At 41.1% G+C, this 144,179-nt stretch overlaps 3 protein-coding genes across 3 annotated transcripts in view; all 3 read left to right on the forward strand.

The window, feature by feature from the left end:
• Positions 1-9,471: 9,471 nt before the first annotated feature.
• cpped1 (calcineurin-like phosphoesterase domain containing 1) lies at positions 9,472-81,241 on the forward strand. Its single transcript, XM_034707681.1, has 6 exons — positions 9,472-9,737; positions 23,283-23,501; positions 48,729-48,901; positions 50,869-50,994; positions 51,174-51,306; positions 76,924-81,241. Exons 1-6 carry the CDS (start codon positions 9,674-9,676, stop codon positions 77,148-77,150), a joined length of 942 nt encoding a protein of 313 aa, XP_034563572.1. The 5' UTR covers positions 9,472-9,673; the 3' UTR covers positions 77,151-81,241.
• Positions 81,242-121,979: 40,738 nt separating this feature from the next.
• ercc4 (excision repair cross-complementation group 4) lies at positions 121,980-130,861 on the forward strand. Its single transcript, XM_034708548.1, has 10 exons — positions 121,980-122,317; positions 123,034-123,214; positions 125,140-125,335; positions 125,459-125,666; positions 126,354-126,534; positions 126,680-126,811; positions 126,981-127,085; positions 128,800-129,466; positions 129,661-129,773; positions 130,077-130,861. The coding sequence occupies exons 1-10, from the start codon at positions 122,141-122,143 to the stop codon at positions 130,814-130,816; spliced, it is 2,700 nt and encodes an 899-aa protein (XP_034564439.1). The 5' UTR covers positions 121,980-122,140; the 3' UTR covers positions 130,817-130,861.
• Positions 130,862-132,202: 1,341 nt separating this feature from the next.
• mrtfba (myocardin related transcription factor Ba) overlaps positions 132,203-144,179 on the forward strand; it is a 35,402-nt gene continuing 23,425 nt past the window's right edge. The window contains 2 exon segments of the mRNA XM_034708637.1: positions 132,203-132,370; positions 141,218-141,305. The gene's annotated coding sequence lies outside the window, so the exon portion shown is untranslated.

Below are 144,179 nucleotides of genomic sequence, written 5' to 3' on the forward strand. Positions count from 1 at the left end.
TGCTCGTCAGTATGCTCTTTTCTACTTTTTTATTGATACTGTGAAGTTGTCATCTCAGTGCTGGACTCTGCTTCTCCTGCCATTGTGGGTTAATTGTAAACATTACTCTGTGTTTTTTTCTGCATCCTTTTTACATCATGTTTTGCCTCTTGAGACACCCTTTCCTGTTTAACATGGAACATTTCAAGGGCAAGCCATCCTGAATTTCCCAGACATGTTTAGGAGTGCATGTGTGAAAAGGCTTAAAGAGTGAGAGTATGTAAAGGTTACATAACTTTTTCCATGATGGATAGATTTATTTATTTATTTAATACAGATAATATTGCAAATACAAAACTACTGTCTCGCAGAGCTTCAAATAAATGCTGCCATCATTCTGGCTGCTGCCACATATCTTGAATTATTTCTTCTCCTTCCTCCATTCTCCATCCTCCCTCTATCCCTCCCTTCTTTGTCTCGCGCTTTGAAGCTGAAAGTAAAGCGACACGGGATTTTCTGCCTTTTAAGGATTCAAACAGAGTCTCCGGGTTTGGAGATGACATGAAAGTCTGCCTCGTGGCCCACCTGGGGATCGGTGGGCCGGCTGGTTTCTGGTTCACAAAGCAACCAAGGCGTTCATTTTTTAACATGCAGGAGGCTGCTGGGGTCCCCGCCACTCGATGTGCACGGGGGCCTGAAACATAACAAACACCAACATCAGGCTTTTTGTGCTACTAATTAATACTGTTTCTAACCTGTGTGGTGCGTGTGATAATGATTGTGAAGCATGTTTTGGGAATAGAATTGGACCTTTTCTTCTATTCTTCTTGTAACAGAAATTGAATGAAATGCATTCTGGGAGATTGAATTAATGCTTGTGGTCATTTGTAATTTCTCTGCAAACAAAAAAAAACCTGTGATTGACAGTCACAAAGAAATCTTCTCCTCCTATGAGACTGCCAGATGAGATTCACTGATGCCAGCAATTGAGCAATCTTGCCATAAGCTATAATCAATATGTGGTTCACACTAAAAATAGATTTTCCACTACAATCTTGCTCTTAAAGTCAACAAATTCCAGCTTGTCCCATTTTGCATCGGTCCCATTCACGCAAGCACTCATCTTTACATTGCAGTCACTGCTCCCCTCACTTTTCTTCGCTCGCCTCCTCGACTATCCTTGGCATTTGTTGCGTGAGAAATCACCCATTTCAGTCTATTATCTTGACAGAAAACAAGAATAACACTTCCATATTGAGCGATTCTATATCTACTTTCTCTCCTCGCCCTCTCTTCTCCGTTCCTCTGTGATGAATCGTCTCCCTCGCCAGCAGAGGGACCTGTAATCAGGTGGCTGTTGGCGAAGATCCCGCCAGATCACAGAGGTTAATAACATTCCACATCATCACCCACAAGCCAGAGGGATTATAAGGTTCAGAGGAGCAGGTTACACACTGCAAATAATAAATGCTATTTCACAATGACCACTCAGGTGATAGGCCGCCTTGCCATCTCATCTCTCCTACAATGAGGAAGGGGGAAAAAAAGAACTCAAGCGGACACCATCACCTGCTGAAAGTGTCAATTATCTCTTTCCACGTTGTAATGGAAGCACTTCTTTGAGACTGAGACTCCTCCCTCTCTCCTCATTCCCCTCCCATCTGAAAGCAAACCATTTTAATGAACGTAACCTTTCTGTCCCCCTTTCCATGAGATGTGCTCTCAACATGATGTTGATGGTGTCTGTGGGCGTCGTGCTTCATGCTGAGTAGGGTTATGTCACCTTGTCGTTAGCCAGGGGAGTTGTAGGATTACATACTTATCTCATTCTCTCAAATAGAAGTAGTTACTCAATACCCCACCACCACTTTCCTTACATGTACACTTCCTGCCTTCCTCTCTGTTGTATCCCAAAACTTCCTGCCAGCTCACTGGTGATGGTTCAAACTCAACTGTGAACCCTGTGCACTCATTCCAAATATAATCTGGAGCTTGCAATGCAAAAATTGGAGATTTGTTGATGCTATTGATCGTTCTTTTCTCGCTGCAAGCCAAAAAGCAAGCTGCCAGTTTGAACAAAATTCTCAATGCCACTTCATTTGCATTGGAAAATTGCAAAAATAATTTCATCCCTCTAGCAAAATTGTCCACTTTTCCTTACACTAGGACTTAAAAATCAAACGGCAGTTTAAATAACTTTGTAAAAACTGTTTCTTTCCCATCTTTTGTCTACACCAAAAAGGGTGAAATGCAGTCATAGATGGCAAGGCGGAGAGTTTCAGATGATTTCAACTGCAGTCAGATGGAATTTAACAGAGTGCCATTTATGCACAGCTTCATAGTAAAACATGAGATGAGAGAAGACAGACGTTTCGTCGGACTAAACGTGTCTTTTATTGTGATAGTCATCTCTGATGTGCTTTTTGCTTTGGCTCGTCTTTGAGGGAACCTAAATCTGTGTACTGCCTGTTTCCATGTGTTCATGGAAACAGTCCATGTGTGGACTTAAAGCTCTGGTCTGTACATATTTGAGTGTGTGAGTGTGTGTGTGTGTGTGTGTGTGTGTGTGTGTGTGTGTGTGTGTGTGTGTGTGTGTGTGTGTGTGTGTGTGTGTGTGTGCCTTCATCTGTTTGATCTTCGGTGTTAAAACACAAAGAAGCCCGCTACTGTAGCAGCCCACGGGACGCTACAGAAATAGATGGCATTCATACTCTCTGTATTCTATCACCACCACCCTTCAAACCCCCTGAATACCCCCTCCTCTTACACCAACACACTACCATGGTTTTCTCACCGACTCACACACACTCCCACTACCCTTTTTTTCCCCTCCTCTCTCTCATTATACCATGTGGGCATGAACCAAAATAAAATGGTGAATAACTGTTGGATTTGAAAAGCTGCAGCTAAAAGGCAGGCAGATCTTCTCCTTCCAGCACGTTATGAAATGGATAGATCTGGCTGGTGTGAGAGAGAGAGAGAAAAAAAACAACAACGCTGTCATTTGAAACAAAACTGGCTTTGTGTGCTTCTACTGAACCTTTGAGGATTTTTAAACTATTAACCACATAGGAGTTGGGCTTGAAAAAGAATCCAGCTGAGACTAGCGATTTTCCCATCATTACATCACTCCAAACGACTCCAAAAGGGCCCTCTGACACCAACATTGACATGATCAAGCCCTGCAAACAAGCACGTTTTGCTGACACAAGCCACACCCACACTGCCAAGTGCTTCTCAAAGTTACACACACAGTTCACAACTGCCAGTAATGAGCTGTCCAAAAAGATTTTTAAAAAACTCACGGAGGTTTGTGGCCCGGGAAACAAAGTGCTGCGAATGCATCCCAAGGGCCTCCTCCCCCCGGAACTGCTCACCTGGACACCCGCCCTGCAGCACACTAGCTACAGCCCTGTCAGACAAAACGAAACAGAAGAGGAGAGAAGAGAAACAAGGCGGTGAAGGATTAGAGGTGCAGACAAGAGGAACTGTGCATAACATGGTTAATTTAATTATTCAGTCGGGTTGCACTGTACGGCATCCTTCCATGAAACTGCAAGGTGCAGCTAAGTGGAAGAAAATATGATTCCCTTCAGAATGGGAAATGTTTGTTTTCAGTGTTCTACTGTTTTTGCTGTCATCAATGCACGAACACTTTATTTTGTTACACGAGGAACGTGTATGAAAGCATTTTCAGTGAGCTCCTCTCACACTTGCACAATGGAGCACAATGCACGGCGCGCATTGCCGCCTGTAGTGTAGGAACCCGCCTCCGCCTACAAAGAGAAGAGCACGTTGTGTTATGATATACCTCAATGGAAAGGTGGACTGGAGTGCAGAGAGCGTGCATGCACTTTTTTTTTATGTTAGAGTTTCGATGACATAATTTGATCTGGTTGCCAAGAAACAGCAGCCAGCGTGCGAATTATAATATGCGAAAGGCTTTTCATGCAAGTTATAAGTCATAATGGTGAGCTGCAGCTCGTTTATATCATACATTTCTGATTTGTGCAGAGGCAGATGAAGGAAAGAGCCACACATTGCGCGCTCCAGATCACTGTGTGCGTAGGCTACTACTGCAAGTCTCTTTGTAAACAAGCGCACTGAGAGGAGCAGGGAGGCAGATAAAGAGAGAGCGTGAGAGAGAGAAAGAGAGAGAGAGACGAGCTGGAGGAAGAGGAGAGAGAGACCTACCTGGACATGTTTTCTCTCTGGGGCCGGTGCGCCTTTTCCAGTCCCAGTTTGGTGAAAATCCCCACGAGAGCCATAATGGCCACTACTCCACAAATGATATAAACAATTAAGTTCGTCTTGTCTTTGGTGCTGTCGTGCATCTTGTTAATCTTTTTGTAGGGAGTCTGCCCGGTCTTCATCCACACTGGAGTGTCATAATTTTTGCAGGTGCTCTGGTCCAGCCGCGAGTGTTTGTAGGAGCAGCAGAAGCGGAAGCCACAGGTGCCGCAGCAGTAGAGATAATTCCCCGTTTTGCAGATGAACGGCGGGTCCCACTGGCCCATCACGTCGTAGTAACCCCGACACCTGTCTTCAGTGTGCGGGGTCTCCTCCGATACGCTCTCCTCCTCTCTGGAACCGTTGGAGGTGGCGATCATCACAAAGCCTCCGAGCAGCCCTGGCTCCCCGTCAGCCTTGCAGACAAGAGCCATAAGTTTGAGCAACAAGAAGCCGAGAAGAAAGTATTTTCCTCTCATGGTGCTTTCTCCTCCGTTTAACTTCACGCAGACACGAAAAGACTTGGAGAGAGGAGAAAAGGCGCGCGGTCATGGTATACTGAAAAGTCCACGAATACGCATCTGAATTGCGCCGCGCCTTCATCCGCGCAAATGGACATTTTAATTAACATGTCATCATCCAAAAAAAAGAAAAATCCTACCCAGAAAAATGCCTTTGTTCATTTCCCCAGTGTCACTAACTGTTTCTCTGGTGCGCACACGTCTCGTCAGAAAGGCATTTGACGGCTCAGATTTCGCGTTTTCAGGAGTGCATCACTTATCCATCGGTGCGCTCTTACGCACAGGAGTAGGCAGAGACACATGCCGCACAGAGGATGAGAGCGCAGTGAGCGAATAGAAGAGTCGAGGGTGGGAGAGCCTAGTGCGCAAAAGGAGAGGAGGAGGAGGAAAACATGGGGAGGGAGAGAGACTGCGAGGGCTGATGAGAGCCAAAGAGAGAGAGACGGAGAGAGAGAGAACAGAGGAGTCTTTATTGTGAAATATTACGATAAAGCCCCAGAATATACGCACACCACTGTTCTATTATGCCGTCGAGGAAAGGCGTGGGAGCCTTTTCACCCTCTTTTTTTCCACTTCATGTATTTTCACTCGTAGGTTGCCATTGTTTAGGAATACTGAAATCACAAGGAGCTTAATGTGCTGCAATAGTAAGGGGCTGGTGGAGCTTCTAAGGCAGAGGATGGATTTTAAAACCTAAAATGGACTTTTGGCACAAGGACCGCCATCGCTGCTGACTTACTACAAAACAGCGTGTAAAAGCACCCTTTTTATGGTTCAATTGTAGCCTAACAAAAATAAAAAACATAATCCTCAAAGCATCTGACACAGTGTTCAACACAGATTATTTTCAGCTGAAAGATTAAAAAGCCGACTCAAATTGTACCAACATAGGGAGTGTATCCCTTGTTTTAACATTTCAAAATCATACCAACAAAATTGACCTTTAATTTAAAAAATATGTCTTTGTCTCCAATTCTTAAAAGGCTGCTGTTTTGGACAACAGGTGCCTCGGAGGAAAGTACAGAAATGTTCTTCGAGAACCCTCAGAGTTTTTTAAGGGTCTGGATGCATTGAAAGCATGCAAAAACCTTGTTTTAAAGAGTGTTTAAGATAAAGAAAAAAACATTCATGCAAACGTATATGGTGTCTCTCCAGTCATGAAGACAACAGAGAGAATGGATGGCTCTTGATGGATTTTGGATAACTGTGCAACAAAGTATCCAGCCTGTGTCTAAATTTATCTCTTTATGAGAACAAAGACATAAAAATCAAAATTATTTAGTTTGGTTTATAAAACTTTTTCCTTCAGAGCTGTGTGCATTTTAAGGAGAGCAGCACACTTTGCAAAACAGTAATTATCGCAGCGTATTCATCTGTTAGCATTGTAAAGTTTGTGATTAATGGCAGCACAATCCATTTAATGACTAATTTCCAGATTTTTTATGTTAACATCTGGCCATTGTTACAACTGATTGGCTTCCTGGTAGAAATCACCAAAGAGAATTAAGATCAGTCAGCTTTACATAATTTCCATAGTTTTAAAACACTGACATTACAAAGTTTTTACAGCGGAGATTATAATAATAGCACCTAAAATTTATATAGCACCTTTCATGCAGTTACAGCCTAAATCACTAACAAAGCAAGATTGTGCAAAATCATTACAACTAAAAAGGGAATTACAAACTATTGAAGATATTTAAATATTAAAAAGTAACAAGAAACAATCAAAACAAACAAATTCAGATGATAAAGACAAATAAGTTCATATTCAAAGCTACTGTGAGGAACTTTTGTTTGTGTTGATTTTGGTGCCCCCTGTGGTCAAAGTGATACCTCTTATGTCTTTGCTTATCTTGTCCTATACATGTGTAAGTCATCTTTTCTGACAAAGAATCATGTCCTGCTTTCTAGGAACAGTCATATACCACTCATGAATATTTGCTGTAATAAAAGTACAAAACTGTGTTTTTCTGCACTGCACAGTTAATTGCAATCTCTGATACCGATCTCTATAAATTGGTGAAGTGGCTCTCCCTTCATACCCGGCAGCTTCAGCACTGGCTTCATTTCGTATACAAGTCGATCCTAGGCAAGACACCTCCCTACCTGTCCTCTCTTCTTCACGTTACCCAAGCCTCATATCGCACTAGGTCCAGTAACTACATCAAGTTCATCATCCCCGGTACTTCTACTGTTTTCGGCCGTAATTCCTTTCGTTTTGCAGCAGCTTACGACTGGAACAACTTACAAAACATCCTCAAACTCTTAACTTTGACTCCACTAACAACCTTCAAGCTAAAACTTCAACAGATTTTAATTGACTGTTGCTCCTGCTGATCACTTCATTTACCAACATGCATACTTTTATACACACATACATTTTTACAACTTGTGCACATTGCTTGTTACTTGTCCACTTTTGTTCTATTTATGTTTATATGTCTGTGTGTGTATGTGTTCCTGTTTGCACCTCTTTGTCAGGTAATGTTTGTAAATGAGAACTGCTTCTCAAACACTTTTACCTGGTAAAATAAAGGTCTAATAAAATACCTATTCCAGCAGCTGTTACATGTATTAGAAATATACAATAGAAATGAGCAACCCTTACAATTTGCTAGTGGTCATGTTTGCTTTTGCAGGTCATAAAGTGGAACCACTGTTTATTTCAGTCTATTTTATAGCCACTTAAAAACACCTCACAGGAGCTTTAAACAGCAGGAATAAATTAAAAGCCAAGTTAAAAAAGATATGTCATTGATTTCCTTTTAAAAAATCCAAGAGAGTCTGCTGTTTTCAGATCAGGGAGGCTGTCTTATTCAAACTATATATTCCAGTGTTCAAAGAAGGAAAACTAAACCAAGAGCTGCGGGAAAATTATTCAGATTTTTCGGTTGAATCTCCTGTGAGGAACGATTGTGACGATTTTGCCGCCCCATGTGGAAAAAGTGGTCTCTGTTGATCATAATGTCAAGTGCATGTGTAAGAATAAAATTTAAAAAAACTAATTCGGCTTTCTTTCAACAGTCAAACGTCTCACTCATTGAGAATTGTTTCTGTGGAAAATGTCAAAATAGAGCTGTTTCAGCAGTATGCAGTTAATCACTGTTTGACACATACCCCCAGGCAGCAGTTTCTGACATAAAAAAATAACAATATAGAAACAGTCAGTATTTATTCTGATGGTCTTCTCTGCTTTGCAGATCATAAAGAGGCATCATTATTAGTTTCAGCCTGTTTCATAACCAGCTAAAATTTTAAGCTTTAAGTTTTATTCTTTGTTCTCTAGTACCAGCAGAATTCTTGGTTAACAAATCTAATGAACAGAATTAAAATTAACTCTGTGAAGGGTGGCCTTAGGAGCATTTCTTATTGGGGATATTAGTCTTGCTTATTACAGTGCATTCCACCTTAGGCCTGGATTTTCATGTAATGTGTTTGAATATAATAAAGTTGTGAATAGCAGCAAGTTGCAAGTAAAAAGTAATTGAACGTTATAATGAAAATGGAATCTGTGATGGAGTCAAAGCTTCTGTGAGAAACTTTACATCTGTGTCAATTTTGGCTTCCCCTGTGGACAAAGCTGTATCTTAACCTCTTTGCTGATGTTGTCCTGTACATATAAGTTGTGTTTTTTATTTAACAATGCTGTGATGGAGTTTGTGTGGTAAACAGATCAGAGATTTACAACAATATGAATCATTCTTTATTTCAAAAACCTCAAACGTGGGCTTAAAATATAGCCGTGGTGCTTAGGTAGAGAATCATCATCCTTCTCAGTAATAGCCATCATAACCACGACTAAATGGACGGACTGATCTGAATAATGTTTGATCTGCATTTGCTCTACGCTCAACCAAGGTATGGCTACACCATTTAGACCAGGGGTTCTCAAACTTTTTGGCTTGTGTACCCCCCTTTAAAAAACAATTTCAGCCAAGTACCCCCTTGTATGGCCGAGAAAAATGTTCAGAATATGGGAAAACAACATGAATAAATGTATGCATGTGGTTTTACAGTGTCATAATAACATTGAATTGAAAGATGACACAAATTCTATGCTTTTGTTGTGCAAAATTTTTCCGAAATAATCAAAGATTGAGGCAACTAGTACTTTTGATGGCCCAAGGAGCACACCGATTTATTTCTGTCAAAAAAGAAGCCTTTCAACCACCTGTCCATTGTTATCCTCCCGGCCGCACTTAACCCTAACCAACAGACGGTGGCCGTTTGGTCAAAACGGTTTTGCAAATAATATATTTTATGAATGAATATGCTCAATTTGGAAATAGTGCCCTATTTGATGTTGCATTGAAATAAAAATGAAATGCTGTAGATAAAGTTGTTTTTAAATCAGATTTTTTGGGGATTTGTTACGATGCAACCTTTTTAAAATTTTATTAGCTTTGTCACGTATCCCTTGCAGTACTCCCACGTACCAAATCAAGTACATGAACAGTTTATGGACTTTGGGATCTGATTTCAGAAAAGAAAATTCTTCGTCTGACTTCAAAGCAAAAGTAGTGAGAAACCAGAGCATTGATAGAAATGTAGTGCAAAAATTATGATATTTTTCTTTCAAATGTAGTGGAGTAAAAGTAATAAGTACCTCAAACAAATAATACTCAGGTAAAGTACAGATACTCAAAAAATGTACTTAAGTACAGTACTCAAGTAAATTTACTTTGTTACTGCCCACCCCTGGTGACGCCCCTGGATGTGAATGGGCAGGCTGCATGCTCTAACCACACTGGGATCTGCTGCAGAGACAGTCCCACACGTTCACAGACAGGCGGTGTAATCGACTGTCGATAGAGACAAGCGTCAGAGACAGCTGGGGACACCCACCCAACAGCTCCGCAACAAACCCGCCCTGAGGCTCGCTGACAGGCTTTCGAGTCACGAAACAGTTTGCTCTGGAAACTCTCTAACCATTGGAGCTTATGGCTGAGAGTGAGGACATCTTTCTCAGGGCTAAACACCGGACATTCAGCGGACTGACTGAAGGTAGTTGATTCAGAGCTGCCTGTTAGCTCGCTCACTGGCTAACATGTTTGCTAACTCTGCCTCTAACTCGTTACACAAGTCTCTGCTGTGGAGAGGTTCATGTGTTGACACAGTTAACCTCTGACAGGTTGTGTGCAGCCTTGTTTTGGTAACTAGGTCGCTGCTGTCATCAGGGCATGGTTAGCTAGCTTGCTTGTGTTTGAAGTGATTGACATTATGTCCTGTTTGGTTAGCTTTAATAAGTTTATACAGTGCAGCAAAACAACTCTGAGGTAGTTCATGTAGAGGGGCTGTAGTCCACTACGGATTGGGGACAGTAAATCTATAGTTACATAACTAGAAGTTGGCTTTTTATTTAAACTTTGTAGAGTAAATTGGTTGACTACAATACAACCTCGGGAAGGAGGGGCGTATAAAGAGGAACTATAGGTCACATTTCTGCATTTTTAAGAGGCTTTATTGTAAAACGTGATGTGTGGTCACTGTGGCAGACGTTATTTAAATACCAGGAAATTAACCACATTTTATTGTGCATGAAAGTGTGTATTAAATCTTTTAAATCTCTTCATAAAACCCATTTTTATAGACTTGCTTTTATGTGACTTTATCTTTCTAACCGCTTTTACTTCTATTTTAATATTAATTTTAACTTTTATCCAACTGATTAATTGTTTTACATTGTATTTGATTATTTATTTTTTGAATTTATTATTTTAATGTTCCTAATTTATCCTGAACACTTTTTCTAATTTTCCAATGTGATGGCGTCCTCTTACTCTGTTAACCTTTTATTGTCCTTTTTTTCCTTCCCAACATAGTTTTTATTGATTTTCAACAACTTTAGACATACATTTATAAACATTCACAGACATATCTTCACATATATGTGCATAAATACAATATCGGACACACACACAAAAAATCCCAGGTGCATTAGAAAGGAATTATTATTCTTTTAAAGTTTTTATTTACTTATCCATTTTTTTTTATTTATTCGATTTTTTTATTTTGTTTAATTTATTTAATTTATTTATCCTTGAAAAATCTCTCAACAACGATTTACTGGTCTAAAGTTCCTCCTCCCTGTCGTTTGAAATCTTTGCTATGTTATTTGAACCATGCTTTGTTTGTCAAAGCACTTTGTAAACATTTGTTTTTAAAGGTGCTCTATAAATAAAGTTATTGTTATTAACATTATTATTATTACAGCCCCAGAGTCATGATATTCAAGGGTACACACTTAGTAATCACAGGCGTGCTCAGTAATGTGTACATCGGTTTCTACTCATCATGTCTGTTCAGCCTCACTGTAGGAGAGCAGCTTCTATTTGGGGAACTCAGGGGGAAGAAATTGAAATATTCAGTATTATATTATTTGCAGCCAGCCCCACTGTGCTTTAATCTCAGAAGATGATTAATTTTGTTCAGAGCGAACAATGTGCCACCTCAGAAATGTGTGTGAGGAGTGTTTGAAGTTAGTTTGGACCAGAGGAGCCACACAAGGCTGCTGCCTCTTATCTCCTGTCAGGGGAGCTGTGCAACCCTCGGCAAGTCCTTGTATTTTTTTTTCCAATGTCTTTTTATTGTTTGTCAGAGAAATGGTTCACACATCTTGCTTCAGAGAGTCTTTCTACTATAAAGTATCATCATTGTAACAAAAGGCTTGCAGGATTTATGAGAGCAGCTTTTTCAATCTTTACTCATTGTGTTGGTTATTAACTCAGGAGTGTAGGACTGACATGCATGGGAATGTATGCACATATACATGTACTGTATATGCATGCACACTCATGCCTGTATGATTTGAAAGCACTCCTTTGGAAAGAAGAGTGGCTCCACACGGCTTAGTAGAAGTTGTAACTGCTTGTTGAGGTGTGTATTTCTGGTAGGCAAGAAAGGCTTCAGTATGTAGTATGCAGTATGTGAACAAGAGCAAAATCTGCAGAGTGCCAAAACTACCTGGATGTCGTAATAATTTGGGAAAATTTCTCAGTATGCATCAGACAAGTCTCCCTCACGTACGGTTTCCCACAATGGACAGTGCTAACCGTACGCATATTTTTTCTTCTTCTTTGATGGTGGGTACTTTGTTTTTAGGTGATGTGAAATGTATTAAATTCAATATAAACCACTTCTTAAAGGTAGGGTTGGTAGTCACAGAAAACTAGCATTTCCTCAGGACTCCGTATAACCCCTCCCCTTCCCCCCTCGGAGCTCCTCCAGAACGACGCCCCCACTCACATGCACGAGCGCCGCTGATTCACGACCATATGATGGTGACTGATTCAAAACCTGACCTCAGCACATCGTTTGTGTTTTGCGCTATGTCAACTCATGTCTCACTCAGCGGTGAGAAAACACTAGGGATGCAATGATATCAAAATCTCACGGTACGATATCGTCACGGTATTAAGGCCACGCTACGGAATTATTGGGAAATTGTCAAAAAAATAAGATGACTTTGAAAAACTTTCATAGTGTGGAAAATTAAGTGCCAGGAATGATAAGAATAAACACACTTACTGTAATTGAACACAAACATAATTCTCAAATGTTCTAATCACATTTATTACTACAAACAGGTATTTTCAAGTGCAAAGAACAGTGCAGGCACATTCAGTGTTTCAAGTAACAGGCAAATAAAAAAACCCTTTACGTTGAGTGTCTTTAAACTGGAATTGACTGACTGCACTGCGCAGGGGATCATGGGAGATGATGTTTGCTTCTCAGACCGGCCCACTCAATAGCGCCAGAAAAAAAACTACACTAGCAGGGGTACTCCGAGTCCCTGTTTGATACCGTTACATGCCACAGCATTATTCTGAGAATTTTAAAACCGCAATATTTACAATAGCGTTACAACCCTAGAAAACACCAAAACATTATCCTAGTGAAAGTTAAAAACACAAACAAACATGAAATGTACGCACAGGAGGCGGGCAGAATGGCAGGACGGGATTTGATTGGTTTCATAATTTGGCTCCTGATGGCAGGGATTGGTTAGTTTTACCAGGTTTACTCCGGCTGTAGATAGCGGCTTTTTTTCCGCTCTTTTTTAGGAACACATTATGTATTGAGTGTCATCGGGACATAAAGATCATTTTGACCAGTATAACAAAAAGTGTATCTAAATCTGACTACCAACCAACCCCAGCTTTAACCCTTTAAATCATAAGTTATGCTAAAGAAGCAGTTTGGCTATCCGCTTGGCCATTGTTGACTTCCACTTTCCTAAACTGGAAATCCAGCGACGCCTGACCCAGCATACTGCAGAACAGATCCAACAGAACAGTCATACTACATACTACCTTCAGACGCAGTATGTAGTGTGCAGTACATACCGTGGTAGCAGTCGGTTTCAAAAACAGCCTAAGATTTAGTGAGCAAAGATGCATGTACACTGATTGACCATTCAATCGGGAACACCTGTTGAACTGCTCATTAACACAAATATCTAATCAGCCAATTACATGGCAGCAACTCAATGCATTCAGAGCACATAAACATGGTGGAGACCTTTGGCTGGGTATTCCAAATGTAATCACTCCATCACTGAAACAGAGCTTTGAGATGATTAGATGATGATTGATTGAAGAAATCATGATCATTAAAGTAGAATGTCTTTCCTCCCATGCTTTCATAAATGTCAGTTACACTGATGGGATCATTGTTAAGCTTAACTGCTTTAGTTCCCAGGAGCAACAAGCCTCTCTTAGTGGTTCTTTTTCGTTTCTCAGGAGGAATGAATTATCGTGACTTCTTCTGGGAGTGCGATAACATGGATAGCACGCTAATCACAGAGGATCACGAAGAGCTAGTCGCCCTGGTTCAGTGTAAGGGAGGAGTTTTCAAAAGCAATAGCAAGGCTGGAATAAAGATATTAGGGATGCTTTTTTTGGAGCTGATAGCAACAAATAATAACCTGCTTCAAATGGAAAATTACTCATCTTTTATTCGATGTTTTTATTTTACAATGTGTAGTTTATGTACACCTGAGGGTAAGAAAGAATAAGATTTTGTGAGCAAAGATGCATGTACACTGACTGGCCACTTAATTGGGAAGACCTGTTTAATTGCTCGTTAACACTAATATCTAATCAGCCAATCACATGGCAGCAACTGTAATGCATCTAGAGCACGTTTACATGGTCAAGACCTTTGACTGCATATAGAATGGACGTCATTGAATTTCTGCCGATGGTGAGCTTTGAAACAAAAAGACCACCTCCACAGGCGCTGACATCTTACACTAGTGCAACCAAGGCACGGGCAGAAGCGACATGGCTGGTAGCTTTGCAGAAATTAAGATACAAACCAAAACATGCATTAAACATTGAGGATCCCTCAGGTGGGCACAGTCACCAACAGAACAGAGTCTGTGTAGATTTGAAGCAGACACTCGGGGCTATGGAAACTTCAGTGACGCTTGTCTCAGAGTTTGTAACTTTTTCTCCGTCATCGTTCCATCGTTTTGTAAAGTCATTGATTTTGTCGTGGACTTCTTTAGCTTACTACAACACTCACTGTTCATTTAATGAGAATTTTAGCTTTGGCTGCTGCTACAAGTTTTCAGGTAACTTAAAAGATTAATTTTGGTAAAACTTGATGACTTTTTACTGCCCTCGGAATACTGGCAGCCAGGGTGCGATTAGTGAAAAAAACAGAGGGGGGGATATCTCCAAAAAATGTCATGAATTTTGGTAAGCTTGCAAACATAAATAACGAATATTCCTTTTTCTGAAACAACCTCTCTCCAACACATTAAAATGTAGCCATTATGTATTTTAATTAGTTGATGTATTCACTTAAGTAATCAGTTATCACAAAATTACAATAGATGTCAGAACATAAATTATATTCATATGATATTAATAATTTTATTAATCTTAGAATAATGAACTTAAAGTATCTAACATTAGTTATAACATTTAGAATTCAATTAACAACTTTAGAACATACAACCCTAAACCACTCTAACAAGTGCCATGCCAGTGTAAGATGAGATTTCTCACCAAATAGTCCTTAATTAATTCTAATTTTATTTGTATCATTGAGTTCTTTGGTGAAGTTCAAAATACGTATATTTCATATATTGCACTGCCTCTTTAAGGTTGCTCAGGGTGACATGGTTTTGAGTTGAAGTGAAGGTTTTCACGAGTTTGATGTGCTGTTGTCCTACGTTGATGAAGGGTCATTAAAGGCATCACGACACACAGCAGAAGTTGTCACGTGGTCTTTCTTCCCCACAGCCCTGAAGTGTGATTTAATTAAGTTTCTAGTTAACGCTGTTGAAGTTTAACAGTTCTGAAGAGATACTTAAACAAGTTATGGCGTTACACTAATTTTAATCAATGCGCGTTTCTCTCTCCATCGATCAGAGGCTCGACGCAACCTCCTACCACCAAGCTTTGGCAGTAGGGAGAGGAGGGCGGAGGCATAAGTGAACATAAAGCTGCATCTTCCGCCTGTGGAATCTCCAGAGATGCTGGCAGCTGGATGTCGTTATCCCTCGCATTATCTGTTCTTGACTTTTTAGGATCAATTTTTGCTGAAAAAAAATAGGAAATGCTTTGTTGCCGTTTCATGTCAGTAGACATCTCGTATTACGTTGCTAGTAAACTTAAAACGTAGCCTAAACTATATTGTTTATATCTATATTTGTTCAATTGTCAGGAGGCGGGTCAGTTGGCACCATCTGCTGGCGGTAGGAAATGCATTTAATATTACCAGAGGGGGGAATGAGACGTATCGCCCCCGGAGATAAAAACTGTACAACCAGAGGGGGGATGTAAAAATCAGAGGGGGGAGAAATCCCCCCCATCCCCCCCAGCAATTCGCCCTGACTTTAACCCAAGTAATAATCTAATGGAACAATTTCCACTTGTATTGGATTAATTTTTGACCAGGAGGAGTCTTTCTGTGTGGAGTTTGCATGTTCTCCCTGTGCATGCGTGGGTTCTCTCCAGGTACTCCGGCGTCCTCCCAGAGTCCAAAAACATGCACTCCAGGTTAATTAGTTATACTAAATTGCCCTTAGGTGTGAGTGTGTGTGTGAATGGTTGTCTGTCTTTCCATGTTTTCCCTGTGATTGGTTGGCAACCTGTCCAGGGTGTAACCTGCCTTGCGCCCAAAGTCAGCTGGGATATGCTCCAGCCCCCCGTGACTCAAAACGGGATACGCGGTCAAGATAATGGATGGGTGGTCTACAAACACAATTGCACACCAACAAGGCTAATATATCAAAATAAGTAAATGAGTGTTACTGTATCAGTGAAATATCAAGATGAATGGAACACCCGCATCAACACATTATATAAGAAGGTTCAAGGTTCAAGGTTCAAGGGCCTGAATTCAAACCCTGATATTTTAACTGTCACAAATATGAGCAGTTTAGTGTCCTGAGGAAGAAGCAGGATCGCTTTAAGAAAACTGCTGTGAATCCAAGCAACGCTGTCTGCTGTTTGACCTCTGGAGCCAGATTTAGTTTTTGACAATTAGATTTTTGCATTTAGTCAGCAAAGACTTGTTGATAATCAGTTACTAAAGATTGTATCTATTAATATTCCTTAAGATTATTATTTATTACCAGGGCTGCAGGTTGCAAGGAACCACTCTGTAAGTGAGTTTTAAATGGCCTAATTATTTTATTTTTGAAACACAAAGAGTTGACTTGTATTGGATGTAAAGAGTTACTAGCCCTTTGAGAAGAACACAGACCCATAAGCTGATGTGAGTTGGACCTTGACATTTAGCTGCCATACAACATAAATCCTTGACTTCAATGATGCATTTAAACACATTTTATTGCAACACATTCACAACAACTACAACAACTTAATGCTGGCAAAAGCCAAATTTTATTTTGCAGTGAGCCACAGCTGTTGATGCTTGGGCTTATTGTCTTTGTTTTTCGTTCTATTTATTTTTCTTGAAAGGTTTACAGAACCAAGAGATGAACCTGTTCATCTTGGTTTCCTCTGTATTGACCTTCTCTCTGGCTCCTGCCTGCTGCTCCTGCGCATGCAGCTCCAGCTGCGTCAGGTCTCTGCCTGGTTCTGTCGTTTCCCTCTTGATGGGGATGTTGAGGCTGTATGGGGTTTCGTCTCCTGGCTTTGTGTCAGGCGCAAAACTCACAGATGGCTTGAGATAGTTCATGATCTCTGAAGATATGAGACTGCAGGCTGACAAAGCAGCCTGAGCGTCCTCCATGAGGTCATCTCTCTTCAGGCGGGTGTTCGGCAAAACATCTCTCAGTCTGGCTTTGATTGGCCGATGCAGTTTCTGGCTAATTTTGACCTCTTCTTTCGGGGCTTTGAGGCGGTTGAGGTGTTTAAGAAAGATTAGGTTCTTCCCGTACTTCTTAGCCTCCTTTTGGAGCAACATGTGGATGTGCTCCACCATCTCATCATCAAAGTCCTGTCTCCTCTGGCTCCTCGGTGTGCAGAAGTTTGGGGGTTTAAAGAGCTTCAACAGGACTTGTTTGATAGTGGATTGCCCCACCACAGCTCTGTTAGTCTGCAGATTTTGTTCTGCAGTTTGGTCATCAGTCATAAGCTGGGGAACAGACAGTTGCTGTCGCCGGTTTGAGTCTCTGCATTCTGCATACTGGAGTCCGTGATCTCAAGGATCTCCTCATCAGATGGGAACGCTCTCTGGAAGATCTTCATGCGTCTTATCCAGGGTCCATACTGCTCCAACATTTCATCCCTGATGTTCTCAGGAAGAAACTGGGAGAACAGCAGGCCGTCTTCATCAAAGGGTATCTGTGGGGGAATCCACACATCTTCAGACTGGTCCTTGTAGATCTGAAGGACAGACTCAATGATTTGGTCCAGGATGAATCTCAGGAGTGCTGGGTCTTTGTTCACCACTAGCTTCCTTATCCGGTACATTGTCCCAAACCTCTCCATGACACTGCAGACGAGAAGCGCGACAGCTTTCCAAGCCTCACAGGAAGGAGGAGGGAGGTCTTCGTCCACAGAGACACCAGGGTCTTTCCTCAGGGTCTCCAGAGTTGTTGCACTCAAGTGGAGACAGTGTGTCAGCAGTTGTTGTTGGTCTAGATGAGCGCTAGTGTAGCTTTCCAGAGGGTGCAGCTTCAGTAGCAGCTGGACCAGCAGATCCTCAACCAGGTCAGTGCTGACAGTGACCACAGAAGGGACAGAAAGGCTGGAAATGTCTTCCACAGGGGAAACCTTGAAGCCGGTTTGAGCCTCAGCTCTCTGCATATTGGAGTTCATGATCTCAGCAAAGTGGATACCAGTGAAAATTTGCAAGAAGCAAAAGTTAAAACACAATCGAAAACAATGAGCAGACACGATCAAACAGTGACTTGCTTGTAGAGAGGGTTTGTGTAAAATTAAACATTTGAGACAATTTTCTCCTGAAACAGAATGTTTGTACTGTGATAACACAAAATTACATGATTATAGAATGTGATGATGTTACAGTTTTCCCTGGTGGAATTGAACCCAGGACCCTTGCATTGAATTCAGGCAGCAGCCCTGTCCACTTTGCCTCTGTTTGTCTCTTTAGGTCTTTTCATGTATATCTTAATGGCACTCCCAAAGCAAAGCTTATCTCCTTTGTGATGAAAACATTACCTGTATACCACACAATAGGTCTCCGTCCAAGATTTGAACCCTAAACTATATCACTGAAAGCACGCAGGTCCTACCACCTCACCACAGGCCTGCCTGGCAGTGCATATCTAACTGAGATTTAGGTGTTTTCATTTAAACATTTTTAAAAGCACATGTTAGACAGTTGGTCCAGGATGTGAACCAAGAATTATCTTGTTGAAGATTGTCAGTTCTAACCACCACATAATTGACATGCCTGTAATGATCAGAGTTCTTTCGCCAAACTAATCAGAATGACTACCATCCTGTAACTGTTCCTAAAGTCATCAGATTACATGTTATCAGAGTACTCCCACAAAAGCATTCAGATTACATCTAATCAGAGTACTTTTCCCATTTTATGATAAAAACTTGAGTAACTTGTAGGAAAGGTGGGGCAGTATCCTCTCTCTACCCTATGGAAATATATACTAGGGGTGCAACAATACGTGTATCTGTATCGAACCGTTCGATACAGTGGTCCCGGTTCGGTACGCCCTATGAACTGAACAATACGCAATTTTATATTAATTTTATCAACTTCTGACGAGGCGCTCTGTGCTGAAAGTTCAGCGGATCTGCGCTGACTCCTCCGGGCTGCATTGTCGAGCGGAGGTCCAATGAACTGTGCGCTCCTCCCACATTCATTCAGTCTTGTCATGTTTGTTTTAACTGTGCTTCATATAGAAATCTATATTTCACCATACGACGGTCTGCTGGGTTCATATGTTCACGTATGTTCAGAGGGGGGGAAATCCCCGCCATCCCCCCCGGCAATTCACACCCTGCTGGCAGCACGTTTTGCTAGTTACAAGCGCGTTATCCTCCTCTGAAACAGTAAAAACATCCACACTGGTGAAACCGTTTTTACTCTTTTGTCAGCTTTGTTTCTTCTTCTTTGGATGTAATAGGAGATTGCATGCTGCTATCTACTTTGTCAGAGTGTGTGCACTTGCAAATAAGTAGATAAAAGCAGCGTTTGGTTTTTTTAGCGGTTGACGCATTTGTTGAATTTTATATAATCTAGGGATGCACCGAAAAGTCGTCCGCTGAAAATTGCCCAAAGTGCATTTTCAATTTCGTCCGTTACACTTTTATCAACACGGCTGAAACAGAATGTTGTTATGACGCATGTTATGTCTGGATAAGGGCCAACATGTCTGCATCCGTTCTTCCTTTAATTACAGCACTACTGCGTCTTCTAAGCAAAGTGGTTGAGACTGACCACGGAGTGAAAACAATGAAAAGTACACTCTTAGAGTCTGTCAGCACATGTTTCACTGAGATCTATTCGGATCCTCTGCACTTCATCGTAACTGTACTTGATCCGCGTTATAAAGATCATTACTTGGATGTGGGAATAAAGCAGCGTGCACGAGAAATGATCCTGGTCATGATGGAGAACCCGCTTGGAGACGGAGAAGCGCACAGCGCAGGAAGGAGAACTGAGCGCAGAAAGAAGGACTCGTCTCTCTGAACCAGATGAGGGGCATGCAACCTCGTTATCTAAAATGTTCAATGAGATCATGATTTTAGTGAGGTTAGTACACAGTCATAGCCATAAATGCAATGGTAGGGGAGACCGGGGACAGTTGTAACATTTTTGACATTTCTGTCTATAACTTTGAGCTCTTTTAACCCAATGTGTTCAAACTGCTATACAAACTAGCTTCAAGTGTCTGCTAATGAATGGCCTAGAAAATGCCTGTGCAACAAAAACAGAAAATGCATGGCCTACTCCTACTGAATTTTCATTTCGGTGCATCCCTAAAATAATTGTAAAAATGTCGATTGTTGGACCGTTCTAGGTTGTGCAATCTGAACCGAAATGCAGCCATATCCTCTTAAATTTAATTGAAGTCATGCTCATAGCTGGATGGAGATCAGATACAGTTGCAAGCTTTGGGACAGACCCCCATCACTCCTATAGAACTTAAAGGTGACATATCATGCAAAATGGACTTTTTAATGGTTCTCTACCTGAAATATGTTTCCCTGGCATGTCTACAAACCCCCCAAGAATGAAAAAAATCCATTCTGCCCCTGTTCTGATTTCTCCACCTTTCTGTAAATGTGTGCTGAAACGAGCCGTTTCAGACTTCCGTGTTTTTGTTACGTAACAACAATATCCGGTCTGTCACGGAGTCAGAGCTCGGAGCTTGTTCAGCCCATAGACTGTATAAAATAATACTGAATCCCCCCTCCGTTTTTCATTACCTGCACACATGTGTGGTAACAAGGAGCTTAGGAGGGAGGCATGCTAGTTGTAGGCTGTCTTAATAAACACAAAGGTCGGTTTTACTCTCCACGTATCCATGGATAAGTGCTAGCGCTAGTTAGCATAGCCACATAGCTACATGTTCGTAGCTGGGTACCAAGACACACGTCTACATACTGATAAATAAAACAACAAGAAACACTAAATCTGTGACCAATGGTTCAGAAAGGTCCTGCTACAGGCGCCTCTCCGTCAGGATCAGATTCTGGATCAGATTCAGAGGGTTGAAGTAACGCGGGTCTGTGAGCAGCCGTGTATATTCAGCCAACATGTAAACATTAGATCAACATGCTGGACAGCCGAGGCACATCCACTTCCTGAGGGGGCGTGGTCAGAGAGAAAACAGAGTGTTCTGAGGAGGACTGAAGAAGAGGGTTTTTCAGGCATGCCAAAATCTGATTTCAAAGTGTTTTTTTGAGCATAAACTTTAAAGACATGTTTTGGGGACCTCTTAGACCAATATATATTGATGAAAAAAGCGTGATATGTCACCTTTAATGTTACCATGGTTTCATGTCAAACAAATGACAAGTAGTTTACAAAAATAACTGTTTGGCAGATTCACAAAACTAATCCCACAGTGAGAAAAACTACCCATCTCCCTTTGTGGCATTGCTTTTTGTAAACATCTTGTTTTTTTTTATTTCATGTTTACATTCTGCTAATTCTTCGTGAGTCCTTGTAAATATAAGACCCTTCATGATCAAGTAAACATGTGGGTCATTTTCAAGACTAGAAACAACTGTGTGATATCTGCATATTTTAAAAAAAACCTTTTAGGAGCAGTTTACACCTGTGTGGGTTATAACACAGAACTGTACTTAATATCGTGTTTGCACGACGGACAATGAAAGGCGTTACACCTGCTCAGTAAGCTCTTATCGATACAGACCTGAAAAGGAGTGGGTAGAGGGTGATTGAAAGCTGTTGGTTACACCTGCTCTTTGCATTTGTCCATTCACAGACAATAAGGGGACTACATTTATTTTCCTTTCCTTCCTGCTTTGCCCTTCATGTCAAACCTTGTCGACAGAGAAGCTGAGTGTCATCTTCTGTCCTCTGCCTTGTTAATGAATATTGGAGAATGATTAGATTGCAGGGCCGTTGTGTTATGTAACATCCGGATTACGCACAACACTTGTGCTTGTTCATTCATGCTCCAACATGGTGAGTATTGGTTACAGGAGCAGGCATCTACAGCTCAAACAAAGGCTGCACATTACATATCCAGGATGGTTATTTCCTGATCCTTTCTGCTGATCAATTGTTCATTCCAAGAACATTTACAAGTCTTCTCAGCAGGCCTTATGCTACCTGAATGACTCAAGCTGTATTGACATGTAATCCCTAAAGCTTTTATGTTTTTGTGCACTGCTGTGTGCAAGCATCTTGTGTGACCTAAACATAATGTAATGAAAAGGTTAAGATGCTGCCCAAATGTGACAGTAATACCCGGGAGATAAAGCAAAAGGTCAGCTGCTAATAAAAACTCTGTTCTTAAAACAAGTGCATGAAAAAGATTAAAATGAAGCTAAATGACCTGGTTATTACCAACAGAGGGAGAATGTATAGTGAGTGAGTTGTTATTATCGAGCATTGGAACCCTGGTGCGAAGTGGTCTTACCCTGTCAGGGTTCCTCTTGAAGAGGTTTCACCAAAGTTATCTATTGATTTAAATTGTATTATATTTCTTCTGTTGAAAATAGTCTGTAATACTTTGAGCTGTGTCCGTACCAAGCGGCAAACTCTCGCCACGAGATTTGAAGCCAATGTGGAAGTGTCAAAAACTGCAGTGTCTCGATTGTCCGCTTGAGGCTGGCTCCTGAAGTTCCCGGAAACCACATACACACCAATTCAAAAATGCAGACTTTTACAGCAGAAATAAACATGTTTACAGCCTGGTACATAAAATAAGTGTAGTCTGGATAGCTCATTTCTTGATTGACACAAACTGTACTGGGGATGGATTTTTCCATAACGTGACAATTTCAAAGATATTAAGATTACGTGTTTTCCATTATGAGAGGCACAGCTGACTTGATTGACAGGCGGGAACACTGTAGCTGTTGGCTGGGAGGCTCAAAATCCACCTCTTTACCTCAAACTAAGTTTGGTTGAGTTCAGCATATCCAATATGGTTCCCGCCGATGATTGGCTTCAAAACAGCGCTTCGGAAACAGATGGGTGACGTCACGGATACTACATCCATTATTTATACAGTCTATGGTCCATACATACACTTAACTCTGTAGCCTCCCTGAAATGAGCTAGCTGTTATAAGTCGCATTAAACTGAACATTTCCATTGATGGTGAAGTAAAAGAAGGTGAATGCAAGGCATGAATCAAGCCAAAAAACAACAATTATTGTTTTTTCCAGGTATGAAATTTTCACAACAATTATTGGTTTTTCCGGGTATGAAAATTTCACAACAATTATGCACACGCAATGTGTATGTGTACGTATATGTGGGCCAACAACAGGTTTCAACATGTGGAAGTATTTTGAAGTGACGGAAACAGACATAAAAAAGCAGTTTATAATGCTTGTAAAGCACAGATGATGAGAGGAGGAAAAAAATAACACTCCTTCATCGCCACAGGCATCACAACAACTTAGTCCATTCTCTTCTCCTCTAATTTTCCAGATGCAGAGAAAAAGTGGACGGGACCATTTTGCTTCATCCAGGCCGCAGACCCACAGCTTGGCCTGATGAAGGCATGGAGGGATGGGGACTGCGACGGCGGAGGGGATGTATGGGCCGAGGAGGTTGAACTCACCAAGCAGGCTGTGGAGGCTGTGAACCAGCTCGTACCCAGGCCAAAGTTCATGGTGCTGTGTGGAGACCTGGTCCATGCCATGCCAGGTAAGGAAAACCTTGTGAAAAACTCTTCAATATGAAGAGCTACACAAGATTATCCGTTTATTTTTTTTAAGGTAGTTGCTCCAGATATCTGTTAGCAGAAGCAGGTTGGTTCTGAGGTTGCGTTGAGATGAAAAGGTGTTTAAAGTTCATTCCTTTTTAAAAATAAAACATTGAAATATACCTAACTTCTCTGAGCGACAGAAACATGCTGAGTGCTGAGCGTTGTAAAGGAACTGCAACAGCACATGCCTTCTACTGAAAACACAGCAGTAAGAGAGGTTACTAACTTACATTCCTGCATTCTGTCAACAAAAACAAGATATTGGCACCAACCAGGGAAGCTGCCAGTCACCCACCACCTGTTTGAAGATATAATGTGAACTCACAGATGCCTGATTCGTGAGCTTTAACGCTTCTCAGACTATTCTCATCAGGCTAAAGGGACTCAGCAGTGGCCCAATGAGTGTCATCTCATAGCATCTGGTACACCATGCAGACTCATACGGTGCTGCACTTAATTAAAGTGTTTGAAATGGACCCCAAATTAATGATAACCGCAAACTATGTAGAACCACATGCTGGGATTTTTGCACTTTTAACCGTTTCATCACTCAGCTTGTGTTTCTTTTTTGTACCTAGTTTGTATGCAACACTGCACAGCTGCATGATCACAGATTTTTTCAGCCAAAAGTGGAGAGCTGGTTTTACATCAAAGAGATCAAAGGGAGGTTGTGGGTAAAGTAGGAAGTGATTAACAAACCACCATCCGAGCACTGTAACATATTTTAATGTTTGATCAGATTGTAAGTCATCAAGCAAAGTCTAAACTTTTTAATCCTCAGTAGAAAAAGAAACCTGCTACTCACCTTTGGTGTTTGGGGATAATGAAGTCTCTCTTCTTTGTTTATGAGACTTCTTATTGCTTTACTGAGATGTTGATCATTTTACTCAGCAGTTCAATTTGTGTCCAAAGGAACTTAATATTTGAAACTGACAATTTGGATTTAGTAGGGGTGTAATGATTCATCCACTACATCGATGTATCAATTTATATTCTTATGATCCGACTACATCGATCTGTGCTCGGCAAGTTTGCCTTCCAGACGACATATGTTGATCTAACATCATTTTAAAAGGTAATAAATCGATTTATCGATAGTAGGAAATAACTCATTGGATTTAAGCACGGCAGACTTTATATGGATGTGTTTTTTTTGCACTTTTAATGATAAAGACGTTAAACGTTACTCAATTCAGGCTGCCTGTCAGTGACGTCATCGCCACGCGCCAGCAGACAACAGAACATAGCATGGAGGATGGCGAGGAGAAGCCGGCGAGTAAGAAATTATCAAGCCACCATTGTGGTCCAGTGTGTGGAAACACTTTGGCAAAGATGTTCTAAATAAGTCGCTTGCTGTTTGTAGGATATGTAAAGGTCAAGTAAAGTACCACGGTACACAACAAATCTATCCAACCACCTACTAAGGCGCCATGGGATTTCACACAGCGCCGGCCGTCCGGGCACCTCTTGCAGCTTTCCCGCCGCAGCAGCAGTGCAAGGTAACATCAGCTCAGCCGAAGCCTCAGACCTTGCCAGCATGTTTAGTCAGAGACTAGGCCAAAACTCGGCTCGGGTGAAAAACATCATGGCAACAACAGGAATCTAGGCCTGTCCAGTATCAAGGTATTTATTTCACAGTCACACTGGTTGAAATTTTTGGCTAAAAAGTTACTGAATAGATTTCAAGTCACTGAACTGTTTCGGATCGTATTGTTCTAAATGAACCAACATCGTCCTTTAATCGTATCGGCAACCACGAATCATGATACGAATCCAATCGTTGTTAAAAAGAATCGTTACACCCTTGGATTTAGGAAAAAAATGGTTTAGGCAAAAATCGCAACATTTAGCGTTGTTGCTATTATCACTACTGTCACACTCACTATCACTCTATGTGGTTACTTTGCAACTATCTGCAACTCAGAGCTGCTCTAACCAGCTCCACTGCTGGTGCCTGGATTGCAGGACAGGATCTTGCTCCACATCTCCTTATCAGAGGCAGTTGGAGTTCGGCAGTTCCTCAGGCTGCTCTCGCATCTGTGCCCAGCATAGCCTGGTTTATGCTTCTGTGTCGACTATATCTGTAGCCTTGAGCCTAAAAAGGGGCCTATGCACAAAGCCTGACATGCACCTCCTCAAAAATATAGACACCAGTTGAAATAATGCAGACAGCAAGCCCTGTGATTGCTCCACTGGGTTGCGTCATATTTCCAGAATCCCTGTACAATTGGCTGTTGTCTCCCCTCTATATTCTTTGCAATAATTGCTTTATGATCAACTCCATCTTAACAATTATCAACATACTACGATGGGATAATAAGCTCAAACAAACAGAGAATGTAGCAGGAGCAGAAACCAGCAATATGACTAATATAAAATCCGTATTGCTGACTAGTGTTTGGGTGGAGTATTGCAGAGCAGCGCAGACACTCCAAAGCAGAAGTATGTAGTACTGATAACGGCTTCGGCCGCTACGAGGTATAGCCAATGCAAAAGTATAAACCAGACTTTTCTGTCCAAACTTTCCAAATCTCAAGACCACATAGAAAACTGCAGTTTCACCATAATGTTTACCTCTTTCCAATGCTAACAGAAAAAAACTATTTTTGCCACAGTGTCAACAGGCAGATGTGTCCACACACATTGATTTGATATGACATTTGTGATCAGGTTTTCCCTGGTGTTACGTTTACTGTTGAAAATAAATTACCTTCATTATGAGGTTTAGAACCACTGGAATCAGGCATCTAACACATCCAGGTAGTAGGCTGATCTGTTTCCCTTCTCGTCTATCTAATCATGAATGTATCCCTTTGGTCCAAACAAATTAGTCTTCAGTTTAATATACAGTTCAGCATCATATTTCATCCAATAGTAGTACACACACGACACTGGGTGGATACATCATTCCTTTGATAAATTCAACGTATTTGTAGCAGCAGTGTTTTCCACACTTAGAGCTTACCTGGGCCGACTGCCTGAGTATATTCACAGACCACCTTTTATATTGTTTACATTTGTCCACCATCCTGGATCAGTGAGACGGTCCCTCGTCACCCTCTGACCCTCACGTCTGATATCCCGCAGCACTTGACACATGCTCTGCAGGTAATGAGAGAGAGGTCCTTCAGTACATTCCCCTCTGTTAAAATGAAGTGCAACGTCGCATGTTAAATATGAACCTCATCATTCCGCTGTTTTAAAAGTTATGTGCAGCCTGTTGCTTCTGATGTCATTTTGCATTCCCTTGGCTGTGGATCATTGTGAAACCTACTGTTCCTTATTAACTAGCCTCATCCCCACGTTTAACACCTGTGGTGATAACTGATTTCTAGTGAACAATTAAAACACCAGTTGTTCTTTGGATGTCTTCTTAAGAATAACTGCTGCTGATGAGAAAAGAGAAGCAACATGAAGTGGGGTGGGACATGCTGTGTGTGTATAAAGACAGGAAAGGTGTGTGTGTGTGTGTGTGTGTGTGTGTGTGTGTGTGTGTGTGTGTGTGTGTGTGTGTGTGTGTGTGTGTGTGTGTGTTTGCAGGGAGGGGGGGCAGAGCTGAAAAACAAGTGAACAGTGTCCTTTCTTTCTGCTCTTGATTCATTAGAGGAACATTAGACTGTGTCTGTGCAAAGTGGAGTTATATCCAGAACCACTATTTTGCGTTTTCTCTTTTCTTTGTAGGAGAATTTTCAAGGTTCAGCATTGTATCCATTTAACAATGGAAGTTTCTGTTTCATTGTACACAGTGAATGTATATAGTTTAAAAAGTATCAAGACATTGACATAGAAATAAATTGAAGTATTCAGGATGATAAGCATTGAAATATGATGAATGCATAAAGTAGCTGTAAATGAATAAAAGGAAAACTGAATTATATTTTCGAACGAAACACAGTATATAATTTGTTCAATGTAACATTTTCTGTGTACGTTCTTGTTTTCTCTGCTCACTCCTTCTCAACTGTGACTTCTAGTTTTTTGTGCTGCCCAGCAGGAGATCAATTTCTGATTTGGCAGGAGAGCTGCTCTGAAAGCAGCTATTATACCTTTGTCAAATATATTTGTCACAATAGTGGAATGTGACAAGAATGCCTCCGTCTAAAAGCATTAAGATTTCATACTGTTTCTGTCAGGTATTTCTAAAAATTGACATGCAGGGTAATTTGAGTCTCATCCTGGTATATTTTTGGACCTCAAGCTAAATTGTATACTTTTGACCTTGGTGCAGCAGACAGGAGAAATGACTGTTGACCTGTAAAATCAATGCATGTTTGCATATCTGGCAATACTGAACAGCATTTGAACATAAATATATGAAAGAACCTAACTTTAAAGGAATAGGTCCTGGGTAATATTGTGAAATTAGAGTTTGAAGTTTGCTTACTATTGATATAGGGACCCAGAACAGTAACATTTGTACTGTACAGAGAAACAATCCTATATTTTGAAGGTTTTACTCTGATATTACCATGCATGGTTATTATGGAGGGCTGGTTTGTTAAACAAATAACCTCATTAAATAATAGTGAATAATATCAAACATTTTCAGCCATTTCTAGTTTAGACCTCCTGATTTCAGCTGTGACACTAAATCTTTGCATGCTCGGATGGAAAAACTACATTAAACACCCCAAATAGTTTTCACTTCCTTTCACATATAACATATAGAACAAACTGATGCAACCCTGGAAAGCCTGATATTGGCCCCATAATATCTGCTTACCCTTAAAAGTACATCTAAAAAAATTCGAAAGTTGTGAAAAAATATATTTTAATTGACTTTAATGTATTTATTTTTATTATCTGGTAAATTAATTCAACAAGGTCAACTTTTATATATTCTATATTGATTACATGTAAAGTAAGTGTAGAGTATATTTTTTGTTTTCATTTTGATTATTTCTCATGAAAATCTGAAATCCTGTATCTCAAATTATTGTTATAATTCCCCAGATCAATCATAAACAGGAATTACAACACAGCAATGTCCAACTTCTAAAAGACATACACTAAGAAAAACTCAGTTCTTAGTTGGGGCTCATTTCTCATGAATTACTGCATCAATGTGGCCTGACATGGAGGTGATCAGCCTGTGGCCCTGCTGAGGTCTTATTGAAGCTAGGGATGGGTACTAGGGATGTACATTTTAAGTATTTTCCGTGATCGATTTTTGGAAATGTTAACGATCAATTATCGATTAATTGATTAAAAAACCCATTATTATTATTACGTCAAAAACAAGGCCAAATACGTTGTTTTATAATATTTTCTACAGCAACAAAATGCATATAACTGACAGGATTGAATACGGGTATATGTTTGACACGCAGATTATCAACCAGGGTTCCCACGCGTCCTGGAAAACCTGGAAAACAGTTGACCAGTTTTCCAGTACTGGAAAACACCTGGGAAATGGGAGAAAAAGTAAAATGTCCTGGAAAATCACATATAGTCCTGGAAAATTATTCCAACATGGCTGCGTTCGACCTGACCCGATTAACAAAACACATCCCCATTCTTTGAAAGCTGAGTGCATGCTGTGCTGGGAAAGACAGCGACACTGCGCAACTTTTTTCACATCTTTTCTCCTTCACTTCATAATCATGCATTCACAGAAAACGGGGGTATATTGTCTATGTTTTATGGTACATTTGGCTCAATTACCGTACTCTAGCTCAGTTGTTCTCAAGGTGGGGTCCTGGGACCCCTGGGGGTCTGCGAACCATAGCGTGGGGGTCCGTGAAATAATTTGAATAAATTTCTTGTAAATTATCAAATTGTGCTGTGTCATTAAAAACAGCATATACACCATTATTATGATACCATTTGGTGGCTCGAAGGGATATGTGAGTCTGATTAGGGATAGGGTTAGTGTTAGGGTTGTGATTAGGGTTAGGGTTAGGGTTAGGGTTAGGATTAGGGTTAGGATTAGGGTTAGGGTTAGAGTTAGGATTAGGGTTAGGTTTAGGGTTAGGATTAGGGTTAGGGTTAGGGTTACGGTTAGGATTAGGGTTAAGGTTAGGATTAGGGTTAGGATTAGGATTAGGTTTAGGGTTAGGATTAGGGTTAGGGTTACGGTTAGGATTAGGGTTAGGATTAGGATTAGGTTTAGGTTTAGGGTTAGGGTTAGGATTAGGGTTAGGGTTAGGATTAGGGTTAGGGTTAGGATTAGGGTTAGGGTTAGGGTTAGGATTAGGATTAGGGTTACGGTTAGGATTAGGTTTAGGGTTAGGATTAGGGTTAGGATTAGGGTTAGGGTTAGGATTAGGGTTGTGATTAGGGTTTAATGTTGTGATTAGGGATAGGGTTAGTGTTAGGGGTGTGTTTAGGGTTAGGGTTGTGATTAGGGTTAGGGTTTTGATTAGGGTTAGGATTAGGGTTAGGGCTAGGGTTAGCGTTAGGATTAGAGTTAGGGTTAGGGTTAGGATTAGGGTTAGGGTTAGGGTTAGGGTTAGGATTAGGGTTAGGGTTAGGATTAGGGTTAAGGCTAGGGTTAGGGTTAGGGTTAGGGTTAGGGTTAGGATTAGGGTTAGGGTTAGGATTAGGGTTAGGGTTAGGGTTAGGGTTGTGATTAGGGTTAGGGTTAGGATTAGGGTTAGGGCTAGGGTTAGGATTAGGGTTAGGGTTAGGGTTAGGATTAGGGTTAGGGTTAGGGTTAGGATTAGGGTTAGGGTTAGTATTAGGGTTAGGGTTAGGGTTAGGATTAGAGTTAGGGTTAGGGTTAGGGTTAGGATTAGGGTTAGGGTTAGGGTTAGGGTTAGGATTAGGGTTAGGGTTAGGATTAGGGTTAGGGTTAGGGTTAGGATTAGGGTTAGGGTTAGGATTAGGGTTAGGGTTAGGATTAGGGTTAGGGTTAGGGTAAGGATTAGGGTTAGGATTAGGGTTAGGGTTAGGGTTAGGGTTAGGATTAGGGTTAGGGTTAGGATTAGGGTTAGGGTTAGGGTTAGGATTAGGGTTAGGGTTAGGATTAGGGTTAGGGTTAGGGTTAGGATTAGGGTTAGGGTTAGGGTTAGGATTAGAGTTAGGGTTAGGATTAGGGTTAGGGTTAGGATTAGGGTTAGGGTTAGGATTAGGGTTAGGGTTAGGATTAGGGTTAGGGTTAGGGTTAGGATTAGGGTTAGGGTTAGGATTAGGGTTAGGGTTAGGATTAGGGTTAGGGTTAGGATTAGGGTTAGGGTTAGGGTTGTGATTAGGGTTAGGGTTAGGATTAGGGTTAGGGCTAGTGCTAGGGTTAGGGTTAGGATTAGGATTAGGGTTAGGGTTAGGATTAGGGTTAGGGTTAGGGTTAGGATTAGGGTTAGGGTTAGGGTTAGGATTAGGGTTAGGGTTAGGATTAGGATTAGGGTTAGGGTTAGGATTAGGGTTAGGGTTAGGGTTAGGATTAGGGTTAGGGTTAGGGTTAGGATTAGGGTTAGGTTTAGAACCAGAACTAAATTTAAGCATACAGAACCAGAACCAAACTTATGCAAAGAGAACCAGAATCAAACTCAACCAGAATCAAACTCAACCAGAACCGAACCAGAACCGAACCAGAACCGAACCAGAAAGGAACCAGAACCGAACCAGAACCGAACCAGAACCGGACCAGACCTGAACCAGAACGGAACGAGAGCCCTACCAGAACTGAACCAGAACCTAACCAGAACCGAATCAGAACCGAGCCGAACCAGAACTGAACCAGAACCGAACCAGAACCGAACCAGAACCGAACCAGAACCGAACCAGATCCGAACCAGAACCGAACCAGAACCCTACCAGAACTGAACCAGAACCGGAACCGAACCGGAACCGAAACCAGAACCGAACCGAACTGAACCAGAACCGTACCAGAACTGTACCAGAACCGAACCAGAACCGAACCAGAACCGTATCAGAACTGAACCAGAACCGTACCAGAACTGTACCAGAACCGAACCAGAACCGAACCAGAACCGTATCAGAACTGAACCAGAACCGAACCTGAACCGAACTGAACCAGAAACATACCAGAACCGAACCAGACTTGAACCAGAATCGAACCAGAACCGAACCGAACCAGAACCATACCAGAACCGAACCAGAACTGAACCAGAACCGAACTCAAGAAAAGTGAACCAAAACCAGAACCAAAATCAAGCAAACAGAACTAGAATCAACTCAGGTAAACAGAAACAGAACCAACTCAAGCAAACATAACCAGAACCAGAACCAAACTCAAGCAAACAGAACCAGAACCAAACTCAAGCAAACTTTATTAGTGTCCTCAGGTTGGCATTGAGAAAAATCGGATGCCTCAGCTTGGATGGGCTGATCTGATTTCTCCTCCCAGTGAGTATTTGCCTGGTCTTCAAGAAGACTCTCTCTGAAGGAACAGATGTAGCCACGATACACAGCCTCCCCTCCATCACCTGAATCCTATATCCTCACATGTGATTGGCCGCATGGCCGCCATGCTGACCAATCAAAACAAAGTTCTGCTGTGAGCAGAGCTGGGGATGAGCTCTGTGAGAGCTAAGCAGCGAAAGGAAAAAACCGGGTGCCGGCTCTCTCTTGATGCAAGCCGGCTCTTCTAATTCACTATAAAGCATCGGCTCTCAGAGCCGCAGCTTATGATCATGACACATCACTAATGTGCTTAACCTGTGATACAATTATGAGGGGGCCATGGACAATTTTCTCACCTGTAAGGGGTCCCTGACTCCATAAAGTTTGAGAACCCCTGCTCTAGCTTGTAGGAGTGCAAACTCCCGATAGTGAAAACAAACGGAACAAAAAGAGCGACACAGCTGCACAGAAACTCCACGTTGTAGACATCGCTGATCATAATAGACATCGCCATGAAGGAAGACAGTTTAAATTTTTTAATTCTCTGAGAGATCTTCAAATACAGAGTGCGTCTTTACACCGGTGTGATTTTTTCAGAGTTTACGGTAACTCAAATAAAAAAACGTGACATTTGCTTTGTTTTATATCGACCACTTAGCAGGATGAATATCATGATTAAGCAGGTATATTTTGAGTCTGAGTTGAGTTGAGAAACATTTGTGGCCATTTTTGTCATTCAGTTCTATTTAGGTCATTAATGCACTGATCTTCTGATCATTATTATTTAATTATTTCAGTAAGGCAGCTTCCTGATTCCTTTGCAGGCTCTTTTGTTTTTTTTTTTAGCTCATTTTATATTTTTTGAGAAAAGAGAAAGCTGAGATGTTGCCCATCATTGTTACTTGGTTGCACTAATAAAGTGAAGTGCTATACATCTGTGGTTGCATTATTCTATTATCAATTTGCCATCATTTTTAAGTATGTAAGAGATGATTTCATTGATAGCCATAGACTACATGTCTTTCAATGTAGACTTTCACTGAGAGGAACATATTAGACTATTTAGGAACTAAATTAGGAACTAAATTTAGACGGTCATACCAGCTTGATCATCAATGAAAATGTCCTGGAAATGTCCTGGAAAATGATCTCTGGAAAAGAATGGGAACTCTGTCAACGATCAGGCTCATAAAAATATTCTCCGCGGACATAATCTTATAAAGTGAAGGCTGAGACTACTAACAGAAAATTACTTCAGTGTCCAGTTTTCTGCCTACTCGTTCTTATTGAGAAAAATAAACGTGTATTTGATCAGGTGTCAGCCGGGAGCGCAACCGGGTCATAATCAGTCCAGCGGCAGAAAAGCTCAGACGGCTCTGATGTTGCTGGTCTGTAAACGTAGTGTACCTGAATTTCCCACCTGTCTGTTGCCTTCGTATCCAAAGGTGGGGAATGTCCTGTTATAGTTGTGTAGTTATATATAGTTGTGAACCTTCGTGTCCGTGTTGTTGTTGGCAGCAGTTTTGTATTGATCCTCTTTTAAAAAACGCACGGGGAGACCTGACGCGCAGCCGCAGCTGCCAGCAGAGCATCTCCGCTGTGCGCAACACCTTTAACAGCTGATTCACATCCAAACATGCTTTAAACTTAAAACACCTCCCTGATAGCTGAGTGTAATATGAGACCACATGATGTTTGTTCCACGTGACGGAAAATTGATAACAAAAATGTGTGTTTCGAGTAATGTCTTAACAATCAATTAATCGATAATCGTTTAATTGTGGTCATCCCTAATGGGTACCTTTCACATTCAACGGTACCAATTTTCAGTACTTTTGTGTGTTTATGTGGTAATAAGTGTTAATTTGCTTAATAATAAAATCTCTTTTTTTTTAAATTAAACATATTTATTTCATTTAACATGAAATGAACAGAAACAGGATTATATAGGTGATTAGATATATATTAGCTGACACATGCTCGTCAAGGATGCGTTTAGGTACCGAAACATGGTACCGTTTGATTTTACGTGAATCGGTACTCAGTAGTACCGACGGAATTCGGTCGGTACCTCTAAAAGTACCGAATTCGGTACCCACCCCTAATTGAAGCCCATGTTGCTTTGATAGGTTCCTTCAGCTGATTTGTGCTTTTGGGTCAGGTGACAAATATCCCTAAGATTCTCAATGGGGTGCAGGTCAGGCATGTTGGCTGGCCAATCAAGCATATTTATGTCACAAGCAGCAAAAAACTTTTGGTGGTAGTTTTGGCGCTGTGGGCAGGTGCTAAGTCCTGCATGAAATGGAAATCACCGTCTCCATGACGCTAATAAGCAGATGGAGGTACAAAGTGCCCTGAAATCTCCTGCCAGACTCTGCGTTGACTTTGAACTTGATGAAACCCAGTGAACCAACTCCAGCAGGTGACCTGGCACCCCAAATCAACACACTGAACCTCAAACACCAAATGCAACATTTACCTTCTTCTGGAGATAGGACTTTGGACCATTGAGCAACAGTCCATATTTTTTCTCCTTAGCCCAGGTAAGACGCTTCTGACATTCCCTCTAGTTCAGGAGTGGCTTGATGTTAGGAATGCAACAGTTGTAGCCCATTTCCTGAAGACGTCAGTGTGTGGTGGCTCTTGATGTACTGACCCCAGCCTCAGTCCATTCCTCGTGAGGCTCTCTTAAGTTCTTGAATTTACTTTTCTTGACAGTCATCGCAGTTGCTTGTGCGCATTTTCTCATCCAGTCAAATCTGCTGCACCTGCCCTCATATAAGATGTATTTACTTGACATGTTGTTTTGTTGTTTTACAGTATACAGTTGTTGCACTAGCTCATCATGATTGGTCTCCTGTTGCAGATTCTCGGATACGTTGTTAGCAGAAGCCGAACAAGCTTGCTGGTATTCATCATTCTTAAAAGAGACTAGAAAATGTCTGATATATACAGTACGTGTATTGATTAATGCATTCTTAGCTGTCCTTGGAGATGGTCCTAATCTAATTAATGCACTCTGTGAAGATCATCGGCTTTGGGATAGTTCAGCTGCAGAATATTCTTCATTTAGGCTTGTTTGAACATTAGTCTTCTCTGTTTCCCATTAGAGTCTGTAAACAACATTCTCCCCTATGACAGCGGCTGATATTTATCTATGAAATAACACTGGCCTTCTGGCTGTTTCAGACCAAGTTTTGCTTCTGTGCAGATGAATATTTCAGCTATTGATTAAACAAGCCTTACTTTAAATTCCTTTTCAGTTCTGCAAATCCATAAAAGCTTGCGGCAGAGGTGATTCCGGGTGATAGAGTGTAGTAGCTAGGTAAATAAGTTAGTTTTTTGCCTTATTCATAAATATGGTCTGTACACAACAGAGCATGCAATATTTATCTATGTACCTTTGCTGTTTGCCTTAAAGCTGTCTGATTTTGCTTTGTTGAAACGCTTCAGCAGTTGAACGCTGGTCGCGCATCATTTAGTTTGTGAATAATGTTGAACGGTTGTATGTTTTCTCTCCATCGGTCTTATGCTGGGAGTTAGACATGTCTTGGAACCAGGACAGCGATGCGACTTAATTTGCCATAGTGGCAGCTGGTTTCCCCAATTCACCAGATGCTCCCACTGTCGAGCCAGACAAATAGATTTTCAGAACAGAACTGGCACTGAAAAAAAAGTTAACCACCTCCAGGAATGGCTGGCCGAGAACAAAACAAAATCATCATATTTCAGCCTATTTCTCACCTTGTTAGAAACTGGCACGTTGGCTTCCACTTGCGCTGTGTTCATTTGGGCTTCCCTCCTTCTGTCTGTACCTCTGTATTTGTAGCAACACATTTACAGTGATTAATCTTGACATGTACACGTAAACCAACCAATTCCACGTATAATTGAAATAGCTGTTAAAGCTGCAGACTGTTCTCTCACAGTAGAGGAGCGCTGAGTGGACACCTTGATTAAAGTATCAGTAATGAAATTGGCTACCATTGCTTGAGGTGTGTGTTTCTCAATGTCCAGCCACCAATTTGATAACAGGACAAGATGAACAAGCTGGCAGGAATCCACTGCTGAGTTAAATGTTCAGCAAAAAGAGCCACAAGCACCTGACAGATGCTAATTACTTTTGCATGACAATTATCTTGAGCTGCCTGCAAAATGGACAAGAAGAAGAAGTCGGAGGGCGAACCTCTCTTTGTCTCCCTCCCTGCATTTCCTTCCTCTGTTAGTGTCTGTTCTCATGTGAGGTTGAAGGAAGTGTCCCTGACCTTAATGCCGATGATATGAGACACTGAGCAGACAGAGAATATTTTGTTAAATGTAGTGCAGTACATATTCTGTGAAATGTCTTTGGCCCCACTTTTTAGAATTTCACTCAAGGCAACCTATTTATATGCAACACAGATTTGGCTTGGCTTCGTCACAGAACAACTCTTGCCCTCCTCTTTTCTTTTCTGGGTCATTATGACCACCAATTTTAGCCGAACATGAACACTCCTGGAGCTGTCTTCCCCGATCATCTTTGAGACTTGCTGCAGGCGTCCAAGTATCCCTATCATCTCCATTACTGCGCCACTTAGACCGAAACATGGCCGTCGTCCATTTTCCCACATCTCTCCCCTGCCTCGCTCTGATCAGTCCCATTTATAGGTCACAGCGCGATCTATTTCAGATGCACAGTAGGATATTAGATTGTGTTAGCATGGGGTTTAAACCGCGAGGCCTTGGGGACCTTTAAACGCCGAAGCGTCAGCCTTTGTTACTGTCAGCCCCGATAGTGCAGGTTGTGTGTGCCATCCTCATTACTCACCACGTCCGTCACTCGCCTTACAAACCAGGCTGCAGCATCGACAGGATACAGGGAAGAGATATTTTAGCCAGAGCTGCTCCCTCCATCTCTCGGCTGACATTTCCCCTTAAACTGTTTATTTACAATACAGAATGAATGGGTGGCGGCCAGGGGAAGCTGGCTGTCAACCGGCATTGTCAACACTGCTGGCTGCCGGCGACAGGAAATTGGCAACTATATTTTCTGTTCCCACGGATTCCACTCTCTCTCTCTCCCTCTCTCTACGTGTCTCTATCTCTCCTCCTCTCGGTCGCTCTCACATTCTCTATTCCAGTCTGTCTCCTTCTCTCTCATCTGTCTGTTCCCTTTAGTAAACAGCTGTGGTCTCATGCCTCATACCTTATTTTGACAACCTTCATTTGCAAGTGTGACAGTACACAAACACACTGATTTATTCCTGCCTCTGATGAATCTATTTGAAGCATCCATTTGAATTAAATCTGCAGAGGAATGAGAAGTTCTGTTTGATCTTGTAATTGTTTTGTAACAACAATAGAAATAAACAATGGGGCTGTCGCGTTCATCAGTATTGGTTTGGACTTTGATAACTGAAGGTTTACTACAGGAACAATGTCTCCATTCAGTGAACACCTAGTTGTCTTAACGTTAGAAGTAACCTGAAATTTGTAGAAGTTTTTATAGTGCTATTAAGTCATGGTATTGGATTTTTATTTTTTTTCACTGGTAATGGTCGATACCTGATAAAGCATTTTGGTTATGGTGCACCGATCGAGCGGAGATGGTGTCCAGAATTGGTTGATTTTCAGCTTGATTGGTGACCGGCCAGATTTACAAAGGTACAGGAGAAGGACTTCAGTGCGTTGAAATATTATTGTAATATTTTCCCTATAATATTATTTTCTTACCATGGGACAATTAAATCTCCAAACCTCAGTGTGTGAGCTTAAGATAAAAAAATCCGACCCGCTGTGTGATTCATAACTTTGCAGGGCATATTATACATTGATGCTTATTGATAACTAACACATATAGGAGATAGAGACTCTTCCATCTTCAAATACTGTTCATGGAGGCAGTGAGAGAGAAAGTCAAACAGGTAAGAGACTACAAGCAGAAGGTTTAATGAAACAGTCACCTAATGTGGTAATTTGTTGGGGAATACATAACTCCAGGAGTCGGGGAAAAAGCAGGGGAAGAGACTGAAGCTCCTTTCTGCCTCTCATTTGATTTTACAATGAGCTACATTAATCAGCTAAGGGTTCAAGAAGGTGTTAATGGCTCTTTAAATCTCCCTAGAAATAAAATAGCAGAAAATGCAATTATTTTAACTGATGGTTTAATCATATTTTGGGTTTTACATTACATACATAAAAACACCACTATAAATAATAGCATGAAAATACATAAGAATAAAGAAATAAAGGGGTCAACACTCAAATTTTCAATAAAAATCTATCTGAATTTCCATTAAAGAAAACATTCAAAAAGTGTTTGTTTTTGTTTGTCTTTAATATTTCTTTAAAGAAACAAAACAGGAATTGGCAGCACAAACAGTGAAAAATAATGGAAATTGGACTCAATTGGATCCAAGAAATTGAAGTTGGTGCACCTTGAACATTGGGCTGTATTCGATAATAAAGATTTTGCAACACTTTTTTTCTCTTCCTGTTACCTGGACCTAAGTTTTGGCCAATAACAAGTTCCAATTGGACACTGGTTGACTGATAAATATTGCAGAGGAAAAATCACAGACTTTTGACATTTTGCAAGCTTTGACTAACTTCACACTGTGCTTGCAAAAGACTAATGTTACTGTTTCAGATTGATGCAGTGGTAGGTATAGGCCAATTACATACATCTGCCACTGATATTTGGATGTTTAACTGGCAGATACCGTTCCTAGTACTGGTCATAACTCTACTCATCACGGCTTTGCAAAACAAAATGATAGATTGACTTCCTTATGTGTCACTTTTCTAGATTTTTCAACCACTGGCAGTACTGTATTTGTTATATTTAACATTTTGCATACACACTTTCATACTGATGGCAAAGACTGATATGTTAAGTGCCAAGCTGCACATCATTAAAAGGAATGCACTGATCTATTGGTCGATATTTGCCCCTTTGACAGATGTCTAAAGAGTGGGTCATGCAGCGATGTCAGTAGTGGATATTGATCTATCATGTTGCATCTTTATCCCATCGATTTAATGCTGGCAAGCTCGTAAACCTGACCGCTCATTTGGGGAAGAGGACTGTGTTGAGAAGAAGAAGTCATCTGTTGGACAAACTGATTTGTCGTCACGGCCAAACATGAAAGTAAATGTCAGCAGTGTGGGCGACATGCACACACGACTCACACAGCTCTGGCAACATGCAAGACATTATCCAGAGACATTTTGATGGTGTGAACAAGAGAGAGGATTAACAACATTTTAAAAACATCAAATTCAGAAGCTCAGTTGAAAACAGACAAATTAATTAAGAATTACAAGGAGTGCTGCACAAAATGTCTGCTATCTGCTAACTTTATTCTGAATATTGGTATCTTCCCTAGGGATGGGTACCTTTCACATTTGAACCGATATGGTACCGATACGGTACCGATACCCGGTACCTGGGAATCGGTACAGGTACTCAACGGTACCAATTTTCTGTACTTTTGTGTGTTTATGTGGTAATAAATCTTAATTTAAAAAAAATATCTCAAATTTGTTTAATTTAACATATTTATTTAATTTAACATGAAATGAACAGAAACAGGATTATATAGGTGATTAGATATATAAGCTGACACGTGCTTGTGGCGTCTAATTGCTCTTTCGGGAGTTTATCAATGAACACATGTGAATGCCTACAGACAAGAAAAAGTCCGTTCTCCGTCTCTTTATAATAACAGGACACACAACTTACTTGTTGGGCATTCACGCACACAGGAACGGTTATAAACGGGGCAGGTAGTCGGGGCGAGAGGGTCCATCTCAACCATAGAGTATAAAATAAACTTAATCCTCCTGCAGTTCTGCCTCGCGCTGAGTGCGCGTGCCTGTCAGCTGCAGGCTCCGTTTGGCGCGCTCTCACACAGATGCAGAGAGCAGAGTCGTCCACCCGATCAGTCTCTGACTTTATTACAGGGCGAAAGTATGGAAAATCGCCTATTCTTCAACTCCCTCACAGTCACAATGATGCGTTCAGGTACTGAAACATGGTACCGTTTGATTTTATGTGAATCGGTACTCGGTAGTACCGACGGAATTCGGTCGGTACCTATGAAAGTACAGAATTCGGTACCCATCCCTAATCTTCCCTGATTTTGACAATCCGTGCTTAGCTAACTGTACACTAATTAATTCCCATTGTCTTTGCCTTTGGAAACATCTTGGGGCTCTGTGTTATTTGGTTGCCCAAGCACACTTTGAAACATTGACTTCAGGTGGGAATCAATCCGCCAGTCTTCATTTTACCAACTCGCTCAACTCCTGAGCCACAGCTGCCCCTGGTGGAGTGCTAATTAGAAGCTCTCACACATGCAAAATAAGAAGAAAACCTACTTAATGTAAATGTGTTCATTCGCGTCCACTGTGGTCTCCAAGGTACGATCCCATTTCCTGAAACTGCTAAATCTTTCTCCTGCTGACTGCGAAGATCCCAACCAGGGTTTGTGCCGGGAAGACCTTTCCTGATACGATGCTTCTTGATCCCAATTCCCCCGTCTCCACTCCAATCTAAGCCAACCCTCAAGAGACACTTTCTCATCTCAAGGACTTCCTTCAATCTCACCTCTCTTCCTCTCCTTCTCGCTGGCTCTCCCTCCCTCACTCACTCTGTCTTTCTCTCACTTATTTTTCAAAGCTGACAAATGAAGAGGATAAAGAGCAGGGGGGGGGGGGGGGGGGCTGCAGAGGGAGGAGGAAGAGAGAAGAGCAAGATACAGAGCTGATTAGATTAGAGATACATGCTGGACTTAACACTCCTAATGAGCACTACAAAGGTTTCAAGCCGAGTCTCTGGGGCTTAGTGAGGGAAGTTATGCATGATACAGAAAAGACCTCAAGTATATGTGTTCATCTGAGTGTTTAAAAACTCACAAAGGTGAAGTAGAGGTCGCCTTGGGACATCCCTGTCCTTCGCCGTATCTTTGGAAGACTGATTAATTATGGTTAAAGGCAGATAAAATGTTGGTCTCTTTGGAACCTGGAGCAGAGAGAGGAAACACTTTTTAGGGTTTTTGTTTATGTGACATGTGGAAGCATTTTGGACCGTTCTTCTGGAGCAGCTGATTTAGAGATAGTGTGTGTGTGTATCTGATGTGATGGTCCAGTAGTGTGTGGGCAGTAACATGTCTGCCAGGAGTGCCAAAGTTTGGAAATGTCTCTATATTACTATTTCCCATCCACTTTCCCAGGCTAGCTGATATACTTTATTCATCAAGTGTGCTCTGGTTTTGCCCTGGGGTCTCTTCTGTGTTAGACGTGAGTGGAAACCTCTAAAGGGAGGTATCAAGGAGGAATTCCTAAGGTGCCTATAAACTCCATCAGAAGTTGTGCAGAGATAGGAAATCTTTCCAACTCTGAAATAAAGGGGGGCTTCATCCTGAATAATTATCTGAAGCAGACAATCTGGTAAAGATGAAGAGTTATCAAACATGAAAGGCAAAAAACGGTGATGGCAATGCCACCCGATTAGAGACTGTTGTATGAGCCCTCTTCTTTGTTCTTAATGCAGATACTTCTGTTATTTTGATGCAATCAATCAAGTGAATAAAGTATCATTATTCTCATATTTAAATGTCACTGGATTTACCGGATCCCAACCAGTTCTTTTCTAGCATAAACTGCCCCCTTTCAATCATGCACCTAAAGGCCATGATTTGCATGGCCTTTAGTTTATGCAGATGCCTTGAAAATAATAACGTTGTTTGGTGAAATATTTATTGAAGCTTGGCCAGGACAACGTCCTGCACGGGTCCAGTCTTACAAACCCGCATCTGCCTGCACCTGGAAATATAAGACCCATGAGATGTGACATGACCTGACCCAACATGTGATTAAACACAATGGCTTCACAGTCACACTCAGGAGAGCATTGCTGCACATTCATACATGTGATTGCTCACACAGTATCATTTTATATGCTCTGCTGTATGAGGCCCACAAACTGATGTGCATGCAATACTGCACGCTTAAACTCGAGGCAATGCTGCTGTGAACGCAACTCTCACAAGAAATAATTGTCAAAAATGGCTGTTGGACTGTTTTCGCTTTCAAGTATATTTCCACATGCTGATATTTTAGCCACATGGTTGCTAATGCTAATGTAACAGACAGTCCTGTGTTGGTTTATGTTTTCGGCTTTCTCAACCATGTGTCCGTTGAAAGTTATTGCGGCTGCGGATGTTATTGCTGAAATCCAGCTGGCTTTTCAAGCCATGGCCGGAGTTTCACATTGATGTCTAGTTTATTATCCTATTATGAAGGATATACAGTTCGGCATACCTAGAATGCCCACTACACTAAGTTACTTGCATTCAGCTGAAAATAGATCTCAGTGACAACTGACGTAAATGATCAAGTGAGATGATTGGCCCGAATGCTGACCAAATAAAAACACCCAGATAGGCTCAGATTCGATAGTTGAGATCTGGATTGGGACTTCCTACTAAGCAGCACATTTTTTTACTGCTGCTCTCTGCATTAGCTGACGTTAAACTAGCCATATTTGCCAAAGTTTGCCTTGAGACAGAATGTGTGGCTGATGATTCACATCTTGCTCTGTGTAACAGATTGCTTTAGTCTTCTGTAGCTCTGATTTTGGCTTTCTTGGAAGCCGATCTTCACTCCTTACCTCTTACTCAGAAGTCACCACTCAGGATAGTTGAGGCAAAAACACCAAAAAGGTGCACAACATGACCTAGAAAATAGTGGAGCCAGGGTCACAGAGACCTTATAATTCCCTCTCAATAAATTTAGCATAGCATTAGTTCAGGCAGTCCTGAAGTCAAGTAGGGGTCGGGAATTGATAAGATTTTAACAATGTCAATGCCATTGTCGATTCTGCTTATCAATCCAATTCCTTATCAATTCTCCTCACGATTCATGAGTATTTTTTGGGGGGGGGGGAAGTAATTCTACACAGTCTTCCACACCAAAAGGAACCATTTTATTATTTCCAAAATTATGTCTGCACAAGACTGAACATGAACATATTCAGCTTGAACATACTGAACAATAGGTTGACCTCATTCTCAGCCGTGTGAGTGTGGATGTGGCCCCTGGAGCCTGGAGGAAAATACTTTGAATTTGGAGAGGAAAAACGCTTTTCCTCCGGGGATCATCGCAGAGGTATTTTACCCGCTCTCGGTGCCTCATTTTCGGCTGGTTGAGTCTGGACGTGAAGCTTCGAGGCTGAGACGACAAATGCTTCAGCATATTTGAGGTATTTATTTTGCACCTAGGAGTTCTCCGTCGCCGAGTGTATGACATAATGCAACATACTGCAACGTGACGTGACATCGTGCTGGGAAATGAATCGCTAAGAAGAATCGCTAACATTTGAGGTGTACAATTCCGATGGAATTGATCAATTGGAACCGGTTCTAAGTTGGATCAGGTTTTCGATTCCCACCCCTTAAGTCAAGCTAGGTCCACAATATATCAGCTGCTGTTCATGCCAGCCCATATCAGTCATCCAATTGGCAAATAGCAAAATGGGTGTTCTGTTTCATCTGTATTAGCTTGCTTACTCTTGCTGCTTCCCCTGCAGACCGCTTTGCTGCTGTTCTCCCTGCCTTGGTTTTCATGAGAAGGGGGGGTATGCTCTCCCTACCTCTGGCTTTGGTATTCCACGTAGGCACATGGAAGGACAGGGAGCTCCAAGAGCAAAACCATACTGCCAAATATAACTTATTGCATACAAATAATAAACTCTTTTGACAAGAGTGGTCCGGACTGAACCAAAGAAGATCCTCGGACAGTCCAGCATACTGAAATGTGACCAGTTTGTGTGTGTGAAAGCTTGTACTGTTCATCTAATATAACTTAACCCCCTGCCACCACCTTGTCACAAACTGAGGTCCACTTCCACATGAGCAGAAGCTGTCAGAGCAGGTACAAATTCCAGTAAGCTTCAAATATAAAGGTCCCCATGCACCGAGATGTGTTTAAGTGCAGTAAATGTATGCGACAGTGGGGACCACACACACTCAGGCTGGTGAGCAGTCTCCACAGTCTTTAGGAGAAATTGAGAGGAGTGCTTACAGTGTTGGACAGGCTCAACGAAAACCTGCCAAAGTCTCCTGTCAGGGTTTGAGAATCACAGTGTGGCAATCTCATTAAACGAACAAGGCCCTTCAGTCTGAGCTCCAGAGAGAGCCCAGAGCCGCATTGTGTTTTTATTTCCATATATATACCACTCTGTACATATACAGTGTATTGCTTATACAAAAAGAGAAACGCTGTGGTGGTAAATGTATGCATAAAAAATCATTTGTTATGAAATGTTTGATTAGCTTTCATTCTATCCTCTGCATATAGAGCCTTGCTTATTTATGAAACAAACTTATCTGCTGCATTTTAGTCATCTGTTTTACATATTTGTAGATTATTTTTTTAGAATGCTTTTCAGGAAAGGGTGTTTATCAAACATCCTCTTCCCTCTTTGCATACTGGCTTTATTACCATGTGTAGAAAGGGTAAGCATATATCAACAACCCACAAATGTTAAACTATTGCTGCCTTAATGGTGTCATGCCCAAAAACACTCCCCATTCATCTTGAGCAAGGTATCCCAAACGCAGATTGATGGGATTCTGTATGCTTTAGAATTGGTTTGCCCTGTGTAGTGCTCACGGATGATTCATAGGCGTTTCTATCTTGGTGCATGGCTGTAGTTGGGGGGCAGACTGCTGGAGGTGTGAGGAAGCAGAAGGCGACGCAGCATCCCTGCCCCAGTGTGTTTGGCTACCAGCGCTATTTTTCCACATCCATTTATTCTGGGAAAGTAAAAAGCTTCACACTCACTCAATGACACATTCACACTTGGGTGGTGTCAAGCATTAAACATTCTTTTGTGTATTTAGCTTCTGACCAGCTCCACTGGAGCAGCCGACAAGGTCAGGCTTCTTGCTGGAGGGCACACTGATGGTGTTAAGGACATGGTAAAGCACTTCTCATTCTCTTCCACAGTAATATTTCCTTGGCTTGTTTCAACTTTGACCTTAATATATAAATTGACTTGTGAATGAATGGTCAAATGTAGAGTGAGTTGTGAACCAGCAGCTGCAGCAGTTTTGCCTCAGCATTTCAAAGGACAGCGTTTGCCCCCCACTCTGTTCCCAGGTTTCACTGGAGCAGCTGCCTTTGTTTGTGCATCATTGTGGCGGCGGTCAAGTATTGTGATCTTGCAGTAATGAGTCCACTTTGATGTGGGCTCAGCTGTCTTGATTTTTCATCAAGACTCTGCTTCAAACTGTCAGCTCCTCTGAGATCAAACTCATTTTATTTTCCAACTCCAGCACAATTCACCCAGAAGCCCCTCCCACGCATGATCTCCAGAACATTTGCAGACAATTAGGTCCTAACATTGTTCAGACTTAACCTTTCTTGAGTGATACATTTTAATCTGTTTGGTTTATGTGAAGGGGGAACACGGGCAATGAAAGGAGTGGGTGGGGTCTTTTGGGTTTCATGGTTAATATTGCTTTAGATGTGTCAACATGCACACTCACTCTCTGACACCCTGCCAATCACCTGCTGTGTTCACATTACTCTGCTTTGACATCATGTGGACGTTGTGTTTTGGAGCTGGCAGGTTAAAACCACTTCAAAGTCTGGGTCAGTGGATCCAGACGTTTTGTGATTTCACAGACAGTCCACTGGTAATTTCTGGACATCCTCTAGACAGAAGCAAATGCCTAACTGTCGCTGAGTATTGGTTAACACAGCAATCACAACTGCTAAATACAATACCAGTACTTCATTTTAGGGATGCAACCCATCACAAACCTCATGGTTCAAATCACGGCAAGCTTTTAGGGAGTTTTTGTACTAAACACAGCTCTGTAAAGCAGAGTTTGTATAATACGGCTAACTTTACAGCTGAGGGCCTTGTTACCAGGAGTTATGGAGAAGTGTTAATATAAAATAATCTGCTCTATTTTTCTAGTTTAAGGAGATACCTGTACCTTGAATTCCCAATGAAAGCTCTCATTTAGGTCACTTTAGGAAACAAGCATGCCCCGGCCTTTTAGTTGAATCCAGTCTTACTTTGGTTTAGGATTGAGGCATTTGGAGAAACTCAGATCTTTAACTAACAAGGTCTTGCTAATGTTTGGTATTAACATAAGTTTGTTGATTCTACAGTAATATTAGGACATTTTAAACTCAGAATGTGCCTTTTTTTTACGAAGACAGAAAGAAATCGCTGATTGAAACCACATTCCACTATATAAGCTGAGCTTTTAGCCGGCGGTTAATGTTGAATTATATTTAAAAGTGTATCAGAGCTTGTAAATAAGCAAACAGCTATCATGGCTCACTGCTGTCTATTTGAGAACATTTTTAACCTCTAAGCATATAAAGTAATTTCACATCTTAGCCTCTTGATGTCCTAAAATTTTCCTTCCTTTGCAGCTTTTAACTCTCTTAATATTATAAATAGAATAAAAAAAAAACACAAAAGAAACAAAATAACCAACATGTCCAATATTTCATTGGTTAAAGGGTCTGATTGTTGTTTTTGATTAAACTTTCTTTTGAAGCACACATTAACACACTGCTCACTAAGGTCACTAAGGTCAAATCCCGTATTGGTTTTCTTTATCGCAACAAATCCTCCTTCACACATTCTGCTAAACAGCTTCTGGTTAGAATGACAGTTCTCCCAATGCATGACTATGGTGACATAGCCTACAGGTCTGCGTCCAACACTCTCATTCACAAACTGGATGTCATTTACCACGCTGCTATCCATTTTGCCCCATTCACCACTCACCACTGTCACCTGCACTCTCAGCTGAACTGGCCCTCACTCCACTCTTGCAGAGAAACACACTGGTTTCTATTCATTTACAAACCCTCACTGGTAAAACCCCATTATATCTACAGTCACTAATCAAAATTCACAGCACAAACCGTAGTCTGCGCTTAAGTAACTTTATCAACCTCATCAGACCCAAAGCCCGGTCCTCCTTTGGTCGCACCTCCTTCCAGTTTTCCGCTGCAAACGACTGGAATCACCTGCAACAATCCCTAAAGCTGACCTCTCTCATTCCACTCGCCACTTTCAAAAACTTATTACACCCTATAACTCAACATCACTGCACTTGCTTTTAAGTCGCTTTTAAGTTGTTCACTCCTGTCATATTTTTTAATTGTATTGTTCTGTCTCTAGGTCTGTCTGTATGTCCTCTCTGTTTTTTGTTTTGTTTTTATTTATTGTCATGCCACCTGTGTTGCCTTTTCGCTCAGGTCATTATTGCAAATGAGAATTGGTTCTCAATTAACTTACCTGGTTAAATAAAGGTTCAATAAAAGTTTTGATTATTGCCTAGCCCTAATTTAGAACATCCGTTACAGTACAGACAAAATAGGACCACATGCAATTACCGTTTGACCAGAGTAGTTTCAACAGTTTGGCTCTGTGTCATTTTGATACACGTTTAATGAAGTATCAACAGCTGATATCCAGCTTTGTTTGTAACAAAATGTCTTGATTCTGTCTTCCAAGTTGCCCCACTATGTTTTTGAGACATTTGGTAAGTCACCATTTGTAGATTTCAGGACCCACCTGCCTGACAATGAACCCAGAGACTTGCTCAAGTGTCACCACTTGCTTACCTGTAAACAGGATTTACACACCAGTAAAGAAGGCCCATGTCACCAATTTGAGCACCTAGTCATGTCGCCAGCAGTTGCGACCTTGCAAGGCTAGCTAATCTACTTCCTGTTATATGTGAGGAAATGATAGACAGCACACAATGGTAGCTGCCCTAGAAATATAATCAGGAATGTTGTTATAAAAGTTTCATACAGGTTGTGTTTTAAGTAACACTAAAGGCCTTCATGTCTTACTTTACTGTTTGAGTGTCTAAGTGAGAAAGGTGAAAACGTTTCACCTTTTATCTGGATACATTTCAGACCATACACTCTCTCTCTCTCTCTCTCTCTCTCTCTCTCTCTCTCTCTCTCTCTCTCTCTCTCTCTCTCTCTCTCTCTTTCTCTCTCTCTCTGTCATGAACAAGATGTTCTGTTAGTAAAGGCTCTTATGTAATGAATCCAATCCAAACATCCAAAGAAACATTTGCTTCAAAAGTGGGCCAGTAAAATAATTACTCAGATGAATAAAAAGGAAAAGAAATGACACGAGGAGGGAAAGGAAGGAATAATTTAAAAGCCAGGGCTGCTAGCTTTGTTTGATATACATCCTGAATTATGAATGGATTTGAGTCTCAGCCATTCTCAGCCCTTTACCTATGCTGGGACTGAATTAATTCCACTTAAAACATTTCCCTCCTCTCTGCTCACTTCTCCTCTCAGTGAACTCCCGGCTTAGTATCCAAACACTCCTGATTTAAACACAGCAGGCAAATGAACACATTGTAAAGAGCTTGTAAAACCAACAGCCTCATGTATCTTAGACCAATGAATCTGATAAGATGAGTGGCTGGCGGGCTTCGCCATGCGGACCATGGAAGCTTCCACCAGAACACTACTTACTCATCATGTCCGTAACCATGGTGATATAAAGTCGAGCTGTACAGAGCATTGATCATTCCCTGAGCTGTCATCATTATCGTCCAAATAATCCCCCTTCCCTTGGGCGACGCTCGCCTGTAGTACCCTCCACACTCTCAAACTGACACTTTTCATCAACACTGATATAAATTTCTCCCCCTCACTTTCTTTATTCAGTCCAGGTGAGATGTTATTAACAGAACTAATAACCAAGCATAGATTCTTCTGGTCCCAGTCAGTATTTTGTTAGTACATTTGTCACATAGATACTGAGCTGACGTTCTCATGGTGACCATGACTTCCCCTTTTCCCCTCCACAGACATGCCATTCAGAGACGGTCAGGAACGAGACCTGAAGGCGGCCTTGAAGGGGACGGATCCCTCCATCCCGCTGGTGTTCGTCAGTGGGAACCATGACCTCGGAAACGCCCCCACTCCCAGGACAGTGCAGCAGTACTGCAGTGCTTGGGGAGACGACTATTTCAGCTTCTGGGTAAGCTGACACAGAAAACATTTAGTATCAGCTATATCATGGACGATTTATGATGACCGTGAGGTCAGATTCACTAAGAGCTCTTTCCTGTGAGCACACACACCTGCACTTCTTTCCTTTTTATTTCTGGTATTGGACTCTGTTTTTGTTTGTTTTGTGTTGTGTTGTGTTGTGTTGTGCCTGTACAGGATATGATATTTGTATTTGAAAGAGCACCAAGGCTGTACAGTTGGTACTACCATTAGGTACAAGGACTCCCAAAAAGGCTAATTTTGTAAAATACCAAAGCAACAGGTCCAAACTTTAACTTATCAGTGTGGGTTCAGCTCATAGACTGTACAAAACATAAACACAGTCTCTGTGACGAAACCCATTGGTGCATGAAAAGACGCTGTGTAGCCCAAAGTTGATGGTCGCAATATTGGAAATGGCATTTCTATTTAACTTCTGACTAATCTGGAAACAAACAAAGAGAGTTCAGACCTTAGCCTTGCAGCTACAACACCTGTCAGTTAAATTCGCCACGCTCCAAATTGTGCCAAATTATGCAGAACTGGTAGCTTTAATAAAATCAAAATGGATAAGGAAGTAAAAATGTATCCCCTGTGTAGTTTTACCAATAAAGAACTGAGGCATTGAGACCAAAACCATTTTTTGTGTTCCCAGCTGTTAACATGTTTGATTCAGTTGTAAAGAGGCATTTTTTGAAGCCTCTGAAACTGTAGTTCTTCTTCTAGTGTCGATTTGAGGCCATCTCCAAAAGCAAAAGAAGCCCCATTAACACCTTTGTTAAGATACTCATTTTTACCTGCATGATACAAAAAGCAGCTATGGTCTGAATAGCTCATTTCTTCATATGGACACACTGTATGAAGTTAGTGTTTTAAAACTCATCCATCTTGAATGTATTAAAGCTTAAAGTTATTCTGAGATTTTAATAATTGGGGTATGAATGAGTTGATGGACAGGTTGGTGAGTTGTAGCTGCTTGCTTTGAGGCCCGAGGTCTGCCTCAGCTCCTCCTCTTTGTGTGTTTCTAGTATGACCCAAAGTTAAGTTGAGCCAGCATTTAGATATTAGGCTTCAAAAAGCTTCTTCGGCTCAGCTCGCTTGGAACCAGAGCAGAGCAGGTACGAAAAACTGGTATCTGACACGAGGTACCGCGCCCGTAGAAACGCAACACAAACCGAGGAGAGTCGAGTCAAGTTGAGTAAAGTACAGTAGGGCTAAGACGAGCCGGTGGAAAAGGGCCATTAGACTAAGTTCATGTTTATATGGGGTCTAATGGGGTTTCCTTGGCTTTTGCAGCTAGCTATAAATGGACACTTTAAGACTTGCGGTTTTTTAACTTTCATATTGGCTTTTTTATTCAACACCAGAGGTTGCTGCTTAGTGAAGCTTCAAAACCACATTGTTATTCAGATACTTACTAGAGTTCCCATGATGCACTTTTTTTTTATCATACACACACACACTTACACACACACACTCACACGCTGAGGTTTCAGATTCAGAGTTTCCATGCTCATAGCTCCCCTCGTACTGGGACTCACACACACACACACACACACACACACACACACACACACACACACACACACACACAGACACACACACACACACACACACACACACCTAAGTTGACATGTGACTTTGCTAAATTACAGTCAGCTTTACACATAGGCCAGTTCATGTGTATACACAATGCTTGCACATAAATTTCTACCCCTGTGAATAAATCTCTTGAAGTGATTTGCTCCTGTTGAAAAATTGATTCTTCTTTTATTTTGTGAAATTTTGTTACTTCAGTGTAAATAAGAAAGTAGAAAATAAAATGTAAAAAGTCACACAAAAACCTAATCCAGGATTTAAAATGAACAATTAAAATAACCCTTTGACATTAATATATAATGTATATTTTAGTAAGGCCGTGAACATGACTGCCTCTTCTTCCTCCTGGTGTCTTAGGTAGGAGGAGTCCTTTGCCTGGTTCTGAACTCACAGCTCTTCTACGATGCTTCAGGCTGCCCTCAGCTGAAAGAGGCCCAGGAGACATGGCTGGAGGAGCAGCTGAGCAAAGCCTCCTCCTCAACGGTAAACTCACATAAATGACATAATTCTATTCTGGTCTGATTGATGAACACATTCTGCTTGATGATACTTTATTTGTGCTGTGTCTGAGCATTTGGAAAACTGCCTCTCTCTGCTGCCAGTTAACAAAACAATCGAATTGTGTTTTTGGAGATGGGCGCCTCACATCTGCCTTTGTTTAGGGCCCGAAACCCAAGCACATCCTGGTGTTCCAACATATTCCTCTGTACCTGAAGAGCCCCGATGAGGAGGACGACTACTTCAACCTGCAGAGGGGGGTCAGACAAAACCTGCTGAACAGGTTCAAGAAGGCAGGTAGGATATAAAGTAACGGCTTATAAATATTACTTTTAGTTGTTTGAGCAAGCAGGTTTTGTTTGGTGTTTTTCCATTGTTGTCTCTTCTAACCACTAAGCCTAGTCAGTCCAAATGAATGTACAACCATTTCTAAAACGCTGTGTAAAATGTGAACAAAAACAGACAGACAAGTTATTTAGTTGTAAATAGTGCAAAGATAACATATCAAATGTTGAAAATGACAAATTTTATTGTCCTACGAGAAATAAATGTTTATTTGATAAAAGCAACACATTTAAAAAAAGTTGGGACAGGGACTTGTTTACCATCGCATTGCATCACCTCTATAATTGAACTCTGTTAACCGTTAATCCATTAACAAAGACATTACATTGATCACTTTTAATCTAAATAATCTTGTTCAAAATGAACACAGGTTAACATTAACATTAATGTTATAACCTGTTCAAAGTCCAACCGTCTGCCCCCTAATTTATGAAGCCGTGTGCAGTGTATGAAATACCCAGTGACAATCGGGGGGTCTCCCTCTCTATACCAGTGTTATGCTAAGGTCTTGCATAGATTCAGTTGGAAATATACATGATTACAACTACTGCATATCCACGCTTTGCACTCACATCATCAAAGCTAATACTGTTAAAAGCAACCCAAACAACTACTCAACCTAGCTTTAACTCTTCTCTGCTGCAGCACACAATCCACTCAGTGCACTCGCATGTAGCACACACATGAATGAACCCAACATACACACACCAGTATGCTGCTGCACACATTTGCACCTCAGGCACAGCAGGTGTATCACCATTCAGTCAGAGTAAACATGAGCTGAAGATCAAAACATTTCCTCTTATCTTAAACAAAAATGAACCACAGAGGCCTCGGCTTCTTTTCGTTACCGTCCTGGTGCCCAAGAGGAGGAAAGATGATGTTCTGCTTTAATCCAGGACCTCACAAACAGTGCTGGATCAAATGCATCCACATAGAGTCTGTTTAGGTCCACAAACAGAAGTGAGAATATGCTCTCTTCCTGCAACCTGTTACTGGGCTTGGCTGTCCTTGTATCTGTAGCTCTTTTTTATGAAACCTCCTATTCCATTCTTTCGTGAGGTGTATAACTGATCCATCATCGGAAGTCTCCATCCTGGTCTCCATCTCCCTGAGCTGACCCCTTGACCTGACAGGGCCCCCACCTCACCTGTGGATGAGCTAATAGCTCTCACACCTGGGTTAGCTCTGGTTATCTTTGCTTCGCTGTTGTTTTCACAATTCAGCTTTTTACAAGTGAATCTGAAGTTATACAGTATTGGCCTTTGCTTCCTCGTTGACACTTCCTGTACTGAGTGCACTGTGTGTAAACACTGGAGGAAAAAAAAGAGTACTGCTTTCTGGCTGGGACACGGTGAGGTAATATTACGTCATGGTTTGCGGACCATTTAGAACAACGCCACAAAAGGAAGCGTTCCCAGTGATATTTTTGTGTTTCTTATTTGACCCTTCCATCATTCATTTGGAGTTGGAAGTGTGTCAGGTAATGTGAAAATGCCAACATTAAAAAAACTATTTTTAATGGAAGTTAAAGGTAAAAAAGTGACACATTAATGGACGTGTGCCCAGCTCTGGTCACAAAAGATGTATGAGCTTTTTTAACTCAAGCAGCTGCCTCTCATAAAGGCCTTATAATGTCTGCAGTATTTTTTCAAATGGATGGATTTAGTCCACTCTGAAGTCTTACATTTCTTATCTTAATAGTGCTTTGCCACTATTCCTTTATAACCAATTCACTTCCAGCATATCTCAAGCTCAGTTAAGATCCCAGCCCAGAGGATTAATATGCCATTAGCACCGAGCGCCAGAGGAACTCCTGGCACTCGCACAAAACACAGGCGGTAATTGAATTAATTACTGCATTCACTCCCTATAAGAAGAATAATACCATGATCAGAACCCATTGTTGTGAGCTTATAAGAGTCTGATACAAGGGTATTGGACATGGAAACTCTCACAAGGACAGTAAGTGTGAAAGACAGAACATGTGCACATTGCTCTATCCGGACAATCCTGCACAGCTGATTGACACGACCGCTCATATGGACACGCACCTTTTCAATCATGCATCAAGGTGACTGTGAGGGGATGGTTTTAATTTCATTATCAAGCAATTATACCAGCATGTATCTAACTGTGTTGGCCTGTTTTGGTCTGTTTTGGTCTGACGGCCCCCCTCTCTCATAATTGATTTGGAACACTGGTTAAAGATTTAAAGGGCATTCTCCACATGCCTTCATATGCAGGAACAGAGTGTATGTGCAGAACAAGTGTCCTTTCACATCCACGCTCTTGTTCACACCCCTCATGTCTGCAATTATACATTCAGACTACATACAGAGCATATACTGTATGAGCTATATGGATACATGTACTGCTCATACTTATTAATAACTCATGGGGGACATACTCCTACTCTCTTTAAAGCTGCATTCAAGACATGGCTTTCTCATGTTGGTACGCACATACGTACATGTGAGGAAGTACAATACATGGTACTTAAGATTTCCACAAGAGATAAGAGCTGTGATTTTCTGCAGTCTGTGATTTATCTACAAGCAGTCATATTTTACTCATGCAGCCTCTCTGTTCAGCTCCGTCCCATACATAACAATAGGCTTCGGCAAAATGTCAAGCTCTGTCCCTTGAATTTATCCGCACATTTCTGTCTCCCTACAGCTCAGAAGGAAAACTTCTTTGTTACTGAGAAGTGATCTGTCAATTTGGCATCTTCATAAAGATTCATAGTCATTCAGATCAACTCCAGGAAAATCTCTAAGTAGTTAAGAAAGTCTGATGCTCATATGAAAGTAACAAATATGCAATAAAATTCAAAACCGTCATTGTCAGGAAAAATAGCTCTTGAAAAGTCAGCTTAATGAATGAAACCCACAACTCAAATCCAATGACTTGACAGAAAAGCGAGGTTACACAAAAGCAATCCTTTCCGTTATTGTTGAATAATCCAGTTTTCCTCTCTCAGTTCTCTCTGTTCTCCTCTGATCCTCCCGTCTCTCTTCATCTCCTACTAGCAGTGTCTTGGTGACTGAAGCTGTTACGTCTGTACCCTGAGTCTACCACAGTATGTCTTTGAGGCATGACTGTGGAATATACCAGCTGTGATTATCACTGTGTTATGGCATCTGGTTCTCCTCATTTGTACCAGATGTGTGTTAGAAGACAGTTTGATTGAATTTGGTGCTTTGTGTGTGGCTTTTGGAGGGGAAAGTTCATTTGATTTGTAGTTGGTTGGTGGCTTGCTCACTGCACTCCTGACTCTAGCCCTACCACATGCCAGAGTAATACCTCAATATCAACCTCATGCATTGGCCAAAAGATGGTGTGGACATCCATGGTTTCCAGAAGATGGACATGATTATTTAAAGAGACCCTGACAAATTCCAATAACACTTAGTACAATATGCATGGAGGGGTCTTTTCTGATGCTGAAGAGCTTCTGATTTGCAAAAACTACCCATTCACTATACATTATACCACTTATTACTTAGCTACCATCTACAGTCAAAAAGGTTTACAAATGATTGATTTATTGCATTTCAAAAGATGAATTTATAAATCCAGAAACAGTGGTCGGTGACACTTCAATGGCAACTGATTCTTCTCAGCCTCCTCACAGTATGAATTTACATTAAACCAAACATTTGAACTATACTAATAGATACTAAAGTAAAAACATGGCGGTGCAAGATGGCGGCCTCCTGTGGAGATATTCATTGGAGAGGTTCATTCTAAGTTAACAAAAACACTGATCTTTTAAGTTAATAATACACCAATTTCTTTTTTTTTTAAAACTTTATTGCCTCAGTTTCAAAACAACAGGCAATTTATAAATACACAAAAACAGTTTCACCTTGAGGTTGGGCCCCTTCCGACTCAGAAAGATATTAGCTGAGCAGGGTGGAACATACACACAACAGCCATACATTGCCACTCACAATCCCCCTCATGTACATATACAGGTAGACACAGGTAGACCTACCATTCACATGACACATAATAATACATACATACAGACATACATATAGACATACATAACCCTGGCTTAACATGCACACATAAAGATTGACCTTAATAAAAGCCATCTAGCAAGATTTACAGAGATGAACATCCAAATAATAAATCATAAAAGTCCTAATTAAAGTAATTAGTAACTGTTCTCCATCTTCTTTGAAACACAGGCAGTGTAAGCCGTAGCTGGGCAGTCATGTGTTCCATCATATATACATGTTTAACATTTTGTAGCCTTTTGTCAACTGAGGGGGGATTAGGCTTCATAGTGATCCAGTTTATAGTGATTGTTTTTTTTGCAGAAATTAACAAAATGTGCAGAATAAAACACTGATCCATGGTAAACAAGTGTCCAGGCCAATAATACACCAATTTCAACATCAATATTCCATTTCTACAAAGTCTGGCTAAATCCTTCACACTGCACCTTTAAGTTTTTTTGGAGCAACCTGCAACTTAGAGATGCTCTCACCAGCTGCGCTGCTATTTCCAGGATTGCAGGATCTTGCTCTACATTTTTCTATCGGAAGTAGTTTGGCTCTGTAGCTCCTGAGGCTGCTCTCACATCTGTGCCTGATATCTGTCATTATTTCCGACTTTCAAGTCCAGCCTGAGACGACAGCTAATGCTTTTGCCACAGTGTCAACAGGCAGAGGTGAAATGTAACTTCTATACATGGATTGATTTGATATAAGGTATGTGATCAGCTTGTCCCTGGCATCACTTTTGCTGTTGAGAATAAGTCGCTGTTGGTATGGGGTTTTGACCAATCAGGATAAATACAGCCAGGTCAGTAAGAAAGTTGGGTAATAAGGGATTATCCCTGCACCATTATTCCTGGGTCATATACTAGTATGATTTACATCACTGGTGTGGCGTTCTGCCATGACATGTATTTGTTATATCGTCCATTAAGTTTTATACACACTTTGGTTTCTATACACACATTTTGGTTCAGTGTGCACAAGGGGGAGATTTATGTCTCAACACAGATGCAGCCAAAGCCTCAGTGGCAGCTGAATAAAAGTAGCATAACAGAGTGATGTGTGACAGACAACAACGTAGATTGAATCCTGGTCCTCTGCTTGTTCTGCTCTGACACTTGAGTGCAGACCCAGGCTCACTTACCAAAAAGCGTTGCCTCCTTCTCATGTCAAAGCAGGTGTCAGTGATAACAGTGAAAGTGAATTGTGGCACAGAAATCAGGTCAACTTGTGCTCTCTTCTTTCTGAGTTTGGTGTCGGCAAACAACTGCAATGTTAAATGGATTCATCTCCTTCAGTCTGTCAGAGGCTTTCCCATTGGCTGTGTGCTACAGTGGCTTTATTCATTTTGACTTGAGCCTAGCACAGCAGGGTTTGCATCTCCATTAAGGCGGGTCTACCTGCTTGAAGGTGTGTTTTAACTGGTCAGTCGTTGGTCTGAAGTCCAAGTCTATTACAAGAAGCCGTCTGTGGCTGCGAGTCGTGGTCAAAGAGCGGCTGTAACTACTTGAATCTCCCTACAGTGTTATAGAAAATTGCTGCTGATTGTAGCCATGCTAAAGCTCAGTTGATTAAGTGATCAACACATTGTATCTAACAAAAAAAAATGTTGTTGTTGAAATGCCTTTATTATTTGTCACAACTAGGCTCAAAAGAGTGTGACAAAAAAGGGAAACCATGCATAGTCTGTAAGGAAAAAACAGTGTTTTATTAAACACAGGAATAATACTGACCTAACTGAAACACTAACAAAAGGTGAAAGTAGTCTGCAGGCCAGGGAAGAGAGCGAGTGTAAACTGGAAGTCTGCCTTTTGTAACCTCCTGAGCCCAGCCTGCTCAGGTGCACTGCATCAGTCACATCAGTCAATTCCACTGATGGCTCCACCCACAACTGCTTGAAAGACAGAGACAGGGAAAGAGAACACAACAAAAACAGAGGCCAGCCCAGAGGCTGTCACATATTAAACATCCTTATCAGGAAATAGTATATTTTCAGCAGTAGTGACCTAGCATGACTCTGTTGTGGATATTTAAAACATACAAACAGGGACACAGGAGACAAACAAACCTCAGACCACACAGATTCAGTGAGAAGCTACAGCGCACTGATAACTGACTTACAAAAACACGTGTCTGGTGTCCTGCTCTGAGACAATTTAAGTGTTACATGTTCGAGGGGACGAAGGGGGGTCACGGCAAGTGAATTATGTGTTTAAATGTGAGTTCCCTTTCCATTTTGCAATACCCCGAAAGAATGCCGTTACTTTTAGATGCAAAACAAAAACAATTTAAGGTCATATCGCTTGCCCCCAGTTGTAACACAAAAAATGTGTAATGAGCGTTGAAGACTTTAAAGCTGCAGCATTACAGCAACATGCTTACATTGCCAATTTGAGAATGTCAGCATGCTAATATAAGTATTTAGGATAAAACCCTAATGTGTTTCTAAGAAATCAGGTAAAGACATGCATTTTAGGGGAATGTAATGAGACAAATAACCATCATAAAATCTTTACACTCCACTTTCTCACCTGTTGAGGTTTACTGTGTACACTAATGTAAAAAAGCTACATACATTTTTTTTTTAAAAAGCATTATATTTCTTTTTACATGCTGTGCGTATGCAGAAACATCATATCTAAACAGATATTAAATGCGTATCATCGATTAAATCATTAAATGTACTCACATTTGCTAGTCAGCACTGGAATTACTAGTTGGTTTAAGCCAATCACTAGCTGATGCTGTAACTCTGTTAATGGTGACTGCTATGATGTTAAAACAAAGAAACAAACATAGATGACAGATGGCATCTTATAGCATGGCACAGTTTTGCGTTTTGATCTCGAAATGAGGATAAAGTTGTATGTTGATCTGTGTCTGGTTAAATTGGAATATAGATACTTGACTGGAGCAATGCATAGCCAACACAGGCATGTGGACATTTACCTGCACATTAACTGAAGGCTGGTGGTGCTAGCTCTGCTAATGTTAGGCACACTCTGCAAAATAATTAAGTAAGTAATAAAGTAAATAATAATTTACTTGTGCACTGTGATCCGCTGTGTCATTGTGCTCAATTTTTTCTGTTTTCAGAGTGTTTCCTAATCATAAGAACAGCCAACTAGTTGGAATTTAAATGTCTACATACACAAATTTAGTCATTTCAGAACATCTCTAATATTAACACAGAAATGAAGTATGCATGAAACTTCCCATAAAACAAACTTCATGAAACACACGTTGTCTTGTTGTTTTCTTGTACGTCTCAGCTGTAAAATAAAACAGTCTTTTTGAAACATGCATTGAGCTGGAGTTTGCTGCTGGGCAAACAAGCATGTGGTGAAATATTGAAATAGAGACACTGCAGGGTATTTAGGCAAGGCAAGGCAAGGCAGCTTTATTTGTATAGCGCATTTCATACACGAGGGCAACTCAATGTGCTTTACATAAAAATTTAGAGAAGAAAATAAAACTGGATGAAGAATTGCAAATAGAGTGGTTACTAACTGCATATTGAGGAGAAAAAACACCTAAAAAGTGTTGTTTATCTCTGTGTCTGTGCATTTAGGGACTATGTTTCCTTTCCTCTCATCCGTGCTAAATTGTGTCTCCTCTGGACATCAGCTTGATTGGCTGCGGTATTTTTTTTCCTCCTCTTTGCGTTGAGTTATTCACGCATCATGTGCCTCCCATGTTGCTCTGTGCCCACCGCTGCACCGTATGATCCGAAGCCCTCCAGATGTGCTCTTGTACTCTGGTGATCATGACTGTCATTACAGTAAAGGGCAGCATCATTAGCCTGCACACACACATACACTTCCATAGCGCAGGAATGGTAAAGCATTGGAAACAGATGGAGCGTACATGCCATTTTTCTGGAGAGATTTTCATTACAGTACGCAGTTGACAGAGACAAGTCTCTATCTGTGTCTGTGCAGCCAGCTTAGCCTTAATTTTTCCCAGGGACAAATGCAGCTTTACCAACAGCTGAAGGATTACATGTTTTTTAAGTGGAAAAAAAGAATTTAGCTTCAGGATCCTTTATTGAAGCACTCTGTAACACTCTAACAGTGTTTCCTTTTATCAATAGCACACTGATGTTATTCAAAATACTCTTCAAGGATCTTAGTCTGCTGCCTATTCCTATAAGTTTGCCTCTCAGCAGAGTGAACCAGCAGTCTGGAGAAAAGAGGTAAAAATTGGACGGCTTTACTCATTCCCTGTTTCGTAATTCTGATTCTACTGAAAGTGGCCTTGAAATGGAACCGCTGGATGTCAGACAAATGTGTCTTTGGCTTCACATCAAACCTTTCTGACACACTTACGTCCACTCTAAAGGTGTCTCTATGTGGTGTCAGTTGACTCAAAGCAGCTGTGGATTTGGCTCGGCAGTTGTGAAGGTGTTACTACTACTACTGCCCCCCCTCACTTCTCCAGGGATGTATGATGGAAATAGAAAATATAGTCCCCTGCAGACAAAGAAATACATGTAATTGATTTTTCCTCACTGAGGTATTTTTCATTTCTCCCTCTACTTCTTCTTTTCAGAGCATATGGAGATGTTTGAGTAATTACAGGTGTGTGACTGTTTATTTTCTACAAGATTTTCGGTGTGTGTATTTGCCTTTGCATATAAATGACTTTGCAGTTGTGCTTTTCTTTACGCATGATATATTCCACAGTAAGTGTACCGCACTGTAGTATATATACGTTATCTCAGGCACACAGCTGCATATTGGGGAAAGTGTGACACCAATTAGTCTTCCTGGGGCTCTTCAGAGGGAGCAGCTCCACCCTCTGGGAACTGTTGACTGCATTCCATCTCATATTAATGATGCTCTGTCACGATGTGATGACCCCCTCTTGGTTCAATGTACTATCAGACAGTCCCTTTTTAATTGTTGAAGCAATTACTACAGTTTTTAATTTGACAGTCAATTGGTTTGGTATTACCTCTTGACTTTAATTGAACACTTGCTCTCTGTGTTTTGTATCATTAGAGTCCAAACCTGAGACAAAACCAGTTTTAAATACATTATTAAGATTGATTTGTAGATTTGTAAAATTTTATGGCAACAGCAAACTAGACGCCAAGACACATTACTTTGGTCTTTTTTTTAATTTGAGAGATTCTACCCAAAATGTGGGAATTATACAGAAAGGATACACACAGGACTTTGGAATAAAAAGTATTTAGATTCCATTTTGAAGTACGTTTATAGCATAGACTGTATAAAATATGGACGTACTATCCGTGACGTCACCCATCTGTTTCTGAAGCGCTGTTTTGAGGCCACTCGTCATCGGCAGCCATATTGCTGCTGTCGAGTGATTGTGACGTAAAGAAGCGGGTTTTTAGCCTCCTAGCCAACAACTACAGTGTTCCCGCCTGTCAGTCAATTCAGCTGCCTCTCATTGGAAGACTCGTAATCTCAATATCTTTGAAATTGCCGCGTTAGAAAAAAATTCATCCCTCCCTTACAGTGTGTACCGATTGAGAAATGAGCTATCCAGGCTACACTCGTCTTTTGTACCAGGCTGTAAATATGTTTATTTCTGCTGTAAAGATCGGCTTTTTTGAATTGGTGTGTATGTGGTTTCCTGTACTTCCGGAGCCGGCCTCAAGCGGATTCTCGATGAACTGCAGTTTTTAGCACTTCCCCATTGGACCCATATGTTTGGACCGGAGGTTGCTGCTTGGTTTATAGTCTGAGTAGTATAAAGCAGGAGTTTCTAACCACTGGGTTGCAGATCGGTACCTGGCTGTGTGTCATTTGGTACCAGGCAGCACAGAATGAATAAATATTTTTTGTATTTCGCTCCTGTCTTTTTGAAGTTATATTTTGGGGTATTTTATTAGATAAGACAGCTAAAGAGAGACTGGAAACGTGGAGAGCAGAGAGTACAAGAAGACATGAAGCAAATGGTCAAGGCCAGGAGTTTAACCAGCAACCGCTGCAGCGAGGACTGTAGCCTCTGTACTTTGGGCACGTGCTTAAACCTTTAGGTCAACAGCGCCCTTATTTCATTTCCCTCTTTTGACTATAAGTCTGTAAGGCATTTTATTTTGACAAATGACTGGATTCTGTTCGCATCACATCTGTCTGTGCATCCTGACTGTCAAGAGCTGACACGTATCTGTCACTGTCAAAGCTGTGATGCTTGAAAAATTAAGCCCACAAGCTAGCTTAGATGAGTAAAAAACAAACCTCTCTGGAGAGCTTCTTTAAAATGGGAAAAGGCCCAAAGATGAGACAGCAGAGGAGCCTGACACTTACAAGAAAATGGAAGCTACATTTAGTATGAAATACCAAGAGTAATACTAAAAATACAGCTTTATCGCAGCTTTTAAAGTATGTCAGAGATAAGTTCAACTGTGCCGACGTATTGGATTAAGATAAAGGTGGAATATCCTGATATCGCCACAAAACCCTTAGATGGGACTGTGTCGTTGCAGGGAAACAAGCTCTTGAGCTTCCACTGATCCTGCTTTATGGTGAGTTGTATTTGTAATGCACTTTGTTTTTGTTAGTTTTATGTAAAATATATATTCCGGTCATCCCCCCCTCCCCCTGGAACTGCTGCTGGTCTGGTAGAAATATACCTTACATGCAAAAAAGGTTGGAGACAAATCTGCAGGCTTTGGTGCATGCAGGAAAAACAGTCTATGTGGAGAGCAAAAGCAGAAGGAATGCAATCCACCATTACTACATTCTGGCACCCATCTGCAGTAATCAGCATCAATTTATAACCATAAACTGGTCTGCATTTTTTGGAAAAGAAATGTCATGTTTTCAGTGGTGGTTACTTGACACAACTCAAATAGCCTTGTGAAATAAAGTAGATGTCTAAAATATATGAACAGGTAAGTAGGACAGAAAAGAAAATTCATATAATACTCATACCACTGTCGTAAACTAGAGTGAAGCCTTTGAGTAACTTACTTTTTACAGTGAAACTGAGACTAACCAGAAATGGATGAATGGGTGCTCCTGGAGATGTAATGAATCCTAAAATGACTGTTGTTTGCAGACATACCTAGACCAGAATTACCTGAACGTGTGGAGGCTTCTTAAGTTGCTGGTCTTAGAACAATGCAGCACATAGAGCGGGAACTTGCAGCAGGAAGTCTGTCATTGTTAACTTCTGCCTATATTAGAAACACAGAGAAGTTGGTCACAGTTCCTAAAGGCATATATGAGAGGCAACAGCTGATGGGTTGCAAGATTGCTTTATAGAAGATTTTCACTCTATGCAGTCAGTTTGTGGTAAACACTCATGCAAAGCCCTGATACCCCAGAGGAAGTACTTTACTCTTATTATGAGTACCTCTGTGCTACCTCATCACTGTCATACTTGTAATTATTGTAAATAATACCCTGATTGCCCTACATACACCAATGTATCACTGAATGTATGCAGCCAGCAATTACTTTCTGCAAGCACAAGAGGAAAAATATGCAAAAATGGTCTGTTGCACACCCGATGAGGATGTTGAATTTAGAGAGAACAGGTTTTATGCACATTCTGAATCTCTTCAGATAAGACTGAATTCCCTTCACTGGGAACCAGTGGTTCTTTCCAAGAGGCAAGTGGTGTAGCAGAAATCCCAGCAGTGCTTTAAGCCTCTCCTCTGCTCATAGATGGTAGTACTGTAATTAGATTTCTTTGCCCCCTTCCTCCTCCTCTTCCTCCTCCTCCTCCTTCAAGGTTTATTTTTTGCATTCAGGATACCTTCAGCACATACAAACAAGGACAAATGAAAGTACACCCGGATATACAGATACACACTCCAGCACTGCCTCCAAACACTGTTTATGTATCGAGAAAAACAAAACCCAGCGTGATGCTGAGAAATTTATTGGAATCCTCAACATCGCTAGCGGCTGTAGAGTTGTAGATACAGTAGCTAATTAGAGGCGAAGATAAGCGATGTGCAGCTCTGCAAAGTAGTTCTGTCTCTCCCTCTTCTGTCTCTCCCTCTTTTTTTCTGCCGCTGGTTGTCGTTATCAGTATGGGTCCTTCTCTGTTCGAAAGCGAAGACACATTTATCACCCGCTAGGGATTTGATAACAGACCACGGTTAAGCCTTTAACCCCATTGTTTTAATGATGAGGTGGAATAAAACTTTGTCTTTCTCTCTATCTCGCTCTCTTTTTCTTTGTTCCACTCTGAAACCGAGGGAGCTGATGGAGTTCACTTACCAGGCATTTAGGAATAAACAGGGGCTAAGCTGGTTGGGGTGAGGGGTTTCAGGCAAGGTTGAGATGGTACGATACCAAGAGGACAGTTTGAGTAATCGATTCATGAGTCTAAAGGCCTATCAGATGGTTAATAGTGCACATTGGTTTATAATACCATGAGGATGGATGTCTTAAGGTCATAGCTGTGAGAGGTATGTTTTTCTTCTTCGACATGTAAAAAATGGAACTTCCTCTTTAACCTCACCTCACCAGACTGTAATGTAATAGGCATGTGTATTTTAAGTATATCATTGGACCTTAAAGTAAGCGTCTTGATTGATTAGATGTCAATTCTTTACAAGGTCTAGTCAGATTTATGTATTAATTTATTCATGTAATTATTTTTGACAGGCATCCTTGCACTCCAAGTAAGGTAGTGCAAGTTTTCACAAAGTTGTTTTTGGAAAGAGTTAAACAAAACAACAACTCATATATAGAACATACGGTATGGCAGAGCGTACTGTATTGGCCCCAACATAAGACAACCCCATTTGAAGGCACACCTGTACCTTATTTAGTTTTTTAAGACCAAATATTGTTTTAATAAAGAAAGAATATTTAACTGACAATAGTAACAATTAAGCAAACAAATTACATTTATTTTAAAATTCAATTGTCACATTTAAAATGGAATAAAATGTGATCACGTGTGAAAATGAAGCCCTTATGGTATCAACATTTGAATACCATTGATGTTAAATTAACCTGCAGTCTATTAGATGGATGATGATATCTTCAATCCATTTTTCAGTCACATACTCAAACACATTCACCATCTCCAGAGGTTACACTCTGACACCATTTTCCCCGGCTGTTTGACAGTTTTAATGTCTTCTGCATTGATAACCGTTTTCTTAACAAAGACATCATAACTCTGCCTTAATTGTTGGTTAACCTGTTCCACTTTTCTGCAACATTGTCCATTGTGTCTCTACATCTGTCATGCCTTTGGCACTGTTGCAGTGAGTTAACTCTGGCCTCAGTCATGAGGTGTACACTCACTTTATAGAGAAGTCTGTTGTAACAGATATTGACATGTAATGACTACATCAAATATACGACGACCCCACTTTTTTACAAGAAAAAAAAAAAGTTCATATATTCCGGCCATTGTCTTACCAGCGCAATCCAAGCTGGGTTGATGACGTGTAATGGTTGCATCTTGCCGAGCCTCTGTTTACTCACTGGCTTTTAGGAGCGTGAAAACCATAATAATGCCACACTGTGCTGCGTTTGGGTGTAATTTCCAGTCGAAGGAAAACAAGGGGACTGATGTAAGTCTACACAGCTTTCCAAGAGACAAAAAGAGAAGAAAGGAGTGGGAAATTGCTTTTGGACGTACACAACTTCCGAAGGACCAGCGGCTATGTTCTCGCCCTTCACTCCAGATGCATTTGATGTATTTAGCCGACACACGCTGGTGAAAGAGCTCACAGGTGCTGCTCGTTATTAACGGAGACTGAAGCCAAATGCTGTGCCGTCAGTTTTCGTTCATAAACAGACAAAACGCCCACGGGGAAAGAGTGAAGTCCGCTCGAGGAAACGCCATAGGCAGGAGACGCTAGATGTGCTCCTGCGGGGATGTCAACAACCCGCACCTGCAGATGCAGCCTCTGATGGCGAACCAACAGGCACGATCACGACCACGACCACGATCACGACCACGACCACGATCACGGGGGAAGCTGACGACGAGTCCCCCGATCAGTCAAAACAGCAGTCCGTAAGTGTACAGTGTTGTCCAAATAAGAATGATGTCGCAACTCAGACAGAAAAACACACATCTGATACAGCGGTACAGTGGCCAGCTGATGGCGCACCAACAAAAAACAATGGCGATATACGAGTGAAAATATTTTTTACAGTTTTATACAAACTAAGATATTTTGAGAGATTTTATTTCTTTTTATATAGCTGATACAAACATTGATCATAAAGGAAAATACGTTTTGGTAGCCGGGGTTCCTTTTAAGTTTAACTTCTGAGGTGATAAAAGTTCCGAAACTCCTTCAAAAGTCTCCACAGTCATTAACAGATCTGACATTAACTCCACCCAGCTAAAGTCCACCTCTGCTCACCTCGTACTCTCCCCCCTGCTGCAGTGCAAGCAGCGCCGAGAGCTGGTTTTTCCTCTCCATACTCTATCTTCATCTCAATGATCGTGTCATGGGCTTTGAGCCTTGCCAAAACAGGGGTGACCTACACTACACTCGTCCTGTTCCTGAACATCCCACTGAGTAGACTCTGCCAAAGGACTCGAGCAGCTGCTCTGCTGATATACTGCTCATGCTATGCCTTGAAATCATTTAAAAACTGAACTTAGAATAATGATAAGTGAAATCACGGCAAAATGATACCATACATTAACTTACTTAAAAGCAGCAGGGTTTGAGAATGATCTGAGCCTAATTTGAAAGTTTGAGAATTTTGTACGTTTATAAACAAGTCAAATTCCAAAACACATAAAAAACATGCTGCAAATTAAAACCTGAGCTTAAAAAAGCAGAAACGAATGCAATGATAGAAAACAAACGATGTGAAGTCAAAACAACACAACCAAACACAAAAACGCTGCAGATCAAGTCATTCAAAGCAGCTCAATGTTTGAATTGTGAGAGAGTGATGTTGATGCCTTTGACTTTGCTTCCATGTTGGTTTTTGCATCATTTCAGAACATCCAGTTTGTGTTTCCCAATGACATTTTTGTGTCATTGCAGTACTTTACTACATTGACTGTACATTAATGTGGACACCATTAGTGTTCGCTGACTTTGAAGCCAAACAATTAAGAACTCCCCCTACTGGCTAGCTTCAGTATAGGTCATAAACCCCGCCTCCCCCATGCTAATAGATAGAACATAGGTCATATTATAAAATTAAAATACACATCAAATTTTCCTCAAACATGATTATGATTATATTTAGGTGTTGTCATGTGGATTGATGTACAAGTGCTCATTTTTTCTGAGAAGTTTAGTATTAAATAGTTATTTGATTTTAAAAAGATGATTGATTGACAGCTCTGTTGACAAATGCAGCTCCTGCAGCATTCTGTATCAGCAGACTAGAGAAGGAATGGTAAGAGAAATACTAACACAAGTCTTTGAACTTCCCAAAGCCATAGGCGTCTTCTTCAAATCAACACAAAATTATGTTCTGCTGTGGACTATACACCCACAAAAGGATCTTATACGTTTGATTGATGAATGAAATGCATGTTTTGGTTGTTGGAAAGGATGTGACATCAGTTCTGTGGGTTTTCCAGCTAGGTTGCTGGTAATGTGTCAGCTCACATGGAGGGGGGCCTTCTGTGTTCAAAGCTCATAACAGGCGGTAATGAAGTCTTGTTGTCCAGTCCACATACAGTTAATGGTTTTCTTTCAATGGCCACCACAATTTCGAACATCATGAAACATATCAATCAAACAGTACCTTTTTAAGGGTCGTCTCTATGTGTGGGCCGGGCCACTCGGCCCCCTTCCTGACAGTGTCAAGGCCTATCATAAAGAAGCATAAGGATCACAGCTTCATGAATGCAGGATGATTAGGTCTCATGCTGTGTCTCAAATGACCAAAAGGCATGTATGCTGCTCTCTGAGGGATGAATGACATGCTGACAACTTTCATTTCCCAGCTCTCTTTATGATTGTGTGCATATATGTGTGTTTGATGTGTGTGTCTGGAGGACACAGGGAGGGGGATGCTGCATGGTGACTGATGGCTGAGAGTGATTTATGGGGAACCAGGGCTGCAAAATCCCTCACCACACTACATCATTTTGTGTCCCTCTGTCATGCAAATTATCAACAGCCATCCTTTCATGATAAATTATTACCCAGACCTGCACTTTAATGACAACCGCCCTTCAATACAAGGCTGACATTACATGTTCACACCCACGCAGCACGGCCTCACAGATGTGTAGATGACGGCTTTGTTCAGAACCACATTAAGAGTTTTGGTCAAAGAATGAAACAGAAATAAAAGAGGATTGATCTGAAGGCAAATGGCTTTTCCTGGTAGTGATCACTGATAAAAAGAGGGTTAGTAGCATGATAGGAACTTAGCTCGCAATTAGCAAATCCAATCAGTGACCAGGAGATGAAAGAGATATGATGGAGGGTGGGAAGGAAGAGAAGAAAAGGCATCAAACGTGATTAGCTGGGGATGGAGGTTTCTTTACCTCCTTTAATCTTTTATGTTATAGCTCACATCAGTGAAAACAATTAGCATTTAAAAAGTAGAGGTGTTCCAGGTTGCATCCTCTAATTAAGACAAATTCTGTGACTGCAGAATATAAAAATGATGATATAAAAAAATGCAGTTGCACATTGGTCGGGACTCCTTTCTCCTGTCTGCATTTTTCTACATTTCAATTTTGAATTCAATTTGACTGGGGGTAATTTCCCTCCGTTAGCATTCAATATGTTTTCATCAGTCCGACTGCTTACTCCGAGTATTTTCTCAGAGCACTTCAACACCCACCTTCCCTCCTCCCCTCCTTTCCCTCTTCTCCCTCCTCCCCTCCATCCCCCAAACTTTGTCTGTCAAAGCAAAGGCCAGTTTCCCAGAAGGGAGTCTTCTTCACACAGAAAAGCACAAAAGGACCAGCACTCTTTCAAGGCTGACAGGTAAATGGGATTTCCACAGAGACAACACGTAGAATTATCACCACAGAGAGAGCTCTGCATGATATCGCAAGGGCACCCACTCAGCAGGAAAAGGGAAATGAAAGAATGCAGTAAAGCATGGCAGAGAGACAGAAAAGGGATGAAACTGGACTAAATAATCTACTAAGTGTGATACTGCTATCTCTCTCTTTCTGCACACTCTGATTTAGGTATTGCTCAGTGGGTAGAGAAAGACACATATTTAGCACGCTCATTGAGCATCGTCTATGTGGCTGTATTTGTTCAGCACGGTATTGTTATTGGAAGATGAAAGATTGTATTCTTTTCAAAGAGCAGAGCCCTGATACCATGTAACAGTTATGCTTCAAGTCCCACCAGGCAAACCGCACTAATCGTTCTGAGAAACACTCCGGAGAACAATGCATGAGTATGGAGTGCTTTGATTGGAGCGCTGCAATCTAAAATGAGCTGTGTATCGTATTTCTGTATTGTCAAATCAAGGCCATTTTCTCAGTAGGGTGCCAGCCATCCTTACTCTGGAGGGAGTGGTATGCTACAGCAGGTCATGTAAGTCCATGGGTTTTATTTCCATAAAAGAACTACAGTAGTTGTTGAACCTTTGAGTTTTATTTCCTGGTTGAAGGCAGGTATAGGGTGAAATAAGCAGCTGCACTGTTCATGATAAGGAATGACCTCAGATTAATGTAAGGTTGTATGAGTAACATATCAACAGTAAGTGTAGTACCAACTCAGTCAGCTCGGCTTCTTTGTTGAGAAACTGGGCCAATCAGTGCACTGTCTGAAAGTAGTACTTCAACAAATGGGCTTTCTGATTGCTCTCTATTTGGTTCTCAACCAAGGGGTTAAGCCGACTGATAGTTATTGTGTTAATGTCAGTAATACACTTACTATTGGCGATTAACTCATACAACTTTACTTTGAGAAACATAGAACAATCCCTTTACACTTACTAGTGTTGAGTGCCACTACGAAAAACTACCTCTATTAATGATGTACAACCCAAGCGGCAACCTCCGGTCCAAAAATATGAGTCCAATGCAGTAGTGCTAAAAGCTGCAGTTCATCGAGAATCCACTTGAGGCTGGCTCCGGAAGTACAGGAAGTCACATACACATGAATGGGAAAAAGACGATCTTTACAGCAGAAATAAACATGTTTACAGCCTGGTACAAAAGACAAGTGTAGTCTGGATAGCTAATTTCTCGATCAGCTCACACTGTGAGGGGGGTGAATTTTTTTCTAATGCAGCAATTTCGAAGATACTGAGATTACGAGTTTTCCAAGTAGAGGCACAGCTGACTGCAGGAACACTGTAGCTGTGGGCTAGGAGGCTCAAACTCTGCCTCTTTACGTCACACTGGCTCCACAGCAGCAATATGGCTGCGGCCGCCGATTGGCTCTTCAGAAACAGATGGGTGACGTCACGGATACTGAGTCCATATTTTATACAGTCTATGGTACAACCCAAATTCCCAAAAAGTTGTGGCCCTTTTTGAAAAGTTCATTAAAATCTTAATTGCTTGTAAATTATTTTCACACTATATTAAATTGAAAATAGTGCAAAGGCAGCATAAACTGAAACTGAACATTTTACTATTTTATGAAAAATGTACGCTTATTTAAAAAGTGATGTCAGCAACAAATGTTGCTATTGGGACAACAAAACACTGAAAAGTTGTGTAACACTGAAGAGAATCTGGAGAAATCTCTGTACAGAAGGTTGAGGTGGAAAAGCCCGTAGTAGTTGGCAGTAATCTTCATACCGTTAGGCAGCACTACAATAAAACAGACATTACTCTGTAGTGGAAATCACTGCATGGGCTCAAAATCACTTCTAAAGATTTGTCTGTGAACACAATTCATCACTGTATCAACTAGTACGGGTGAAAGCTGTGCTGCAAAGAGTAAATACATTAACACACAGACGGGCGAAGTGGTACACTGTTCTGTGGTCTGACCACGCAGAATTTGATATTCTTTTTGTAAACCCTGAACTGTTGAGCAGCTAAAATTCAGGTCCAGAAGTAAAGGGTTTAAATGACTTGCAAAACATCAAATTCTGTTCATACTAATAGTTTACATGGAATCGTAACTATTTGGGGAATTGAGGTTGTAGTTTTTTTAAATAGGAATGAACAAGAAGTCTAAATCTGCCACTAAACTTCAAAGTCTATAAAAGTAGCATATTTAGTGGAACATCTTACAGGTAAGACCAAGCTACCCAGTTTCATCAAAGTTTCTGTTTGGCCATCATACAGGATATTTCGAACACTGCACACAGTTGCTTTTCTTGCCATGAGTGGTTTAACTCTAGAGACACTAATGTAGGGTAACCAGTGGGTCAACCACTCAGGTCAAGACTGAAATAATCAAAAACTATCAGCTGGATTGCTACAAAATGTGTTCCACATAATCATGGTACCAAAAGACGAATGTGTAAATTGTATGCAGTGCCCATTAGCAATTGTTAACATGTTAGCATGTTAAGCATAGATGGTAATAATCTAAACCCATACAGCCCCCTATTCCTATCTCCCATCGGTCAAGTCCAACCATGAAAGGAACCTAGGTGATATCAGTAACCTTTTGTAAGTGCATGCCAACTAAAGGGCCTTACTAGAAGTACTTTTCACATAACCAGAGTAGTGATCTGTGTTCCAAGGTAAATCAATACTTTCAGTATATTTTATGATAGACCTTTGAAACAATGCTGGGGTATTCGCAGTTTTCACTTCTTTTTTTATTTTTTATTTTGTGTATTGTTTATCCCTATGCAGGCAATCTCAGCCTCCACACCTCGCTCTGAAAGAACTCTTTCTCACATTCATTTTCTGGCAGACAATTTCAGAGGTCAGCTTCATCTTCTGACTGCATTGCAAGGGGGACAGCTTTCTTTTTTCCAGTTTATACGTTTTTTTGATTGTTTATCTTTATTCATGCAGACTATCTTTGGGGATAGAAAATTATTTTCTTTCGCAGATAGGCCGTCATTTCTCTCAGAAAGTGTGTTTTTTAGCATCAGAGGGGGGAGGTGGAGTGGTTTGACTTCTGAAGCCTGCGTAATGACAGGACTGTGAAAGGGAAGTGCCCTAATGAATTCAAGTTAGGTTCATATCTCTTTACCAAAAGCGTTTCTATAGAACCAGTTTTGCTGCACAACAGCCTGTGTGACAGGCCAGCAGAGCGGGCTGCTTTAATTCCACGACAAATACGTTTCCATTCGTCAGTTCACTCAAAATCTCTGCACTGCTTCAGACCTTGAAATAAAGTCTTAATGCTTCGTGAAGAAGATCCAATTTTGCTTGGTAGACATTAGACTGGTTAGTCAAGCGCAACTCTCTGAGGGCCCATGAGCCTCGAAGAGCAAATTAGAAGGTGAGAGCACAGAATAGAATCAGTTATTCTAGTATTTAAATGTACATTTAAAAAAAAATTCTGCTGGGTTAAGATAATTTAAAAGGCATATTTAAACACCAGGCAAATGTAGGTCTGAGATGATAACATGTCTAGATATCTCCGCTTATGCACTTCAGCTCCACTCAGCTATACCAGTGTTTCCCACACAAAGACAATACCTTTGGCCGGCTGCCCAATTATACTTTCGTCTGCCCATGTAATTGCAAACTATTTTTACATTTATCTTTATTTATCCATGGATCCAGGATAATTGTAAACAATCTCTCTTCTCACTCTGCCCTTTACATCTGATTAAAAAACCTGCAGCAGCTGACACATGCTCTGTTGCAGGTGATCAGAGAGAGAGAGGTCTAAAGTATGTCCCTGTTGTTAATTAAAGTGTGACATCTCATGCTAACATGAAGATGTGTTATATAAATATGTTGTGTTGATTAGACATCAACTTTTGAAAACTGTTTCAACATGAGAATAGTGTCAACATTGTGAAATTCTCGTATTGGCCTTTTTGTTGAAAGTTAAAAAGAGAGATCAATTTTACGACTTTATCAAACATGACCAAAAGCTAATGCTACACTAGCAAGCTTGATATTAACCCTCCTGTTTTGTTCGTACGGAAGAGGATTAAGGCCACTGAAAAAAAAATAATGTTGGTTTCACCTATTAAGCCAAGCAGAAGAAGTTTCATACCAAAAAAATACTTTTAACATTTTTTTTTTTTTTTAACTTTAAAAAGGGTCAATTTGACCCGCCACATAACAGGAGGGTTAAGACAAGAACCAGGAGCAATTAGCTTACGTTGCGCTTTCCAAGGGTAAATAATTTAGTCTACCAGTGCCACATAAAATCCCATTCTTAGACATTAAATTAATTTGTCTACCACAAATGTTTTTGCATACTATCCTGTGCAAGGCTACGCTAACCAGCTGCTTGCTTTAGCTGAATATATAGCAAACAGATATGACAGTGATGTTAATCCTCTCATCGAACTTGAAGAAAGATAGTGACAGTGTATATCCAGAATGTATAACAATTCCATTAGGCAATCTTTACCTCTGGGCACTATTCATAGACCACATAAGAATAGTTGATATGGCCTCTAAGTCTAGAATGTCCTATTTGTATAGGAGTCTATAGGAAAATGACCCTACATACATCTAACTGTATTCATTACCAGGGATGCACTGAAAATTTGGCCACTGAAAGACTTTTATCACCTGCCGAACAACATGGCAGAAACAGAATGTTGTGATGACGCAAGCAAAAAAACGCAGCCAGTACGCGCTTGTCTGGATAAGGGCCAACATGTCTGCATCCGTTATTCCTTTAATTGCGGCACTAAAGCATCTTCTAAGCAAAGAGGTTGAGACGGACCACTGAGTGAAAACTATGAAGGGTACACTCTTAGAGTCTGTCAGCACATGTTTCACTGAGATCTATTCAGATCCTCTGCACTTTATCGCGACTGTACTTGATCAGCGTTATAAAGATCGTTACTTGGATGTGGGAATAAAGTAGCGTGCATGAGAAATTATCTCTGAACCAGATGAGGGGTATGCACCCTTGTCTGATATGTTCAATGAGATCCTTGATTTTAGTTAGGTTAGTACACAGTCAGAGCCATAAATGCAATGGTAGGGGAGACCGGGGACAGTTGTAACATTTTTGAAATTTCTGTCTATAACTTTGAGCTCTTTTAACCCAGTGTGTTCAAACTGCTATACAAACTCGCTTCAAGTGTCTGCTAATAATTGGCCTAGAAAACGCCTGTGCAATACAAACAGAAAATGCATGGCCTACTCACTACTAATAATTAGCATAATGATTTATTTCAGTGTTTCGATTTTCAGTTTTTGGCCTTGGTTTCCTCATTTTTGGTTTTCTGTTTCGGCCAAGAACTTTTTTTTTTGTTGAATCACTATTTATTACCTGACTAAATATTTTCCTCTTGGACTTGATCTCTAATGTCAAGGGGTCATTTTTTTATATAATATTGCAATATTTAGCAGAGATTAGACTACACAGCAGGAAATGTTTTAGGTCATGGCTACCTCATTGAGCTTCAACCATTGAATGCTACAACAGTCACTATTCAACCACAGAGGCATAGTAATACAACCTACCATTCAAAAAGTCAAGATGGTAACTTCAGATTTCTGAAATCATAACCCAAGAACCAATGGGTGACATCACAGCAGCTACATCCACTTGTTTTTATTAGATCCTATACTCCTTACTGTAGCTATTCTTAAATTAACTTAGCTGGTGTATTTTTTCATTTTTCCAACTGTGACCCACAAACAAGCTGCACAAGCCTTCTACATTCATCACAAATATATCACGTACAAATGGGGGAAGCTCACTGCTGTTGCGCGGTGGTGTCATGTGTTGTACATGTCCAATATGTATCATGAAACACATGGCAACGACGCAGTGAGATATATTCATACGTATGCTCACTAACCCTCCCACATGCCGTATTTGGCGGCATGATTAATCACTGCATCTTCGGGAGTTCTACAGGCGGTTCAGAAAAATCCATTCAGCTCAAAGAAAGGTTTTCTTCCCTGCTGATTTATTCGTCATTACTATAACAGTATTAATTCCTGTCTGTCACTTCTTTACTCTTGCTGTCTTGGTGTCTCCCTCCCACCACCTCATTCCTCTGAGGTGACGGAGGAGTCACAGCCCTCATGTGGTTACTGTACCGAATCCAACATTTCCACAATCAGCGTCGCTAAATGAGTCATCAGGTGATCCCATCAGACATTTTCCATGCTTCACACTTCTGCTGCTGCTTGGCTTTGTTTTCATATGAGGAGTCTGAGTAATTGTAGATGAGCTGTGTAATTCCTCTTAGGACAGATGAATACACTGTCAGCAGAGAGAGAAGACACCACAGAATACACACTCAGTAGAGTAATGATCATTCGCTTGTGCCTTGAGGTGTAGAGGGCATTTGTGGCCTGGAGGCTGTGATGGTACAACTTTTAGCATTGTTGGTATTATCACAACCACTTACGTCTTTACTCTGTAGCGATCAGCAAATTAGACATGCACTCTCCAGCTCAGCTGCTGAGGCCTGGATTGCAGGACAGGATGTTGCTCCACTTTTCTCTCTCAGAGATGCTTGGGGCTCAGTAGCTCCTCAGGCTGCTCTCACATCTGTGCCCGCTAACTGTCACTATTTCCTGACTCACAAGACTAGCCTGAGACGGTAAAGCCAATTTTGCCACAGAGTCAACAGGAAGAGGTGAAATGTACCAGAGATTTAAACACTGTTGTTATGGGGTGTATGTCACTTCAGAATTACAAATAGATTACAAATGTTCTAATACATTTTAAGTCGTTTGTGGGAATATCCAGAGAATTGTATATACCTCACTCCTGGCAAGCCAAGGGCATTCCCAGCAGGTCCTGTGCTTTGGTAGCCAGGAGCTTCTGGTCTCTACACACAGGCACGCATGCATGCACGCGCAAAGGTATACACGTGCACACAAGCAGATTCATTAAATTGGTTGTCCATAATAAAATAGCTGCAGGCTGACCCACAGGCCTCACACAGAGCTGCTGCTACAGGTTGGAATTGTAAATTAATTAAGCCTGGACAGGACACACAGACACACAGACACACAGACACACAAACACACAGACACACAGACACACACACACACATACACACACACACACGCACACACACACACACACACGCACACACACACACACACACGTAGGCCTCATCAATTCCCATCTACGGCAGATAAATAATTAAGTTGTCCTGCATGTGCAACTGCTGTTCTCATGTAACTCTGAACATTAATATACATCTAGGTCATTTGTATTCTGAAGCTGTATCATGATGTTAAAGGCAGATTTGATGATTCAGGGTAATCTCACACTGCTGACATGGAAGTGGTATCAGCTGTGGGTACATGAGATCTTCCGGGAAGGATCCTCATGCCTTTGTTGTGCAGATTTCCCATGACTTTCTCATGAGCTGATAACAATTTGTCCTCTTTTTTGCTGTCTTTTTCTTCTTCTCTGTTAAAAAGTAAATCATTTCAAAAGAGGATGGCTTTTTTTTTTCTTGCTAAAGGCACAAAGTAAAAATGAAATCCCCTTCTCTACACATGCATGCAGATTAGAATATGCAAACACAAGAAGACATCTGAGTACACACACTCATGGTTTCTTTACTAATTAAATTCTCCTGTTCATCCCCGTAAAATATCGATCACACTTAAACTAACTAGAAGGAACTGTTTCTTATTGTGACGAATGAAACCTCTGGCTAACACCATCTTACCCTAACATAACCCCAGTTTAATATTGTTTTGAAAGAGTGTAACTTTCAGACACATTGAAACGCTCCACTGGTTGATGGAGAGTCTTGTGTTGCCATTTGAAGAGTGCAGTCATATCAGCTGTAGTGACACAGCATCACAGCCGCAGGGCCGAGTCAAACCCTCTCACTTCAATTAATGAAGCTGTGTGTGTAATTGAAAATAAATTGAAATTCGTGTCTCCTCTGATCAAAGTTACACTGTTTCAAAAAGGGCTGCAAGTAGAGAGCTTCTGGATTCGTTCTTTCTTTCTTTCTTTCTTTCTTTCTTTCTTTCTTTCTTTCTTTCTTTCTTTTTCATTTTCTTGCTCTCTCCTTTCTTTCTTTCTTTCTTTCTTTCTTCCCTTGATTCAATCTCTCCTTTCTTTCTTTTTTTCTCTTTTTCTTACTCTTTCTTTCTGTCTGTCTTTCTTCCCTTGTTTCTATTTTTGTCCTTTTCTTTCTTTTTTATGTTTCTTACTTTCTTTGTTCTTTTCTTTCTTTCATTCCTTTCTTTCTCTGTCGGTATCCTCTTTCTTTTTTCATTCTTTATTGCTTTCTCCTTTTCTTTCTGTCTCTTTCTTTTATTCATTTCTTTCTATCGTTTCTTTCTCTTTCTTGTTTTCTTTCTTCCATTCCTCTCTTTCTCTGTCGATATCCTTTCTTTCCATTTATTTCTCTCTTTCTGCCTCTCTTTCTTTCATTGTTTCTATCTTCTGTCTTTCTTTCTATTTTCCTTCCATCTTTCTTTCCCTCACTTTCTTTGGTCATTTTTTTCTATCATTTCTATCTTTCTGTCTTTCTTTCCTTCTTTCTTGTTTCTATTTCTACTCTCCTCATCTTTTTTTCCCCTCTGTTTATGTCATCACTTTGTAACTGAAGTACCAAACTCAGCCCTCCTACCCCCTCCCTCTCTTCCAAAGGGGTGAAAGCTGTCTTCTCTGGACATTATCACCGGAACGCTGGAGGTTGCCACGGCGGCCTGGACATGGTGGTGAGCTCGGCCATCGGCTGCCAGCTCGGCGAGGATGTGCACGGTGCCAGAGTGGTGGTGGTGACCGCGGACAAAGTCATTCATCGATACCATGGTCTGGATCAGCTGAGGGATCAAGGGATGGATGAGGACCTCAGGAAGCTCCTGCAGGCCTGAAGGCCAGATGAGGGAACATCAGGAAAACTTTGCTTTTTGTATGTTTGTGTGTACTCTTTTGTTTGTCTCTACTCGGTGCTGTTTGGAGCATCTAAGATTAGATTAGATAAGATAACTTTGTTGATCCCCTGTGGAGGAAATTCATATGCCACAAGGGTCTGTTCACAGAATCAACAAACAATAAGACAGTACAGTCACATAAACACGACAAATAAACAAATAACAGTCACACCATTTGAGGCCTAATTAACAGCCATGGGTCAGATTCATGGCTAACAAGTTGTTTAGAGAGATTGGTCAACATGTGGCAGAAGATCCAAATATGAAAATCCAAATCTTTGTCCCTGCTAGATCAGAAGCGCCAAACAGAGTCTTGTCAGTACTTTTGAAACTGACCAATAGCCTGATCTCCAAACTTTGTGCTCTCAACCCAAACCCTTCACATACATCACACACATCAGCATCTTGGTCAGTGGCCCCAAGCTTCAAAATATGACTGTAAAGGTACCACCTTAATATCAAACATCCTGTCAGACTTTCATAATAAAACTTTCAAATAAGCATTAACTAAAAGTTGACATCAGGTCAGATTTTCAGAGTAAAACTTGCCGACACAAGTCGCATTTTAAACCTGCAGTCTCCTAAATGTTTGACCAGTTTATTTACCCTGAACACCACTCCAAGCAGACTTTAAATCTCTTCATACATCAGCTGACTTTGACACCAGATCAAAACAAGAAGCATGAGGTCTGGGTCTGGGTAGAAATTATGCTACAGGGGGACCTACAGAGTCATTTTTTCACAGATGGAGCCACTGACCAAGCTGAAAGCAGAACACAGAGAGCATCAAATGTTTGCTAACACTAGAGGTCCTTAAGTGGACAAACTTCTGCACAGTGTAGTAAAATAAGTCTCCTGTAGCAAATGGATGTTATTGTTTAAGTTCACAGCAATACACTAGTAGAAAGTCAAATGTTGTAACTGTAAATGTATGCAAACTTTATAAAGGAATATTCCACCTTTAACATAGACCTCATTCCAAACAGCTACAGGAGGTGCTGTTTTGTCTCTGTTTCCTCAGCTGACAGTATTAAGGTGCAAAATTCACACCAGAATGTTTCTTAAAGGCTGTTACGAAGTATAATTGGAGATGTAGGAAATTTAAATCAGCAGATTAATGTAATGTTCAATGTTATGTAACTTTTTTACTACATGAAAGGGTGGAATGTTCCTTTAATGATCCCAAAAATATCCAGCTGTTGTAGCTACTGCTCTTATTTTTGTTGCTGCAGTCTAATACCTTGTTGGCCATCCTATGCAGACTATACACATCAATGTAATGTAAATGTGTTTCTATGTAAAATGTGGTACGTTGCTTTTACTGCCCTGGAAGATGTGGAACTGACCTCTGACCTCTGACCTCTGACCTCAGATCAGACTCTGAGCTGTCTGTTTAAAACTCTTCCCACTGCCTCTACAGGCAAAGGATTAATGTTCAGAGTGAAACGTTTGTTCTTTGCAGACAGTATTTTGTGTAACAGACTTTGAATGTATGTTGACTTCAGAGATGATTCATAATCCATATTAATCATAACACAAATTAAATAATTTTCTCTTACTAATTCAGATGTTAAAGTAATAATCCTAAAAGTTACAATCTGGAAGATATTAAATGAATGTCAAGTTACTGTATATTGGCTATTGAGTTGATCAGTTGTGACAGCCTATGACCGACTAAGGAAAGTCCCGATTGTATCATCCTCTGTCTCAGGTTGATCTAGCCATGGTTGAGTTGACAATTTAGTAATATCACAAGAGACATCCATCACCCAACATTTGTTTTACTAAAGGGTTGATGGAAGTGGTTCCTGTGGCCGTAAAATGAAGACTAATGACAAAAAAATACAAGTGAAAATCAAAATACAAAAAGAAGTCACATGATTGAAGCAAAAACAGCTTTTTTGGACGTCCGTAAATTTAAAGCTTCAAGAAACACACCCGCAGTTACTGCTTTTCACCATAGGTGTCACCAAAAACGAATAATTCATCCTGAGCCTCTTTCACACATCCTCCTAAGTGTTCTAGAAGTTTTCAGGAGCTCCATCCCCAAAGTTTTTCAAAGTTCCTTGTCTGCACGCCCCTACAAACAGAAAGTCTTCAATGTCAGAGAGGAGGGTGGTGCATAAGGGTTTCTGTCTCTGGAGGCGAATATGATATCCAAAGCACATACAAAGCCCTAAGCTATGATGTCTGTTTTGACATTTATATCAATGCTTAGCACACAGACAGATGCAAAGACGTTTTTACTGTCATCGTCTTTAAAATGACTCACCTTCAACCTTAGATATTTTTGTGATCCACATTTGTGTTTCTCTTCTGGGTTTGCACCATTAGCATGGTAAAAACACCAACTTCACGCTCGCTTGGTCAAATTTTCTTGTACGTTTCCTGCAGACTTTAAGCAGTTTACTATGAGATTGGCAGGAAAAATCAGGATAGGGTCGGGGTGAAAATGTTAACTGTTTGCGTTCACACATGCCCCCCACGTGGGAAATTTCTTGATGCTTTCGGGAGTTTGGTGCCAATGTGAACACAGCTCAATGACATCTTTGATAACAATAAGAACTTACCCATTCTAAGGAAAAGAAAACCACATGTGTTGACAGCACTAACTTCAGATAAAAATAGTTATCATTTAATTGAAATAACATTCATATTTAAGGAGGAAAAGTTTCAGGAGTGGATCAGCGGTCCATGTCACTTTAACTGAAAACAGACATAAAAGTTGTGAATACAGAGTTGAATCTACGTTTAATTGAGGACCTTATATAACTTCAAAGAGTTGGAAATTTTAAGGATTTTAACTTTGTCTTGTTTTCCATCATAAACGCCCCAACCCATTCCCACTGCATTACTTTGATACAGATAAATTGCAATGGTGTGAGTCTGAATCCATTTGGGTCTTTCATGCTACGTGTTTCTAAAAGTACAGCTCAAACTGACTGGTGCTCCTTCACTGTGATGGAAATATTTCATCATTACATCTGAGTTGAAATCAAAATTTATGATGCAACACTTAGCATATCAATCACATTTAATGGGTTTAATCTGCTCGGTATCCTCAGCATGAACTTGGCGCACACAGACGCCTGCAGTAAATAAGACAAACTAAGTGTGATCTGTTGTTGAATGGGGAACTAAAGGACTGTTGTCAGACTGATAAAGCCTAGTGATCTGTGTGTGATTAATGGTGGGAGGTGAGCAGTATTTCCTGAGTGTTTAGTCATCGCTGGAACATCCTCTGAGTGTTAGCGTCGGCTAGCTGCAGGCTGATTTGGAAGCTGGCAGACCTGAAATTGTCTTTAAAATGGACATTACTGCAAGAAAATTACTCTCCCAGTGAGCCCTAAATGACTCTACTCCATTACACTTTCCACACACACAAAATCTAACATGCACCCTGACCGACTGGGAATTTAAGAGAGTTGTCATGGCAACCCTTTAGTAACACATCTGTGTGTCTCTGAGAGAAACTGGGAGTGTTGGGGAGAAATTGTACCCCACTCCCTATCTGTGAATGCATGTGTTTGTGTTTGTGGTCTGGTGGGTACTGTAGGTGATTTTCCATCAGCATAGCCATCGCTGACCTCATTTCACACTGACGGATTCTCTCTCTTTCCCAAAAAGTCCCCATGTGATGGGGGAGGGGGGGTGGGAGGGGTGAGGGGGGTGAGAGGGGGGAGGGGGGGCAGGCATCTAAGAGGAACGGATAATGAGTGTGATGTGTGAAAGACGACTCAGTCCATCTCCTTCATTTCCGGTCTGAGTAGGAACCTTATGTCCTTATCTATTTTTATATCCTCACGGTAGCCGAGCTCAATCACATTGTTCCTTATCTTCTTTTTGTGAGTGTGTGGGAGTGTGTATGTGTGTCTGTGTGTTTGAGAGCACATTTGCTCTATGAATTGGGGAACATCACACACTTGTGACTTGTTGCTGTGTTGAATTCTAATGAATGACCATACTGAGCACCATGACTGTGACATGAATGGTTGTATTTTTATATTAAATGTTGATTTTACCTAATCATTGCAGGGTTTGTATTGTGTTTACTTGATTGTTTGCAGTGCTCGACTTATTTAGACAACTTTTCATGCGCATGTTTCTTAACATTAAAAAGTTGGGATGCTGTGCTTTAGATAAATTCTGCTAGTTTGCAAATCATTCAAATGAAACGCTGAGAGCACATAGACAATACTCACTACTAAATAAGGGATGGGTGCACGGTGCCATGGTGGTGTGAGCATGATGTGTGAATTCAGCGTATATTCTTATTCTGGTTCAACTGGAAATGCAGAAAGTGCACAATTTGGCTCTTTACACCAAAAACAGGCAAAAGAAAAATTAAATGCAAAAGAGGAGTATGACTCCCCACATTTACTTTTTCCATGGATACTTTTTGCTGCTCTTGACTGACTCAAGCAGTCTTCTGTCATTTTGCACAGCCAGAGTTTTTGCAGGACTTGGCGCATTTACTCTATATACAACTGATGCGCGAGGGGGTCTGTGATTGGATGACAGGCGGTGTGATTGGCACATGATCTGCCACTGCCGTTTTATCTGATCAAGGATCTGTAGAGTGCTGTCTGCTGTATTTACAAGAGTTAATAGTCAATATACGGGACAATTGAGATCTTGTATGAAACAACCAATTTAGCCCAATATACGGGATGTCCTGGCTATCACAGGACAGTTGGCAGCCCTAGTTGAAACATCCATCTTATTGGGCACCATTGGCGTAACGGTCTAAGCACGCGTGCCATATACAGAGGCTACAGTCCTTGCGTTCGCAGGTTTGACTCTCAGCCTCTACCATTTGTTGCATGTCTTCCCCCACTCTCTGCTCCCCACATTTCTTGTCTCACTCCAGCTTTCCTGTCCAATAAATGCCCAAAATGTTTTGGAATTTTGGAAATGTAACAGAAGTTTCCTTTACATTTGTTTAAGAGTGTAAATGAAAACAGCAAAGAACACAGCAACTAGGAGATGTTAGAAAGTATGAATCATGATGTAGATGAAGCTTCCAGCATTGTTGCAGTTTTCACTGTCATATTCATCCATTCAAATTCAGTGTCAACTTTTTGTTTGTCTCTATGCTGCAGATTCAGACAAATGTCAGACTTGAAGATGAACATTTAAAATGGGAGTAGAAAAAGCAACACAGAAATTAAGCCTTGTTTGAAGTTCTTTAACACTGTTTTAATTATCATGCTCATTCCTACCTTCTTCTCCTCTTTCTTTTTCTTGCTCATCCATTTTTTTTCTTCTCCTTCACTTCTTTTTACTTGTGTCTGCCACCCCCAACACCTAGTTCTTCCTCCCCTTTCTCCTTCTTCCTCTTTTTTCCTGTCCTCTGTCCACTTCTCCTCCCTCCTCTTTGTTCTACTACATCTTATTCAGATTTCTATTGTCCCCCTTCTCCTATATTAAGAAAACAGTAACCCCCAATTTGCACAGGATGCGCAGCATTGTGTTACGGCTGCGCACCATGTTTGCTCTGTCCGACGGCTTGCGCCCTGCTACACAGGACGCGTGTTTGGAGCGTAGCACCAGCTCAGAGCAGGCAGGATCAGCTGGGTCCAGCATAGAGAGAACTACATACAGACAACAGGTTACAGAGCCTCTCTGTGGTTGAATTTCTGCTCATTTGGATAGTATTCCATTACCTTTGTGCTTTAATCATCACTTAGTATGCTGCGTAACTATAAAGTTTAGTTTTTGCAGTTTTAGATGAGTTTAATAAAAATAACTGCTCTACTTTGTTGTCCTGTTACCTTCTGACACAGTTATCATCTTAAAGTCCCATTGTAGTCGACCTGGATCACAGATATGTGGCTGTTTGTAGCTTACATCCATAATCGATGAGAATTTCTGATCCAAATGATCTTTTAAACGATCAGTAGTCCATGTATGGTGTTTTATTTTGAAATTTGGGAATGTTGCATGTGAGCCTCGTGCTTGACTTCCTGTCCAGGTCAGGCTTTTCTGTGTAGATTGACGCGTGATGGACGTGGGCTCTGTCGAAAATAGACTTGACGCGCATCTTTAGCAAAAGCGGCGCAGGGGCACGCTCCCGAGACGGAGCTGAGACGCATCCTGTGTATTTTGGGGGTTAGTCTTAATCAGGCAGTAATTCTGCTCATGGTAGTCCTCTCTAGAAGACCCCGGAGAAGCCTGAGAATAAATCATTCCCTCAGTATGTGGGAGGACAAGGAAGAGTCCAGCACCCTGATTTGTCTGGAAGACAGGATGCCTCATCAGCCTCTGTGCTGAGGAGGGCACTGTGGGAGTGGACACCTCTAGCAGCTAACCTCTCCAGCAATCAAGTGTACAGTTCAGAAAGGATTCCTATCACGCTTACAGACTGTGGAATCAAATGACCTGGATAACCACTCATCCACATACAACAGGATGAAAGCAAAAGGATGAGGGAAAGCTAATGCCTCTCATTGTGGGTGATTTTGCTGTAAAAACTGTAAGGGGTATAAGCATTCAGAACACCAAAAAATATATAAATCTACTGCTCTCCAAAAAAATTAAAAAATGGTCTGTGATTTTAAAGAAGGAATCTGACTTCCCATCTGAGATAGTTAAACACATTTGGCGTTCCCCATCTGTCACTGTGCTTGTTACCCTGCCGTAAATAACATACATTTTCAGAGGATGCATTCAACACACTAAATTTATCTCAGTGGTACATCAGTTCTGTTGCAGTTGTCTGTGGTGTTTAATCATCGTGCACAGGTTTGGATGTTTCTCTGAAACCTGGTTGCATCAAACCTTTCTCTCCGATGTGCAGATGTTTTGCATCTCCGTCTTCCACCAATAGTTTCAGCCCCTCCTATCTTAAGTCCATTTGACATCGTCTGCCCTACTGGGACACCAATATCAGGTAAGCAGAGAGCAGAAGTAAGGATGTTTTTTTTGCAGTAGAGCGGGATAAATTAACGACATACAATGCCTCTCCTTCCAGTTTACAAAGGACCATCCCCCCCAGCTTCATCTAAGATGCAATGTGAGAAATGTATTGTACGTTAAAGACAATGCACCATGATACAAAGAGCCCTTCCGGTTGAAGGATACACACAATTTCACAATTGTCATCTCTTGAAGAAAAGAAAACTGTACATGGTCTTTCCTCTAGCACAAGAGGAGCAGGTCTTGTTTCTATATTAAACAGAGACCCCTGAGTTCTACATTTAAGATATTGGTGGTTGGCTGGGTGCTGCCTGTGGTGACTTAAAGAGTAGCCGACATGAATATTTGCTGATATTCAGGAAAAGATTATTTCTGTTTAGGAAGAAAAGGAAGAAATAAAGGAAGGCAGGAAGAATAGAAGATAGGAAGAAACCAAGGAATTAAGGAAGGTAGGAAGGAAGGAAGGCAGGAAGGAAGGAAGGAAGAATGGAGGATGATAAGAAGAAGAAGAAAGGAAGAAACCATGGAAGGCAGAAGAATAGAAGAGAGGAAGAAAAAAGTTAGGACGGAAGAATAGAGAATAGGAAAAAACAAAGGAAGTAAGGAAGAATACATGACAGTAAGAATAAGAAAGAAAGGAATGAAGAAAGAATAGCAGATAGGAAGAAACCATGGAAGGAAGAAGAATAAAGGATATGAAGAAAAAGGAAGGAAGGAAGAATAGAGGATAGGGAGAAGGAAGAAAGGAAGATAGAAGAAAGGAAGAAAGGGTGGACCACAGGCTCTAGACCAGAAAGTTAGAGAAGCAGCGCTGGTACAGCAAAAATCAGTGAGAAGGAGGATCATCTGGACCGCCTTTGAATGAGAATGAATAGTTTGTGAGTTTTTAGGTTCAACGATTTGATCAGCAAGCTGTCAGGTGATTACTTCTGGAGCATGTTGCTTCTGTGTCTTGCATGAACTAAGGCAAAGCTTGATTTAATGTATTCTGAATAAAAGAGGACCCAGACTGGACCCCAGTGGAACACCTCATGTTATCTAATGTACAGTGCAGTTGATGTTGAGCCATTGGAGACTCAGGGTTCCCACGCGTCCTGGAAAACCTGGAAAACCTGGAAAACAGTTGACCAGTTTTCCAGTACTGGAAAACACCTGGGAAATGGGAGAAAAAGTAAAATGTCCTGGAAAATCACATATAGTCCTGGAAAATTATTCCAACATGGCTGCGTTTGACCTGACCCGATTAATAAAACACATCCCCATTCACTGAAAGTTGAGTGCATGCTGTGCTGGGAAAGACAGTGACACTGCGCAACTTTTTTCACATCTTTTCTCCTTCACTTCATAATCATGCATTCACAGAAAACGGGGGTATATTGTTTATGTTTTATGGTACATTTAGCTCAATTACCGTACTCTAGCTCAGTTGTTCTCAAAGTGGGGTCCTGGGACCCCTGGGGGTCTGCGAACCATAGCGTGGGGGTCCGTGAAATAATTTGAATACATTTCTAATAAATTATAAAATTGTGCTGTGTCATTACAAAACAGCATATACATCATTGTTATGATACCATTTGGTGGCTCGAAGGGATATGCGAGTCTTGCTACTGTTAATTTTTTGAAAGCGTTTAGGATCAATTACTTGAAAAGTATAAATGCTGTCATGTTGAGTCCACAAGGAATGAAATGACCCTCTGTTTTAAAGTATACAAGTGGTATTTACTTGATTCAAATTGAAGTGTTATCTGTTTATCACTGTTATACAGGTCTGAAGTATTTACATTGATACGTTTTACAATACAAATAGTTCCAAGGGCAACTAAGAGTGCAAATGGTAGTAAGCATGTGCTTTAGTGATGGGAAGTTCGGCTCTTTTCAGAGAGCCGGCTTTTTTGACTCGGCTCCCAGAGAAGAGCTGGCTCTTTCGACTCCCGAACGGCTCTTAATTTAGGATCTTTTGTAGCCGTATATTTTACCTTAACTTTGCAAAAACTAATGGTTTGTGTTGAAAACCCTTTTATGTACGGTGTTTTTATGAGAAGCCTTATAATTGCCCAATTTTGTGCATTTATTCTGTTACAAAACCATTCTCAGCCTGATCCTAGGGTTATGATTAGGGTTAGGGTTGTGATTAGGGTTAGGGTTGTGATTAGGGTTATGATTATGATTAGGGTTAGGGTTAGGATTAGGGTTAGGGTTAGGGTTAGGATTATGATTAGGGTTAAGGTTAGGGTTGTGATTAGTGTTAGGATTATGATTAGGGTTAGGGTTAGGGTTGTGATTAGGGTTAGGGTTGTGATTAGGGATAAGGTTAGGGTTGTGATTAGGGTTAGGGTTACGGTTAGGGTTATGGTTAGGGTTAGGATTAGGGTTAGGGTTAGGGTTAGGGTTGTGATTAGGGTTAGGGTTGTGATTAGGGTTAGGTTTTTGATTAGGGTTGGGGTTGTGATTAGGGTTAGGGTTAGGGTTGTGTTTAGGGATAAGGTTAGGGTTGTGATTAGGGTTAGGGTTAGGATTAGGGTTAGGGTTAGGATTGTCATTAGGGTTAGGGTTGTGATTAGGGTTAGGGTTAGGATTATGATTAGGGTTAGGGTTAGGGTTGTGATTAGGGTTAGGGTTGTGATTAGGGTTAGGATTAGGGTTGTGATTAGGGTTAGGGTTAGGATTAGGGTTAGGGTTAGGGTTGTGATTAGGGTAAGGATTAGTGTTAGGGTTATGGTTGTGATTAGGGTTAGGGTTAGGATTAGGATTAGGGTTAGGGTTGTGATTAGGGTTAGGGTTAGGGTTAGGATTGTGATTAGGGTTAGGGTTAGGGTTGTGATTAGGCTTAGGGTTAGGATTATGATTAGGGTTAGGGTTGTGATTAGGGTTAGGGTTAGGGTTAGGATTGTGATTAGGGTTAGGGTTGTGATTAGGGTTAGGGTTAGGATTATGATTAGGGTTAGGGTTGTGATTAGGGATAAGGTTAGGGTTGTGATTAGGGTTAGAGTTAGGATTAGGGTTAGGGTTAGGATTGTGATTAGGGTTAGGGTTGTGATTAGGGTTAGGGTTAGGATTATGATTAGGGTTAGGGTTAGGGTTGTGATTAGGGTTAGGGTTGTGATTAGGGTTAGGGTTAGGATTAGGGTTGTGATTAGGGTTAGGGTTAGGATTAGGGTTAGGGTTGTGATTAGGGTTAGGATTAGGGTTAGGGTTAGGGTTGTGATTAGGGTCAGGGTTAGGATTAGGATTAGGGTTAGGGTTGTGATTAGGGTTAGGGTTAGGATTGTGATTAGGGTTAGGGTTAGGGTTGTGATTAGGGTTAGGGTTAGGATTATGATTAGGGTTAGGGTTGTGATTAGGGTTAGGGTTAGGGTTAGGATTGTGATTAGGGTTAGGGTTGTGATTAGGGTTAGGGTTAGGATTATGATTAGGGTTAGGGTTGTGATTAGGGATAAGGTTAGGGTTGTGATTAAGGTTAGGGTTAGGATTAGGGTTAGGGTTAGGGTTAGGATTGTGATTAGGGTTAGGGTTGTGATTAGGGTTAGGGTTAGGATAATGATTAGGGTATGGGTTAGGGTTGTGATTAGGGTTAGGGTTGTTATTAGGGTTAGGGTAAGGGTTGTGATTAGGGTTAGGGTTGTGATTAGGGTTAGGGTTGTGATTAGGGTTAGGTTTGTGATTAGGGTTAGGGTTGGGGTTAGGGTTGTGATTAGGGTTAGGTTTGTGATTAGGGTTAGGTTTGTGATTAGGGTTAGGGTTAGGTTTGTGATTAGGGTTAGGGTTAGGGTTGTGATTAGGGTTAGGGTTGTGATTAGGGTTAGGGTTAGGGTTAGGATTGTGATTAGGGTTAGGGTTAGGGTTGTGATTAGGGTTAGGGTTGTGATTAGGGTTAGGGTTAGGATTGTGATTAGGGTTAGGGTTAGGGTTGTGATTAGGGTTAGGGTTAGGATTGTGATTAGGATTAGGGTTAGGGTTAGGGTTATGATTAGGGTTAGGGTTAGGGTTAGGGTTGTGATTAGGGTTAGGGTTAGGGTTGTGATTAGGGTTAGGGTTAGGGTTGTGATTAGGGTTAGGGTTAGGGTTAGGATTGTGATTAGGGTTAGGGTTAGGGTTGTGATTAGGGTTAGGGTTAGGGTTAGGATTAGATTTAGAGCCAGAACTAAACTTAAGCATACAGAACCAGAACCAAACTCATGCAAACAGAACCAGAATCAAACTCAACCAGAAACGAACCAGAACCGAACCAGAACCCTACCAGAACTGAACCAGACCCGTACCACAACCGAACCGAAACCGAACCAGAACCGAACCAGACCCGAACCAGACCCGAACCAGAACCGTACCAGAACTGCACCAGTACCGAACCAGAACCGAACCGAACCGTACCAGAACCCAACCAGACTTAAACCAGAACCCAACCAGATTTGAACCAGACCCGTACCAAAACCGAACCGAAACCGAACCAGAACCGAACCAGACCCGTACCAGAACTGAACCAGAACCGAACCAGAACCGTACCAGAATCGAACCGGAACCGAAGCAGAACCGAACCAGAATAGAACTGAACCAAACCAGAATCGTACCAGAACCGAACCAGACCCGAACCAGAACCAAACCAGAACCGAAACAAACCCAAACCAGACCCAAACCAGAACCAAACTAGAACCATACCAGAACTGAACCAGAACCGAACCGGAACCGAACCAGAACCATACCAGAAACGAACCAGAACCGAACCAGAACTGCACCAGTACCGAACCAGAACTGCACCAGTACCGAACCAGAACCGAACCGTACCAGAACCGTACCAGAACCCAACCAGATTTGAACCAGACCCGTACCACAACCGAACCGAAACCGAACCAGAACCGAACCAGAACTGAACCAGAACCGAACCAGAACCGTACCAGAAATGAACCAGAACCGAACCGGGACCGAACCAGAACCGAACCAGAATCGAACTGAACCAAACCAGAATCGTACCAGAACCGAACCAGACTTGAACCAGAACCAAACCAGAACCGAACCAAACCCAAACCAGAACCAAACCCAAACCAGAACCAAACTAGAACCGTACCAGAACTGAACCAGAACTGAACCGGAACCGAACCAGAACCATACCAGAAACGAACCAGAACCGAACCAGAACCGTACCAGAACCGAACCAGAACAGAACCAGAATTGAACCAGAACAGAACAGAACCAGAACAGAACCAGAACCAAAACCAGAACCAAACTCAAGCAAACAGAACCAGAACCAGAACCAAACTCAAGCAAACATTATTAACATCCTCAGGTTGGTATTGAGAAAAATCAGATGCCTCAGCTTGGATGGGCTGATCCGATTTCTCCTCTCAGTGAGTATTTGCCCGGTCTTCAAGAAGACTCTCTCTGAAGGAACAGATGAAGCCAGGATACACAGCCTCCCCTCCATCACCTGTATCCTATATCCTCACATATGATTGGCCACATGGCCGCCATGCTGACCAATCAAAACAAAGTTCTGCCGTGAGCAGAGCTGGGGCTGAGCACTTTGAGAGCTAAGCAGCGAAAGGAAAAAACTGGGAGCCGGCTCTCTCTTGATGCGAGCCGGCTCTTCTGATTCACTATAAAGCATCGGCTCTCAGAGCCGCAGCTTTTGATCATGACAATGTGCTTAATCTGTGTTACAATTATGAGGGGGCCATGGACAATTTTCTCACCAGTAACGGGTCCCTGACTCCAAAAAGTTTGAGAAGCCCTGCTCTAGCTACGAGGAGTGCAAACTCCCGATAGTGAAAACAAACGGAACAAAAAGAGCGACACAGCTGCACAGAAACTCCACGTTGTAGACATCCCTGATCATAATAGACATCGCCATGCAGGAAGACAGTTTACATTTTTTTTAAACCTCTGAGAGATCTTCAAATACAGAGTGCGTCTTTACAGTGGTGAGATTTTTTTCAGAGTTTACGGTAACTCAAATAAAAAAACGTGACATTTGCTTTGTTTTATATCGACCACTTAGCAGAATGAATATCATGATTAAGCAGGTATATTTTGAGTCTGAGTTGAGTTGAGAAACATTTGTGGCCATTTTTGTCATTCAGATATATTTAGGTCATTAAAGCACTGATCCTCTGATCATTATTATTATTTAAACATTTCAGTAAGGCAGCTTCCTGATTCCTTTGCAGGTTCTTTTGTTTTTTTCTTAGCTCATTTTATATTTTTTGAGAAAAGAGAAGCTGAGATGTTGCCCATCATTGTTACTTGGTTGCACTAATAAAGTGAAGTGCTGTACATCTGTGGTTGCATTATTTTATTATCAATTTGCCATCATTTTTAAGTATGTAAGAGATGATTTCATTGATAGCCATAGACTACATGTCTTTCAATGTAGACTTCCACTGAGAGGAACATATTAGACTATTTAGGAACTAAATTAGGAACTAAATTTAGACGGTCATACCAGCTTGATCATCAATGAAAATGCCCTGGAAATGTCCTGGAAAATGATCTCTGGAAAAGAGTGGGAACCCTGAGACTGCTGTCTGAGTTCAACATAAGAGAAAGTTATAAACTATCTGATGGATTGTTTAACAAGTTTGACATGACCTTGAGTCTGGAAGCTCGAGCAGTACCATTTTATTTGAACCCAGAAATAGTTATACTTGACAATCACATCAGCTCTGACATGACTTTATGAAACAACTAAATACAAGCTCACTTTGTTTGGCTCATTCAAGCCAATCTTCACCAAAGCTCTGGTTTTCTGAATCAATCGGCACAACTTTCTGAGATGCACGATCATCACATTTTTACAAGAGTGTGTCTGTTTCCTTTCTGCCTCAGTTTGTTTAAGTATTCATGAGACAGTTTGTGTGTGGCCTCATTAGAAAGCAGAAACATGTTTTACTCCAAAAAACGCCCCCTTGATTCTGTTTGCTAAACGGATGATGATGACTCTGACATTTATACATCACTTCAGATTTGGTCTTTCTAAATGTTTGTCTATCAAAACAGACACCAGTCTGGAGGAGATGTATCATCAGCTTTGCAAACAAACAGCTAAAACGGAAGACACTAAACAAACCGACGAAACTGCTGATAAGATGTGGCATTTTCACATGCAAATATCAGCACCATCATCTTGGACTAATCCCAGCCCATATTTTTTCCTCCCTGTGTGTTAAGTTGGAGATTAGCTGGCTTCAGCAGAGCCTGGGGGCAGTAAGCAGTTGGGGGCTGCTTGCTCGAGGACTCTACTGGAGACAAATTGCCTGACACAGAGATTTAATACGGGACCTACTGTCATTGAAGCAACTAAATTATGCTAAAGAATATAGATTATCAGTTATTGTTTTTACATGAATCCCCTTGGTATTCTTTTTCAGATTCAGGGATATTAATACAGATGCTTCATGTCACTTTGAACAGGAGAAATGTACCCGTTTCAGCCTGCAGTAGCTGTTGGGTGATATCAACTGTTTGATCCGGACTTACACTGAGTGCACCAAATCTGACTGAGACCAGTCGTAGTTGTGCCTTGTCTTATCATGCACTGAAATGCATATGAAATACACAAACCTTTCTAATAGTATTGAGATGGTTATAGTTAATCTACATTGTCAAGTGAGTTACTTGTAGCTTAAAAATTTGTTTTATCAACCTAAGTTACTGAAAATTTGTACTAGTTACTATTATCAGTAAGTGACTGAATTTCCAACTGGGTTACTGCATTATGAAAGTTACATGGGGAAAGTAGTTTGGGTAGCATTTCTTTGGTGAAAAACCTTACACTCAGTCTGCTTAGTCCTTCCTGCTTTACAGAGTTGAAGCGGTTATTTAAAAGTAAGTCATGGCTGTTCGGATGGAGTGTCTCTTCCTTGGTCTTCTAAGCTAACATGACCTGCACCTGGTGTTAGCAGCACCAGACTCTGGCAACTAGCCTAGTAGAAGCATGTTGTTTTGTTTGTGAGATTAGAATTACTCGTCTTGCTTGTGGACAAACTTTTGGTCCCTGCATATAGACTACAACTCACCACCAGCTGTGGCTCAGTGGGTAGAGTCATTCGTCTTATAATCGGAAGGTTGGTGGTTCGATCCCAGTCACATGTCGAAGTGTCCTTGAGCAAGACACTAAATTGCTCTCGCTGGTGTTCAGCGGTGTGTGAATGTGTACAAATGGGACATCAGCTAATACTGATGGTTCCTTACATTAGCAGCCTCTACCATCAGTGAGTGAATGGGTATGAATGGGTGAATGTGACATGTAATGCCAAAGCGCTTTGAGTAGTCAGACAGACTAGAAAAGCGCTATATATACAAGTCCATTTACCATTTATATTCTTGTCCATTTATATTCTTGTCCTTTATCTTGAGGAGAGAAAAATAATTATGGTACTTCCACAACAGAAAGCTCACATCTGAATGATCTTTGGCCAGTAAGCGTGTTTACTTCACAAGATATTCATTCTTCAAGGATGCTTCTGTGCCGACGAAGGCGTAACCACTATAACATTTCTGTTATTGTAAGTGTAATTAAATTTAAAAAGTAACTGGATACACTACTAGTTAACAAAAACAGTGGTGAAGTTACAGTAATTCCTTACTTAGTAATGTGTAACAGCACTTGTTGTAAAACATATCATCAGTGTAACAACACAAGGAAGCCAACATAATCTAGTGTACATAACACAGAACAGTCACTTACAAACCTCTCACATAAGGTAGAATACACAGTTTGAGTCCTCTGCTCTGACCTTGAGTTTAGTCCTTCAATAGCCTCTTTAGAATCAGCATATTTTTCATTTCTTTAATGGAAATGAAGCCTTGTTTTAAGAATTCCTAGTATATTATTGATCCTGGAAAAATTCAAATAAAACCCCTCACAAGACGGCAGCTTGCTGGGCAAACTTGAAGTCAGCGATGCAGCCTTTAGCCTCTGCTTCGTTCCTGCAGAGTGATTTAGTCTTCTGTGGCACATGAAAGCTAGTTTCTGTTCATTGATCCAAAGAGCTGTCCCAGTGCCCCAGTGCTTTCATGCATAAAAATACAAACATACATGCAGACACATGTACACAACTCACATGAAAGCACATGAATCTCTCTGCAACACTTTCATCCGCTACCACGGAGTAAAATCCTCAAAAGATATGTATTTCTCATGTGAGTGCACACTTTAAATGCATTAAGACTACTCGGGTCAAAGGTTGCTCGCTTTTGAATGCACGTCAGAGGCTAAAATCGGCCCAATAGATAGAAAGAGAAGGATGTTAATATTTCACATGCAAGTCTGGTAACTCACCAAAGACACAACAGAGAGCTCATTTGATGTTCGACTGAATGTTTTGGTTCCAAATGGAATCCAAGAAGTGATCATTACACGGAGGCGAGATCAATTTGGCCGTCAGATATTCTTGGCCCCTTGCTGTTGGCTTTGTAAGCGGATATCTGAAGAAACTTGTGAGACCAACTGTAGGTAAACAAGCAACATACTCCAGTTTTCATCCAAGGCTCATCAAAGTTTCTAAACTCAAAGTAATGACAGCTGAGGCAGTTAAATTACATGCTCCACAAGTTAGGACTCCCATTTCTACCGCTGGAATAAAGAAAGTAATTTCAAAACACAAATCTGCAGTAGAATGCCTGAGGATTTAAATCCACTTTTGTTTGGTAGACTCAAATTACACCATGCTGTAGTCTGGGCAAAGGCAAGGTTTTTTATTTTTGAAAATCACTCCTCAACAAGGCAATTCAAGAGCATAACAATAAGGTTATTCAGAAAAGAAATACATGGAGATTGAAGTACTCTCGATAAAGATACATTTATTTCTTACGAAAATATGTTGAATTAAAAAGTTGTGCAGAACAGCAGCAAAAGGATAGTCTCGATTTTTGTGATGAGGTTTGAAATATGTGGAGCGTGAAACCTGGATGCTCTTTCTCTAAGTTTTAGTTTGACTCTAGGGACAGTAAACAGACATGTCCCAGAGGATGTCTGGATGTACAACAGCATTAGTGAGTACTTTAGCAGCAGTGTTCTGAATCAGCTGTCAGACTGGCCTGTGGAGTTAGAAATACAGGAGTCAAGACTACTGAAGCAGCATGGAGAGACTTTTGAAAATTTCACACAGACACGATTTCTTTCTCTCTCTCAATCTTCTCTAAAGGTGATAATGTTCCCTGACAGTTCTGTAACAAAGCTTCACCTCCTATAACCATTCTGCTTTTATATACCACATTGTCCTGTCCTCCCAGCCCCAATTCTAAAAACTGTGCTGTTTCACTTCTGTTTCTGCATCCTGTGCTAACTAAAGCCTGGTTTATACATCTGCATTGACCCTACACAGTAGTGCCCATGAGGCGTGAGCACCATATACTTGTAGATCGATGTGTCTTGCTGCAATACTCTGCCGAAATGCTTAAGGGCGGTGTGGTCTCTCTGATAGTTGGGTCGCCTGTTTCCAGTCCCATTACGTTATCTTCTTGCTTTTTCACAACGATTCTGAGTGTATTATGTTGATTTAGAGCTGATACATGTTGCCGTTGAGCATATTGCAAATATTACAAAGATGGAAAGAGAGGAGACGTCTGAGAAGATACAATGTGCAGCGATTCCAGAAGTGTTCAAATATGATTCCCCCCAGCGGTCCAATCACAGGGCTTGCTGTCCACGTTGTTTCAACACATAATTACATTTGGGAGGAGGTGCACGTCAGGCTATGCGCAGGCTTATGCACCGTAAAAGAGCTACACAGACCTATGGTGAAGGCTACAGCGTTGGCTACAGCATTGGCTATGGCATCGATTCGACGCAGAAATTGGAACCAGGTTTTAAGCAGCTTCACCTATCCTGTCGCAGTGTTAATATAGGTGGCGTGTCCCACCTTAAGGAAGCTGTTAAGGGTGTTAGTGCATTAATTTTTTGCCCCATCCAGTTCCTAATTTCAACAATGCACTCATGCTGTTGGAAAACTTTCAATGACTTTACCCAACCATCAGAGGTTTGGGTCCTTAAAAAAAGCATTCGGTAGTGAATTACAGTTCAACATGTTCATCATTAATAGTGCACAACTTCTTCTTTCAACATTATTACAAGTGATTGACTGTGGCAGATTTGTTGCACTCAGAGAAATAGACAGTAAAACATATTTGATGCACAAGTTTGATGTAAACCAGGCAATTCTTTTGGATCAGCTCTGTAGTTAAACAGCTGATAAGATTTTGTCCACTTCTGTTTGTGAGATCTTCTCGAAATTCTATCTAAAAAAAAAGTCATCCTCTTCACCTTTAAAGAGGTCAGATCAGCACGCCTATAAATATCCCCATGGTTAGAGTGTTCAGCTCCAAACAGCTCTTTAACTGAAAGCCAAGAACATGCACTGACACTTGCCCAGGCTCCAGCACCACCACCCCTTCAATTCTCCACACAGTCCACAGGTGTTGGGGGGGACGCAAATGAAACTTGGCGTATCCAATCATGGCCTGACGTCAGGGTGCCACCCTTTCTGGTAGTGAGCCCGCTGACAGAGTGAGCCATCTGGGTAGCAAAAAGCCAGAAACAAGCCTATCCATCCATCCATCCATCCATCCATCCATCCATCCCCATGCCCTGCCCTCTGGGCCTCCAGCCAGACACACAGACTGGGAGAGCTGGCAGGGATCAGTGATACACAACCTCTTGCCAAGCTGGAGCATGTTTTGATGATTCTAGCAGTCAGTAGGGTCAAAAATGTGCATGATTCACATGATTTCATTTAAAGAGTTAGTTTCAGACATGGAGTCTGACTGTTTACAAATAGCACAAGGTTGTTAATAGTACCTAGGGGTTGCCAGTGGCCAAGTTGTCCAAGCACACCTCATATTCAGATGCTATAGTCCTTGTCACAGAGGTCGCTGGTTCGACTCCCGGCCTCGACCATTTGAATGTCTTCCCCCACTCTCTACTCCCCACAGTTCTAGACTCTCCTCAGCTGTCCTGTCAATACAGGCGAAAGTGTTCAAATTATTAGAAAATAATAATACCTCATGTTTTTGTTATTAAATCAATCAATGAACCTGGGGTTAACTGAAATTACCCTGAAATCATAGCCTCAGCACCTCAGGAGACATTGCAGGAGCAAGGGTAAAACATCAAGGGAAGCAAAGACAAACAACATGTGAGACTTTGAATACCCTTGGGGTGGGCTGGGATAACCATGGTTGACAGGAAAGTACGTGCACATAACTTTACTGAGTTCAGTGGATAATAAATGGGAGGTTGAGAGTGGGTGTGACCAGAAAATTAAAATGGTAATTGTCTTCCTGCTTATACTAAAAGCTTCCTTTTTTTCTTATTTGAATTTCAGAAGAAAGTTTTTTTGTTGCCAAAATGTCACACTTCAAGCCGCCTGCAGAGGAGCTGTGTTTTAGCATTCATGACATCAGGCATCCTCCCCACTGTGTCTTTGAGCAAGATGCAGACATGTTCCACATACAAAGGTGTTGATCTGTGGCAAACTGCTGGTTTCAAGGAGAAAAGCATGCCGACTCCATATTAACCAAATTTATTCTACAAATCTGAGGTCTATTTATGGACCTTTAAACTACTTCACTTTTACAACTTTGCGGTAGTTGACCACACAGCTCAGTGGACGGCTATGTAAGTTAGTTGTCTATCCACTAAACTTTGAATGCAATACATTAACATGTAATGGATGGGTTAGAATACATTTTTGTTCAGACAATCATGGTCCCTAGAAGACAAGTCCTGAAGGTCAGTCATAAGGCCTGGATTGTTTGTGATACATAGAAATATTTACTTGTTACAAATGTACTTGTTCAGTTTCTTGAATCAAGGCATTCTTCTTATTTTAAAAGACTTAAGTAAATTTTGCTTACTGCATTAAAAACAACTCTGGCCAATTTGTTTAACCTTGGAATAAGACTATGACCACAAACAAGACAAATACCTTTGCATGATTCAAGTATTGTAAATTTAGTAAAAAAGAAAAAAGACTCAGTTGTTTGGTGAAAAATAGCAAATTTAAGCATGGTAACATGATTAACATATGGCAGATGGTACCCTTACATTCAAAATAAAGCAGGTTAGCATAGGCCCATCACTGTGATGTCAAAAAAGCACCTTAACAATACTTCTATCACTATTTCTACAACTTTTTCCAACTTCTACTACATCTTAAACTTCAACTGATATTACTTTCCTTACTACTACTACTACTACTACTACTACTACTACTACTGCTGTTACTGGTACTGCTACTACTGTTACTTCCAATACTTCTACTACTACTACTACTGTTACTACTATTCTACTTCCACTACTACTACAACTGGTAGTACTACTACTTCCACTACTTCTACTACTACTACTACAGTTACTACTATTCTACTTCAACTACTACTAAAACTACTACTGCTAATACTACTGCTTCCACTACTACTACTAGTACTGTTACTACTATTCAATGTCTACTACTACTACTACTACTACTACTACTACTACTATTACTACTACTCCTATTGTTACTACTATTCTACGTCCACTACTACTACTACTACTACTACTCTACTTCCACTACTACTACTACTACTGTTACTACTACTCTACTTCCACTACTACTGTTTCTTCTATTCTACTTCCACTTCTACTACTACTACTACTACTACTACTACTACTACTTCCATTACTACTACTATTACTGCTATTCTACTACCACTACTAATCCTCCTACTACTACTGGTACTGCTACCTACGTCAAATAGTGTAACTACTACTACAACTACTATGGTTACTTCTGCTACTAATACTGATTCTATTGTAAGTGCAATTGCAGCTTTGAGTAGTTTTTCTCATATTTATACTTTTTCTATTATTGTTTTGCAATGCATTGTCAAATTCAATGCTCCTTATCTGCTTTTAAAATATGAGCGGGTTTAAGGTTTTCCTAAACTCTAGTGTCTGCGATTAAACTTTTCACTTCCACATCTTTTTTTTTTGCTTTTATTAAGCCTTCTGAATTTCAGTAGGCCAAATATTTCAGCAGCTTTCAGCTATTTTTATTACATATTTTTGCATTTTCAGCAGTATCTTGCTAATTTCAGCTTCAGCATTTAAACGCATTTCCTGTGAGGAAATGCACTTTATCTAGTTATCATTTTCACCTTCTATTGTAAGACATGCTTTTGTCAAAGTTGAAATTGTGAGAGAAACTCTGATTTCTAAAGACTTAAATAAAGTTAAAACACATAAACATTGGAATCATTTTCATCTGTAACATCCATCCAATTTAACACAATACAAAGTGTGTATTAACTGCTAATGAGCCATATTTCAGCAGTCGTGCAAACAAACAATTAACGTGCCAGTCTGCTTACAAAACAGAGAGATAAGGCATGAAAGTCTGAAAAATATGTTCATGTTTGGGCCAAAAACACATGAATACTTAAATAGTTACTCAGCAGTTATATGATCATATTGACAGACTTAGTCATGACTCTGCAGAAACCCTCCTCTGTTCATGCTTGCTGTTGTCTCTGTCTGTTGTCAGAGGAGACAAAGTGGTGGATGTGCCCGAGGAGGTTTTTTTTTCTCTCCCGCTCACTTAGTCAGATATGGAACAGAAGGCTCTCTATGACATTTACCCACAATACTGTTCTTCACACCACCACCACCAACTGGACACCCACTCTCTCTCTCTCTCTCTCTCTCTCTCTCTCTCTCTCTCTCTCTCTCTCTCTCTCTCTCTCTCTCTCTCTCTCTCTCTCTCTCTCTCTCACAGTGAAGATGGGAGATTGTTTCAACAGTTTGTTTGGACGTAGAACACAACCTCCCCAACAACCAGCCACCTGCTGACTAAAAATGGCCAAATGCTGTTTTTTGTTTCTTTTCTATCAGCACACAGGATGTGGATGTAGTGGCTGAGAGGCGGAGAGAGACAGGAGTGCTTCATCAGGACAACAAGGAGCACCTGCGCCCACCTAGCTACACAACACTGTGTGAGTTTGTCTGTGTGTTTCGCTATGTGAGTGTTAAAAAATGTTTGTGAGGACAATAGTGTGCCTACAATGCATTTGTTGTAAACACTTGATGACATATTAAAATGAGATTATAATTGTAGCACATTGAGGGGCTGTAGTCTCAGGTAACATAACTTTCATCAGAGTTTGAAAGCATAAATATTTTGGCTCTACAGAACAAACAGTTATGTATAATTAGCAGCCATCTGATGTGAAAAGTTGACATGATCCCCTGCAGTTTCTGTGATCACAGAACCAAACTTTCATTTTTAAGTGAGCTCAGATCTCACGTTCTGAAGACCCGCCACATATTAGCTTGTCAGTGTTTTCACACATGACTGCATTTAGATTAGCATAAACAATAGAACCTAATAAGAAGATATTTCTGCCACTGTACACATACTGTTTCCAAGCCTTCATACTCACATTCATAGTAGAAGCATTAATTTCATAGGTTAATCCACTCTCAATCCTTTATCTGAGGATAAGTGATTAAAACCACTATATGAATTACAAAAATCCACACTAAGGCCGGCCTGCGTTCACATTTTGCATGTCTTAATTATTAGTAAAAAGTATAATCACAGACAGTCGAACAATCTTCAGATAGAAACACAAAGTTAACAAATTGTATATCTGCTCATGATCTAACTTTAGCTTCATTTAAGGACAGTGGTGGCTTGTCAAAAGGGGTTGCTGGGGTGGAAGATAAAAGTCTACTTCAACATAAACTAATCACAAAAGCTGAGATAATTAAATAAAAGCAGTTACTTTTTACAGTGCACCAGATAATCTAAGTGTCTGTCGGTGTTCATTAAAAACGGATTATTTAGAGTAACAAGGTTTACATGTGCTCAAGGAGGTGATGTGGTAAACTCCAGGTAGAAGCCAGGTGCTCTTGAAGAAAAATGCAAAAAACTTGTTAAAGTTTCGTTTTTTTTCTGTGCCGTCCTTTTCGTCTATAGTTGGTCGTATACTTCCTGGTGGCGGGGCGCTGTCCAAATGGCTGCATTTGAAACCACCTGCTACATACTACCTATGAATACAGTACGCAGTATGTAGTGCACACTGTGTGTGATGGTAGTTTGCATTCATACATGCATCTCATCTCGAAAAATTTGGGGACATTTTCAGAGGTTTCATGGACATAAGACACACTTTGGTCCACACTGACACACCTGTAAACACAAACACAAACTTTTGGAAAGCTGCCTAACTTAAGTAATGACTTCTTATTCTTTTCTCAGTGCCAATATGAAGTTTTATATTTATATTATTGCAAAAGTGTCTTGGCAGCCATTGGATGGATTACTATGAAATGTGGTAAAGACATTTGTTTGTTTTTTAGAGGAAAAAAACAGCTGTGCTTCAGAATAGCAGGTGCAGGTAACCTGGAGGTTATTTCCAAGATATTATAAAAAGAAACCTTTCTGTTTTATGTCTTATTTTCTTGTTTCCATCTTTTGGTTTCTGTCATAATGCTTATTCAAATCAGGAGAGTGAAGTTTGGGACTTCTTTTCTTTGAATGCTTAAGACCAAATCTCTTGTGCATGGACTCTACAAACCCTGCTTGATTACAACAGAAAGAGGAAGAAGTACTTGAGTCAAAAAGATTCCTATTTGACTAACTGGTCCTTTACAATAAGAATTATTCTCTCAACCAATGAGGTATAAGAGCTGTGTATTAATTGAGAGTGTTTGTGTATCTTCCACAGGGTTAATTGACACTGTTTCACAGTAATTAGAGCGTAATTAGCAGGGATCAGTTGAGAGTCAGCCAGTTTGACAGTCTGGTTTCATCAACGTTTCTCAGACCTAATATTAAAAGCTCAGAGCTGAGGGCATCACACACAGCTGTGAGTAATAGACTTCAGACAACAAAGGAAAATGAAGATGGATTTCACTTATTTTAACAGTTCTGCTGTATAAAGTAAAATAACATCCATTAACAGTAATTTTGTGGAAAATAAGTATGCAGCTTCTGTGCAGCTTCCATAGCCTGATCTAAAGGGTTGGTAGTGACACGGCATTCAATGAATTGAAGTGTAGGGTAAGAACACTAGGGATGAATGTGTACTAACTGCCCAAAAATCACCGTGGCAGAGGAGAACATGCCCTCTGAGCTCTATTTAATGTCTGATTATCATAAAAGCTATGCCAAGTATTATCTGTATTTAAGATGGGGATAAGATGGAATGAAAAATGTTTGGGTTCCTGTTTGCAGTATATTTGGGGTTGAGTCGGAGTAACTAATCACATAGCTGTATCAAAGTGCCATTATGACACCCAAGCTCCCATTGGCAATTATCTGACCACAATGTATGTATCTCTATGAACAGATATCTGCATGCAAGTACAGTAAACGTATTCCAATCAGCATTTAGATTTCCCAGTTTTCCTGAATGCATCAGAAATTATCATCAAACCATCATTCAACAACAAACTTTAAAAAAAGTTGTTTTCTTCTCTTCTTACTAACTTGTTGCAAGTTGAAGAGATGGTCTAGTGTTTTTTTCACATTTGTAAAACAAAAATGTAGCTAAAATGTTGGATGTCAATAAAAAACAGACAATAGCTGATATTAAGCTTTTCAGACAAAGGCTGAAATTAGGACTTAGGAAGACAGGAGCCTGAGACAAGCTAAAGACATTTTGACCTCTAAATTATGTTAAGCCACTACAAAGTTATCAGATGGACAATAAAAAGGCTAAACCTAATAAGTAAGGGAAATGCTCCTCTTGCCTAAACTGCACCCCACCTTCTTCTTTTTTTTGCTGAAAACCTCTGTACATGGGTATTTAGCAGTTCTCTTGATCAATTCAGGGCCAAATCCCAACATTTTGGTAAAAAGTATTCTCATATTGTTTTCAAGATATGCATATATAGCGACTATTAGGGTCTCAATTAGCTGATGTGGTGTGAGGTGACTTATGTGGTGCATGCTTTCGTCACCAAACCCAACAAAACTTTAGTTGCCTCGGGTGCTCTGCAAATTTTGCGAGTGAAGAGGCGTAAGATAATTGCACAGACTGATGTTAACTACAAATAGAATTTAGATTTTTACTGTAAGCATAGCTTGTTAAGTGTAGATTTTAGAGTACAGAGTTTACAGAATGTAAGTTAGTTAGCGGTTTGTGGCAGTAGTTTGGTTATTGGATATATTACAATTTTAAGATAGCCGGCAAGTTAAGTCGTAGGTAAGCTTTTTTTTTTTTGTAATGTTTGTTATGAAACTTGCGTACTTGTTGGATTTAGCATGAGATATTTAGTTTGACTTTTTGTTAGTTAGTATCCAGTATAGGTCGGCACTCTCACTCACTCTCTGCCAAAACCACATTCAGCTACCTGAACCTATTGCCTCTGGTTCACTGGCCGCTGATGCTGCTGATCCACTCTATGTGGATACTGGCTGAAGAGGTTTTTCCATGAAAGATTTTGGTGATTTCACTGGTCCACAAGCTAATTAGCTAGCTATCTAGCATGCTCACAGTGGTTACATGATGATATGAACAGCAGCTCAAACAACAACAACAGCTCTCCACAGATAGTCCTTCGGCAGTTCAGACAGAACAACAGATGGCGATATTTCTTCATTAAAAACGCTCTTCAGTGATTTGTCTGTCTAGTAAGAGAGACTGAGGAGACTGACACATAGATAATGAAACAGATTTAGGGCTTTTGGGGAGACATTATGGGCATATGCACTTTTAGTCATGACGTTCTTACGCCATTTTTTAAAATTCCAGGATAGATGCAATTCAACAGAAGCTCTGGGGTTTAGCTACCTTTCATTATACAGCTTTTTTGTGTGTTTTGTTGTCCCTGTGCTAACTTTTAAAAAAGTGTTGCAGAAAAAAAAATCATATATTTTTCATTGAACAATAACACTTTTCAGTCTCAACATTTGATATGTAGTCTTTTTTCATATAAATATAGGGTTAACCTTTACATTTTGTTTTCATTATCTAACACAGCGTCCCAACTTCTTTGGAATTGGGGTTGTATATGTGATATATGTGATTTTGTTTTGCTCCTCAGGCCTCTGGAAGATGGATTTGTCTACTTACTCTCAAAGGTAAAACTGCCTGTACTGCACATTTCTGATGTGTTACAGAGTGGGTGTCTGTCTTCTTTGTGAAAGCAGAGTTTGTGCTGCAGAGTTAGGTGCATTTCACATCATGTTAGTTGGAGTATACCCACTGAGTCTGAAAGTTCCCAGTTCCCGCGGGCCAACTCAAACTTTAAGTTTCTGTTAGCCTGCAGAGCAATTTGTAGCGAGGTGTAGCGGCCATTTTCTTCTGTCATCACAACACTCTCTCCTCTCTGCTGCGTACTTCAATAAGACCCCCGAGGAGCAGCAGAGTGTAACGGCTGAATAGAAGTGAACACGTCTACACCGTCTGCTATCCCCTGAGAGGAGACAAAACACTCATAAACACACACTTATCCTCTCCCTAGTACACACATACAGCATATTCAAGCACTTACACAACTATTACATACACACTCTCAAATAAATTACTTGCACAGGTGAAAGTAGTGCAATACGAGCTCTTTGCAAATTTGTTTCATTTTCTCCATACATACTAAAACACACACTCATACCTGACTATATGCATAGAGACAGGTGGACATTTTACTTCCTGCCTGTCAGTCAACATTTTCTCTCACTAGTCTTTGCACATGAAGGCCATCTGCATAACATTACTGGGGTTTTCCACACTAATGGAGCTATTTCACGAAGCAATAAGATGTGGGGGAACATTAGTGGTGAGATGCAGGCTAACAACACTCTAAACTGACGGATGCCTGCGTGCTCTGCATCACTGAAAGCGCCTCCGGGGCAAGGCAAATGCGAGGCGAGGCAACAATCACTCTGAATATTAATATCTTTGGTTTCTTGGAGAAGTATACAAAGAATAAAAAGGAGAGCCCTGGCTTAATGTACATCACCAGCAGTCCTCCATCCTGCTCATCCCTAGAAGCAGCGTGGAGCCTCACTCAACAGGGAGTAAGAAAACATGAAGGAGGGACTGGCTAAAGAGGACACAGGTGCTTTTACATGCATTCACTCCAACACATTTTAATAATATATAACAGCATGGACATGTTATTCAAAAGAATATGGTTAAAAATAAATGTGCATTGCTGTACTGTGGAACTGAAGATGCTCCAGTGACTATTATGTGTAGGATTTTGATTTAAAATGTTCCTCAACCTGGATCTAAAAGTGTCCTGAATGCCTCACATTAACTAGTCCATCAATCAAGGTTTTGCCAAAATATTCATATATTAAAGGCACCGTTGCATTCGCATTCTATGAAAACTCAAATTCTCAGTTTACATGTTGACAGATTTTCCAACATGCCATTAGACTGCTAAATATACGATACATTGAAAGCCTGTGGTGGAAAATAAATTTACTCAAGTATTATATATATGGGCAGCTTTTTTGATCTTGTACTATACCCAAGTGTTTTTTTCTTCCTTGTTTTCCTAGATACATTTTGAGCTTTTTGCCTTTATTGGACAGAACAGCTGGAAAGACAGGGAGAAGAGAGTAGGGTAGAGAGAGATCAAAGGCTCAACACCAGGAGTCACACCTGTGACGGAAGTATCAAAGACCACAATATCTATTGGGGCCTATTCTACTTTTAACTCACTGAGTGCCCTGCACCCTGAGTGTTTCTATTTCCTACGAGTTTCTGCTTATACTCCACTAAACTCTGGAGTAAAGCATTGTCCTACTCATAAACTAGAATATTCCCTGGAGCTTTGGAAACTATGTAGAGCAAGATTATATATTTCAAAAACATCATCTTTTTAAATATTGTATTTGTGTGGATAAAGCTCCCTACAAGAGGTAAAAGGTAGTTTAAATAGCTCCATCTAAATACGTATTCATACAATGAATCATCAGGCTGACTGATATGATAAATATGTGTTTTGGACCAAATAGTAATGAATACTAATGTTCTTCTTTTGGGAGGGATTTATTCGGATTTGGGGGGTAGAGTGGGGGAAGCCATGCAGCGAATGGTTGAAGCTGAGAGTCGAACGAGCAATCGCTGTGACGAGGACTACAGCCTCTGTATATATGGTGTTCTTTTAAACTGCTAGTCCAACTGTACCCTGCACTTGACTTTTTTTTAGTAATAACATGTACGCTACATGCCTGGACAAACAGGAATTTCTTACTATACTGCACGTTTCTCTCTTCTGGAAGCTTATTTCTGCCACTCAACCCAGTTAAATGTGATATTCTACATTCAAGCAGCTAATTACCCATCTCAGATTTCCTTTTATGCTAGTTCTAGTCAAGCACTTTCCTCTTTTTCTTCTTCTTCTAGCAACTTTCTAGTTGTTTTTTTCGGGTATGCTACCTATCCTACACTAACTTAGCAGTTGGTCACAGTCTCTTTCTTTCCTATCTGAAGTTTCATAAGTTTAGTTTTCTGTCTTTACTGTCAATGGTACATGTACTAAATGAGGTGTATTTGCCATGATTGAAGCAAGACTTGTGAATGGATAAGGATAAGGAAACACATCATTAGCTTCTGTAGCTAGCTGGCCTCATGCAGTCTTTGCAGGCCACATTGATGTTAGCCATCTCCCAGAAGCTACTAAAAGCTAGAAAGTCAAGATGGCTAGAATGCGGTCCTCAGAAAAGGACGCCCATGGTTTGCAACCAATAAGAATTTTTTTTTTTTACAATTTTCAAAACTGACACATGTTAACCTGCTGTTGATAACTTACTAACTTTCAGGCTCACTGATGCAACCACTGAGAGAAGTCGTTTATAGCATGGATGCAGTTTTACTTAAATTATCCTTGCTTCTTGAAAGGCATTGTGAAGCCCAATGAAGGTGGACGCAAATAATGGAAATGCTAAACCAACTCAACTTTCAACCAACCCAAAAACATGCAAAAAAGGTGGAGATTAGGCGGTCTGTGAGTCACCTGGCAAACAGCTACGTGTCCAAAGTGTCCACCTGTCTGTCAACTCAGCTGTACCTGCAAGTACACACATTTTTTACACAACTATAGTTGTGTTTCCTATACTTTTGCAGGAAGCCTACTGTGGACACTCAAGGAACTGCAGTTTTTGCTCTTGAACATTGGCAAACTCCTGAGGTTGCTGCTTAGTTTGGTCACACTTGTTAGAGTTTGGGATGTAATGTAGCCCTATGCCAGCTGCATTACCATAGCATTAGACAGAGATGAAAACCACAGGAGAGAAAAAAAAATGTGCAAGCAAAGTTGAATCGTAACAAAGAAATCTCCTTTCCTCCTAGTTAGTGTTATTTTGATGGAGGCATCATTGGAAGTAAAACCTCTAAAGGTGATTTTGCCAGATTTAGTAACACTTAGATAAAATCATGTAGTCAAGTTACATAACTTTGTGTCTGGTTAGATAATGGAACAAACTCTATTCTAATTTTACTCAAAATATCCAAATGTGTTCAAATGCATTTGCACATGTAAACATGGTCCTCACAAAGATGTCAGAAAGCCTACACAAACACTCACATGGGGTTGATTTATTCAAATGATGCCTCCGGATTCCCTTAAGTGTGTTTATGGCCGTGATTGCATGCCTTTAACATGTTGACATTGAATTTTAATCTGTCCTTGTAATTAACCCGACTACTGTAAGCAAAAATAGAGGCAGAGTGATTAAAACAGGAAAATCCAATCAAACATGCTTCTTATGACGGTGAACATCCCGTGATGAGGTTGCGGCTCCATGCGTATGATTATACGGTAACAATTACCCTCTCATATACTGTCTAACACACATGAACCATAAAGCAGGGACACCCAAATACACATACATTGAACTATACACACACTGCCTCGACAATACTAATTAATCCAGATATCTTTTCCCACACAGGATATCCTTGGCTTTCATCCCTTCCTAAATTAGATTGAACTTCCTACCATTATGTTAGTGTATGGATTAAGAGGAATTATGGAGGAATGCTAATGTTTGAAATCCTCCTTTGCCTTTGACTTGGTGTACCAAGACGCTTGACAGCTATCCTGCTTCTATAAGAAGAAGAGTGTATTTATTTGTGTGAGGACCTGGACCAATACTTGCGTGTTCGCCAAACCTTCATTACAAGTAAACACCTCATGCAGTAGTGGTCTCATCCAGACCTGGCTGTGTTCTTAGCCCTCTTTCTTCTTATACTTACGAGCTGACATGGATCAAATGGAGTGAAAATGATTCTTAGTGTTTTCTATGTGATCTTTGACACAGCCTGTCATCTCCTTTGAGACTTAAGCTTGAGCCTTGGTAATTACATATCGTGCTACATGCCTGACATTTTCTCTGTTAGCTAGTTAGCCTAGCTGGCCTGACCTTAAATCAGCCATTAACTGCAGGTCTTCGTCATAATATAAATCATGAAACCTGATGAACTTTAGAGCTGATAAGACATTCATGAATGACAGATCCATTTCCATGTGAAACCAGCTCACTAAACTTCCCCACATTACTTAGCTGCTCTCCTCATTTGACTGTATCTGGCTCTCACGGTAGTTTACATTATATATAGATTTTAACATCAACTGGGCACCGCACACACACAGAGGTCTTTTCAGATGCTCTGGCTGATTATTTCAGCTATTCTTGGTGTTGTGTGAAGTCACCTGTCTTCATGTACTAATAAGTATAAGTTGTATGAGATCTCTTTTAAAGGCAGACATCTTGACATGTCATGGCAGGAAAAGGCACAGGTGTAGCTTAACTTTAATGATGGCATTGTGCTATTTTCGTCTGGTAGTAAAACATAAGAGTGAGTAAAAAAATGTAGTCATAATTTTCCCTTGAAAGGCTTAATCTGTTTAATGAATAAGATCCATACACATCAGTTGTCTACATGATGACATTGGCTCTCTTTTAAGTTTGTGCATTCAGCTCATATGCATAAGTTGAATCGTGCCAACATGTCTGCCAATAAAAATGTTACATCTGTTTATGTAAAGATGGGGAGATCAAGCACAGTCACGCAACATAACTTTATTTGATTTAGCAGTCAGTTGTTGATTACCAAGAGATGGTAATGCAACACATGGGTACTTCGAAACATATGGCATCAAATCATTTAGCAGGTTAGACATTATGATTTTCCGTACCTTTGCTGAAGGACATTTGCTCTAACTCAACCTCTTCCATAGGAGGCGCCAGGGTAGGGCTTGGTTGGGCTACAGCCCCACCAAATATTTTAATAGCCACACTTCAGCCCCACCATGGCACAACCAAGATAAAAAAATGCCAATCAAAATGAGCCATTTTGTTCCATTTTCATTTACTTATGAGCACCTTACACTGATCTGAGTTTAATAGCAGATCTGTCAGTCAGTCAGTATCCAAATTGATATTAGATGTCTGTCACTGTCCAGAGATCAGTGGTTTTCAAGCTTTACTGTGTTACACGTCAGTATGTCACTCAAGTGAAAATGACTTGTCAGTTTGCAAACAGCTAGCCGTTACTTCCATTTGCCATTAGTGAGTAGTTAGCATCAAATTCAGGAAATTGTAATGGAATCATTCATTTTCAAACTTCAGAGCTGGCTTTATCGATGAAAACCAGCAACTTTTCATTCACACCTGAGGTGAAGGAGTGGTGAGTTTAATTGTATTTATAAAAATGAGGTGGTTTGGGAAGCTGTGCTGACTTCTTTGTGTTTCATGCCCTTTCTCTCTGTCTCTCTCGCTCTCTCCTTTCTCTCTGTGTCAGGAGGGTGACACATAATACACGAGCAGGCTCCTGTTCGAAAGCTGGTTTCCTGTATTTCTTCTTTTGTTGTTATTTAATACACAACAGGAAAAAGTGACGATCTTCTCTCCCCAGCACTCAACCACAGGCACACCATGCAGTGACTGGATGCTGTGTGTGTGTGTGTGTGTGAGTGTGTGTGTGTGTGTGTGTGTGTGTGTGTGTGTGTGTGTGTATGTAGGGGGAGGGTGATAATATGACAATATATTATTGTTTTTATACCACACACCATGTAAAATAGTGTGTGTGGTTTTTTTTTGGGGGGGGGGGGGGGGGGGGGTATCTGGGAATGATGCAGTTTATTATAATTACAATTAATAATTGAAGTAAAATACATGCACCCATGTCAATCTAATTCAAAACAGTACTGCAAATTTAATAAAAGCCAAAATGGTACCATGTAGATCTTTTTAGGAGCAGAAAGAGTCTGCTCTTATTGCTGAGCTGCATGAGACAACGGATCTGGATCATTAAAAGGACAGAATTCCCATCACTAATACACTAGTTTAGCCATTGGGAGCAATTATAGTTCAGGGTCTTGCTCAAGGATTCTTCAACATGGACGGGGATGTGCGTGAATGACTAGAGGGCCACCCACTGTACCTCTAGGGACAACCATGCCTGTGAAGTATCTGTAAGACAATCAGAACGGATGCTTCCAAAGAGCAGTCTCAGTTAATTTTTTAGTATGCTTACAAATGCACACTTATTTTTAAAAAAGGTACGAACTTGTAGCAAAGAGGAAATGATGCAACTTCTGACCACTATACCAACTCTTGTTATGTAGTGAAGAAGCTTTGTGTATGAGTCTTTCATACAAGCTTATTTCATACCTACCTGTCCTTCTGATGTGTTTCTCCGCTCAGTCAGAATTTGTTGCCGGGATATTACCCACTGAGAATAATGCATAATATCCAGTATTGTGCATGAATTATATAAACTGTATCTCTGGTGGTTAGTTTTAGCCCTCAACCTAAAGTTGGCATTTGTACAGCAAAGAAAAATAAAAAGTATTCTTCAAACTTGTCAAACTTCAGTTCAATGCTTCAAGGTAAGAAGTTCAACACTGTAGCCTTCAATTCCCTCACTGTCAAGATGCTGCTAATGTGAAAACATGAACGCCTATAGCAAGGTTTTAAATTCAACACAGGTACCCTCTCAACCTCCGCACCTCTCACGCTCCTCCTCCCCTCCCACAGAGACATTGGAGGTTCGCCTCTCCAGGACATCTCTAGTAGGGATCAAATCAGCCTTTGAGCCGCCTTGATCTCTGCCTCTCTGCTTTGGTTCGCTCTTGTCCTTCCTCTCCTCTCTATCTCTGGCCCAGGAAGTGCAGCATTGTGGATTTAAGACCTGCTGGTCAATAACAGGCCTGGGATCTGTCAGGATTTAGGGTTTATTGGTTTATGGACAAAGGAAATGTGTGTCCACAACATCAAACAGAAGCTTTGATGCGATGCTGATCTACACTGGGGGAGAAACACGGAAATAGTTTCAAATCTCTGATGAACATTCGTACGGAGGTCTGAGTAAGATATGGTAATCGCTCCTGAAAACTCTGCATGTGACTCCCTCTGCAGTGTGGGTATTTCTCTGCTCAGACTCACTCACCCTTCCTCAGTCTGGATCTTTCCCTCATGTGTGTCTCCAATTGTGACACACACACACACACACACACACACACACACACACACACACACACACACACACACACACACACACACACACACACACACACACACATCCACTGAGCAGCAGTGCCCTCAAATGCATCACTGACATCCACTCCAGCCTGTAACGTGTCTCCCTTGTCACCTCCTTACACCACCCCCCGAACCTTCAGCCTGCCAGCCGCTTTGAATTATTCATCTAATATGCCAATTTGACAAAAGCCGGCCGTTGTGCTGCTTCGCCAAACATTACAGGCAAGAAAAATTTGTTTATCCCTCTCTCTGTCTCACTTCTTCACTTCATGTTATTGTCTTTTTCCTCTCCCTCAGCTGTCCTTTTTTTCTCATCTTTTCTCTCAAATGCCACATTCCCCTCCTCTTTATTGGCATCCGCTGTCACACTGATTTGCTAAAGTGGATGTGACGGACAGCAAGTCTTGTTCATGCCTCTTATAAAAGCCATACATTTGCTTCAATAGAATTTTCTCAGCTCATTTCTTCTGCTTGTTTTTTTGCATGCTGTGACCACGAGAAAAGTGATTTCTCTCCCCCTGCTGTAATGTTTATCTTCTTGTTTAGTTGCTGATAATAGATGCAAATTGCAGCCCTGGAAAAAAAAGGAAAAAAAACACATATAGCTCTCTTTGCTTTAGTAATCAGCTCCCACGATTACATAAACAAGGAAATTACTTTTTCCTGTGCCATTATGCGAGAGTTCACAGAGGCTGCTTGACTGATTCCGCTTGACCTAGCTCTGAGTGGCAAAATGCTCCTCTTCCTCATCTATATTTCAGCGGACTGAGGGTGTTCCTTAATAATGTCAATTTGTGAACATGCAGCAGCTCCACTCTGCCATTTCCCCCGCACTGTAATCTTAATTCACATTCCACCAAGGTCCTGAAGCAACGAGGGTCAGGACAGCCTGAAATGCTACACTTGTTGAGCCAGTAGCTGCCATCTCCCCCTACTGCCAGAGTACTTTTTATTTCCATTGAAATGTGCTCTACTCGCACAGTTTTCTAAATTCGTGACTGATAAAAGGCTTTCAGTGAGTCACTTTTTGGAAATTGACCCTAAGTTAGTTTGCTCAGCCTGAGGTGCAGACGAAGAGTCTTATGCTCGCACCTTAATCATGGGCACAGTGGTACTCTGATACTACTTGAAAAAAAAAAACTTGTGAAAGATTTGACTGAGGAAAAATAAAAACACTTATAAAATACAAAGCCATTAGAAATTGTGGTAATGGGACTGGGATGCAGACTGAGCCTCAGAGGGATGACAAATTTGGGCTGAGGGCTGAGTAAACAAAACTACTACTGCAATCACTTCTGAATGTGAACCAACACAACAACAATGTGATGAAATAAAGTGCTCTTAGTGTGTTTTATGGAAATAATCTTGAATTAATATTTAGAAAAATGTGTTTATTACTTTAGTTGGTATCTGAGTAATAAGAGGGACAATGGGTAAGTTATGTAAATTAGAATCCCTTTGTGGTGAGACTCTCAGATTCAAACGTGGTCTAGTCTCATCCTGAAGGGATCTAATAACTATCTGTTCATTATGTATTATCCCTTAAGCCTGGTTTATACTTCTGCATTGACCCGATACAGTGGTGGCCGATGTGGTCGTGCGCACTACATCCTTGTGTGTTGATGTGTTCGCGTCGGGTCTCTGTTATGGTCATGTCACCTGTTTCAATCTTCTTGCTTTTTCACAGCGATTCAAAACATATAATGCTAATTTAGAGCTGATAATGCTGACGTTGATCATAAAGCAATTATTATTTTAAGGAAGAATAGAGAGGTAACATCGGAGAAGATGAAATGTACAGCCGATTTATAGCGATTCCTAAAGTGCTGTAAATGCAGGAAATATGATTCTGCCCAGCAGACCAATCAGGGAGCTTGCAGTCCACATGGTTTCGACTTATGTGGTTACATGTTGGAGGAGGTGCACATTAGGCTACGGATGTAGGCTTCAGAGTCGCAAAGGATAGGCAGAACTTTGGCATTGGCTACCACAAGGCTTAACTGAACTGCATGTTCAGTTCGTATTAATATTGTCAGAATGGGGGCCCCATTGGCTTAGTGGTTTAAGCAAGTGCCCGATATACAGAGGCCATACTCCTAGTCGCAGGGGTCGCTGGTTCAACTCCCAGCCTCAACTATTTGCTGCATGTCTTTACCCACACTCCTTATCCCTGCAGTTCCTGTCTCTTTTCAGTTCTCCTATCCAATATAGGCAAAAATGACCAAAGTCATATCTCAAACAAAAAAAGTTGTTGACAGAATTTTCCATATTTAGTACTCTTCACAACACATGCACTAAAACCATACAATCTTCATTGTTTGTATGTTCCATAGTATTTTTGAGATAAACATAAGCTTGTAAAAAAAAAGATCTACAGTCATATTTTGTAATGCAAAGCTGCCGTCACAGCGAGAGAGTCAAGTTATATAGTTATATAGAGATAAAGTATAGAGTGAGAGTGTCACGGCTGGAGAAAGACGTAGAAATAAAACATTATTTTCAGATTGTTTCAAAGAGGTTACGCTCTAAAGGACTTATAATAAGTCAACAAATCCACACAAATGTGCAGAAAGTTGCCAGATTTTGGTTTTCTGCTCGTCTTCCAACCTGCACAGCTCAGCCCTTCGACAAAGCCACCGCACAGCTTACTCTTCTCATTCACAGGCTGGAAATTAGTGGTATTTGTGAAGTCCCTTTAGTATCTCATGAATATGCACACATCACATTTATGTCTGTTTCAGACAGACTGAGAGAGGAGAGAGACACGATGTCACCTGGTCCCTTTGTGTTTTTATCAGTCCTGACCCGTGGACTGTTGGCAGGGAGCTTCACAGCACTGCACAATGACTGATGCTTTAAAATGTCCAAATTAAGAAATATTAGAAAACACAGACAGGGAGCACACTTCCCAGTTACACACACCACCACACACTTCTTCTGCACCATCTATGATAATTCAGTTATAAACAGTTTGTATTGGTTTACAGGAACAAGTATTGTTCAAGGGTCAAGTCAGAGCTTCCTTGGAAACTCACACCTTAAGTGCACAATAGCAAGGGCAAGGAAGACATGATCCCCATAGTCACTGATGTCATCGGCAATCTCAGCTGTGAAGTCTCAGATCTGCAGAGTCCCTGTCGACCCAGCCTTCCATCACCAAACCTAAACCCAAGTCTGAATCCCTTGACTGCCCCCTGAACTCATTGACCTCCAGTCATCACACCCCTCCAACCCCCAGCCTGGCATTAAGTTACCTGCCTCCCATCCTGCAGTCTAGCCTCAGGCCTCCTGAACCTACACTGGAGATCCACCTGTGTCATTGACCTCCAGTCCATCCCCAGCCAAGTTGGAAAATGAAACCCCAAGTTATGTTCAAAGAAATAGTTTGACATTTTGGGAAATACACTTCTTTACTTTCTTGCTGTGAGTTAGATAAGAATATTGTTTTTGCTTTGATATTTGTACAGTAAGTTCCAAGGTACTACCAGCAGTCAGTGGGCTTAGACTGGAAACAGAGGAAAACAGGAAGAAATAGCAAGTCGTGTCTACCATTAGAAAACCCACACACCAGCATCTTTGTATATCTCTTATTAAAGAAGAATCTGCGATTCTTAATCCATAAAAGTCTGAAGTTTAAGGCTATAATGACATGGTTTAAAGAGGATACTTACCAGAGGTTCTGCTAGATTGATTTTGTTTGCTGATTTGTGCTGCTGAACGCACACACAAGGAAGTAGATTGAATTGTCGAGATGTCTAAGCAGCATAGGACTATATGAGAATGAAGCCCTATTGCTGGCAATATTTTGCCTGGTGAAGAACTGCCAACGCAAGGCTGGACACCACACTTACAGAATCCAGGATTCTCATTGTAATCATTGCTGTTCAACCCAAGCAACAAGGGAAATATTGACTTAAGCTGGAGTAGTAATGGATGCATGATCTGCCCTCCAAATGTGGGATTTAGTAGGCCACATCCAACAAGGCAAAGGGGGCTTTGAACTGGGAGCAGACCAGAGCCCCCCATGCCTTGTAACAATTATAACCACCTGGAAAAAGGCTATTCCAACTGAATGCAGACAATTAGTGGAAGAGATGCTGCACTGCCAAGAAGCAGCAGCCAGGTGTGCCAGAGACATATCCTAAGCCAAGCATGGCCACTGGATGAGATGAGATAGCAAAGAGAGGAAGGAAATCACAAGGTGTGAGCTGTGCATGAAGGCAAATGAGCTTAACTCTTTCATCAGGGCTGCATATGAAATCTGACTTTCTCCCACACGTCTACATTTTTGGCTTGGAAAGGATAAAGCCTGTCCCAAGTGCTCTTTAGTGGCGATCCTCAAGCACATTTTGGTCGGTTGTAAGACTAGCCTGACATATCACAATCAAGTGCTGAGATGTTTGGCAGCAGAACTGGAGTGCAAGAGGGTAACCATGAATGACCTGCCTCTCAATGCCCAAACAACCTTCATTCATCCACCATCCTTCAACAGGGAAGGGAAGAAATGGAGGGCTAACACTACCACTTCACTCTGGGAATGCAAGATTGCTGTTGACCAAGGCCAGAAACTCATCTTTTCACATGAGACTGCAACAACAAACCTGTGACCAGATTTGGCCCTCTGCTCCAACTCCTGCTGTTGTGTCTTTATCATCAAGCTGACGGTCCCCTGGGAGTATGTGGTGGATGAAGCATTGGTTGTGATACTCCAACCCTGCAGCTGAAGCACAGGAGGAGGATGGAGGAATGTTTGAGTGTGTCCTGTAGAGGTGGGCTGCAGAGGCCAGTTCCACAGCAAGGCTCCTGAGGGAGGTAGGAGTGAGAGGGCCTGAAGGAAGGCAAACAAAGCGCTTGCTGACACCACCAAAAGCAGCAGTCACTTGCTGTGGCTAAAAAGAAAGGGTACACTCTAGGGATGCAACAATACAGTTAGCCCACGCTTCAATACATACATTGGTTTTTTGGTCACGGTTTCAGTTTGGTTTAGCTCTGGTGGGCTATTTCAGTGTTTTTTGGTATTTTACTTTTAGGCAAAAGTAATGTTTACTTATATACACATTCCTGGTAATATATAACATAAAATAAATAAATTAATATGCCTTACATGTGCATATACCATCTGAATCAGAGAGGTTCTGCGATGCGATCGGCACACTGTGTTTCTGTAACTGCATGTTTTTGTTTCGTGACTGCAATAACTTAAAATTAAGGGTTTCAATGATATCCATATTATTTTAGCTGAGGATCTAAGCTACCCAAAAAGAACATTGGAATGTTGTAATTACTGAAAGGACGACACTTTTCAGCCTATTTAAAGCTGAAACTCTTACCATAGCCTGTACTCGACCACGTTAGCTAAGTAGGTTAAGTTAGCATGAAGGGCCTAGCCAGGTTATAAGAGAGCCAGCTTCGTGACACTGACAACTCTGATATTAAGAACAACATAAAGGTATTTCTGTTCAAATCTTGCTTTGTAGTGCACCCCTCAATCTATTTGTATTTTTTTTGCATTTTTTGCAGCATTCAGGCTTGATGCCTAAGCTAACAGTGCTGCTCAGTGCTTTCAGTGATTCTTGCTATATTCATGCCATGCCATTCATGTGACCACAGTGACTCCACCTGCATAGTGATTGCATATTTACTCCCTGAAGGAGTTTCCTCATCCCAGTGCTTGGACTCAAAGGCACACACACACACACACACACACACACACACACACACACACACACACACACACACACACACACACACAAACAGAGCCACGTCACAGAGAAATATAACGCATGGCAACACCTAAAATACCACAATTCACAAGCACATATTGAACCGCGGGTGCCATACCAAATGGTTTAATATTATATCATGACTTGTGGCATCCCTAGTACCCTCTGGGTAACCAAAGGACCATAGACCTGTGGATTAATCATGAGACACACACTCAGGCCTGCTTTGGAAGAGGGTGTCTTTTGATAAAGGGCTCCGAACCCCAGTGACATCAAGGTACATGACTGAAAATGTGTTTTAATGGTAAAATTTTCACCTTATGCTCATCTCAGAGAACAACCTCATTCAGTTCAACTATTAGTCTTACCTCTGGACAGAACCAGGCAAGGCACCTTGTTTCCATGATTTTTGCTAAGTTAACTTGCTGCTAGCTTTAAGCTTTATAGCTTTATAGTTAACTCACAGCAAAGCAGCTAATATACATTATTCCCCATCTGTGTAGATAGTCCTTTTAAAGAGAAGGTGCCTGAACCTCCAGAGGCGTTGAGTTTTGCCCTTAGAGCCTTGCTGGCTCTCAGGCTTAGCCCTCCATTTACAACAAAACCCTGCTGCTTCTCTCTCTTCTTAATGAGGGCTGGAGGGATATATTGGCCCTTTAGCTGTTATCATTTCTCTCTGTTTTTCATACTCTCTCTCTCTCTCTCTTTGCCTCCTACACTGCAGTCAGGCAGGCAGTGTTAAATATCTCATCATATTTTATCCTCCAGCCTGCCATCAATTTCAAGCTGTTCTCCTCTCATTTACATCAGTGCATCACCATCTATGATATCAGGATGCACTTCAGCTGCCAAACGTACACTTTTACTCATCTCACATGGTGCAATGAAAGGGGATGAACAGTTTCCAACCTCAGTGATAACATGCTGCGTCCTCCAAGCACATTTCAGCATCATTCGATTCAATTTCATGAACCATAAAACTGCAACAACAGCAGAATCAATTATATTCCTTTTTTTACCCTCTTTGTCTCTCTTGTCAGGCCTAATGGTGTCGTGTTACAACTCCATCCCAGCAGCCTGCTTCATGTTTTCATACTGACATGAAGCTGCTGATTGTCTCCCAGAAGGGACCAGATGAATACGGACGCTCTCACACACCAGAGAAAGAGCCAAATAAGGAGGGAGGTGAGTGGGAGCAAAGTGCTCCACTGCTCTCTATAGGCTTGTTCATGACAGTGCACTCCTCTATTCCTGCAGGAGTTATTTCTGTGCACTCTGCTGTTCTCGGTTTTTGTGCTGTTCACTGTGTGAATGCATAGGTTGAGCCACATTTGTATTGTTGTGATGGATATTTATATTAGGTTTCTTTTTTATTCATAACTCAAATACCAGAGAAATGTTATTGAGCTGGTGAACAAATAAACTCTTCACAGGAGCTTTAACACATTAATTAGGAATCAAAACAATATCAACTCTACCTTCAGATTCTCTGCAATGACACTTAAAGGCTGAGAAGTGTTATCCTTACTATCCAAGCTGAGTTTCCCAAGCTTTCCCTGAAATTTGCAGTTTCATTTCAAGGCATTTTTACCTTCAGAGTGACCTTTGATGTTGGCTGAAATGCTGGATAACGTTGTCTCTCTGTTACTGCACGTCCTTGGTCGGCACCCCTGCAGTTTGTGAGAAATGTCATTGTGAGATCATCACAACAGATTACTTGAAACTCAGACCATAAATTATAACCGTGCTCTGTTTGGTCAAGTATACTGTGGCATCTCAAAGTAGAATGTTGTGGAAAAAGTTCTGTTTTTCATAATTAAATTATGAAAAGGTACACTCCCATACACCTATAATCATGACTGATAAAGTGTGATATTTCAAGCCTGGTTGGGTTTGATTGTGATGATTTTGGCTTATAGCTCATGAAAATTAGAAATCCAGTATCTCCAGTACAGTTGTTAGAAATGCTTCCTAAGATCAATCAGAAAAGAAAAACATCTACAGAAATGTCTAACTCCTAGATGTGTTCATTGATACACTAAATTCTTGGTTGGGGCTCCTTTACCGTGAATTACTGCATCAATGTGGTGTAGCATTGAGGCAATCAGCCTGTGGTGCTGCTGAGGTGTTACTGAAACCCAAGTCTTTACTTTTTGGTCGGGTGTTTCTCATCGTCCTCTTTACAAATATCCCCCAGATTCTCTTTTGGTTCAAGTCAGGCCAGTCAACTTCTTTCACACGTAACTGTGAGAACCTCTCTATGAGGCTTCCACAATTGATGTGCTGAAACACAAAAATCATTCTAGGAAGCAAACTTCGGAGCAAACTGTGGCCTTGTTCTTGAGTGAAACTCAGGGCTAAAGAAAAGAGCCCCAAAAGTAAATGCACAGGCAAGACCACATATTATATTCTGTTAAATATTCTGTATGACTTACCATATTAGTCTTCCTTCACTTGTTGACGGCATTAATGAAATTCATTAGTGATGGAAGAGTTACTGAAATATGAGTTTTGATTAATGCTATTTAATTTTAGTAAGTCCTTCACCCCTCATTTATTCAAAATCGGGATATTAAAAGAAATTAGTTTTCCTGACACTCACCCTCAGTAACAGACTTTCCTTTGTCACTTCAAGGGTAACTTGAAATAACATTGCAGAATTGTACAGAGTGAGAAGATAAAAAATATATTGTCCAGATAATTCATTAGAATTAGTCTCACATAAGTGTCAGTGTGTTGTTTTATATAATCTTGCTGCACAGCATCACAGCAGATGAGTGACGGATAGAAACATCAAAGTGGCTCAAATTCAAGCCTTGGAGTCTCAAAACTCGGATGAGTCATGTTCGTGTTTCAATGACAGACCTCTGTGAGTTTGTTTGTTTGTGTTTGTGTGTTTATGTGGTGGGCTCAGCATCGCCCTGCTCCTCTGCGGTTGTTCCGAGCACACACTTTTTATTTGGTCCCCTCAGCCTCCTCTCTTACTGCACAGAAATGTGGGCTGACACAACAGAGTTTTACAAAGCCCAGCTGGCAGGCTTTGTTATGCAACATATTACAGCTTTGTTCCTGTCGGTTTAATACAGGAGTAATCCACCCGAAAACGCATTAATACTGTCAATAATTGAGCTACAGGTGTTGTACTCTGCCTTTCTGTGCCCAGTTTACCGTTTGATAGTATACTTACAATTATTGCAGTTGAGCGAAAGTGGATTAAAGTTTGAATTCTGTAGGACTTATGAACTTCTGATACTGATGCTGTTATCATCATTGCATTTGTGCATCCAAAATCCAGGTATTTCCCAGGTCATAACCAGATGTGAATATAAATAATTTTAGTGATGTGTAGGGTAACAAAATATTACAAGATTTTTTTTTTCTGCATTATTTCTTCTCATCTACTCAATCTTGTTTTTTTTTTTAAAGAGTGGTTGTAATTAGTGATGAGTGAAAATGCTTATGGGAAATTTCAACATTGATGGTTTGTCTGATTTAAATAAAGATTTTCATTCAAATCAAAACTGGAGGAACAAAACATTTTTTTGAATTTAGCATCGTTCAACAGTTAGCTTTTTAAGATCAGGGATCAAGGTAAGAAATTCTCAATAAAAGGTAAATATTTACAGTTAAAGTGTATCCAGATTGTTTGCATTTCAAAGAGGTTTCCAGCGACCGCTGAAAGGCAACATTTAGAAAGCAGTTCATAGTTTGTCTTTTTTGTTTGTTTCTGCAACAAAAATACAATTTAATTCACAAATCTTTTCAGAATGTGTATCACACATCAAGACAGGTAGAACATCAGAGGAAAACAAAAACTACAGAATTACAATTAAAGTTATTTAGGTTCTTTTCTTTTTTTTTTTTTTAACATTTATTAAAACATGTTCCTTGACACAAAGTCTCACATACAGCACACCATAATCAAGTTTTACATAGAATGTACAAGTGTCTAACAAACAGGGCAAACCAACCAGCAGAGAGCACCTAAGAGGGAAGGAAGAAAAGGGGCTAATATTGTAATGTGACTGTTTGCATTCACCCCACCTCACTGCACAACATCCTTACAAGACTTGTATTGTCAAATAGTCTATGACAGATCTCCATCAATCCTAGTACAAGTCCATCCTTAGCTGCAGTTTTGCAGTCAAGTTTTCCATACAGTTCACATCTCGAAGCCGTTGTTTCCATTGGTCCATTGTCGGAGGAAAGGGGTTGAGCCAGTTCACTGTGATTGTTTATGGGCTATTAAGAGAAGAGCCCTGAGTATCTTTTGTTGTGTCCTAGCCCCTCAAATGATGCACTTCCCAAAATGATATGTTGTGGCTCTAATAGTCTACCAACATGTAAAATCCCTCCAACCTCTCTCATCACTTTGTCCCAGAAAGGTTGTATAACTGGGCATTCCCAGAAAATATGCGAGAAGTCCCTACTCATACCACATCCTCTCCAACAGAGGAGGCTATCATTTCTATCATGACCAGCTATAACCAGAGGAGTTTTGAAATAACGCATTCTTAAAGGTGACATATTACGCTCTTATTCATCAAAATATATTGGTCTAAGAGGTCCCTAAAACATGTCTTTAAAGTTTATGCTCAAAAAATCACTTTGAAATCAGATTTTGGTATGGCTGAAAAACCCTCTTTTTCAGCCCTGCTCAGAACAGTCTGTTTTCTCTCTGACCACGCCCACTCAGGAAGTGGATGTGGCCTCAGCTCTCCAGAACGTTGATCTAATGTTTAGATGTTGGCTGAATATACAAGGCTGCTCACAGACCTGCGTTACTTCAACCCTCTGAATTTGATACAGAATCTGATCCTGACGGAGAGGCGCCTGCAGCAGGACCTTGCTATAAACTGCAATACATCAAGAATCCACTTGAGGCTGGCTGCAGAAACACCGGAAACCACATAGAAATTAATTCAAAAAAGACGATCTTTGCAGCATTAATTAACATGTTTACAGCCTGGTTCAAAAAACGGCTTGGCCCTATGAAGCTAATCTCTCTATTGGCACACACTATACGGGGGGTGAATTTTTTTCTAACGTGACGGTTCAGAAGATATTAAGATTGCCAGTTTTGCCCAAATAAGGACATGACTTATGTGACTCCCGGTCGGGAACACATAGCTATTGGCTAGGAGGGTCACACTACGTCACACTCTGCCTGGTTGAGTTCCGCATTTCCAATATGGTTGCTGCCGTTGATTTGCTTCAAAACAGCTCTCAGAAAGAGATGGGTGACGTCACGGATACTACGTCCATATTTTATAAAGTCTATGGTTTCAGCACACATTTACAGAAAGGTGGAGAAATCAGAACAGGTGCAGAATGGATTTTTTTCATTTTCGGGGGGTTTGTAGACATGCTAAGGAAACATATTTCAAGTAGAGAACCATTAAAAAGTAGATTTTGCATGTCCCCCTTTAACTTCCAGCTAAATTCTCTCCAGTTGGGGCTACTTAAACCTTTATGCCAAGATATCCAGGATTCCTTCCATCATCATCTGAGACCGTTCATAGTTTTAAAACATCAATTTGAAGGTTTGAAGCAGTTCGCGTCTTTGCTTGAACCCTCCTGCTCACTAGGGAGCGCTCTTTATCTTAAATACGTCTCTCATTCGTGTGCTCTCATTGGTTCTCAGTCACGTGGCCGGATGTGCAACTTCAAAACATTGAACAACAGAAGTGTGCAGCCCGTCAGTGGCTGTCTCAAGATGATTTCTGTTGCCTTAAGATAACATTTCTCGCCGATAGTGAGATATAAAGAGGTGTTTTTGCAGCAGTTGCTCTGTTTTTATTGTTGCTCCAACATGGCGGGTCCGCTGTTGGAGTTTGAGACGGAGATGTTTCTGAGTCTGTTCGGCTCTGACGGACTGCTGGTTGTGGCAGAGGGGATGGGGATAGACCGCATCCTGCTGCAGTTCATGCGGGTCTACTCAGAGCCTGGAAGCCTTGTTCTTCTGCTTAACACAACCACAGCTGAGCAGGTGAGGAGCACGAAGACAAACGCTACTTTGAAATATGTCGCGTGGTTTGCTGCAATGAGAAAGATAACTTGCTTGTTGCTCAGTGACGTCGAGCTTGGCAACTTGGGGTAACAAGGTGGTTAATGTTGACATTTTTGTTGCCTATTTATCTATTTATGTATTTATTTATTGCACATGTAAAATAACAAAAACAAAAACATTGCTGTTCAATAACACGAGCCAAGATATAACAGGTAAATTCAATAATACAACTAACCACTAACATGAATGTGTGCAGGAGGAGCCAAAAAAACCCCAACATGTTATGAGATGTACTGCACCCAACATGGCTTCCTTTTTCATAGACCTGTGTTTTTGTGTACATGCAGATGGTTGTTGCTTACTTCCTCTTATGTCACCGTTCACTGATTTGCCAGATCACAACTCTGCTCAGCACAAGACCAAATACACAACAGCCAGAAATCTTTGCATGTGTACTATTGATTAAATAAAGTATGCAGTGTTTTGAGGGTTGATGCAGTATCACAAAATATGATAACGGGCTTCCCAAGTTGGTCAATATTCTCTTACACCCCCTAGTCCTGTCAATAAGTCCATACATCTTATTCTAACTGAGATTTGATGGAGTTTTACAGTTACTTTTTGTCTGTAAATCTAGTTTGAATGCACTTTGAGCAGGCATAACAAACACCAACTTTCTTGTCCTCTCTTCTCAGGAGTATTTCACTGAGCAGTTGCGAGTGGAGGGTGTCACCCACCTGCCCAGGACAGTCACCAGTGATATCCAGAGCACAGAGCGCTACAATGTTTACACCCAGGGAGGAGTTCTGTTTGTCACCAGCAGGATCCTGGTGGTTGACTTTCTCACTGATCGCATCCCTGCTCATCTCATATCAGGTCAGACAGCAGCCTCAAGGCTAAAATAAGAAGCATTCTTCTTTTTTTATACGATGTGGTATTACTTTCACCAAAAATCCTCAGTTTCATTTAATTTGGAAATAACTTTTACATCTGTATCCTGAAATAATATGTCAGTTGACATAAAAACAAAATTAAATGGACATAAAGAGACAACCTTTCTCTAGTGTTTGAGTGCTGTTGTGTTATTCAGTACTTATGGCTTTAAATCAGGACTCCGGAGTACGACCAATTTGGTCGCACATGCAACCAAAATCTTTAAGAGTGCGACTAAAAAATGTTCTAGATCCCACTGGTGCACCTGACACTGCCCAGGTGAAAGCAAATTTCTTTCACAAGCCATCATCATCTCTCCTCTGATGTGACCAAACTCACATTCATGGTAGGAGCATATCGTGGTCTAAACCAATAAGAGACAGAGCTCGGGCGGGTCTTTGCCTCTGATTGGCTGTAGTCCTGTTCACTGCTTCAAGTTGTGTGTGTTCTAAAATTGTGAGAGACCTGAGGGCCAAAGCAGCCTTACTGAAACGGAAGAAGAACGCGGTGTGACTAGGGAAAATGAAGAGAGGTCGAAATATTGAATGTTTTTTCATTAAGAAAATAGACCCTACTGTTACAACCAGCCCTGCTCCTGTCATTCTATCCATCCCCACTCCTGACATTCCATCCAGCCAAGACACGGAGCCCTAGGTCCCTGGTAAAATGCCAAGCCCCAGTCCTTCGGCGATAACATCAGACTTGGAACCAGAGGAGACAACCGAATCTGAACTAGAGCCTGGTCCTGAGACTCAATTAAAAAGCCCAAATTGTATTCTTTCAGACAGGACTGGTTGAAGAATTTACCTGGCTGAGGTAAAACAAAAGTCGGAATGCAATGCACTGTGTTTACTGTCAGGAGTGCGATCAGAATATGGCAGGTAATAGAGCATTCGTAAGCGGGTCAACAACGTTTCGTATCGAAACTTTAAAAGAACACAACACGTCTAAAAAACGTAGTCAATGCCGTGAGTGTGTACAGAAAGTGACCCCTCTCCAAACTGCATTTCAGCATTTCAGTGGCGGAGCCAGGGGGTGGCCAGGGGTGACCAGGGCCACCCCTGAAAACGAAGTGGCCACCCTGAAATTTTTAAAGATGATTGGCTATTTGCCATGTCAGAGGCATTACTTATATTCAAATCAGCTATTCCGTTTCAGCAAGCTGCAGAGACAGTAGTTTCTGTGGATTTGAATATTGTTTTTGTTGATGCTTTGACTTTGGACAATCATCTTCATTTTGAGTCCTTAAAGAGTTCAGTTCAGCAGATTTAAATGTTGACACTCTGTTGGGTTACATTCTTAATGTTAACATTAGAAATCTATAAAAATGTAACATTTGTTACATTATTTTATAAAAAGAAGTTAAAGTAGACGTGATCATTGGAAGTAACCCTGCTAGGTTTGGGATAAGCACCTAATGTTTTCCACGCCTGGCCAACCCTTCAACAGTCAGTGCCCCAGTTTGGCCACCCAAGTCAAAACTGTGTGGCTCCGCCATTGGATCAGGTCCTCTAAGGAATCAGAAATGATAATCAAATTTAATGTTGCAAACAACATTTTTTTATACATAATTGTGCATTAAATAAAGAGCATTTCTCGACACCTTATTTTTGTTTAAAAATCATTCTCATTATATGAAAGTTATGGAGAGCGATAAAAAGGTGACTTTATGGTGTTAAAGGCGACACAATAAGAAATTGGGTGCACCTAAATATTGTGCTGGTGCACCTAAAAAGAAAGGCGCACCAGTGCAACCAATGCAAAAAGTTAGTCTGGAACCCTGCTTTAAATGTTCTAGTCTTTCAGTTTAATCTTAGTACTGCACACAGACTTACGTGCAAAAACTCTCTTTCTGCACCACCCGTCAGGCATCCTGGTGTATCGGGCTCATAAAATCATCGAGTCTTGCCAAGAAGCCTTCATCCTCCGCCTGTTCAGACAGAAGAACAAGACAGGCTTCATTAAAGCCTTCACTGACAAAGCTATATCCTTCTCCTCTGGCTTCTGCCAGGTGGAGCGTGTAATGAGGAACCTCTTTGTCAAGAAGCTCTACCTCTGGCCCAGGTATGATGGAACATTGTAGACTTTTCACCTCATACATTTAGTCAAATCTTCACAGAAAAGGCTCAAATATAACTAAAACATCTGTCTTTTACCCTTGATCTCCAAACCTGCTCTGTTCAACAGGTTTCAAGCTTCAGTAAACACAGTCCTGGAAAGGCACAAGCCAGAGGTAGTGGAGCTCCATGTGTCATTGACGCCAGCTATGAGAGCCATCCAGAGCTCCATCCTGGACATCATGAGCGCCTGCCTGAAGGAGCTGAAGCGCTACAACCCCACCCTTGAGGCCGAGGACCTTTCTCTGGAGAACACTCTTGGCAATGCCTTTGAAAAGGTCTGTCCCTGCGTTAATGTCACACATTCAGGTGCTTTGAGATGGAAGTTGATGTTGTATAGGATTTTTGTGTCTGCGACATATTTTTCACACATGCTTGCACAGACGTTGTGAAAATAAGGACCAGTAATCTTTTTTTTTTTTGCATTTTAATTCCACGTTTATGTTGTTTTTAAATGAGCTATGAGATTTGATATACTAAAATTGTTGCTACTATTCCTTTCTTTTGAAATGTCACCAGACATGTTTCATAAACTGCATGTCACTGATCTTCCTTACAGACCAAAATTAACCCAGCATTTTATTTCACGGTTGACCATGAACACTTATCAGAGTTTTTTAAACAGGTGACTTCCTCGGCCCAGTAAAAACCTCTTTTCTGATTCAGCTGTTTTTCTAGCTTGTCAGCTTTAAATTGGTGCAACACACTAGATGTACACTGGTATCTGTCAACATTGGTGCATCTTTAGTCAAAAATGTAGTATATTTGTAATAATAATATTTGTAGAAGTATTGAGGAATGAGAAAAATCTGGTCTTAAAAGTTTGTACAGCAACAAAATAAAATCCCTGCATAAAGCTAGCACGCTTTTGTTGTCATTACACTGTAATTGAGATGCTTTGTTGATTATTCATTTGTGATGTGTTTTTTAGTTAACACTGTTATGTTTGCATTACTTCCATCCAGGCCATCCGTCATTACCTGGACCCTTTGTGGCACCAGCTGGGAGCAAAGACCAAGGCCCTGGTCCAGGACCTGAAGGTGCTGAGAGTACTCCTGCTCTACCTCACCCAGTACGACTGTGTGACCTTCCTAAACCTGCTTGAGTCTCTGCGCTCCAGCCAAAAGAGCTTTGGATCCAATTCAGGTAAATGAAATATACCTCGCATCTGGAACGATTTCCTTGGCAGTGCTCGATGGGGGAAAAATGTTCTTCATCTCTTATAAAGAAAATATAAATCACCTCTGTCCACCTCTGTTTGACGGTATTTGTCTGTTGTTGTAATCACCAGGATGGCTGTTCCTTGACTCCAGTACCTCCATGTTTGTGAATGCCAGAGGGAGAGTATATCACTTCCCTGAGAGCAAGAAGAAACTCAAAGTGGGAGCAGAGGCAGTGAAGCAGAAGCCACTCTCAACCTTAGGTAACCATTGACCAGATCTCTGACAACCTGTTCTAGGATATCAGAAACATCCACTTGAACGAGCTCTCATGGCTCTCACGGCTCTCATAAGTGTATGTGTATGTGTATGTGTATGTGTATGTGTGTGTGCGCGCGCGCGCGCGTGTGTGCGTGTGTGTGTTTATTTCAGAGGTGAAGCGGGTGCTGGTACTGGAGAAGAGCCCAAAGTGGGCGGCTCTGACCGAGGTACTGCAGGAGATTGAGAGGGAGAACAAGAGCTCTCAACAGGAACCCGGTGAGAGCTCAGTTCTGTTAAAGCGTAATGAGGGTCCATCATGTCAACAGTTTATATCATCTCTATTTTACAGATGTGGAGTTTTATAATATGAACAAAAGTTCAGACACTCTACCTTTTATTTTCAAAAGACAACATGAACCCAGACTGAACACAGTATGCTTTGAGAGGGCCGCTGTATTCCCATTTACTGCTTCTTATTACTGCTGCATACATTACATCATACACGTTACTCTCACATAGTACCCTTGCTGTATACACTTAAGGCAAAATAGCCCTCTTTTATTTGGATGAAATCAGGAAATGGGCTTCCTGAATGTTGATATTTTGACACCAGGAAGAACAGGTGTAACTAATAACTTACAATTTCACTTAGCCTGACAAATTAATCATCATCTGGTTTATTCTCACCCATTATTTTTACAGAAAATGTAAAACCATAAGTAGGTAATATGATAACTGTCTGCAGGGTTCTATGTTGGAAAGCTCACTGATGTTTGGATAGAGACTCATCTGTTAAAAATTAAACGCATCAGGCTCTTTTAAAAAAAAAAATTGGGACAAACTGTTGATACACGTCCATTTATATGAAGTTAACACAGTTAGGGCCTGTGTCCACTAACAGCATTTTTTTAAAGTTATATTTTGGGGTATTTTCACTTTTATTAGATAGGACAGCTCAACAGAGACAGGAAATGTGGAGAATAGTGAGTAGGGGAAGACATGCAGCAAATGTTTGAGGCTAGAAGTCAAACCAGGGACAGCTGCAACAGGGACCTTAGCCTTTGCATATGGGGCACGCCTAACCACTAGACCAACAGCATTATTTGCACTGGTGGTGCTCATGACCTCAATTATGGAACCCTTCTCACCACCATTCATAGTTGTTAGGTTAGAAAAGATGTCCTGCAGCACTTCTGCTTCCATCAGCTGTGACTGCTAAGTCTGCTCTAGATTATTCTGTATGCTTAATATTTGTCTTTGAATGAAGGAAATTTACAAAGAAAATGTAAAAAAAATGGATTGAATTAATGTTGGCGGCAAATCTAGATCTGGACAGAGTACAGTGCTCCTTCACTGTTGTTGTCAAAGTTTATATCAGAAGTCCCGCCCCTTCTTGATTTTGATTGGAGGTTATGGAGAAGTGGCATTGATGAACGTGGCAAGTGTTGTTGAACTATTTTCAGCTAAGAGTGCAGTCACCAAAAACAGCCAATGCACTTCAGAGTTTTACACTTGAGACACTGTGTGCTAAAAAAAAAAAGGTTAAACTGCATGGTTTTGTATAGAACATAGGTGCTACCAGTGCAGCAAAACGTCAGTGGACACAGACACTGAGAGTTATTTTATTTCACTTAGTTCAGATAAACATTGGTGAATGATAAAGAGTTATCTTGAGCTTATCTGTCAGAGCTGTCTCGCCAAATATTTAGGAATCAAAGCATTTAGCTGTAACAGTGACTCAGCATGCTCCAACATCATTAGCCATTAGCCTGGAGCTAATGCATCTATAAAATACACAAAACTTAAAAGGAATACAGTCTCATAATTTATTTTAGAGGTTACACCTGTGTTTATTTAGTGTTTATATCCACTATCAGCACATAGCATTTTAGTCATGTGTGTTGACTATTAGTCAACTACAGGATGTAGACTCTTGCCTGACCCTGGTGTTTATGTGAATCTGTCTAACTGTCCAACATGTCCCCCTCAGGCCGTGTGCTGATCTGTGCTAGTGATGACAGGACCTGTGCCCAGCTGCAGCAGTACATCAGGTACGGCTCTGACTGGCTGCTAAACCGACTTTACACCCGCACGGTAGGCAAACAGGACTCCTCTGCTGCTGCTGCTCTCGCGCTTGACTCTCACAAAAAGGGTAAAGGCTGGACTCATAACGGTGGCAAAGGAAAGGAGCCTGCACAAAAGAAAAACACAAAGTCCACAAAGAGTAACAAGAGACCGTCCCTCACTCTGACCCAGATGGTGGGGGAAAAGGAGACTGATGAAGCTGCAGTCATGGGCAGCAGCAGAGAGGAGGATGAACTGATGGAGGAGGATGAAGAGGAGGAAGAACAGCTGAAGTTAGATTTGTCATCCGATGCATACTATGGTCTGGTCAAGGAGCCGCTGACTGTCATCCACCCACTGAAAGGCCTCACTGACCCCCACAGCCTGACGCGGGTGCTGCATGAGGTGGAGCCCAGCTTTGTGGTGCTGTACGATGTTGAACTCAGTTTTGTCCGCCAGCTGGAGGTGTACAAAGCTATCAGGCCTGGAAAGCCTCTCAGAGTGTACTTTCTTATCTATGGAGGCTCAACAGAGGAACAGAAATACCTGACGACGCTGTCGAAGGAAAAGAAAGCATTTGAACACCTCATTAGGTAAGTAACATTTCTTCATTTCTTTCTCCTTATGCACCTTTGGAGTACAGTCTGGATTAATAAGTGTTTTTTCTTTCTCTTGTCATTTTAAATCAGAGGTCCCTTGGTTTTGGTGACAAGATTTTAGATGTTACTAGAAGTTTCTGTTGATGTGATGCATTCTCATTAGCGCTTGTATGTATGTTCTCCTTCAGAGAGAAGGCCACCATGGTCATCCCAGAGGAGAGGGAGGGGAGAGAAGACACCAACCTGGACCTTGCTAGAAATTTAGCGCCTGCCAATGAAACTACAAACAGCCGCAAAGCAGGCATGTCCACTTAAGCCTATTTTTAAGAGCTAATTTATTCTCCTTGTCATTGATCATCATGAAAATGACTGAACACTGTTCTTTGTCTTACCCATTGACTGTATTTAAAGATGGGAGACACCCATTGTACAAAAGTGAAGGCCAAACACTGGGAGGAGCTCTGAATGTTTTGGCCTCACTTTTTGGGAGCTTTCGTGTCTTTCATGTATTTCTACAATCAATGTTACTACTATTGAATTAACCAAGTTGTGCTAAATAAATGATACATTTTTTGTCTTTCATGATTTCCTGTCCAATAACCAGGAGGCCAGGACCAGCCCAAAGAGCCCTCTAGAGTCATCGTGGACATGCGAGAGTTCCGCAGTGAGCTGCCCTCCCTCCTGCACCGACGAGGACTGGACATTGAGCCCGTCACTTTAGAAGTAGGCGACTACATCCTCACCCCAGAAACATGTGTCGAGCGCAAGAGTGTCAGTGACTTGATAGGCTCACTGCAGAGCGGTCGGCTCTACACCCAGTGTCTCTCCATGACCCGCTACTACAGGAAGCCAGTGCTGCTGATTGAGTTTGACCCAGCTAAACCCTTCTCTTTAATGGCTCGATCGGATTTCAGACACGAGATATCCTCAAATGATATATCCTCAAAACTCACTCTACTCACCTTGCATTTCCCCCGGCTACGTATCCTCTGGTGCCCCTCTCCGCATGCCACAGCTGACCTCTTCCTGGACTTGAAGCAGGGCCGCCTTGAACCTGACGCAGCAGCCGCTCAGGCAGTCACAGCTGAGTCAGACATGGTGGCTGAATCTGCAGAACTCTACAACCCCGGACCTTATGATTTCTTGTTGAAGATGCCTGGAGTCAACCCAAAAAACTACAGAGCTATTGTGAAAAATGCAGATAGCCTCGCAGATTTAGCCAAACTCAGCAAGGACAAGCTTGCAGAAATACTGGAGAATGCTAATAATGCTAAATTGCTGTACGAGTTTCTGCATAATGACGCTGATGTCCCTGCTCCTGTTCAAAAAGCCAAACAGAAATGAAAAAAAAAAAAGCAACTGAATTAGATACAGATTATTTTTGTCCAGGCACCAGGAAATGTATATCATATGAATGTACGTAATGAAATGAAATAATGAAGCTTTTTCTACAGTCTAGTCTTCTGTGTAAATGAAATCTTTGATATTTTTAAAATAGCTTTGCCAAAAAGATGTTTTTTTAACTGCATGCCTTGAATATGTTTAACTGTTTTGTATACAAATTGTTCAGAATAAAGGTTTAAAATGTACAGAAAAGTTTTCTTTTAAAACGTTACACAATACAGCACCTTCTTTAGTACATAGTTGTTGTTTTTTCTACTTTTGAATGCCAAGTGAATGGATGATGGTGCATCATGTAATTTTGAAATAACTTAAAAGACAAAATTGGCAGCAACATTTAATTAAATCGATGTCAAGACTGTCCAAGTCTTGACATAGATTTCAATATTGTGAAGGACTTCTACTTCATATGGGACACAACATACAAACAACAAAGCATGACACGAAATAGCAGACACTGTTAAAGAAAGTAGGAAATCATCATCAAATGGATTTGGTTTTAGTTATGTTTTCAGTTGTCCAGTGGGGCAAGACATTAAAGGTTTAAGTTCCTCTGTTTATCTCATTCAATTTATAGAATGTGGTTGAATGCATACCTTGTAAGTCCAGTATTAACCCCAGAGAGAAACCAGATCAGAGCTGGCCTGAAATCTGGTCTAATGGAAGGTCAGTGGATTTAGATTTCAAAAGAGAAATTATGCATGGGAGAAGCTTTTGATTGTGGCAGCAAAGGTGGGGTAAGACTGAGTCTCATAGAGTGGTCTAGACCTCCTATGTTTGGAAAGGCGTCTTGAGATAACGTTTGTTGTGATTTGGCGCTATACAAAGAATGATTGATTGATTTTTTTTTTTGTTGTATAACTATTTCTTCTTTTTTACTTGTATGTTTCTTTTTCTATTTTGCTTTTAAATGTTCGAAATACAGACATCAAATCAAATCATAGAGAAGAAAACAGGTGCATATGTAGTATAATTATGTGTGGTTGTTAATTACGTTTTAATAATGGAGATGTTCTGATGGTCCTTTTTTTTTTTAGATGCGTCCCAAAGAGAGGTTAAACAACAAGGGTGTACTCTCTTATAGATAACAGGTTCACTGTCTCTGTTATGTAACACTGGCAAGACACGTGTGAGGACAGAACTCCGATGTGGGTTCGCTGTACGAAAACAATGTTGTTTCAAAGAGAGTAGCGGGTTATTGTTCTGCTGATGCGTGGTGGAAACACCGGTCAGACTCATTGGTAGTTCACATGCTGCCCGGTGAAGAGGACGGCGGTCCCTGCCCCGCTCCACGCCCCCTCCACTGCTCCTGTCCGGCAGCGTCATTACGTCACTCTGCATCCGAAGATCAGTCGCAGCCATTTTACTCCGCGAAATAAACTTCAATCCCACAGCTAGACAGAAAAACAATACAGAAGATACCTCCGCTGACATTAATGGATGTTTCATTGTGAACCAGAGCACGGACGGGTTCCGGTTTCAAGTCTTTGCAGTGTGGTGAGTTCACGGTGCCGCTGCGGCGCTGTCTTGTTTTTAGCATGTTCGCCTGTGTTAGCTGAACCGAGCTAACTAGCGAAACTGAGAGGGAGGTTGTTGTTGAGGTGCGTCTGTGATATACAGAAAGAGGCAGCGGATCATGTGGCTTGGTAAGAATACACAACACAACATGGGCAACGATAACAGAAGAGATTTTTCCTATTCCACTAACAGAGCACCGGAGCGCGTCTTCGTCCTCAATGGTGGGGACTGACTGCAACTCACTCACCTGTCAGATTTAAAGTAACCAGCTAATGTTAGCTGATCCCACACCCACCCCGCCTCCACCACTGCGATAAAAGTACCGTGATGAAGCAGACACTTCCCCTGGAAAAAACACATATTCTTCCTGTTTAGACTGTACTGTTGTCATATGAATGTTTGTGAGTATAGTGTTATATAGTGTGGTGCACTTTATGCTTATTACTCTGGTGCCAGGATGGTCTCTGATTGTTGGGCTGTGTCATACTGTATCTCTGTGAGTTGGCTGCACTGTAACTCAAGTCACACTAAACACGCATGCTGTGTATTCCGCTGGGGCCCTTTGGCTTGCAGAGACTCGATGGTGTTATCTCGTAGCCCTCTAATCGATTGAAGCGAAGAAAGTGAGGTAGTGCTGCTGCAGCAAATCGAAACAGGTTACGGGTCCGTGTGAGTCATACAGGCTGGCAGGACATGGTCGGCCCCATCCAGTCAAAGGCCTGAGATCTCAGGACATCAAACAGTTGCAGGTCCCGAGAGTCAGAACTGAACTGGGCAAAAAGGCTTTTACATTTTCAGCCCTGTTTACCTGGAGTGATGTGCAGAAGAACTTGAAACTGACACATCTTGTAACTCTGGGAGAGTTCAACTGTATCATAAAAGACAGAGAAACAAGCTCAGCTGGATCTTGTGATTGCACTGTGAAATCATGTAACCATGCAAAACTGTGACCGTATTTTATTTGTGTTGTTTCGTGTGCTTGTTGTGTGTTGCAGCCTGTTTTGTGCTGGTGTCTTGGCCAGGTCACTCTTGAAAAAGAGGTTTTATATTGCAATGAGTCTTTTACCTGGTTAAATAAATAAAGAAGAAAAGAATAAAGTCACAAGAAGTGAAGTGTTAGCGGTATCAAAACCAAGCGGCAACCTCCAGTCTCAAAATATGAGTCCAATGCGGAAGTGCTAAAAACTGCAGTTCATCAAGGATCCACTTGAGGCTGGCTAGTATAGGAAACCACATACACATCAATTAAAAAAACCATCTTTACAGCAGAAATAAACACGTTAACAGCCTGGTACAAAAGACAAGTGTAGTCTGGATAGCTCATTTCTCGATAGGCACACACTGGGGGGTGAATTTTTTTCTAATGCAGCAATTTCAAAGATATTGAGATTATGAGTCTTCCAGTGAGAGGCACAGCTGCCTTGACTCACAGGTGGGAACACTGTTGGCTAGGAGGCTCAAAGCCCGCCTCTTTACGTCACAATCGCTCGACAGCAGGAATATGGCTCCCGTCAATGATTTGCCTCAAAACAGCGCTTCAAAAACAGACGGAGGACGTCACGGATACTACATCCATATTTTATACAGTCTATGGTTGTAACCTGTTTTGTGCTGCCGTCTTGGACAGGTCACTCTTGAAAAAGAGGTTTTAAATCTCAATGAGTCTTTTACCTGGTTAAATAAATAAAGATGTAAAGAAGAAAGTCTGTCACAAGAAGGGAAGTGTTAGCGGTATCAAACACTGAGGCATATGGTTGAAAGGGAAAGTCATTAACCCAAGGTTTAAAGCCTCCCAGTGCAGTATTGGCTTGCAGGGAGACTGTCTGCTAACATCACTTAGGTTTCCATGCTTCTGGCTGTGACGAATTGAATGAAAGTGTAACTGGATATGACATTAAAAGCAGCTGTGTTTGTGGTTGATTCTTTGGTTTTAGTTCACATGTAGGCTAAGGTACAAGGTAAATTAGACTCTACTTAGTAACAAGAGATATTAGGACAGACACGCTAGACTCATCTTATTACCAAGGAGGAGTACCACCCTGGGCCGTTAAATCCGGTTTTCATGTCTCTGAAGCTCCTTTATATAACCAGCCTACATTATGCTTCATTGCAGACGGCACTTTCTTAACTCCCCTGCTCTCTCGAATCAAGGCTGAGGAAGTTCAGGGAAGTGGCTGCTGTGATTGTCTTCTCTCTCACAACCCCATGGTATCGTGCTTCCAGGACCTGAGACCTTTTGTTTCGTAGTTTGTCTCTAGATCTTTTCAGCCTGGATTTCACAAAGGCAGCCAGGAAGGAAACGAGAGCACACACATGTGTCTGTGGGAACAAAGCAGAACAGAGTGACTCCAGTGAATGAGCCACAGCGATGACATCATTTCTGTCTTATCTCTGGATGAAACGAGACATTTTTGTTGGACGAGTCGTGCGCTATTTAAGGCCCAGAAAACTGCACACTCAAACTTTAGCGTGGCCCTGCCTGCATGGTTCTCATGCTCTGTGCTTGGGTGTGCTTGTTTTGGAAACGTATGGTACATTTGCAATACCTCTGATGTCATTACAGAGTATAGTGGTTACACAGCTAGGTGATATGAGCAGTAGTAGGGGTGGAACTTTATAAGATTTTATCAATGTCAATGCCATTGTCGATCCTGCTTATCAATCCAATTCCTTATCAATTCTCCTAACGATTTCTGAGTATTTTTTTTGAGGGGAAAGAAAGTAGTTCTACACAGTCTTCCACACCAAAAGCAACTATTTTGTTTTTTCCAAAATTATGTCTGCAAAAGACTGAACATGAACATATCCAAATTGAACATACTGAACAATAGGTTGACCTCATTCTCTGCCGTGTGAGTCCAGACGTGGCCCCTCGAGCCTGGATGCAAAGACTTGGAGAGGAAAAACGCTTTTCCTCTGGGGGGTCATCGCAGAGGTGTTTTACCCGTTCTCAGTGCCTCATTTTCGGCTGTGTGAGTCCGGACGTGGCCCCTCGAGCCTGAGGGAAAGCATCCCGACTCTGAAAGGGGAGAGGTAGGTGAGGGTTCGCCTCCCCGACGTGAACATGTTCACATGGAACCCTTCTCCACTTCGGCCTGACACAAACCCCAAGCTTCGAGGCCGAGTTGACAAATGCTACAGCATATTTGAGGTATTTGCACCTAGGAGTTCTGCGTCGCAGAGTGTGTGACGTAATGCAGAAGAATCAATAACATTTGAGGTGTACAATTCTGATGGAATTGATCAATTTGAACCGGTTCTAAGTCGGATCTGGTTTTCGATTCCCATCCCTATGCAGTAGCCATAATCCTGAAGTCATTATTGTTCAATGTGTAGCTTTTCAGCTATTTTTAAAGAAAAAACAGGCTTGACTGCTCCCCCCTGGCCTTTCTTCAGTTGTGCTTCATCATTGCTTCATCACAACATGCTCCTCTATTATACATAGTGCTATGTTTATGTCCTGTAACATTTGCCAGACCTCCTCGGCTGCTCATGGTTTATTAGCTCTCAGAGCATGGTGGCATTTTTCAGTTATCTAACTCTGTCAGTTGAGTGAGTGTGTGTATGTGCATGTGTTTGTAAGTACTCGTGGGTTCCTCATCACTGGAAGACTTCCCAGCCAGGCCTATTTGTAGTAAAGTTGACCCATGGCCTCTTCTTGTCAGTATGCAGAGACTTGGATGTGGTTGCCTCTCTGTGTTTGTTACTGTTATGGATACATCGCTCTGTGCTTGTTTTGATTAATGATTCTTTACGTGGCTTCAAGATAACCAACCCTACATTGTGAAAAACATGGTTGTGAAACACTGATGGGACTTTGAGTACGCTGTGACACATTTTGTTGTTCTCCCAGTCTACCTCAGCCAGGAGGATGTTTTTTGCAGAACGTCATTAATCTCTCTCACCTGCACTGCGCACGTCTAGCTCTTTATAAGGCTGTGAGAGAAAGAACAGCCTCAGGGGACAGACACACCCACAAACTGCCTTTGTACTGAAGAAATGCTGTCTGAAGTTATAACACAGTTAAACTGATTTTATAGCACGCTGTATTTTAAAACCATGAAACATGAAACCATATTTTGTTACAGTAGATCACATAATCTTTGCTTGATACAGCTTCGGTTGCTAACATTGCACCAAGCTCTACAAGAGGTGGATGAAAAGCTTCAAACCAGCTTTAAACGGAAGTGTGTTTGGTAATGATAATATCACTTTCTCCTGAGTTACATATCTAATTTAGACGTCTCTTAAAGAGGTTGTATTTTCAGCTCCTCCAGTGACACCACCGGGATCAAACCACTGCATTGTCAGCCAGATAATTGAGTGGTTTGTTTGAGTATCATGCAGGGCTTTTCTACTTTAAGCCCTCAGAGGCTCTGCAGTAACCATGAATCTCCAACCCCGACAGTGTATGACCGGTCTGCTAGCTGGACTTTCTGTCTGTCAGTGGCCCTTTGGCTGATCTCAAAACACTCTCCAAACTCTTCTCTTTTTCTGTTCACAGTTTTACAATTACTGCTTAAAAACAAACTTATGTTACCTCTGTCAGTCACTGGCTACGTGTACATGAGACTTTTAATTCCTCTTTAATTCAGACTTAAAATGAAATCCTCTTTAAAAAGATTAAAAAGGACCTTGTAAACTAATTCTGAATGAAAATGACCATTCCGAATTAAACTTAAAATCGAAGTAAGTGGCTGGTTTATTCTGATTTTAAATCCGAATTGAATAATTCCTCGATCATGTAAACGTTCATTCCGCTTTAAATTAATTCTGGTCGTTCTGCGCATGCTCGTTTCCTTGTCCTGTAGATTCGAACAAAAACGGTTTTGTTAAAGCACAAGGCCTTAAATACATCATACTAAAACCCATTCTTTTTCTGAACATCAGTCTTCCAGATTTTCAAGAAAAGGTTACCTGCATAATAATTTGGAACGCAGTGTATTTTTGCCCTCAAACCCGATGTGACGTTTTCAGGGATGGTGACTTTATCTGTTGAAAGGAGCCCATTAAGTTGGTTTGGGCATCTGATTAGGTTGCCTCCCTTTCAAGGTTTTTGCGGTGTGCCTAACTAGTAAGAGACCCCGGTGTAGACCCAGAGCTTGTTGAAGGGATTACATATCCCATATGGCCTGGGTACACCTCAGAATCCCCTAGAAAAGCTGGAAAATGTTGCTGGGGTGAGGGATATCTATTTCAACTTGCTAAGCCTGCTGCCACTGCAACTCCACCCTGGATAAGCAGAAAATAGATAGATGACCTTACAATCAGTCCAGAACCAAAAGACTGATTGCACCCTGATAAATGAAAAAAGAAGAAGCTCTAATGTGGAGTTTTAGGATGGTTCTGTGATAGCCTTTGTTTACATTTTTCCATTGCAGAGATTTAGAGTGATTGTTGTATTTGATGGTTAAAAAAACAGCAAGATGACGTTTTTAATCAGAAAACACTACTCATGCACAGGACAAGATCAGCGTGTTGAACCACCGCTTTATCCACAGGGGGCGCCAAAATCGACACGAACAAAAAGCTCCCTTACAGGACCTTCACATTCCAGAAGCTTGAGCCTGCAGATGATTGATATCTAGGAGTTCAGTGAATTGATTTGACTGAAGTTTAACTTTATTTTATTTCAATCACTTTATTAATAAATCCACTAATCATGGCAGCTGTACTTCAGATGAAAGATACATCTGTGGCTGACATTATTAATAATTATTTCTATTGTGACGACGTTCTTCTTTCACTTGTACACATTAAGCAAGAAAATCAACAATGTGCTGGCAGTGATGGTACGTTACCTTTTATTTAAATATCTCTCACGATGATTGGCATTAGCCTGGCCGAGCTTTAAATAGAATCAAACACACCCTCATCTTGGCAGGAGGATAATATCGTGCTGCTCTGACTGGTCAGTGACGTCGCAGAGAACCACCCTAATCTTTTTATAGCTAAGACCAGCCTTTGTTATTAAAACCTGCGTGGAAGAAATGTACATCCAAGAAACTCCCAGTCTATATATTACCCGCTGCTGTCAGTCTCGTCTTTAACTCTAGTGGTCTGTGAAAGTGTGTGTGGACACAGTACAGTCTGCTCACCCTTTGATGGAACACATGGTCCTTGTTGCCCTGTGCCGTTAACAGACCAGTCCAAGGCTGAGCGACACGCAGCGCCTGCCATCTGGATCTGCTCTTTGATTCTGCTGGGGCCGCGTCGATGTTTATCCCACAACGCCTCATCAGCCGTGACAGTCGTTTGTTCCTTCTTCTCCCACTCGTTTGTGCACCCAGCCGTCTTTTCTGCCTTTTATTTTGCCCCTGAACTCATAAACACACACATCATGTCGTGTTGCTTTTGCCATCACCCCCTGTTCTCTCTTCTTTTTCACTCTGACGTTTAATGTGAGTTTATTTTTTCTACTTCTGCGCCACAAACCTGTACGGCGACAGCATTCACCCCATACCTTTATCTTTGGGGCTGAAATAAAAGCTGATTTCAAAGGGTAAAAAAGGCACAGATTAAGGATAGGGTGCCCATTATTAGGGCCCGAGCACCGCAAGGTTGGCGAAGGCCCTATTGTAACCCTAAGACTTTTTCTTTCTTTCTATCTACCAAAATAAATTGCCTTTTTGGAGCTTTCAACATGCCCCAAAACTGACCAAACTTGGCACACTCATCAGGATTGGCGAAAATTTCGATATTCTGGTGGTCCCGTGCAAAAAGTCCCAAAATTGTCTCAATACCGCCCCCTTCCTTCCAACACGACACTTCCTCAACACGGTTCAACTTACATGCATGACATTTTTTCCCAGTATCTATCAGGCCAAGACCTACAAAAAATATTCCTAATGTCATGGTGAAACCCCAACAGGAAGTCAGCCATCTTTTTTTTTTTTTTTTTTGTTTTTCACCTGATTCGCAATGGTACGTATTTAAGAGATCTTGCCCTAGGCCTTTTCTCCGATCAAGTCCAAACCACGCACATTTTGTAGTAAATACATTGAAGATTCAAAGTTATCAGAAAAATTTAACGAAATCTGAAAAATTGGGGGCGTGGCAGACTGTCAAAGTTTGAGGTCATCAGGTAGGGGCGCATATCAGGCGGTGGTTGCAGGTGTGTGAGGGCCCGTTCATCGCCGCTTGCAGCTTTAATAATATTTTTACTCCACTTGACAAACTACATAATGACCATATATTGTATAAAACACGGGCATTGTTTTCATGACGCATCCATCGGTCTCATAGACCTTTCTGGAGTCCCTGAGCTCTATTGTCTCGTAGGTTCCTCTGAGTCGCTACCGTAGGTGGCCTGCTGCTATAGACGTTCCAGTGGCTACAACTACTACTATCCGTCTCCCCACTATCATATCTCTCACTCTTTTCATCTCTTCCATCCCTCTGTCCAACCCCAACTCGGCCGAGGCAGATATCTGTCTAACATGTGTCTGGTCCTGCTCGAGGTTTCTGCCTGTTAAAAATAGGTTTGTCCTTACCACTGTAACTTGCTAAATACTGCAGAGTGCTCTGCTCATGGTGGACTAAGATAAGATCATACTGGATCTTACCCTGTCTTGATGTCCGGTCTTTGTTAATAATATAACACTGAGTATGTTCTAGCCCTGCTCTGTTTGTAAAGCGTCTTGAGATAACTTTTGTTGTGATTTGGTACTATGTAAATAAAGGTTTATCAATTGATTGATTTTTGAACAGTGTTTAACCCAAACAATAGTGCTCGCCATATTGGAAACGCTGACTGAGCCCAACTTTAATCGACCTGTGTACAGACAAAGAGGTGGCAAACAGCTCCAACATGCCCACCTGTAAACTCAACTCACATTTAATTGTGCAAAATTTAGTATAAGTTTTGGTTTTGATCAAATCAAAACAGAAGTGGCTGTGAACATGTTTAGTTTTGCTGCAGAAACCTGGATTTTTTAATGGGATCCAATGGGGATGCTTGGCTTTTGCATTTTATGGTCTTCAAAAAGATTCTGTTGGTAAATATTTTAAAAGCTATACACTAATATCAACATATTTTAATAAGATCATTTTAACAAGGGAAATGACTGTGTTACTATTTAAAGGAAATCACAGTTGGAAATCTCTAAATTTGTAGGAAAGATATCAAAACCTTTATTAAGAAAAAATTCAGTTCAGTTTTTAACAGCTATTTTTAAGGTGTAGTCAGGGAGGATCCTATAGCGACAAAACTATCAAATATCAGACCATAATCTACTAATTAGCATTCAAATCCTCTCTGAGTCTTGTAGTTTGTTTACTAAGCACATATCCCAGAGAGAGACAAAAGCTTCTCAATGTGCTGCTTAATGGTTCTTATTCAGTGTCTCTCTCAGACTGCAGTGTGAGGCTTTATTAAAGATCCTCAGAGTTCTTTTTGTCTCTGCATGGAGAATCCACTTCCATTGTCATAGAGACTGCTGCAGGTTTTCCTAGCAACCGGTGGACATTCATTTTCCGGCCTTGATGCAGGCTCGAGGGTCGGCTAGTTTCATTCAGACATCTTTAAGTGGCACTTATCATCTGTTTTTTATGCTGCCCTTAATTTCACACAAATCTGTTTAAGAAACATCAGTGTTTGGTACAGCTGTGTTCGAGGTGTTTTTGTCACTGAATTTTAATTTGTTGGGTTATAAAGGCATTAATTTCTGTTTCAAATGTATTCCTTAAACCATGTTTGAAAATACTTATTCATATAGTTATTTTTAAAATGTAGCTTTCACTTCGTTTTGTTTTTAACATTTATATTGGAAAGTCCTGGACTGGTGCATTTGTGGTATTCATGTTTGCTTCTCTGTTTCCTCACAGGTCTGACTCCATGGCTTAAAGTGACCTTTGAGAGAACCCAGCCCCAACACCTCATTCCTCTTTCCTTTGCTGTCTTCTGCTACCACAGGTAGGCATGACTTAACTGTCTTAAACTTTGTTGTATAATTAATAGTTTTTTGTGAAAGTACAACCAAACCATTAAGCTGCATTTGAATAGCTATGGAAATAGTGATGGGCGTTATTTAAAATGATGTTATCTCCATAATATATTTCATATCAGTCGATATCAATAATTATCACGATAAATATCATATCCTTATTTCATATAAATTTAAAGTCAGATTTTTGGTCCAGAGTGAAAGTTGAAGAAACCAGACAGTTTGTTGGCTTGAATATGAATTTAGTTTTCTGATAAGCTTCTTGAATCCATCGTTTCTGACCATGCTAACAGGAAGCAGGTCTTTAGTGGAAGATGAGATCTGAAGTATTTACATTGATACGTTTAACAATACAAATAGTTCCAAGGGCAACTAAGAGTGCAATGGTAGTAAGCATGTGCTTTAGTGATGGGAAGTTCGGCTCTTTTCAGAGAGCCGGCTCTTTTAACTCGGCTCCCAAAGAAGAGCCGACTCTTTGGACTCCCGAACGGCTCTTAATTTAGGATCTTTTGTAGCCGTATATTTTACCTTAACTTTGAAAAAAATAATGGTTTGTGTGCTGAAAAGCCTTTTACGTAGTGTTTTTATGAGAAGACTTATATTTGACCAATTTTGTGCATTTATTTTGTTACAAACCATTCTTACTCTAACCGTAGGGTTATGATTGGGGTTGGGGTTAGGGTTGTGATTAGGGTTAGGGTTGTGATTAAGGTTAGGGTTAGGGTTAGGGTTGTGATTAGGGTTAGGGTTAGGGTTAGTGTTGTGATTAAGGTTAGGGTTAGGGTTGTGATTAAGGTTAGGGTTAGGGTTGTGATTAGGGTCAGGGTTAGGGTTGTGATTAGGGTCAGGGTTAGGGTTGTGATAAGGGTTAGGGTTGTGATTAGGGTTAGGGTTGTGATTAGGGTTAAGGTTAGGGTTGTGATTAGGGTAAGGTTTAGGTTTGTGATTAGGGTTGGGGTTGTGATTAGGGTTAGGGTTGTGGTTAGGGTTATGGTTAGGGTTGTGATTAGGGTTAGGGTCAGCGTTAGGGTTGTGGTTAGGGTTATGGTTAGGGTTGTGATTAAGGTTAGGGTTAGGGTTGTGATTAGGGTCAGGGTTAGGGTTGTGATTAGGGTCAGGGTTAGGGTTGTGATAAGGGTTAGGGTTGTGATTAGGGTTAGGGTTAGGGTTAGGGTTAGGGTTGTGATTAAGGTTAGGGTTAGGGTTGTGATTAAGGTTAGGGTTAGGGTTGTGATTAGGGTCAGGGTTAGGGTTGTGATTAGGGTCAGGGTTAGGGTTGTGATAAGGGTTAGGGTTGTGATTAGGGTTAGGGTTAGGGTTGTGATTAGGGTTAAGGTTAGGGTTGTGATTAGGGTAAGGTTTAGGGTTGTGATTAGGGTTGGGGTTGTGATTAGGGTTAGGGTTGTGGTTAGGGTTATGGTTAGGGTTGTGATTAGGGTTAGGGTCAGCGTTAGGGTTGTGGTTAGGGTTATGGTTAGGGTTGTGATTAGGGTTAGGGTTGTGATTAGGGTTATGATTAGGGTTAGGGTTGTCATTAGGGTTAGGGTTATGATTAGGGTTAGGGTTAGGCTTGTGATTAGGGTTAGGGTTGTGAATAGGTTTAGGGTCAGGGTTAGGGCTGTGGTTAGGGTTATGGTTAGGGTTGTGATTAGGGTTAGGGTTGTGATTAGGGTTAGGGTTGTGATTAGGGTTAGGGTTGTGATTAGGTTTAGAGTCAGGGTTAGGGTTGTGATTAGGGTTAGGGTTGTGATTAGGGTTAGAGTTAGGGTTGTGATTAGGGTTAGGGTTAGGGTTGTGATTAGGGTTAGGCTTGTGATTAGGGTTAGGGTTAAGGTTGTGATTAGGGTTAGGGTTAGGGTTGTGATTAGGGTTAGGGTTAGGGTTAGGGTTAGGCTTGTGATTAGGGTTAGGGTTAGGGTTGTGATTAGGGTTAGGGTTAGGATTATGGTTGCGGTTAGGGTTAGGGTTGTGATTAGGGTTAGGGTTAGGGTTGTGATTAGGGTTAGGGTTAGGGTTAGGCTTGTGATTAGGGTTAGGGTTAGGGTTTTGATTAGGGTTAGGGTTGTGATTAGGGTTAGGGTTAGCCTTGTGATTAGGGTTAGGGTTAGCCTTGTGATTAGGGTTAGGGTTGTGATTAGGGTTAGGGTTGTGATTAGGGTTAGGGTTAGGGTTAGGCTTGTGATTAGGGTTAGGGTTAGGGTTGTGATTAGGGTTAGGGTTAGGGTTAGGGTTAGGGTTGTGATTAGGGTTAGGGTTAGGGTTAGGGTTGTGATTAGGGTTAGGGTTAGGGTTGCGGTTAGGGTTAGGGTTGTGATTAGGGTTAGGGTTAGAACCAAAACTCAAGCAAACAGAACCAGAACCAACATCATGCAAACAGAACCAGAACCGAACCAGAACCGAACCGAACCAGAACCGAACCAGAACCGAACCAGAACCGAACCAGAACCGAACCAGAACCAGAAACGAATCAGAACCGAACCGGAACCGGACCGAACCAGAACCATACCTGAACCGGTCCAGAACCGGTCCAGAACCGTACCAGAACCGCACCAGACCCGAACCAGAACCAAACCAGAACCAAACCAGAACCAGAAACTAATCAGAACCGAACCGGAACCGAACCGAACCAGAACCATACCTGAACAAGAACAGAACCGTACCAGAACCGTACCAGAACCGAACCAGAACTGTACCAGAACTGTACCAGAACCAGAACCGAACCAGAACCGAACCAGAACCGAACCAGAATCGTACCAGAACAGAACCGTACCAGAACCAGAACCAAACTCAAGCAACCAGAACCAGAACCAAACTCAAGCAAACAGAACCAGAACCAAACTTGA

The sequence above is a fragment of the Notolabrus celidotus genome, chromosome 18, assembly GCF_009762535.1.
Source record: "Notolabrus celidotus isolate fNotCel1 chromosome 18, fNotCel1.pri, whole genome shotgun sequence".
NCBI lineage: Eukaryota > Metazoa > Chordata > Actinopteri > Labriformes > Labridae > Notolabrus > Notolabrus celidotus.

Coding starts and splice junctions, on each gene's coding strand:
- ercc4 (XM_034708548.1), top strand. CDS start 122,141: ATGGCGGGTCCGCTGTTGGAGTTTGAGACGGAGATGTTTCTGAGTCTG. Junction 123,215..125,139: donor CCCTGCTCATCTCATATCAG/GTCAGACAGCAG, acceptor ACCACCCGTCAG/GCATCCTGGTGTATCGGGCT. Junction 126,812..126,980: donor GAAGCCACTCTCAACCTTAG/GTAACCATTGAC, acceptor TGTTTATTTCAG/AGGTGAAGCGGGTGCTGGTA.
- cpped1 (XM_034707681.1), top strand. CDS start 9,674: ATGGCTGAGAGTGAGGACATCTTTCTCAGGGCTAAACACCGGACATTC. Junction 23,502..48,728: donor CCTGGTCCATGCCATGCCAG/GTAAGGAAAACC, acceptor TCCCCTCCACAG/ACATGCCATTCAGAGACGGT. Junction 51,307..76,923: donor GAACAGGTTCAAGAAGGCAG/GTAGGATATAAA, acceptor TCTCTTCCAAAG/GGGTGAAAGCTGTCTTCTCT.